This window comes from Engystomops pustulosus, chromosome 8 (assembly GCF_040894005.1).
Source record: "Engystomops pustulosus chromosome 8, aEngPut4.maternal, whole genome shotgun sequence".
In the NCBI taxonomy this organism is placed as follows: domain Eukaryota; kingdom Metazoa; phylum Chordata; class Amphibia; order Anura; family Leptodactylidae; genus Engystomops; species Engystomops pustulosus.
In genome coordinates this window covers 20,517,651-20,652,012 of record NC_092418.1, presented here as the reverse complement: position 1 = coordinate 20,652,012, position 134,362 = coordinate 20,517,651, and the positions used below count along the sequence as shown (strand labels likewise).

Below are 134,362 nucleotides of genomic sequence, written 5' to 3'. Positions count from 1 at the left end.
TATCTCCTGCTCCTCCCTGTACAATGACCTCTATATAGATAACACTGACCCATCATTACATCACTACTGACAATAGATGATGTCACAGCTTATCTCCTCCCTCTCCCTGTACAATGACCTCTATATAGATAAGGAAAAAATAGAAGAAAAAAATGCTTATGCTCACCCACAAAACTGCATGTTGAAGGTTGCTCCGTGCTGGATAGAAGATGGAATGCGCTTGGTCTAGATCCAAGGTAAGTAGCAAAAGAAGAAAAAGGGGAGGAAAAGGATATCCACTCTGTCCGCACTGGTGTAAGGTTAAAAAATGTTCAATTCGGTTTATTCAGTTCATCAAAAAGTTAAAAACAGCAAAACATCACAAGAAAAAAAGCATGAGATGACGCGTTTCGGACAAAACAAGGTGTCAGTCCTTAATCATACCATTTATTAACTTTACATTTTTTAACCTTACACCAGTGCGGACAGAGTGGATATCCTTTTCCTCCCCTTTTTCTTCTCTATATAGATAACACTGACCCATCATTACATCACTACTGACAATAGATGATGTCACAGCTTATCTCCTCCCCCTCCCTGTACAATGTCCTCTATATAGATAACACTGACCCATCATTACATCACTACTGACAATAGATGATGTCACAGCTTATCTCCTCCTCCTCCCTGTACAATGACCTCTATATAGATAACACTGACCCATCATTACATCACTACTGACAATAGATGATGTCACAGCTTATCTCCTCCTCCTCCCTGCACAATGACCTCTATATAGATAACACTGACCCATCATTACATCACTACTGACAATAGATGATGTCACAGCTTATCTCCTCCTCCTCCCTGTACAATGACCTCTATATAGATAACACTGACCCATCATTACATCACTACTGACAATAGATGATGTCACATCTTATCTCCTCCCCCTCCCTGTACAATGACCTCTATATAGATAACACTGACCCATCATTACATCACTACTGACAATAGATGATGTCACAGCTTATCTCCTCCCCCTCCCTGTACAATGACCTCTATATAGATAACACTTACCCATCATTACATCACTACTGACAATAGATGATGTCACAGCTTATCTCCTCCCCCTCCCTGTACAATGACCTCTATATAGATAAGGAAAAAATAGAAGAAAAAAATGCTTATGCTCACCCACAAAACTGCATGTTGAAGGTTGCTCCGTGCTGGATAGAAGATGGAATGCGCTTGGTCTAGATCCAAGGTAAGTAGCAAAAGAAGAAAAAGGGGAGGAAAAGGATATCCACTCTGTCCGCACTGGTGTAAGGTTAAAAAATGTTCAATTCGGTTTATTCAGTTCATCAAAAAGTTAAAAACAGCAAAACATCACAAGAAAAAAAGCATGAGATGACGCGTTTCGGACAAAACAAGGTGTCAGTCCTTAATCATACCATTTATTAACTTTACATTTTTTAACCTTACACCAGTGCGGACAGAGTGGATATCCTTTTCCTCCCCTTTTTCTTCTCTATATAGATAACACTGACCCATCATTACATCACTACTGACAATAGATGATGTCACAGCTTATCTCCTCCCCCTCCCTGTACAATAACCTCTATATAGATAGCACTGACCCATCATTACATCACTACTGACAATAGATGATGTCACAGCTTATCTCCTCCCTCTCCCTGTACAATGACCTCTATATAGATAACACTGACCCATCATTACATCACTACTGACAATAGATGATGTCACAGCTTATCTCCTCCCTCTCCCTGTACAATGTCCTCTATATAGATAACACTGACCCATCATTACATCACTACTGACAATAGATGATGTCACAGCTTATCTCCTCCCCCTCCCTGTACAATGACCTCTATATAGATAACACTGACCCATCATTACATCACTGCTGACAATAGATGATGTCACAGCTTATCTCCTCCCCCTCCCTGTACAATGACCTCTATATAGATAACACTGACCCATCATTACATCACTACTGACAATAGATGATGTCACAGCTTATCTCCTCCCTCTCCCTGTACAATGTCCTCTATATAGATAACACTGACCCATCATTACATCACTACTGACAATAGATGATGTCACAGCTTATCTCCTCCCCCTCCCTGTACAATGTCCTCTATATAGATAACACTGACCCATCATTACATCACTACTGACAATAGATGATGTCACAGCTTATCTCCTCCTCCTCCCTGTACAATGACCTCTATATAGATAACACTGACCCATCATTACATCACTACTGACAATAGATGATGTCACAGCTTATCTCCTCCTCCTCCCTGTACAGTGACTTCTATATAGATAACACTGACCCATCATTACATCACTACTGACAATAGATGATGTCACAGCTTATCTCCTCCCCCTCCCTGTACAATGACCTCTATATAGATAACACTGACCCATCATTACATCACTACTGACAATAGATGATGTCACAGCTTATCTCCTCCTCCTCCCTGTACAGTGACTTCTATATAGATAACACTGACCCATCATTACATCACTACTGACAATAGATGATGTCACAGCTTATCTCCTCCCCCTCCCTGTACAATGACCTCTATATAGATAACACTGACCCATCATTACATCACTACTGACAATAGATGATGTCACAGCTTATCTCCTCCTCCTCCCTGTACAGTGACTTCTATATAGATAACACTGACCCATCATTACATCACTACTGACAATAGATGATGTCACAGCTTATCTCCTCCCCCTCCCTGTACAATGACCTCTATATAGATAACACTGACCCATCATTACATCACTGCTGACAATAGATGATGTCACAGCTTATCTCCTCCCCCTCCCTGTACAATGACCTCTATATAGATAGCACTGACCCATCATTACATCACTACTGACAATAGATGATGTCACAGCTTATCTCCTCCTCCCTGTACAATGACCCCTATATAGATAGCACTGACCCATCATTACATCACTACTGACAATAGATGATGTCACAGCTTATCTCCTCCCCCTCCCTGTACAATGACCTCTATATAGAAGCACTGACCCATCATTACATCACTACTGACAATAGATGATGTCACAGCTTATCTCCTCCCCCTCCTTGTACAATGCCCTCTATATAGATAACACTGACTCATCATTACATCACTACTGACAATAGATGATGTCACAGCTTATCCCCCCCCCCCCCTTTGGTAGAATATAGGGGACCCCTACGTAACATTTTATTCTGTCAGTAATTGAAGAATTATGTAAAAGTTCAGGGAGAAAGAGGAATAAGGAGAAGATGGAGGGAAGAATCCGGGGTCCATCCTGGGAATGCTTGCGGGGTTCAGCAGACGGAGCGATGTCCTGTCTGTCTTAAAGCAACTTCTTCCCATGTTGTCTTCTTGAGAAAACAGATTTCCCGTCAGAAGCCTCTGTCATCTCCAATTATGATTAGTGCGAGAGACGTCCAGCTGGAGCGGCCAGGCTAGGACATGGCGAGTCTCTGTGCACAGCGTGGCGGTATATTAATATCATTATTATGCTCTGTGCTTACAGTGTATCATGGCCGGTGAAGACCCCATTGATAGTCACCTCTAGTAAATGGGATTATCATTTCACATCGCAGCAGATATTATTTCTTACATACAACATCCCGTCCCAAAGAGCTAGCAATCCAATTATTAACATCTGCTACATGAGGAGAGGCTGAAGTTAAAAAATTCAAGCGGTTTCAGCAAATCCAATCCAAATTGGAGAGAGACACCGCCAAAGGCCATCTGATAAACAGAGAATGGAACAAGACAGCGCCATCTTCTGTATAGTGGCCAAGCTGAGTGACTGCAGCTGAATCCTCATTCAAATGAATAGATATTGAACCGCAGTAATGCGGTCTGACCATAATAGATAGAATAGAGCGGTCTCCTTGTTCTGTTCTCTGGTATCAGCTGCTGAGAACACCTGATCAACATCGATCTGATATCAAGGTCCAGCAGTATACTATGGATATATTATCAGTATTTTTTTGCTCTTTAAGACTGGTATTCTTTTACTCCAGACTTGAAATTGGCGCCTTTTGTTCTGTAAGAAAGACATGTGTCTTATTTACAGGGATGGATTATAGGGTGAGCTCCTGGGGCGTGTGTCAAGGGCCCCCCACCCCTATATGTCCTCTTTCTGGCTTTTCTGAACCAACTGTTAAAATAGAGAAAATACAGAGAAGAGGTGAGGGCCTATATATGTGTGTTACTGGGGGAGGGGGGGGGGCGGCTGTGTATATATCTATGTGTTACTGGTGGGGGGGGGGGCTGTGTATATATCCATGTGTTACTGAGGATTACTGAATAGATCTATATGTTACAGGGGGAGGCTGTGTATATATGTATATGTTACTGGGGGGGGGGCAGTGTATATATCCATGTGTAACTGGGGGGAGCTGTTTATATATTCATGTATTACTGGGGGGGCTGTGTGTATATCCATGTATTACTGGTGGGGCTGTGTATACATCCATGTGTTACTTGGGGTGGGTGTATATATCCATCCGTTACTGGAGGAGCTGTGTATATTTATCTGTTTATTACTGGAGGAGCTGTGTATATTTATCTGTTTATTACTGGGGGGCTGTGTATATATCTATGTGTCAATGGGGGGCTGTGTATACATCCATGTGTTACTGGGGGGTTGAGTATATATCCATGTGTTACTAGGGGGGCTGTGTATATATCCATGCATTACTGGGGGTGCTGTGTATACATCCATGTGTTACTTGGGGGGGGGGGGGCTGTGTATATATCCATGTGTTACTAGGGGGGCTGTGTATATATCCATGCATTACTGGGGGGGCTGTGTATACATCCATGTGTTACTGGGGGGCAGTGTATATATCCATGTGTAACTTGGGGGGGGTGAGTATATATCCATGTATTACTGGGGGTGCTGTGTATACATCCATGTGTTACTGGGGGGCAGTGTATATATCAATGTGTAACTTGGGGGGGGGGGGTGAGTATATATCCACGTATTACTGGGGGGGCTGTGTATACACCCATGTGTTACTGGGGGGCAGTGTATATATCCATGTGTAATTTGGGGGGGGTGAGTATATATCCACGTTTTACTGGGGGGGGCTGTGTATACATCCATGTGTTACTGGGGGGCAGTGTATATATCCATGTGTAACTTGGGGGGGGGGGGGTGTGAGTATATATCCACGTATTACTGGGGGGGCTGTGTATACATCCATGTGTTACTGGGGGGCAGTGTATATATCCATGTGTAACTTGGGGGGTGAGTATATATCCACGTATTACTGGGTGGGCTGTGTATACATCCATGTGTTACTGGGGGGCAGTGTATATATCCATGTGTAACTTGGGGGGTGGGGTGAGTATATATCCACGTATTACTGGGGGGGCTGTGTATACATCCATGTGTTACTGGGGGGCAGTGTATATATCCATGTGTAACTTGGGGGGGGGTGAGTATATATCCACGTATTACTGGGGGTGCTGTGTATACATCCATGTGTTACTGGGGGGCAGTGTATATATCCATGTGTAACTTGGGGGGGTGAGTATATATCCACGTATTACTGGGGGGGCTGTGTATACATCCATGTGTTACTGGGGGGCAGTGTATATATCCATGTGTAACTTGGGGGGGTGAGTATATATCCACGTATTACTGGGTGGGCTGTGTATACATCCATGTGTTACTGGGGGGCAGTGTATATATCCATGTGTAACTTGGGAGGGTGAGTATATATCCACGTATTACTGGGGGGGCTGTGTATACATCCATGTGTTACTAGGGGGCAGTGTATATATCCATGTGTAACTTGGGGGTGGGGGGTGAGTATATATCCACGTATTACTGGGTGGGCTGTGTATACATCCATGTGTTACTGGGGGGCAATGTAAATATCCATGTGTAACTTGGGGGAGCTGTATACATCCATGTGTTACTGGGGGGCAGTGTATATATCCATGTGTAAGTTGGGGGGGGGGGGTGAGTATATATCCACGTATTACTGGGGGGGCTGTGTATACATCCATGTGTTACTGGGGGGCAGTGTATATATCCATGTGTAACTTGGGGGGGGGGGGTGAGTATATATCCACGTATTACTGGGGGGCAGTGTATATATCCATGTGTAACTTGGGGGGGGGGGGTGAGTATATATCCACGTATTACTGGGGGGACTGTGTATACATCCATGTGTTACTGGGGGGCAGTGTATATATCCATGTGTAACTTGGGGGGGGGTGAGTATATATCCACGTATTACTGGGGGTGCTGTGTATACATCCATGTGTTACTGGGGGGCAGTGTATATATCCATGTGTAACTTGGGGGGGCTGTGTATATCCATGTAATACTGGGGGGGCTGTGTATACATCCATGTGTTACTGGGGGGCAGTGTATATATCCATGTGTAACTTGGGGGAGCTGTGTATATCCATGTAATACTGGGGGGGCTGTGTATACATCCATGTGTTACTGGGGGGCAATGTTAATATCCATGTGTTACTGGGGGGGGGGCTGTGTATATATCTATTTATTACTGGGGGGCTGTGTATACATCCATGTGTTACTGGGGGGCAATGTAAATATCCATGTGTTACTGGGGGGGGGGGCTGTGTATATATCTATTTATTACTGGGGGGCTGTGGATATATCTATGTGTTACTGGGGGATTTTGTATATTCATGTATTACTGGGGGGGCTGTGTGTATTTCCATGTGTTACTGGGGGGGGGGGGGGCTGTGTGTATTTCCATGTGTTACTGGGGGGGGGGGCTGTGTATATATCTATGTATTACTGGGGGGGCTGTGTGGTGTATATCCTGGTGGTACGGGGGGGGGGGGGGGCGGCGGCTGTGAATATATCTATTTATTACTAGGGGGCTGTGTATATATCCATGTGTAACTTGGGGGGGTGAGTATATATCCACGTATTACTGGGGGGGCTGTGTATACATCCATGTGTTACTGGGGGGCAGTGTATATATCCATGTGTAACTGGGGGGGGGGTGAGTATATATCCACGTATTACTGGGTGGGCTGTGTATACATCCATGTGTTACTGGGAGGCAGTGTATATATCCATGTGTAACTTGGGGGGGGGGTGAGTATATATCCACGTATTACTGGGGGGGCTGTGTATACATCCATGTGTTACTGGGGGGCAGTGTATATATCCATGTGTAACTTGGGAGGGTGAGTATATATCCACGTATTACTGGGGGGGCTGTGTATACATCCATGTGTTACTGGGGGGCAGTGTATATATCCATGTGTAACTTGGGGGAGCTGTGTATATCCATGTAATACTTTGGGGGCTGTGTATACATCCATGTGTTACTGGGGGGCAGTGTATATATCCATGTGTAACTTGGGGGAGCTGTGTATATCCATGTAATACTGGGGGGGCTGTGTATACATCCATGTGTTACTGGGGGGCAGTGTATATATCCATGTGTTACTGGGGGGCAGTGTATATATCCATGTGTTACTGGGGGGCAGTGTATATATCCATGTGTTACTGGGGGGCAGTGTATATATCCATGTGTAACTTGGGGGAGCTGTGTATACATCCATGTGTTACTGGGGGGCAGTGTATATATCCATGTGTAACTTGGGGGAGCTGTGTATATCCATGTAATACTGGGGGGGCTGTGTATACATCCATGTGTTACTGGGGGGCAGTGTATATATCCATGTGTTACTGGGGGGCAGTGTATATATCCATGTGTAACTTGGGGGAGCTGTGTATACATCCATGTGTTACTGGGGGGCAGTGTATATATCCATGTGTAACTTGGGGGAGCTGTGTATATCCATGTAATACTGGGGGGGCTGTGTATACATCCATGTGTTACTGGGGGGCAATGTAAATATCCATGTGTTACTGGGGGGGGGGGGCTGTGTATATATCTATTTATTACTGGGGGGCTGTGTATACATCCATGTGTTACTGGGGGGCAATGTAAATATCCATGTGTTACTGGGGGGGGGGGCTGTGTATATATCTATTTATTACTGGGGGGCTGTGGATATATCTATGTGTTACTGGGGGATTTTGTATATTCATGTATTACTGGGGGGGCTGTGTGTATTTCCATGTGTTACTGGGGGGGGGGGGGCTGTGTGTATTTCCATGTGTTACTGGGGGGGGGGGGCTGTGTATATATCTATGTATTACTGGGGGGGCTGTGTGGTGTATATCCTGGTGGTACGGGGGGGGGGGGCGGCGGCTGTGAATATATCTATTTATTACTAGGGGGCTGTGTATATATCTATGTGTTACTTGGGGGGGGGCTGTGTATATAGCTATGTGTTACTGGAGGGACTGTGTATACATCCATGTGTTACTGGGGGGATGTACATATTCATGTATTACTGGGGGAGCTGTGTGTATATCCATGTGTTACTGGGGGGGGGCTGTGTATATATCCAGGTGTTACTCGGGGGGCGGGGTTGTATATATCTATTTATCACTGGGGGGCTGTGTATATATCTATGTGTTACGGGGGGGGGGGGCTTTGTATATCCGTGTGTTACTGGGGGAGGGGGGCTGTGTATACATCAATGTGTTAGTGGGGGGGCTGTGTATACATCCATGTGTTACTGGGGGGCTGTGTATACATCCATCTACAAATATCTATTTATTATTGGGGGGATGTTTATATATCTATGCATTACTGGGGGAGCTGTGTGCTGTGTATCTATGTCTTCCGGGGGGGGGGGGGGGGCTGTGTATATATCCATGTATTACGGGTGGAAGGGCTGTGTATATATCTACTTATTACTGGGGGGGCTGTGTATATACATCTATGTGTTACTGGGGGGCCGTGTGCTGTATATATTCATTACTGGGGGTGCTTTATATATTCATTATATTACTAGCAACATTTACTTTATTGAAAAGAATTGGGGGGGGGGGGCACCACCAGTTTGTGCCCCAGGGCCCCCACCACCCTTGATCCGGCCCTGCTTATTTACATCACTGTTTGTCTTTGAGAATGGCAAATATATCGAAAAGACTTTAGCCCTGTCCTCGTTCTATTTGCCCTACTCACTATTCTCACAGCTTTCCTTGTAAAAGTACAGATAGTGCTGCCTCTATTTCTCTCCTAGATTTTAGATACAATAAATGACATGTAGCAGATAGTACTTCCTCCTTCTCTCTTTCTGTAAATGATGCAGGCGAAGTTAACCCTGCCACATATTTCCTGAAAATGTGGTGGGCACAGATAGTACTGCCTCCTTGTCTATCAATATATATATATATATATATATATATATATATATATATATATATATATGTATATATATTATATATAAGATTTAGGCATATATAGTATTGCCTCATTTTCTATTGCTGTACATAATATAGATACAGATAGTACTGCCTCCTTGTCTATCACTATGAATGATGTAAGTGCAGATAGTACTGCCTTCTGGTCTATCCTATAAATGATGTGGGTACAGATATTACTTCTTCCTTGTACCTCCTTATAAATTATGTAGGCACAGGTAGTACTTTACTACCTTCCTGCCTGTTTCCAGGTAAACAATGTAGATACATAGTGTAATACTGCCTCTTTGTTTATTGCCTGAATGGCTCGGTGGCTGAGCGGGTAGCACTTCTGCCTTGCAGCGCTGGTAGGTTGATTAGATTGTGAGCCCCATGGTATCTTCCATCAGGGGAGAGTGAGGAGTCCTTCATACACATTTTAAGGTCTCAAATTCCACATAAATTAGTGGGTTCCACTCACCTGAATATAATGATCTCTGATTGTCTTGGTCTCTGGGTTGGGGGTCAGTAATAATTTGTGTCACTTGCGCTGCTAGAGATTCTAAAATTCCTCGAATACCCCAGTTAGTGAAAAGATTAGAGTTCCACTTCCCACTGTGGTTACAAGATGTTTGGTGCTAGCCCCAGGTATTATATACATAAATGTATGATTTCATGGAAAGACATAATATCCGAATAAATTGTGTCCTTATATGAAATACTACAACTACCAGCAGGTTGTGTCAGTGGCCACCTACATGAGCGATCCCTTTAATGATATACTGGAACCCTGACCAGATGTAATATTTAATGCAAATAGTCAATCACAGCGCCTCCACAGGACAAAAAAAGTATTACATCATAATGAACAGTGTGATTATAATGCATGGATATCCCGGGTGCTCCAGAGGGGGAGATGCTCCTGGAAACCATTCTAGTTAATAAATGAAGGTCCTGACCAGGTCTTCTTCATTGACTATAGAAGTAGGGGTCCTAAATTAGAAAACTCTTAAAGCAAATCAGTCACCAGATTAAGTTATTAAAGGGATATTCCCATTTCAGCAAATTATTGTTATTGTTTTTATGATAAAAAGTTATACAATTTTCCAATATAATTTCTGTATCAATTCCTCACGGTTTTCGAAATCTCTGCTTGCTGTCATTCTATAGGACGCTTCTATGTTTACTTCCAGTGAACAGAAATCTGACCATGGTCACACAGCCGCGCACCTGTGTGATATAATGAGTCGTGCACCTGTGTGATATAACGAGCTGTGCACCTGTGTGATGTAACGAGCCGCGCACCTGTGTGATGTAACGAGCCGCGCACCTGTGTGATATAAAGAGCCGCGCACCTGTGTGATATAACGAGCCACGCACCTGTGTGATATAACGAGCCGTGCACCTGTGTGATATAACGAGCCGCGCACCTGTGTGATGTAACGAGCCGCGCACCTGTGTGATGTAACGAGCCGCGCACCTGTGTGATATAACGAGCCGTGCACCTGTGTGATATAACGAGCCGCGCACCTGTGTGATATAACGAGCCGCGCACCTGTGTGATATAACGAGCCGCGCACCTGTGTGATATAACGAGCCGCGCACCTGTGTGATATAACGAGCCGCGCACCTGTGTGATGTAACGAGCCGCGCACCTGTGTGATGTAACGAGCCGTGCACCTGTGTGATATAAAGAGCCGCGCACCTGTGTGATATAACGAGCCACGCACCTGTGTGATATAACGAGCCACGCACCTGTGTGATATAACGAGCCGTGCACCTGTGTGATATAACGAGCCGCGCACCTGTGTGATATAACGAGCCGTGCACCTGTGTGATATAACGAGCCGCGCACCTGTGTGATGTAACGAGCCGCGCACCTGTGTGATATAACGAGCCGCGCACCTGTGTGATGTAACGAGCCGCGCACCTGTGTGATGTAACGAGCCGCGCACCTGTGTGATGTAACGAGCCGCGCACCTGTGTGATGTAACGAGCCGCGCACCTGTGTGATGTAACGAGCCGCGCACCTGTGTGATATAAAGAGCCGCGCGCACCTGTGTGATATAACGAGCCGCGCACCTGTGTGATATAACGAGCCGTGCACCTGTGTGACCATGGTCAGATTTCTGTCCACTGGAAGTAATCATAGAAGCTTTCTATAGAATGACAGCAAGCAGAGATCTAGAAAACCATGAGGAATTGTTACAGAAAGTATATTGGAAAATTGTATAACTTTTTTACAATACAAGCATACAATTACAATAACATTAATTTGCGTAAATGGGAACAACCCTTTAACAGAAGCATCTATTAACAATCCTCTACAGGTATAAGCTTCCATGTGCTACTACCCCCTTCATGTCCTTCTTCCCCAGCATGTACTACTACTCCCTGCATGCTGTACTTACCTCAACATGTTTTACTACTGGCAGCAGGTCCTATTACCGCCAACATGCCCACCTACCTCAACATGCCCTACTATGCCCAACTTGTGCTACTCCCTCCATGTACTTCTTCCTCCAGCATGTACTACTACTGCCAGCATATCCTACTTCCCTCAACATGTCCTACCACCTCTAGTATGCGCCACCTTCAGCATTTCCTTCTACCCCCACTAAGCCGATCTACCTCTAACATGCGCCCAACATCTGCTACTACCCTCTACATGTCTTTCTTCCCCCAGCATATACTACTACTCCCATCATGCTCTACTTCCCCTACATGTTCTACTACTGGCAGCATGTCCTACTACTCCCAACATGCCCACAGCCCACCTACCTCCAACATACCCTAATATGCCCAACATGTGCTGCTACTCCCTTTATGTCCTTCTTCCCCCAGCATGCACTACTACTCCCAGCATGTCCTACTTCCCCCAACATGTCCTACCACCCCCACTATGCACTACTACGTGCAGTATTTCCTAATACCCCAAACATGCCTACCTACCCCTAACATGCGCTCTAAGCCCAACATGTGCAACTATCCCCTACATGTCCTTTTTACCCAGCATGAACTACTACATCCAGCAAGTGCTTCTACCTCCAACATGTCCTACTACTTTCAACATGTGCTACTACCTCCAACGTGCACTACCACCCCTAGTATGCACTTCTGCCCCCAGAATGCCATACTACCCCCAACATGACCTACCCACATGTCTAACTACCAACATTACCCACAACATGCCCTACTACCCCGAAAATGTCCTACTACTCCCAACATTTTCTAATAATCCCAGCATGTCATACTTCTCCTGCCGTGTTCTACTACCCCCAGCATGTCTTGTTCTCTGCCAGGGCATGCTAGGGGTTGTAGTCAAAGTAATGCAGATTATCAATCTACAGCAGTCAGTGAGTAGTCCTGTTATATAGTAATACAGCTCAGACCATTAATCTAATTGTCATGAAAATGAAGAATGTTAGATGGAAAGTAACAGATGTAGCAGAGGTGAGTTTGTCATTGGGCACAGCTCATTGTGTATTACTATATAGTCTTATGGGTTTTATGTAGTACTACAGGTAACCTTACAACATTGCCTGAGCTTTCTACCTCGGTTCACAATTAACGCAGGGCCATGGAATTAGATGACAGACTCGGCCCTGCTACATCCGTAGATTGATTTCTTACATTTCTCGCCCCGTAACCTATTCCTCGGACTTTGTGATCTCAGTATGGATTGAGTCGCTGTCTCCCCTATAACACGCAAACATAATTCTCCTCAGTGTCTACACCCGACTCTTACACCTTGGTCTATTTCTGTCAGCTGCGCTCATTACTCCGGCCCGTTCCTTCTCTTTGGCGTCTCTCGCCGGTTTGAGTTGGGTATGTTGGGGTCACTGTGTTGTGTGATGCGATGCGCCCCCCTACACCCTCCCCTCTCGTATTGCTCAGGTAGGGGTGCAACGCTGTGGGGCGAAGCACAGCCAGGATGAGGCGCGGGGCTGCGGATTGGATGTGAAAGCAATTAAAAGGGCCGTGTTGTGGTGGCTGCAGGCTGGCTCCAGGCGCTGGGGGGAACTGCCAGGACCGATAAGGTGCTTCATTTCTCTGTCCTAAACACTCCCCTCTGAGGCCAAACTGCATCTCGCAAAGTCCTAGAGGTTTCGCCGGTCCTAGACAACACTGAAATGTGGTCTCATACATCCAGCGCCTCGCCCCCCACCCTCCGTTTAATGCTCGCTTTAAAATTTTAACTATTTCGCTGCTAGGCACCTGCCCAGCGCCGAGGACACCCCTCACAGCACTAGGAGCCGCAAGATTTACCTCAGAAGATGTGGTAAAAATGGCGCAAATTTCACCAAATAGACGAAATGTCACCGTTCGCTGGATACATCTGATATTTTGTGTGCAGAAAAATTTTAGAATTGACGCACACCATGTACAATAATTTATTTTCAGGTTAATTTAGGTGAATTCCCACCATTTATTTTTAGTTTTTGAGGAAAAAAAATCACAAATTATATATATTTGTTTAGTTTAAAGCAACACCCCGAATAGGGGAATACCTAGAGGTAGGGGGCAACTGAGGCAAGTGTCAGGGGGCAATAACAGGGCACTTAGTTCCTCTCCCATTCACGAAATGGAAAAAAACCCCAATGCATTTGGCCTTGATCTTTACTTGTACTCGCTGGTATTGTCCAGTATAAAAGCATCATAAAGGGATTGTCCGGAGGTTGAAAAACATGTCTTCCTTCTTCCAGAAACAGCACCACACCCGAATGTGGTTTGTGACGGTATTGCAGTTTAGCTGTAGAGAGATGAATGGAGCTTAAAGGAACACTCCAGTTAAAGCGAATTCAGGGCCTGAAAGGAATATCAGGACTTATTTTCATTGTATTCCAAGAACCCAGAGTCCTGCTCCTCTCTTCAGGCCCTGCACAAGGTATAATTCAATGAAGTAGCTGTCACTGGAGTGTTCCTTTAATTGTAATACCACCCACTATCCATGGTCAGGTGTGATGTTGTTTTTCAACCGCTGGACAAATCCTATAAGGGTTTTGGTACAGGTTTAGTACTGTAACATCATTGCGGGGCCATGTCCCCATTTATCTGTTCCTATATGAAGCCATATATTCTCTCCTATAGGTACATTATGGACACAGTATGGTATATAAAGGTGAAATTTACTTTTATTTCACGCTTTCCTTCTACTACAAAGTGCAATTAGCCAAATTCTGATTCCTCCTGATCCCATATATTCATGTAAGGTTGGCTCAGCTGAGGGTGCATGTGTTCTTAGAGAGTGTAGAGCAAGCTGCTGCAAGACGATGCTTGTGGCGACTTGAGAATAAGTTTCAGACATGTAATCCTCATTTCCTTCAATATCTTTGATCTATTGATCCTCTTTTTTTGATCTAACCATTCCTAATCAATCGCTGCTGATAATTTCTGCCCCTAATTAGGTTCTGTGTGGTCGAGTGGGCGTTCCTCTAGTAACGCCCACCTGACAGTATAGAGGCTAATTACCATATTGGGTGCCAATACAAACATCAACAATTTTTAGGGAACGGCACAAGTTGGAGAAAAAATTCCAAGTGTGTCGGAATCATTGGAGTAGGGACTATTAAAGGATACAAAGAACCGGAGATGGTGGATGTGGTGAGAAGTCCACTTTAAGCTCCAGACATTGGGTACTAGGGTTCGGGTTACGCCAGAGCTTTGTCTATATATATGTTTTTGGTGATGGATATAATTCCGGCAATGAATAGTATTGCGCAGGTTGGGCAGCACGTGTAGGTCTCCTCCGGCAGGCGGGGGGTTAAGCAGAAGTTCAGGCGCACTGACTGTTAAACTCTTTCTCCAGGCGCACTTGGTGGCTCTTCACTTGTGAAATGTCCCTGTCACTTGACGTTAGGCTCCACATTACCAGAGCAGGCCGCGCTGTGCGCTCGTTAACGCCACCCCTGCTCTTGTCAGCGCTTGTAAACGAGAGGTCAGGGGCAGCGGCCTCAACAACATGGAGCCCCCAGGGAGAGTGAGAGGTGTCAGCGAGGAGGCAGGAGAGGTGTGCGGAGGAGATGTCTACACGGAGATAATCTCTAGCCCATATATGTGGGAGACAGCCCAGACAACAGCCACTCGTACTGTACAGGACAATGTATGGAGAGAAATTCACCGCAGCTCTGGCCCAAAATTATCAATGGGTCCCTCCAAAGATGTGGGGGTGGAAATAGCAAACTTGTAATGTTCATGGAAACCTTTAGGAACATAAATGTCCATAAAACTACAATATATGCATACACACTGTACATAAGCAAATACATAGTACATATGTAACGTACACATAATATATACATATTCAGGAATATATAGTTAGGTATATACATGTACATAAAAACACACACACACACATTATATTATATATATATACACACACACTCATCACATTCATATATGCACTATAAACACTGGACATAAGCACACAAACTACATGTAAACTCATAGTACGTATGTTATATACACATAATCTATACATGCTGCATACTATGCAGTATATATAGTGAGGAACACACATGTACATGAAAACACATACATACATTATATATATATATATACACACCCTATATATTATATATATATATATATATATATATATATATATATATATATATATATACACACACACACAGACACACATATATACACACACATGCATATACACACATATATATTTATATTATACACACATATATATACACACATACATATATACACACATCACATTTCTTATATGCACTATACACACTGTGGACATAAGCACACAAACTACATGTAAACTCATAGTACATATGTAATATACACGTAATAATAATTCCAAAATAATCACACAGATTACGCAGCGCTACAAAGAGCTTGTTACATCAGTCCTGTCCTATTCCCAATAGGGTTCACAATCTAATCAACCTACCAGTATGTTTTGGAGTGTGGGAGGCAACCGGAAGACCCGGAGGAAACCCATGCAAACACGGAGAGAACATATAGGGGGTCATTTACTAAGGGCCAGATTCGCGTTTTCCCGACGTGTTACCCGAATATTTCCGATTTGCGCCGATTGTACCTGAATTGCCCCGGGATTTTGGCGCACACGATCGGATTGTGGCGCATCGGCACCGGTATGCACGCGACGGAAATCGGGGGGCGTGGCCAAACGAAAACCTGACGGATTCGGAAAAACCGCCGCATTTAAAAAAAAAATTGTGTCGCGAAAATTTCACTCACCTTCATCCAGGATAGGCCGATGTATTTCGAGGCATTCCAGCGGACTTCAGCGCAGCAGCGCCACCTGGTGGACGGCAGAGGAACTACCATCATAAATCCCGGCCGGACCCGAATCCACCGCAGAGAACGCGCCGCTGGATCGCGAATGGGCCGAGTAAGTAAATCTGCCCCATAAACTCTTTGCAAATGTTGACCCTTGGACTTGAACCCAGGTTCCCAGCGCTGCAAGGCTGTAATGCTAACCACTGAGTCACCATGCTGCCCAACAGCCGGAAGCATAATGTAAACATATGCAGGATATATAGTCAGGAACACACATGTACATGAAAACACACACATACACATCACATCCGTATATGTGGACATAAGCACACATAAACTACATGTAAACACGTAGTACATATACATAATAATAGGACAAATAGTACATATATTAATGTGTACATTAATACCTGCATGCAAACCCTATACATACAGATCATACATAATATACAAATGCACAAAAAACCCAATGGTACACGCTCACATACACATGAATCATCCGTACATACAACACACACCATATACCACTACAAGCATACATCACTTATACATAAGCATACACAAACATATGCACACCATATACAGAAATAGTAATGCACACATACGGTACACATGCATGTATACATGCAACACACATACTTGTATACGTGCACTCACTTCCCCACACATACATATACACACGTGAATACATACTACACACATATCAAGTTACAAACACACACACAGAGACATACACATACAATACACACTTTTCTGATAATGTCAGTCCTGATCACTGGGCATACAGCAGACACGCTGGCCCTCAAGGCAGTGGTGTAGCTATAGGGGGTACCAAGGTTCCAGTTACACAGGGTCCTCGAGCCTAAGGGGGCCCAAAGGCCCCTCTCCTACCTGCGAGGACATCTGTACTATAAATGGCAGGTGATGGTCGGGGGTCCTTTTTAAGTCAGAAGAGAGGGAATAATTACCAACGAGCTAAAGCCGAGGAATTATATTTTACTGCTTCTATCTAATGGGGTGGGGGGTCCGTGTCCATACAGGGAGGGGGGTCACGTAAGGGTTCAGGTACACGGGTCATTCCTAATAATCCTTCTCCTTATCATATCTTCAGTAATGTCATGTACTGCGGTGCGGTCCTTACACCCCTTGATCTCTGTCTCATTACAAACTTATTATATGTACAGGCAGTCCCCGGGTTACGTACAAGATAGGGGCCATAGGTTTGTTCTTAAGTTGAATTTGTATATTTTATAATTGTAGTTCTAGACAAATTTTTTATTTTTTTTGCCCCAGTGACAATTGGATTTTCAATATTTTTGCTGTAATGGGACCAAGGATTATCTGTGCCCCCCACTATATAATATATATACTGTGCCCCCACTATTTAATATATATATACTGTGCCTCCCTGTACTATCTATATACTGTACCCCCTCTATTTCATCTATATAGTGTGCCCCCTGTACTATCTATATACTGTGCCCCCTCTATTTAATCTATATACTGTGCCCCCTCTATTTCATCTATATACTGTGCCCCCTGTACTATATATATATATATATACTGTGCCCCCTCTATTTAATATATATACTGTGCCCCCCTGTACTATCTATATACTGTACCCCCTCTATTTCATCTATATAGTGTGCCCCCTGTACTATCTATATACTATACCCCCTCTATTTCATCTATATAGTGTGCCCCCTGTACTATGTATATACTGTGCCCCCTGTACTATCTATATACTGTGCCCCCTCTATTTAATATATATACTGTGCCCCCCTGTACTATCTATATACTGTGCCCCCTCTATTTAATATATATACTGTGCCCCCTGTACTATCTATATACTGTGCCCCCTCTATTTAATATATATACTGTGCCCCCCTGTACTATCTATATACTGTGCCCCCTCTATTTAATATATATACTGTGCCCCCCTGTACTATCTATATACTGTCCCCTCTCTATTTTATACAATCCTCCCTTTTTTAGATATATATATATATATATTGTGCCCCTCTTTATTATATATTTATTTAATGGATCTGTATACATATCATAGATCACACGCTGTGTAAGGCACGGGTGTCAAACACAAGGCCCGCAGGGGGCACTGTGACAGCGGCAGGGGGGCAGTGTGACTACTATGGGGTGCACTTTGGCAGCTGTGGGGGCATGGTGACAACTATGGGGGCACTATGGGAGCAATGTGACTACTATGGCTGGCACTGTAGCATCTATGGGGTGCACTGTGGCAGATATGGGGACACTGAAAACTATGGGATTCACTGTGGCAGGAAATGTGGCTTCTGTGGGGGGGGGGCACTGGGACTACTGTGGAGTCACTGGCAGCTGTCGCGGGCACTGTGGCTACTGTGGTTGAACACACAGTAGCTATGGGGCGAACTTTGGCATCTGTGTGGGCACACTCTGGTGGCTGTGGGGGGCGCTGTGGCATCTGTGGGGGCACTGTAGCATCTGTAGGGGTACTCTGGCTGCTGTGGGGTCACTCTGAGTATTGGCTGTTTTTTGGGGACACACTTACCCGGTGTCATTTAACAATATAGCTTTGTGGTTGCCCTGAATTGGCTAATGCTGTATAAATGTAACTACTGAGCAGTTCGAGTAGATACACCTAAACACTGATAAAATGACAGTCGGCCCCTTTAGGGAAACCGCAGGCTGATGTGGCCCCTGGGAAAATGAGTTTGACCCCCTGCACTTTGACATCACCCTTGCAGGATGAGAGCACTGGTAACCAAAGTAAGAAAATGAAAGAATCCAAACAATGAATATTCACAGCGGCAGCTTATAGGTATCCAGCGCACTGCCCCCCAGTATATAGGTATCCAGCGCACTGCCCCCCAGTATATAGGTATCCAGCGCACTGCCCCCCAGTATATAGGTATCCAGCTCACTGCCCCCCAGTATATAGGTATCCAGCGCACTGCCCCCCAGTATATAGGTATCCAGCGCACTGCCCCCCAGTATATAGGTATCCAGCGCACTGCCCCCCAGTATATAGGTATCCAGCGCACTGCCAAGTATATAGGTATCCAGCGCACTGCCCCCCAGTATATAGGTATCTAACACAATGCAGCCCCCCCCTAGTATTTAGGCAGCCCCCTACAATGAAATTCCCCCCAACCCCCAATATATAGGTAGGCCCACCACAATGGAGCCCTCCCATCACCCAGTTTATAGGAAACCCCAGCACAATGTTGCCCCTCACCCCCCCCCCCAAATATATAGGCGCCCCCCAGTATATAGGCAACCCCTGCACACTGCAGCCCCCCAGTATATAGGCAGCCCAAGCACACTGCAGACCCCCCCTCCAGTATATAGGCAGCCCCCGCACACTGCTGTCCCTCTCATCACCCCAGTATGTAGGCAGCCCCAGCACAATGCAGCCCCCAACCTCCCAGTAAATAGGTACCCCCCACAGTATATAGGTAGCCCCAGCACAATGCAGTCCCCCCGCTTACCACAGCTCCTCTTCTCCCCTTATCTGTCTATAGCAAGTATCACGTCCCTACTTGTTATAGTGTGCTCGTGGGCGCAGTGTACAGAGGTGAGACACAATACTTACTAAAGACAGAAGAGGGGAGAAGAGGAGCGCCGGGAAGGTGAGTACTTATTTTACCCTTTTTTACAGGGGCAGTGGGCCAGCACCCCTTGTTTCTTGCACCGGGTTGCGCTGAGAAGACGTACCTCAGTACAGGATACGTAATGTCATGTATACAGTGACTGCGCCAGTATAGTGTTTGCCAGGCAGCCTCGCACTCCTTATAAATAGGTCTAATGGGTTCTGGCTGGCAGGGAGATCCGGCTGTGATTTCGTGCAGTCCCAGCAGCCAGGCAGGGAATGAGCACTGACAGCCTGATAAGGGTGCACCTCCCAAATCCTCCGCAGGCCGCAGACCTCAGTTATAACATATGGCAGCGCTCAGCTGCCCCCAGCCCAATAATTACCGCTAACCACCAAGCCGTAGAGGGGTGCGCCAAGCTCAGACACACACACTGCTATAGTGTGCTCAGAGCGAGAGCGCCAGGGGAGGGGGCAGAGACATGCGGGGTTAACCTATAGTGACAGAAATATATGTATGGCTAATAACATCATGTCTCCTAATGTTCCAACATAATCTGCAAAGCTGCACAAATAATGACACAGCCGCCTGCGACTAAAAGGGCGCAAATACAGAACGAAGGAGCAAAGACAATTAAAACATAAGAAATAATAAGAAAACTCCCCTTAAAGGGAAGGTGCACATTCATAGGAAATTCAGCCGGCAGAGCACAGAGTGTGAAAAAAAGTGCAGACATTTATCCCACATCCCCCCATTGGTTGTATGTGTATGTCATCGCCCTGGGACCCCCAGTAATTAGAATTAGGAGCTATTTTCCAAGGTGCATAAATACAAGATTTGGGGGACACACCTTTCAGATCCCAAACCTCGCAATTGTCCCACCATTACCCCCACGCCAAGTATGACCCCAGTTATAACCACCATTTCCATCTATTAGTAATACCCCACCCTGTAGCACGGCCCCTTCCCGTGGTGTATAATGCCCCCTCCTTTTTTTTTTTTTCCAAATGTGCCATTATTTTGACATTTTGGGGCTTATATACTAAGGGTTTGAGGATCGCACTTTCGTTGGACTTTGCACCGTTTTCTGGATTTGCGTAACTTCGACATGTAATTAACAGGGGTTTGCACTGGGATTGTGGCACAGCGGCTTCGGCTTCCATGCGACAAAAAACGCGGGACGGGCCGCCGGACGATCCGACTAATTCGGACTGACATGGGATTTAAGATTCAAATTGTGTCGCAAGACAATGCACTTACAAGAAGGTGAACTCTGTCGGACCTGAGCGGGGAAGCGACACATGCAGGATATCGGGCGCACAATATTAGTGAATTGCGGCACAGTGCATTATACACGGACAATGCACTTTATGTAAGTAAATGTGCCCCTTATGTATCCCACCCACTTATAAGGACCACCACTGCATAGGGCACTTTATAAACTGTTGGGGTTCCAACAGTTAGACCCCAGGTGCACAGGGGGCGGAGCCTTTCCCTCTGGTGCACCCATCCTCTTTTTCTACGCTGCCAGTGACCATTCAGGTATCAATTAATATCCACCACCGAAAAAATGGAGGACATTTATTAGGGCCTGAAATATCTGCAATGCCTTTCAGACCGCCAAGAACTGCGATTATAAGATCCTTAACGCCAACGGGGACTGAAGGGGGCACAGCCGCCCCATACCAGCGCACTCATTGCAGCTAGACAACTTTAACAAGTGGAAGGACATGGCATTGAATATATATACTGTATATAAATATATATATATATATATGTGTATGTATCTAGCTGTGCTGGAGGGGCGGGGAATCATCATACGCCGGCGTTTGTGCGGATGATAAATCTCCCCTCCGTGTCTTCTGGGTGCTCGAGTGGACACGGCCCCGCCTCCAGTGCACAGAGAAGCTAATTTGCATAAAGTTTGCACAGAAATGGGAAAGCATGAAGATGACAGAGGTCAGAGACCAGTCTGGTGTAGAAAATCGATGTCATGAGCCCCTATTAGGGTGTTTTGTGTGATGTAGTGGGAAGCATAGCCCTCCACCCCTGGATGCATCTTCTCCCACCGCGCTGATACAGAGTGACGGCGTTGTGTCTGGAGGAGAGAGGTGGCTCGGATAGACAGCATCGCTGGCCGGGCCTCCCGACACTCAGCGCCCCCCTCCACCGCCGCGCTCTGCACCCGCAGGAGAGATCATTTCCATTGAACAGATGTTCGGTGTCAGAGCGAGTCACTGTAACGTTACCAGACACACGGCACACAATGCATCCAGATTCCCCAGCAGCCACGACGCACCTCACACACACAGAAAGGTTCACATTCACCCAGGGTACACAATGATTAACCCCAAAAATACCAAAAATGGGATGTAATTACTGTACATACATGACTAATAATAATAATTCTTTATTTATATAGCACACACAGATTACGCAGCGCTGCACAGAACTTCGCAGATCAGTCCCTGTCCCCAATGGGGATACCAATCTAATAAACCTACCAGTATGTTTTGGAGTGTGGGTGGAAACTGGAGGACCCGGAGGAAACCCACGCAAACACGGAGAGAACATACAAACTCTTTGCAGATGTTGACCCTCATGAATCCGCTCCCTGCACTTTTTTTTGGTGCCCCTTTGACCCCAGAGGGGCACATTTATTTACCCGGTCACTGGAGGTCACTAAAAGTGCATTGTCCATGTAGAATGCTGCGTGCAGCGATTCACTAAGATCGCGCGCCTGAAATCATGAATGTGTTGCTTCCCCGCTCAGGTCCGACAGAGTTCACCATCTTTTTTGTGGTGCACCTTTAACATATGTCGAGTGACACAATTTAAAAGTTAAATACGGCCCTCGGTCTGAATCAGTCGGACATGCCCCCTAATTTGTGTCGCATGGAGGCCAGTGCTAATCTTCTTATTTTTGTAATCCATGGCCTCTTTCCTTCTAAAATCAACTTTTAAAATTATGTTAATGAGCCTGAGGAGCTACCCAAGCCCCTTTGTGTTGTAGTTTCATAGGCTGTTACACTGCACCTTCCCTCAGCCTGCTGTAATCTCACACAGTGGAGGGAGGATGCTCCTGCACAGTGTAACAGCCGGTGGAGCTATGGCATGGAAGGGCTCTGGTAAAACTTCCAGGAGCCCTTCTGGTTCATTAGTATATTTATAAAAGTTGATTTTAGAAGGATTTTACCATGGATAATGAATATTAGAAGATTACCTGGATCTATGAGTGATGTCGCTGGTTTATCATGATGGATTCCGGTTTTCAGATGATTAATCTTCCCCAATATGTAGGGTATTAGATGCTACATAAATCATGGTTCATTCCACATAAAGTAAACATGGAGAATGTTTTCTCTGTTTTCTCAGACACCAGATGGCGGCCTACATATTTAAAGGTGAGGGACTGGACACATCCCCTTACATTTGCTATAATTCACTGACCCCACTTCTAGCACTGACATAGAGGGAGGGTATTCAACTTTTTGCAATCTGTTCCCAAGTCATATCCAATCAGGTGATGGAAAGAAAACTAACAATCGTCCACCATCTTTATTACCAGGGTCGGCTGCAGGTCTCAGTAAGTAGGCCCCTGGGTGACAGAGCCTCTGTGGGCCCCTTTGCAGTGAACTCACGTGTCGGCATTACAAATTCAGAAACTAAAACAATCTCCTGTTCCCTAAAATATTCCCTAGTTTATCATAACAAACAGCCCCTCTGACCCTCCCCCTATGGATTAATTAGATACACCCCCTCACCCCTATGAATTCATTAGATACAGCCACCACAACCCCCATGGATTCCTTATGCACAGCCTTATGTGCCCCCCCCCCAGCTGCTCTGGGCCCCAGCACTTGCCCAGGTATACCCAGTGCTGGCGCCGGCCCTGTTTATTAGCCACCTGAGTGTAAGATTATTCCCTCGACTTCTGGACATGGGGGCAGGAGGACACCAGTTACAGGTTAAGTTTTGATGAATTTGTCATTTATCCTCTTTGATGCAGCGTCATATACACTCACCGGCCACTTTATTAGGTACACCATGCTAGTGACGGGTTTCACCCCCTTTTGCCTTCAGAACTGCCTCAATTCTTCGTGGCATAGATACAACAAGGTGCTGGAAGCTCCTCAGAGATTTTGGTCCATAGTGACATGATGGCATCACACAGTTGCCGCAGATTTGTCGGCTGCACATCCATGATGCGAATCTCATGTATATCCATTTTTATTTATTCTATTATCTATCAATCCATTTCATATCTATTCATCTTTATTCTATCTATCTATCTCATATCTATCTATCTATCTATCTCATATCTATCTATCTATCTATCTCATATCTATCTATCTATCTATCTATCTCATATCTATCTATCTATCTATCTATCTCATATCTATCTATCTCATATCTATCTATCTATCTATCTCATAATCTATCTATCTATCTATCTATCTCATATCTATCTATCTATCTATCTCATAATCTATCTACCCTATCTATCTATCTATCTCATATCTATCTATCTATCTCATATCTATCTATCTATCTCATATCTATCTATCTATCTATCTCATATCTATCTATCTATCTATCTCATATCTATCTATCTATCTATCTATCTCATATCTATCTATCTATCTATCTCATATCTATCTATCTCATATCTATCTATCTATCTATCTCATAATCTATCTATCTATCTATCTATCTATCTCATATCTATCTATCTATCTCCTATCTCATATGTATCTATCTCATATCTATCTATCTATCTATCTCATATCTATCTATCTCATAATCTATCTATCTATCTATCTCATATCTATCTCATATCTATCTATCTCATAATCTATCTATCTATCTATCTCATATCTATCTATCTATCTATCCATCATCTATCACATTCCCATCTCCATCCACAATCTTCTCCCTATAGTTATATTTTTGAGCAGCAAAAATCTGAGGAGAAACTTTCTAAAGAAACTATAAGTCTTCAGGCTAGAATGGGTTAAAAATGTGGTCACCGTGGAGGGATGAGAACACCCCCCTCCTCCTTTTCTTCTTTTTGCCGAATTTCTAAAACATGAAAGGAGGGGGGCCTTGGGTTTATTTTGTATTGCAAGGGGAGATCCCAGACCCTTTTTTCCCCATCTCAGACCCCAGTGCATTATTTATGAGAGACAGAAACCTTTACAACACGCTCCTCTTTATCTTCTACGCTCCCTAAAGCGTTGGTCCGCTCCAGTATCGATTCGGGGGATTTGGGATTTTAACATAGGCCTGTACATCGCAGATTCCCTCCCTGAAAAACGAAGAAACAAGATTTTGCTTCCCTGCTCACCTTGATGTCTGCGCCTCCTCCAATTGGCTGCGAGCGTGAAATACTTCTTACAAGTTTCATTGAGAAATGCTCAGTGCACTACACGTCTCAGGTGTCCTCATGTACAGCCCCACACAAGCCCGGATAATCGGCTCTATAATCCAGGTACTCCACAAGCTTTTATAGGGGATGTCATCTATATGTCAGAGACAAACACTAAAAAGCTGCCCTCTAGTGTACTGGTGCTGGTAATATACCGCTACACCGTGCCCTCATAAGTGTATATATAGACCCCTAATAATGCTCCTACTATGAGAGTACCACCAAAGTACAAATACTACTGTCATATAGTACACAACCAATACTGCTATACAGTGCCCACATCCTGCTGCCAGTGTCTAATAATACAGAGACCTAATAATGCTCCTACTATGAGAGTACCACCAAAGTACAAATAATACTGTCATATAGTACACAACCAATACTGCTATACAGTGCCCACATCCTGCTGCCAGTGTCTAATAATACAGAGACCTAATAATGCTCCTACTATGAGAGTACCACCAAAGTACAAATAATACTGTCATATAGTACACAACCAATACTGCTATACAGTGCCCACATCCTGCTGCCAGTGTCTAATAATACAGAGACCTAATAATGCTCCTACTATGAGAGTACCACCAAAGTACAAATAATACTGTCATATAGTACACAACCAATACTGCTATACAGTGCCCACATCCTGCTGCCAGTGTCTAATAATACAGAGACCTAATAATGCTCCTACTATGAGAGTACCACCAAAGTACAAATAATACTGTCATATAGTACACAACCAATACTGCTATACAGTGCCCACATCCTGCTGCCAGTGTCTAATAATACAGAGACCTAATAATGCTCCTACTATGAGAGTACCACCAAAGTACAAATAATACTGTCATATAGTACACAACCAATACTGCTATACAGTGCCCACATCCTGCTGCCAGTGTCTAATAATACAGAGACCTAATAATGCTCCTACTATGAGAGTACCACCAAAGTACTAATACTACTGTCATGTAGTACACAACTAGAAGTACTGTGTAGTATACAACCAATACTGCTACACAGTGCCCTCATCCTGCTGCAAGTGTCTAATACAGAGACCTACTAATGCTACTACTATAAGAGAACCAAAGTACAAATAATACTGTCATATACTACAACCAATACCGCTACACAGCGACCTCGTACTGCTGCAAGTGTATAATAATAATGACACCTGATAATGCTCCTACTATGAGAGTACCACCAAAGTACAAATAATACTGTTATATAGTACACAACCAATACTGCTATACAGTGCCCTCATCCTGCTGCCTGTGTCTAATAATACATAGACCTAATAATGCTCCTACTATGAGAGTACCACCAAAGTACTAATACTACTGTCATGTAGTACACAACTAGAAGTACTGTGTAGTATACAACCAATACTGCTACACAGTGCCCTCATCCTGCTGCAAGTGTCTAATACAGAGACCTACTAATGCTACTACTATAAGAGAACCAAAGTACAAATAATACTGTCATATACTACAACCAATACCGCTACACAGCGACCTCGTACTGCTGCAAGTGTATAATAATAATGACACCTGATAATGCTCCTACTATGAGAGTACCACCAAAGTACAAATAATACTGTTATATAGTACACAACCAATACTGCTATACAGTGCCCTCATCCTGCTGCCTGTGTCTAATAATACATAGACCTAATAATGCTCCTACTATGAGAGTACCACCAAAGTACAAATAATACTGTCATATACTACAACCAATACCGCTACACAGCGGCCTCGTACTGCTGCAAGTGTATAATAATAATGATACCTGATAATGCTCCTACTATGAGAGTACCATCAAAGTACTAATAATACTGTCATATAGTAAAACCAACACGCTACACCGTACCCTCATACTGCTGCAAGTGTCTAAATAAAAATTCTGTACTATACAATACCATAATTCTAATAATTCTCATACTATCAAATAATACTGTCATTTAGTGATATGTAGTATCCAATTAATACTGAATTACAGTGGCTTAACAATATCACAAGTGTCTAAATAATACTGTCATATAGCACTGTGTGGTATCCGAATAATACTGCTAGACAGTGCCTTAGTAATACCAAGAGAACCCAAATAATATTGCTATAAAGTGTCTTAAAGGACATCTACTACCAGGATAAAGGATTGTAAACCAAGCGCCCTGACTTACTGCTGTGTGCCGCCTATTGCAGCATCTGCTCTTCTTTTAGCTTCTTTTGCCCTGTTTTTTTCCCAAAAGAAAGGCTTTTATAATTATGCAAATGAGCCTGAGGGGCTCCGGATTCCATCAATGTTAATGGAGACTGGAGCCCTATAGGCTTATTTGCATTATTTTTAAAGCCTTTTTTTCCTTTAAAACAAGGGCAAAAGACATTTTCCTCCGGGTCCTCCGGTTTCCTCCCACACTCCAAAACATACTGGTAGGTTGATTAGATTGTGAGCCCCATTGGGGACAGGGACTGATTTGGTAAGCTCTGTGCAGCGCTGTGTAATTGTGCTGGGTTTACAATCACTCATCCTGGTGGTAGATTTCCAAATAATAATTCTATACAGAGCCTTAATAATACCACAATACAATGCCCGCACATTACCACTGGTGTCCAAACACTTCTAGTAATGTAAAGCAAGGTACAAATAATACTGCCGTATAGTACACAAAACGCAGTATTGTGTGGTATCCAAACAAAACAGCCATGCAGTACTGTACCACCAATGTCCTGCCATACTATGCCCTTACAATACCAATGGTGCCAAAAAAATACTGCAATACAGCACTAATGCAGTACTACCGGGGTTATAATAACAATGTCATAAAGTATTTAAATACCATTACTGTAAGTATTCATATAATACTGATACAAATGCCCGAGCATTGCTACCAGTCTCCATATAATAAGTGTCCTAATAATACCGCTATATAGTGCCCTAACATTACCACTGATGTCCATATTATATTATTTATAGAGCAGCATTAATTCCATGTTACGGTGCAATCAGTAAGGGATTTGCATACATTACATTAAATGCAAATACCACAGTGAGGACCCTGCCCGTGGGGACCTACAATCTATTGCCATACAGTACTACCAATGTTCCAGTAATACCGCCATACAGGTCCCTAACAAGCCCACTGTGTCCTAATAATACTGCCATATAGCACACAAACACTACTATTATAAAGTATCCAAGGAATACTTATCCTCATGATGCCACCAGGATCTATAGAATATTCCTATACAATGCCCAAACAATGGCACCAATGTCAAAATAAGAATTTACATACAACATCATAACAAATCACCAATACTGCTGGTGTCCAAATAGTACTGCCATACAGCACCAGCACAGGACGACCAGTGTTCAAATACTACTGCCATGTAGTACACAAATCACAGTACTGTGTCGTGCTTTACATCATCAGTGTCCCAATAATACCGCCATATAGTGCACAAGCATCATTACCAAAATAGTATGCACTGTATGGATAATACCGCCATATAGTGCACAAGAACCATTACCAAAATAATGTACACAGTGTGAATAATACCACCATTACACTACAGGATTGCTATGTAAGTAATGACTGTACTCATGTCCGTTCAGCACAGATGACTGCTTCTTCTATAGCAACATTTACCCTGTTGTTTATAATACACAGGTTATAATTACCCTCCCCCCCCCCTCCCCCTAGGAAGCTCTGACTAGATTGCCCCATAGATATGCTTATTACTGTCAATATTATTAGTCTGTTAGGTGACAGATCTTTATGGGACATTTATCCATGATTTGACCTTCTCGTCCGGTTGTTGTTTTGCTGTACACGTTCCCTCTACAAACCATAGTCATAGTCAAATGAGTGAATTATTCATGTCCATACAAACTTTACAGTTTAAGGAAGAGACATTTAAGACCCATATACTAACAGGTCCCGCCCCTAAACCCAATAGGACTGCCCACTACGGGGTGGGGTTATGTACGGCTCCTTTCCTGACAAGCAGGGCAAAAATCTATTTCTATTGGCTTTCCTGCTTTAAACAGATCATCACAAACCTGACAGTCCACAGGAACTGATCAAGGAGATAGTACATCACCCAAAAGTGTAATCTCATAAAAAAAAACTATATTTTTTCAAATGTTTTTTTTTTGTGTATACCCCAGTGAATGTACCTTGTATACTGGAATCTGTATTATATATGATTCGGACCAGGTAGAAGCGACGATGCCCACAAATTGTTCATAAAAATGAAATGGGACTCTGTATTACATATTGCGGCAGATTTACTTACCCGGTCCATTCACGATCCAGCGGCGCGTTCTCTGCGCTGGATTCGGGTCCGGACGGGATTTATTAAGGTAGTTCCTCCGCCGTCCACCAGGTGGCGCTGCTGCGCTGAAAAGCATCGGCGCTGGAGTTCACCGGCTCGGGCTGAGTGAAGGTAAGTGCAAGCTCCGCGACAGATTTTTTGTTTTAAATGCGGCGGTTTTTCCGAATCCGTCGGGTTTTCGCTTGGCCACGCCCCCGATTTCCGTCGCATGCATGCCAGCGCTGATGCGCCACGATCCGATCGTGTGCGCCAAAATCCCGGGGCAATTCAGGGAGAATCGGCGCAAAACGGAAATATTCGGGTAACCCGTCGGGAAAACGCGAATCGGGCCCTTAGTAAATGACCCCCATTGTATGCACATAATTTATATGCAATTCCTTTAATCTGGAAAGCTGGTAGTCTGGCACCTAGTTATTGGTTGTGTTCTATCCCCGCAGATCATTGCACTCTGAGAGCTGTCAGTCCCTGACTATCAGGGAACCGGCCAAAAACAGGTTCACTTATCACATCATCAAGGTCAAGAAAGACGGAGAGCGGACCCCCGGGAGCCTGGAGCATAAAGGTTTATGACCTGGACAAATCTTATGGAGCCGACTGCTAAGAACTGGTTCTTCTTACTCCTCCGTATCTACAGGACATCATCCATTATCCAAGTTCACAGAAAAAGAAATAAATCTTGCCTCATATGTATGACGTTGTGTCTGGTACTATGGCTCAAAGAAAATGGGACTAAGCTGCAGTACCATGAATGGCCACAGTTATATCAATGGCGCTGTTCATACATAAACAATAAAATTTGTAAAATTACTGCTGATTAATAAACAATCAATCAAATAATCAATAAAATAATTGATAGTCAATCCTGATGTCATCACTTATTAAAGATAAATTTGAATTTCTACGAGGCTAGGATCTTGTGCTTTTTTCAGGGGACATCAAAGGTCCATTGAAATTGATATTTTCTATATTGTCCCTTAAGTTGTCCATTTAAAAAAAAGTTTTTTTGGCTGCCATGTGATTTGTGTACACAGCTCATAACCAGACCTTTTAGTTTCCATGGTTACAGACTACCATGACCTTATGCAGTCTGACCCCGAAGTCCTCTCTATAATCTGTATAATCTGAGGACAGAGGCAGTGACTGATTGCGGTTCCTTCCAAGGTATAACCAACCCTGGATTCCTTCAGGATCAACCCCTGGAGAGAATAGACCTTTGTAGCTCCCTATTTTGGGTTGTCTTAAAGGGGTTGGCCACTTTACCTCATGTTTTTGCAACCTGTGTGTGTAACTGTGAGGGGCAGGATATGAGGTAATTTACCAATATACAACTATTAATGTTCTGCTCCGCTTTTTTAATATGTAAAGTGAAGCCTCCTGTCTTATCTCATCAGTCAGACATGCCTGACAATAAAATGGCGGCAGATGGAGGGTCATGTGATCTCTATCTGCACATAAACAATCCCCCTGTCAGGACCTTGATCTTATTAATACTATCATAAGGTCCTGCAGGACATTTGTTTATGGTCAGAGATCACATGACCCTCCATCTGCCGCCATTTTATAGTCAGGAATCTCTGGCTGATGAGGTAAAAGACAGGAGGCTTCACGTTACATGTCTTTTACCTCATCAGCCGGACATTCCTGTCCATAAAATGGCGGCAGATGGAGGGTCATGTGATCTCTATCTGTCCATGAGTAATCTCCCTGCCAGGACCTTGATCTTATATTCATGAATACTATCATAAGATCCTGCAGGACATTTGTTTATGGTCAGAGATCACATGACCCTCCATTTGCCGCCATTTTATGGTCAGGAATCTCTGGCTGATGAGGTAAAAGGCTATTAAAAGAAGTATTAATAGATGTATATTGGTAAATTACCTCATATCCTCCCCCCCACACACACATTACAAAAACATGAGGTAAAGTGGGCAATCCCTTTTATATGATAATGTAATAATATCTCTGGCACTCTAGTGGTAATACATAACTACTGGATCAGCCTACAGTGTTTGTTTGTAGCCTGTAACTATGGAGACGCATCTCTCTGCAAAGGAGCTGTGTACACAAGACGACAGCAGCTTCTTCAAGAAGGATTTGCTTAGTTGTAGATGTATTGGGACCACATTGAGGGTTAATTGCAAAATTTTACACACCCTTTGAGAAGGAAAAATGGTAAAAACATTAAAAAACATCTAAATTTATGCAAACTCATTGCTTTCCTACCATAGACGTGAGTTAAGAGATAGCGCCCCCTACTTCTACATAGAAAAAAATCAGTTTTATGTATAAGAACCCCCCTCCCTCTGAGCTGCCCCCTACAGTCCAGTCAGATAAGGACACGTTATGTTCTCATAAAGCCCCTGAGCCAGAGTTAACCAGTTGTGTGAATATTAGCCAAGTCAATGATTACAACCCTGATATAATATTTTATAAACACGGGAATTTTTTTTTTCCCGTTCCGCTCCAGCTGCTGGTTATAGAGAAGTGGAATGCTGTGAAACACATAATTTTAGGTGACTGGCCTAAGAGAACAATACCTCTAGAAAAATAGGTCAGCAAGTGTGCGGAGGAGCATCAGCAGGTAAGTGGCAAATGCGATGGGAATGGGGGCTTGTCCTCCACGTCGCTGCCGGTATCTGCGCTATTCTAGGTCTATCCTCTCCATTATCTACCTCCACTCTGTTACATCTACATCAACGGCGACTTATTACACTTTACTCAGTTTTTGGGGGATGATTATGGTCATTTTCCTCTATGGGAGGGGGGGGGGGGGCTCGGTTATAGATTATTGATCTATAAGATTATAGCTCATAATATGGGATAATAGTCGCCAGCGCTCAGTTTTATAATTAGCATCCCGTTTCTTCATCGAGTTCTGGTTATGGATTCCTTAAAGGGGCGGTTACAGGTTTTTTTTTGTTATCTATTCAGAGGATTATCTGATTATTTGGGGTCGACTTCTGTGATAACTTGGGGTCCATTTATTCTAGAGGATGGAGAGAACCATCATGGGGGATAACAATTAAACCAGGGGGCCATACACACCAGATAAAGCGACGCTGTGAAGATAGATTGTAAGAAGGTAATACAGCCATGACACTTACCGGAGGGACACCCTAAAGTTCCCGGATGTAAAACCATTGAGGGGCAACGATCGATTAGATTTTAAAGGGGTATCCCGAGATCATCTATAAAAAAAAAAAAAATCCCTACATATACTTCTCCGCCAATTTCCAGAGGAGACTTTCAGTCCAGTTGGACCAGAAGTGATGAAGTCATATATACATTGTGCACACGGCTGGTGACGCGGCTCAGAGATCATATCTGAATGAATGGCACGTGACCCACCGAGGTCAGGGACTGTCTCACACATCACTACTGGTCTGATGGAACACAACGCACAACTTTTATATACAAATTGCAAAACTCCTTTTTACATCTCCAATTCCTAGTCCTGTAGAGGGTTTTCCTCTGTGCTGCTGTTGGCAGTCACACCTACCGGTATGTACAAAGTCAGCCATAGATGATAGATAGATAGATAGAATGAAGGAAAGTTTAGAGCAGCACAGCAACTTCGATGGGTGCACAGTCCGTGAGTCCCCAGGCAAGGGGACTGTAATATAGGGTACACCCTAGATAGATAGATAGATAGATAGATAGATAGATAGATAGATATGAGATAGATAGATAGATATGAGATAGATAGATAGATATGAGATAGATATGATATGAGATAGATATGAGATAGATAGATATGAGATAGATAGATATGAGATAGATAGATAGATATGAGATAGATAGATAGATATGAGATAGATAGATAGATATGAGATAGATAGATAGATAAATAGATAGATAGATAGATAAGAGATAGATAGCTCGATATGAGATAGATAGATGTAAGGTAGATAGGAGATAGACACTTTCGATAGAATATATTCGATAGTTTTGAAATACAGGCAGTCCCCGGGTTACGTACAAGATAGGGTCCAGAGGTTTGTTCTTAAGTTGAATTTGTATGCAAGTCGAAACTGTATATTTTATATAGATCCAGACAAAAAAATTTTTGGCCCCATTGACAATTGGAGTTTAAATATTTTTTGCTGTAATGGGACCAAGGATTATCAATAAAGCTTCATTACAGACACTTTACAGCTTATTATTGCAGTCTGGGGCCACAGTAAAGCATTCAGAAAGCTTCACCAGAGGTCAGAGGGGTCTGTCTGTAACTATGGGTTGTCTGTAAGTCGGGTGTCCTTAAGTAGGGGACCGCCTGTAGATATATATGAGTTAGATAATTAGATATTAGGTATAATCTAGATAGATATGATATAGATATGAGCTAGATAAATAGAGATAAAACCCCTGTAACATCTCCAATTCCTAGTCATGTGTGCTGCTGTTAGCCATCACCCTGATGTACAAAGTCTTTGAAGTTACAAAGTATTGGACGTGGTGAGTTCTCTACCATCCCATCAGCCTCTCGCCAGCGTGAAATGGATGATAACAGGGAACAATACACTCTGGTTGCATATGACTGTTTGTACTCTAACATGTAATATTATATTTGTACATGTCCCCTAGGATTTGTAAAACGCTAGGGAATATGATGGCGCTATATAAATAAAGATTATTATTATAAGGTTCTTATAAGGCAGCCTTAGGAGTCACCAGTGTCGGTGCTGTAGTATATGGGGGGATCCGGAGCCCACCCTCATAGGTAGTGAGAGGGGTTGGATTTGGCCAACCAGCTGCACTGAGGGAGGCTCCACATTGTCCGCAGATATCTTCCCACATAGAAAAAAGGGCACATTTTTTCTAAAGGAGAGGAGCCAGCGGAGGACTGGAGGTGCGGAGACAGCCAGCAACGTAAGTACTGACAATATCACTTCTCACATCTACACCATGCGAAGCGTAAGACTTATCGTGAGGGAAATATCCGGAATATGTAGGGGATGTAAATCAATTATTCAGAAGTACAGGAATTATTCTAGAAGTATTACAGGTAAACCGGAAGTAACTATTACAGGAGTCACATCACAAATTACAAAAGGCATCAGCTTAATTTTATTATAATTGTCAGAATGTTCTATCTACGGGGATAATACAACCTGTGGCGGGATTTGGCGGGAGGTTCTGCTACTTGTAAGACTGTGCAGCAAATATTTCCAGCAAAATGATGATTTAAACGTATAGAATGGAATTGAAATGTGATAGGAGAGACAAACTCCAACGTACCCTACAACCTCCTCATCTGATCATATGTGCTGCTGTTAGTTTTTTACAGTTTTACTTAGATCTTAAGATATATATTAGATAGATAAGAGAGGGACAGATAAACAGGAAGAAAGATTGTATGAAGCCGAAATATGGGAAAAGTGTAGAGAAAAAAAGGTAGAGGGAGGGAAAGAAAAGAAAGAAATAACATTAGAAAGAACAGAAGAGTGAAAGCAAGGAATAGAAAGAAAGAATGTTAGGAAAAAAGTAACAAAGAAGGAACGAGAGAGGAAAATAAAAAACTTTAGAAAGAAAAAAAATGAATGAAAAAAGAGAGAAGATAGAAAAAGAGGAAAAATAGAAAACAAAGAAAATGAAAAAATGAGAGAATGAGACAGAGAAAGAAAAGAAAGAAAGAAGGAACACACTAATATAAACTAAGACGAGAGAAAAGAAAACAGATATTTATGCATGAAGGTCAAATGGAAGAAACTAACTAGATAGAAAACAAAGATTTGAGAAAGAAAATATTAAACAGAGAGAATAGAAAGAAAGAAAATAGAGAGAAAGAAAGAGTAACAGAAAGAAATAAAGAGAAATAAAGAGAGAAAGAGTAAAGGAGAGAAACAAAGAGTAAAGAGAGAGAAACAAAGAGTAAAAGAAAAGAAAGAAAGAGTAAAAGAAAAAAGAGAGAGAAAGAAAGAGTAAATGAAAAGAGAGAAAGAAAGATAGAAAGAAAGAGAAAGAGTAAAGGAGAAAAAGAAAGAAAGAAAGAAAGAAAGAGAAAGAGTAAAAGAAAAGAGATAGAAAGAAAAAAAATAAGAAAAAGAGAGAAAGCAAGAAGGGAAGAGACAAGGAAAGAAAAGTGTTAGTTCAGATAGATTAGATTTCAGCAGCTTGTCAATAAATGAGAGCAAAGGGTTAAAGTTAGAAGAGTATTTCCGAAGGATAATTTATTCTGCCAGATATTTCTCCTTTTTATTGGTCTGTGCTGATGATCAGTTCTGGTCTCCACACACACTACAATCAGATTGTACAACCGCATTGTACATGGAGGATGTGCGATTGGGGAGATGAGAATTTCTGCAGAACATTTATAACACACGGTTCTCTATATCTATCAGCGACCGCTCTATTCTCTCTAATTGAGGCAATAAGTATAAGCCACATGATACAAAGATAAGGAAATCACCAAGAACAAGGAAATCACCAAGAATTCCGGTAGACGAGGGGAAATAAATAATTTTAACAAGAGATTCTGATTATACGAAATCCAACCTTGAATACAATTTGAGATGGTTGGACAGGTAGATGGATGGATGGACTCTATTTAGTTATATTGTAGCACTGCCAATGTTTTATTCTGTGTAAATAGATATGAGATAGATAGATATGAGATAGATAGATATGAGATAGATAGATAGATAGATAGATATGAGATAGATAGATATGAGATAGATATGAGATAGATAGATATGAGATAGATAGATATGAGATAGATATGAGATAGATAGATAGATAGATAGATAGATAGATATGAGATAGATATGAGATAGATAGATAGATATGAGATAGATATGAGATAGATAGATAGATATGAGATAGATATGAGATAGATAGATAGATATGAGATAGATATGAGATAGATAGATAGATATGAGATAGATAGATAGATAGATATGATATAGACAGATAGGAGATAGATATGATATAGACAGATAGGAGATAGATATATATCTATATATATATATATATATCTATATATCTATATATATATATATATATATATATATATATATATGAGATAGATAGATAGATATGAGATAGATAGATAGATAGATAGATAGATAGATAGATAGGAGATAGATAGATAGGAGATAGATAGATATGAGATAGATAGATAGGAGATAGATAGATAGATAGATAGATAGATAGATAGGAGATAGATAGATATGAGATAGATAGATATGAGATAGATAGATAGATAGATAGATAGGAGATAGATAGATAGATATGAGATAGATATGAGATAGATATGAGATAGATAGATAGATAGATAGATAGATAGATAGATAGATAGATATGAAAAAGACAGACAGATAAATGATAGATAGATGTATAAGGGATAGATAGAAGATGGAGAATAGATGATAGTAGATTGTAATTTGATGGATAAGAGATATATAGAAGATTAGATAGAAAATAGATAGATGGATACGAGATAGATAGAAGACAGAAATGAGATGGATGAATAAAAAGATATATAAACAATATGGTGATATCCAACCCATCCGATCCTGGTTCTCCTATGAATTTCAGAAGACTGTATACTGCCCCCATACACATCAGGTAGTCAGCAGGTAAGGTGGTGTCCTCCATCTTCAGAGAGAACCTGTCAGCAGAACTGAACTACAAGTATAAGAAAATCCCCAGCCCCCCTAGGATCATGGGCCCCAGTCTTCTCCCCTGTTGGGGACAGTACATGACACGTGGATGGTTGTGTAAAACAAGATGGCGTCCATGATGATAAATTAAGTAGGTCAATTTGGTATAGGATTAACGCCCCCTACTCTTTACCCAATGTCCTCTCCTTCAGATCATCTCTCACAACAAAGATCGGGAAAATTGGAGTCCTAGAAATGGCCCAAATGTGTGTGTGCGGAGATATACAGCATTAAGGTTTCTGGTAAATCACATTTATAAATATGTAAATGGGTAGAAGATACTTATTAGATAGAACGATAGAGAGATATATATGAGACAGATAAATAGATCGAGATATATAGAGATATGGAATAGTGATATCTAAATATTTGTATCTGTCTGAATGTCGCATAGATGAAGTTAAATATGTTAGTGTAACAAATGTGCTTGTCCTTTATTCCAGTTCGTTAGTGCAACGTTTCAGCTGTTACCGAACCTTTTATCGAGCAGCTAAAATGTTGCATTTGGTGGAATAAAGGACAAGCACATTTGTTACACTAACTGGAAGTGCTGAGTTTTTGTGGGATTATCATTGAACTCTTACTGCTGGGAGGAGAAGGATAACACCCGACTAAAGCACCGCAGCGCTTTATATTTTAGATAGATATTGGATGGACGGTTGGTTGAATGGATAGACGGATAGGTAGATATGATATATATGATGGATGAATAGATAGATATAAGATAGATTGATAGATATGAGATAGATACATAGATATCAGATAGACAGATATTGGATGGATGGATGGATGGGTAGGTAAATATTAGATCATTAGATATTGGATAGTTGTTTGATTTGATACATGGATAGGTAGGTAGATATGACACAGATCGATAGACACAAGATACATATTTGATCAATATATACAAGATAGATAATCAAACTGACATAGATAAATATTAAATATATATATTTATATATTCTGTATTTGCAATGATAGAACTGCTTATATAAAAGTAGATAGGAGATAGAGATTTATGCGATAGATATCCATCCCATCTCTTCATCTAACTCTTTATCTATCTCCTATCTATTTTATGTCTATCCATCTCATATCTAAGATAGATAGATATGAGAGATAGGTAGATAGATAGATAGATAGATAGATAGATAGATAGATAGATATGAGAGATAGATAGATAGATAGATAGATATGAGATAGATAGATAGATAGATAGATAGAAGATAGATATGAGATAAATAGATGAGATAGATAGATAGATAGATATGAGAGAGATAGATATGAGATAGATATGAGATAGATAGATAGATAGATAGATAGATAGATAGATAGATAGGAGATAGATAGATATGAGATAGATAGATAGATAGATAGATGATATGAGATAGATAGATGATATGAGATATAGATAGATAATATGAGATATAGATAGATAGATAGATATGAGATAGATAGATATGAGATAGATAGATAGATAGATAGATAGATATGAGATAGATAGATATGAGATAGATAGATAGATAGATAGATAGATAGATAGATAGATAGGAGATAGATAGATAGATAGATATGAGATATAGATAGATAGATAGATAGATAGATAGATAGATAGATAGATATGAGATAGATATGAGATAGATAGATAGATAGATAAATTCATCTGTAGATAGATATTTGAATGGATCGGTAAATTTTTATTATAAACAAATTTAAAAAGAAAGTCCATTAGTTTCTCATAGAAATAAATGTTCAGATGTTTTCTTGTAACTCAGTTAAGTGAAATATAAAAATACTGATATTGGACTGTGGTGACATTGCGGGAATGAGATCGCTGACATTGTGTAGTTATTATACAGAGCGGATCAGAGTGTAGATTGCTCTGTGTGCCCGGGATCTGATGATTAGTAATTACTGGCAGGGAGAGGGTTAGCAATGTTCTCTCCGTTGGTGCTCAAGATGTAACCAGCAGTCTGTGCTCCCCCAGGGGTCTCTGTCTGACCCTCGGGGGTCCCATACACAGGAGGCTGCACCATTTGGTGGTTGTTGGGAGCAGCCTGTAGCATTAAACTGTGGAATATGAAAAATGGGTCTGTACCAGGCTCTATCACCAGCAGCTGCTGCGGGAAATGGGCATGTCCTCCCCCACCAACATCCGTGCCATCCCCCGGGGTGCAATCTGTGTGTACCAACTCAACCCTCTACCAGGCTGCTCCAAGACTCCCTGCAATCACAGCCCTCCCCTCCATAGTGAACTGAGTAGACTCAGACCTGAGTAGTTCTCATAATCTATAATGAACCAATACTCGTTCTAGTTATTGTCTAGTGCGATTTTTGACGCTTTACCAACTCTTATCCAATGGTAGATTTTGGAGAAAACAAGGGTCAGGCATATTGGATTTCAAATCAGATTGTTCTCTAGGGAGAAGAGTTGTCACCAGAAGTTTCTGGCAATTATCTGTGTGAATTTTCCAAACAAGCCAATTTTGCTGGCTTTGGCCAAACATGTAATGATGTATGGGGCCTCCTGACTCCTCTGATGGTGGAGATCAGGGGAGATAAGAATTGGACATGTTTGCCCGATCCATTTGACCCTTCCATTCAACACATAGGAAATTTGGACAAACTACACAAGCGAATCACACATTCACACAAGCCAATCATGCATGGGTGTCTCATCATGATTCATCTCATCCTCCGTGAGATATCAGAGGACCTCGAAATCTTACATATCTGATCACCACAGGGATCAGGTGGTCTGAAGATCTCAAAAACAGAACTAGAACTCCCAAGGGTTGGGAGATTAAAGTTTTAGGTGGTCTAGGACAAGACGTGTTAATGTGAGAGAAGAAGAGACCAAAAATCAAATAGGAAATTAGGTAGGATGGAAAGACATACAAGTCTACCAGGTCCATATGATGTTATCTTTGGCCTTCTGGATTAAGGGGTAGATAGGGATACAAGGAACATTAATGAAATCCATCCCTGTTCAGCTAGACTACATTTTTTATTGTGGACTTCGAAGTCTACATGAATGATCAAGTCTCCGTTCTCTACAACCTTGTCTCGACTTCGAACTTTCGATGTCTCCTATTTATTTCCTTTGTGATACTATATATCCACCAAATTTTCTTTAAGTGTTATCTTGAAACTTTTAGCCTCTCTATCCGTTCGGCTGCATGTTCTAGTCATTTCTGTCTCTCCTCTTTCCCATCACTCCATTCTACTTCTCCTTTCGCCTGTCTCTCCCCCCGGCTGGTTAGAGGCTGCCCTCAGTGTGAGACTGTGCAGTGATACAGTAATTCCCATGCACAGGTGCAGGGTCCCTGATGCTGTGTTACCCTGAGGCACGTCCCCCCCGTGCCTTGCCTGACAGACCAGTGGAAGTAATGTCTTGTGGCAGGTAGAGGAATCCAACAGACCAAGAAGATATGTTAAGAAGTGTTTTCAGAAACCGCAGCTCAAACACCTGTCTCTTCCCTCCTCGGCCTTTCATCTTCTTTACTAGAACATTTCGTTAGGGATATTCAAAAACACTGGAGTCAATAAGAAGTTGAGTTATCGAAGAGATCAGTAGTTGTTCCAAGAGTCTGACTACGACAACAACCATGATATCTGAGACCTAAATTCTTGTCTTGAAGATTGCACTTCCAATGTAGTGCAACTCTCCATTTTGTTCTAAAGACCATATAAGTCAGGTTGTCCACTAGTCTTGGTCTTAAAGTGGTGGTCATCGCAATATAACTTGGTGTAGGGCAGCCATGAGGAGCATCTCTGGCTCCGGACCTACATGGATGCTGTGTAATACTTCTGTTCTCCTCTGGGGGTGCTGCAGGGAAGTTGTGCACTTATTTCCAGGTCTCACTAGATCGATCTTTGCTGATCACTGGTGGTTCCAGAAGGTGAACACTTTATGATTAGCTTATTGCCAAAAAGTTCTTCTGACAAGTATTCAAAGTAGATCTCAATCTTCAGGATTCCATCTTTATCTTCCTTCTATTCAAATCTGCTATACATGTTCCCTATCATCAGAAAACACCAGTTCCCATTCATCAGTCAATTACTTGTACCTTACACCAGAATTTTACATTTGTGCTCATAAAACATTTTCCATATTGATCTACAAAATTTTTGGAGAAACCAACTCTAAAAACGTATTTACTTTCTCACTACAGGTTGGTTTGTACTGAAAGAAACCCAAAAACATCTACACTTTGGTAAAAGATATTTGAACGTATTACGCGATACGTGACCACATCAGAAACAATGTCGAAAGAAGAAGAAGCTGGATGTAAGTTAAACTCTACCTGTAAACACAAAGAACGAAAGCCCAAAAAACCTCATTACATCCCCAGGCCATGGGGGAAGCCATATAACTACAAGTGTTTTCAGTGCCCCTTTACGTGTATGGAGAAGTCCCACCTGTACAATCACATGAAATACAGTCTGTGTAAGAACTCCCTGTCACTTCTCATAGAGTCCGACTGGCCTTACAAAAAGAATAGTTTCCTTGTCCCAGAAATGAACCTTCATGAGACACATACAGAAGGAAACCACGACAAACAAGAAGCTTGTGATTCTACTGGAGGATCCACCAAAGTTATGCAGGTCAGTGAGAAAACATCTTCTGAAATTCAGAGATTTCTAGAAGAAGATGAGGAAAAACCAGAAGAAGAAGAGGAGGAAGTGGAGGACAAAAGTCGGAAGATCAAAAACACTGCATCTTCACATACAACCATAACCAAAAATGAAACTGGAGTGAAAAACAAAACCACGAAGAAAGATGGAGAACCGGAGTTCATCATCACTGACGTGTTCTCACTAGAAGGACAATATGAGAAGGAGAAAGACGAACAGAGATTTGTCAAAGCTTCTCGAAAAGCTTCAAGTAATTTTGGTGGGTCTCGAGTAGATCAATGGAAGCTATTGACCAATACCCTTAAGAAAGCAGGAGCAGACACACCGGTTGGTTGTAATGGAACCAACATCATTCCTTGTTACCCACCACCAACATATTCTGATTACCAAGAACATCAGGGTCTTTCACTTTTAGGCCTCAATTACCCACTAAACACCAACCTATTCTCATATTTAAATCCCACCATGACGAGTGGGACAGCACAGCTCCCCTTTCTAGCATCCACAGCTCAGCTGATGCACACTCCCCACACCACTCACTTTCAGACCCTACAAAACACAGAAAGAACATCTTTCCTTCCTCGATTTTACTATCCCTTACTCTTCGAACATGCATTTAATACGGACACCAAAACAGCCACAAGCAAGTCAATGAACCAAGGTCAACAGCCTAACACATTCATTGGTACTCTGAAACCAAAGACACCTGTGGACCCTTCAAAGACCTGTCCAAACAAATCAGAACATGGTAACACCACCATCAGTTGGGTGGCTGGAGAGAAGTTACAAAACCCAATAATGGTGCGTAACAAACCGGAAGTAGAAACAAAACTGGTTCCACAGACGGTGAGAGACATTATTCAACATCAGAAGGACATTTTAGGAGCTTATGGGGTACAAACCTCCAGAAATAGTGAAGTTTCTACACAGAAAAGTGACATTGAGGGGTCTACATGGGAGAAAATGAATCCTTCAAGATGTGTGAAGAGGAAGTCTTGGTTGGACAGAGATGGACCCACTGTACCGAGTGAGCAGATATCATCTTTAGGGGAAGGTGAAAAGACTTTCCATTATAGGTAAGAATTTTTTTGACATATTAAAATAATTTAAGCATAGAGCTGTAGGATCATTAGATCTCTTAGCTTCTTAGTTGGATTTGTCAGCAGGTCCAAATGGAATCTCATCAAAATCTTCAGTATAATTAATGTCCAAAACTAAAAATCCCTTAAATATTTTTACATCATGATTTATTGATTATATTTTTCCCACAGCACACGTACTCCCATTACATCTCCCGATCTCTGGAGGGAAAAGAGCCCAATTTTAGAGGCGACAGCCAAGAGGAGAAGACCATCCGAGCCTTCAAGTGAAAAGTCAGAGCCTGTGGTTGTCAATGCATCTTTGCTCCTCGGGGACCTCTCAAGAACCTTGGAGGAATATGGAAAAGTGGAGAGGAAGTTGGCAAACCTTACATCTGATGAAAGTAGTCGTCAGAAGACTCTGGGTGAGCAACTCGGTAAGATACGCTTAGAACTACTTCATATCCACCAGGCTCTTGAGAAGGCTTCATGCTCTCATGATGGGCCTTTAGACCTTTCTATAAAAAGGGCAGAAGACATTGATAAAGAAGAAGCAGAAAAGATTCCACTGAGAGAAGATCCCCAAACACCTACGCCCATCGAATGTTCACCCAAGCAGGTTGTGAAAGTGGAACTGTTGCCCCCAGAGTTGGTCACATGTTACGCCCGTCCTACCAAGTGTGAAGCAGACTCCAGCGTGCTCCTCTGCCCGGATGGAAGAGTAGGAAGTGCTGGGATTGTCCAGTCACATGTAGCTCTTCAGGAGGAAGGAGGAGGAGGTATTGGATTTGGAAGAGCCCGACTACAAACGGAGAACATCTGAAGATAGGTCACTTTCCATCAGAAGCTTTCCACCTCAAGACAATATATGGAGATCAACAGCGCTAGGCCTTCAACTCCATCTGAGTAGAACATTGAGCCACCTCACTGTGACAGTTTTGCAGAACACTGTGTCATATAACTTGAGTTATTGAGATGACTTTTTTTGATTTTCCAGGAGACTCTTTTGCTAACAATCGTACAGACTGTAGAGGGAGGGGTGGTCTTGGCCTAATGAGATGGAAGTCGAAGCTCAGGTTAGAAACATCACTCAATCACCATGATCAAACTCAAGTTATGCAAAGATGTCTATTGATAAGGTCACCATAATTCTTTGTATGGGGGCAAATAAAGACTTGGTTCTTCTGAGGGGTGTGGTGGCAAGAGCCAACCTCAATGGAGGTCCTATTTGTTTATGGGGCTCATTTTATATGTTAAACCCTGTTTTGAGATTTTTGAGGTCTCTTGAGACTGATATAACCTAAGCAACACCATCAACCTTCATTAGGCCTTCTCTTGAGGACCACCACGTTCTTGAGTGGGGAAGACCATGCAATGCAATGTCATTATTGTCTATAGATATAAAATACTGAGCCACACCTGTAAAAAGATATTTATCATATGTTGCTCACAATTATACTAAAGTACGTTGTTAATACTGAATATTTAATATTTGTTAGTGATCTGATCTATTAAAGCCGTGACTGTGAAGACGTGTTATTTATTACAGGGGGAAGAGGCCTACTAAGACATAAGACCTCACATTGGTAACGAGGATAGGCGTTAATATCACACGGCTTAGATCAGTGAAATGCTGCCTATTTTTCCATTGTTTATCAGACACAGCACCACACATTTGGTAGTGACTGTGTCTGGTACTGCAACTCAATGCCATTCACATAATTAGCGGGCACCACAGGGGCGGATGCCCGCTATTTTTGAGTCCCGCCCCTGTTGTGCCCGCTATTTTTGAGTCCCGTCCCTCTGGTGTCCGCTATTTTTGAGTCCCGTCCCTCTGGTGCCTGCTATTTTTAAGTCCCGCTCCTGTGGTGCCCGCTATTTTTTAATCCCCCCCCTGTGGTGCCCGCTATTTTTAAATCCCCCCCTGTGGTGTCCGCTATTTTTGAGTCCCGTCCCTCTGGTGCCTGCTATTTTTTAATCCCGCCCCTGTGGTACCCGCTATTTTTAAATCCCCCCCCTGTGGTGCCCGCTATTTTTAAATCCCGTCTCTGTGGTGCCTGCTATTTTTGAGTCCTGCCCCTGTGTTGATTGCCATTTGCTAGCCCCGCCCCTTTGGTGCCTGCAATTTTTGAGTCCCATCCCTATTGAGGCTGCTATTTTTGAGTCCCACCCCTGTGGTGGCTGATATTTTTGAGTCCTCCCCCTGTGTTGATTACCATTTGGTACTCCCACCCCTTTGGTGCCTGCAATTTTTCAGCCTCTTCCCTATGGTGCCTGCAATTTTTGAGTCCCATCCCTGTGGTGGTTGCCATTTGTTAGTCTTGCTATTTTTGAGTCCAGTCCCTAGGGTGCCTGCTATTTTTGAGTCCTGCCCCTGTGGTGGTTGCCATTTGTTAGACCCACCCCTATGGTGCCTGCTATTTTTGAGCCTCTTCCCTATGGTTGTTGTTTTTTAGTGTTTTATTGTGTTTTAGTCCCGCCCTAAGGTGGCTGCTATTTTTGAAGCTTACCTCTATCATTTCCATCTCCCCCTAGTGGTGGCAGCGGGCATCCAGTATTCTATCATTCAACAATTCAATAAGCTTTACCACACAGATATATTTGGTATCAGGTAAGAACATAAACACACATACATATCTTAGGGATTGTTCATCATGTGAAAAAAATATCCAGTCCCAGTGCTGAGCTGCAATAGCACATACAACTTGTGGACAGGTGTGGCGCTGTTTTAGCAAGAAGCTGCCTTTTTATAATTCCGTAAAATCGCTCTTCTATAGAAATGTTCCTGGCTCGTGTGCCCATGATCAGCCCTGGCATTTCTGAAATGCGTAGCATTGTGCTCAGTCCCCAGCACTACACCCCCTGATTGTCAGCGATGTGCGCCCCCTCCAGATCCCCATGCTATCTAGAGATCCTGCCTCCCAGTGCGAGCCGTGGCAGAGCCTCACACCAGCGGGCACCGCTGCCAGCCCATGCAGATGAGTAAATAAGTAAGCCGGCAGAGTTCACATAACCCTGGGGACAGCCATAGGACACTGTCACCGCAGATCAGCGTCACTGTCACTGGACCTCACTGCTGCCCCATTAAACACAGCTCCGGGCTCATGTAATTGGCTCAGACTGAGGGTTACCCTTAAACACGAGAGCAGGGCTACCAGCACTCATTTACAGCAGGTCCTACACGCTTAACCCCTTTCATGCCAAAAAGGTCTGCAACGGATCCTACGTGGGTGGATGTGGTAATATATAGGATATTGCGTGCTGAAAATTGGGGTTACAGGTCACATGCCCCAAGTTGAATTTCCTTTATCCATTATCCTGGAGTCACAGTGGAAAACCATCGTCTTATGTTGTGTCCCAGTCTAAATTGTAACCCTTCAGATACTGGGGGTTGGGTTTTGTAAACCAGGACACACACAAATGGTTCCCAGAAATCTTATTATGGCAATCACTCGCCATAAACCTTAAAAGGGTTCTCCGAGAGCGTAAAAAAACCCCATTGGTGGCCGGGAGGGGGTCCATCCTAGCATCCCGTGCTGCCATCTCTCTGGTCTGTGCCCCATGTAAACAAACAGGAAGCATGGAACACCGTGCCGCGTTCTGGCCACACCCACCTGTCCCTATTCCCAGCGCTGTATAATGCGGGATGGGTGGGCATAGACGGACACCTCGGGTGAAAGCTAAACGTATCGCAGCTTCCGTGACCCTGTTTGTTTACATGGGGAACTGACCGGAAACACCCACCCTCCAATAGTTTTTTTTTTTACACTCTTAGACAACCCCTTTAAGAGAAACGTGAAGAATACCAAGGTGCAGCTGGTACCCTGGTGGACCGGTGTCAAGAATTGAATTATATTCGAATGGTCATGTGTAATACTACATATGTCCTGTAGGGGCGCCACAGGATAATTGAGCAAAACACAGCAAATAACATTGGTGTATGATAGATAACACAAGAAAGGTCACAGCAGCTCAGACCCCTACACAAAGGGGGGTGCAGAGCCTTAATGGTTTAGGTTGGAAAAGAGGTCATTATCCAAGGAAAAGAGGCAGCACACTCGGATCAAAAAAAAGTGCAGAGGCAAGATAATTTTGGTGCAAGGTTTTGGAAATAAAGTGGTAATGCACCAAAATGTGGCGCTGAAATATACTCACCCCCGCATCTTATTTTTTGGATCTGGATGAGCTGCCTCTTATCCTTGGATAAAAAGATAGATAGATAGATAGATAGATAGATAGATATGAGATAGATAGATATGAGATAGACAGATAGATATGAGATAGATATGAGATAGACAGATAGATATGAGATAGACAGATAGATATGAGATAGACAGATAGATATGAGATAGATAGATAGATATGAGATAGATAGATAGATAGATATGAGATAGATAGATAGATAGATATGAGATAGACAGATAGATATGAGATAGATAGATAGATATGAGATAGATAGATAGATATGAGATAGATAGATAGATAGATATGAGATAGATAGATAGATAGATAGATATGAGATAGATAGATAGATAGGAGATAGATAGATAGATAGATATGAGATAGATAGATAGATAGATATGAGATAGACAGATAGATAGGAGATAGATAGATAGATAGATAGATATGAGATAGATAGATAGATAGATAGATAGATAGATATGAGATAGATAGATAGATAGATAGATATGAGATAGATAGATAGATAGATAGATATGAGATAGACAGATAGATAGGAGATAGATAGATAGATAGATAGATAGATAGATATGAGATAGACAGATAGATAGGAGATAGATAGATAGATATGAGATAGATAGATAGATAGATAGATAGATATGAGATAGATAGATAGATATCAGATAGATAGATAGATATGAGATAAATAGATAGATAGGAGATAGATAGATACATAGATAGATAGATAGATAGATAGATAGGAGATAGATAGATAGGAGATAGATAGATAGATATCAGATAGATAGATAGATATGAGATAAATAGATAGATATGAGATAAATAGAAAAAAGAGGATTTCATGGCAGTCTCCGATCTTCTACAATCTTTATTTCATTGACTACTCACATATATACATTTAAACAAACTTTATGGCAGGAGCTTGGAACGCGGGGAACCCACGCAGGCGACGGGCGTTTCGCACTTTATCCGGCGTCAGAGGTGACTGACATATAATAGATGATTGATAGAGAGAGATGGACATAGGGGGGTTGATCTGAATCCCCTATATATGACTGGCGTCTCCCTGCAGTCGTCCTCCCGCTCTCCTCGGGTTGGATGGATCGGTTGTGTCAGACTCAAACATCCGTGTCCCTTCATCCCCCCCAGCTTGGTGCTATCATTTATCCCGATCACAGGAGAGAGGGGACCTGTCAGCTCCTGCTCATGTCTTCATCTGCCGGGCTGCACTGAGCAGCAGTGACAGAGCTGTGAGTGCGCGCTATTATGTGCAGCGGGTTATAATGTGCGTCACTATGTCCCGGGAAACGCTCGACAAAACGCTCGCCGCGTGACTTCAAACCCAATGGAGGAACCCAGTGTTACCTACCTGACCCATAATCTCAAGGGGGAGGGCGGCAGGGGAATTGTATGTACCACCAGTAAGAATACAGCACCTTCACATTGGAAGATTTAAAAAAAAGAAACTAGTTTTATTTTTATTATTCATGAATTTTGGGAATTTATTAAAAAAAAAAAATTCCTGTGTGTTTTTGTAAATTCTATGTAAAACCGGTAGATGAATGAACAAGTCATATAATTTGTTATTTATTTATATATTATGTATTATTTATGGGGGAAACAGCGCCACCTTTGTAAATAGGTTGTGCCTGCTATTGCAGCTCAAATTGGTCAGAAGTTATGGATCCTTTCCGTTCAGAGGATTATTACTTTTGACTATCCCTCCCATAAATTAAAATTTTTTTAACACGTCTATTAAAATTTTGACACCTCCTATAAGCTGGAAATGTAGGATAATGGCAGTCACGGTGTATTTGAGGTGAGACTGTGGGAAGTTTGTCCCGTCAGATAACTTTTACCTTATTATCTATGAGAGGTTAGCCGCTTATTACAAATCTCAGCTCTGGTCCGGTCAGATCCGACAAGCCTTCAATCCATCCAATATCTGCCACCTGGGAGACATGACGAGACCGGAGATGACTGCATGGACGGATGGCGGCTATGCTATATGTCTGACTTTCAGTCATAATGTAGAATCACTGCGGGTCCATACTATACAGTATTATTAGTGCCGGCTGATATCCAGGACCATCATGTGACGGGGCTTGTAGATACAGATATGGGGCGATTGCTCCATTTATACATGGGGACAGGGATCACCCATGATCACGGCAGTCGGACCCCCTTTAAAAAGAGGAGAGTCAGTCCTATGCCCCATATCAGAGCTAGTAATCAGCTTCATTGTTGACTATCCACACTAATAGAACATGATCCTTCAATGTGACCCAAACCCCCGTCCCCTGTTACTGGTTCTGGCAGGGCCGGGGCAGCGGAGCGAGAGCTGATAGTCCCAGAATTATAAGATTAATGAGGCACGGCCGGTGCCTCTTCTCTGCCAGGCCCCTAGGCCTGATCTACTAGATAGTGAGTGATAGTCATCTGTATGGGTCACAGGTGAGTGGCGCTGCGCTGCACCATCGCTTTCCCATCGTTATGTAAGCTCGTTAGCGTATGCAGATCATTGCCCCCGTTCTCTGGCTCCTGTCCACGTGTATTATGGAGGATTATACTGCGTCTCCCTCTAAGGACATCACCCATAATCAGAACCCTGTGACTAAAGCCTTGAACAAAAAATATTCCACTCACTCTATAGTTCTATTCGGGTCCGAAATGACCGCGACTCGTGACAGAGCAGCAGGTACGGAGTTAGTAACTATCCAGATCTTTATCAAATCTAAGTGACAGCTCTAGAAGGATGACATTTCCTTTCGATTTACTAATATTAGTTTATATACTTTATAGGACATTATTTTTATATTATATTATTTTTTTATATTACTTTGAGACTAACTTTACTTTTGAGGGTTGTTCTATCGCGGCCGCCATCTTGGTCAGCCGATTGTGGCGGGAGGAAGTGGCGCTAGCTGGGGAGTTTCCCTGCAGTGGCCACTACAGGGGAAAGAGAGAATTACATGGGGACATTCAAATAAGTAGATGCTCATAGATAACAATAGGGGGAAGATAGTTGGGGGGGAGGGGGAGTGTATCATACGCTGGCATATTGGTCGTCAGTGTATGATGTGAGCCCCACCTCCCAGATCTATCAGGATGCCGGGTGCCCTGATAAGTGCAATGGGGTTGTGACATCAGGCTGTTCTACATTAGGTCTAGGCTGGCCTGGAATTGCACAAGTTTCCTCTGCAGGCTTAAGGTAGTGCACAGGAGCGGGACGGGAAGATCCCATGCCGGCCCCTCCGCTGCCAAGCTTGCCCCCTTGTAGTGAACGTAAGGAGGAAACGGTGTCATTTCATATGTCAAAAAAGTGGCACAAAAAGCCCCCATACACAATGGATCTGTAAAGGGTAATCCCAACCCTCCCCTGTCTCCCATACAGTCTACATGCACCCCTCAGCAGAGCAGAGCCGAGCATGCAGGTATAGAGGCCGATCTGAATATAGGTCTGATTTTACAAAGATGATTTTTTTTTGCCGATTCTACGATGACCAATATCTTCCATGACGGCAAACGCATAGAACACGACATACATAGTCAGAGACTTCCCGGCTAAAACGTCCATCAATAAGAGTCTAGTCTTCTCTCTCCTTATGAAGTTCCCACTGCCCTACATATGTCGGACCCTTGCTTCATTTAACCTCTGCTGAGCTGGAAGACAAGATTTCTTACAGGGCAAGAATGGGGGAGTGAGTGACAGGCGCATCCTCCTGGCGGAGGGAGTCTCTGGAAAGGTCAATGGAGAGGGTGGAGTGTGGGATGTCGCCCCCAGGGACAAGCGGTTATTGTCTACAAAACACTTTAACCTTTTCATCACAGAGGACGAGCTTTAGGATTATGACGCGAGTCTGGGGTGCCCGGTCAGGAGTACTGCAGAAAACCCTCCGATGATCCAACTTTACTGAGATTTCAGATAAATTTATGCCACAACTTGGTTGTACAAACATCACAAAATTGTGACCTCTGGGTCCTCCGGTTTCCTCCCACACTCCAGGTGGATTAGATTGTGAGCCCCATTGGGGACAGGGACTGATTTGGCAAACTCTGTGCAGCGCTGCAGAATCTATGTGCGCTATATAAATAAAGGAATTATTATTTAACCATTTCAAATCAGGATCCACTGGGCACAATAGCTTCCATAGAGGACCAAGCCTTCCCCAATGTCCTTGTCCAGCAGATTCTCCCAGTGCCATATGGTCCTCTGTGTGGCGACTAATATAAGATTCTCCAAAATCCTGCAGGAGTCACTTCTCAGCTTGTCAATGGGGCATGAAATACTAGAAATGACCCCACACATTACCATGAATAGGAGTCAAGGTCTTTACCTCAGGATAACAAGGCCGGTGGGGGTCTCCTCAATGGTCCCATGTCTTCAGTGTAGCAGCAGAACATAGTCCTGTATGGATTTAGGAATAGGCAACTCCGTCACCACCTTCGACAACTGGCGGTCGCCGAGACTCCCTCTCACCGCCCGCCTCGCCAACGCCTTCAGCGTGCCGGGGACTGAGCACAATTTCACAAGCCGCTGGCAGAGCTGGGCATCGCGGGCAGCCTCGGGGGGCACACCACCTTCTCTCCTCAGCTTGAGGGTACCACAAGCTCTGTGCAGCAGTTCAAGGCATTCCTCCTCCCTCTCACCACCCAGGCCTCTGCCCATCAGCACCGCCAGCCGCCCCGCTGGGTACTGCCCCTTGAGGTTAGCCGTGTCAGGCTGAGCCCCATACTCCAGGAGCAGCCGCACACTCTCCAGGTTCCCCTTCATTACCGCCCAACTTAGAGGGGTGTCCTGGTTGTAGTCTCTGCTATTGACCTTTGCACCCCCCTCTAGCAATGACTGGACGCAGCCGTCCATATTTTTAAAGGCGGCCCAATGTAAGGGGGTGTCCTGATTACCATCGGCTGCATTGGGGTCTGCGCCGTACTCCAGGAGGATCTCCACACAGGTGTCGTCTTTTTCGGCTGCATAGTGCAGGGCCGTGCGCTGGTAACCATCGAGTGCATTCACCTGCAGGACAGAGAAACATCACGGGAGGTGTCTGAGCATCTAATACAGAACACATACTGCGCACAGCTGTCTAAAATGTGAACAGCCCCTCAGATAACGTATAAAATGTCCTTTAAAGAATTCCCTTTTATTTTAGTTTCTAACTATAAAAATTTAATCCAAAATCATGTGAAAATGAAAAGAAGCAAAAAAAAGCCAATTGTACCTGAGAGGAGTCAAGTTTAGAGGCTGCAAGAAGAGTGTCACTTCAGATGCCCCCATCTCGGATTCTATAGCAACTATAATCATGCTGCTGGTGTCATATTAAAGATAAAAAATCTCATCTTTCGGATCAGCCTTGTGGTTCTGTTATGTACAGAACCAGAGATACAGACATAAAACATGGAGCTGCAACTAAACATCAAGTTCTTTCTTTTATTTCCTTGTGTATCCGATTCTATAGATTCCAGATCCACAAGTCTGGTGCAATCTGAAAGATGAGATTCTTATCTTTAATATGACACCATATTGCATAGACTATGAAATAGGGGGATCTGAATTGACTCTCCCCCTGCAGACTCTAAATTTGACTCTTCTGTGCTCATTTTCACATGAATTTGAAGGAGATTTGTCTTTTTATAGATAAACAGATGAGATGAGATATCACATAAAAGAGTGAATTTCCCATATCCCATACCTGAGGAGGCTGGCTGATTAATGGAGTAAAATCTGGTGACAGTGTCCCTTTATGAAAGCATTCCCTACTCACGTTAGCTCCGTTCTCCAGAAGTAGCTCCACACAGTCTGCGTCGCACACCATGCAGGCGCTATGTAGAGGCATCAGGGTGTCGTGAGGGCTATTCACATCGGCTCCCTGCGGATAGAAAGGGTCAAGGTTACAGGACAGATGTCACCAGGTGACCGATGCGGGGCAGATCACACCAGGCTACGAGGTCTCACTCTCACCTTGCGGATGAGGGACTCCACTGTGTCTCCAGGTAGCGACCGGATGGAGGAGATTGTACGGATCAACCTCTCCGAGAGGGAGCACTTCCTGTACATGTGCAGCATGGTCAGGGGGGGATCTAGAAGTAACATATAAAGGGTTAACTGGTCATGAAATTAGGTGAAGTTTCTAGTTCCTAAACATAAAAATAAAATTGTCATATCTGACCCTGAAAAAACGGAGTGACAACTTTCATTCCAGCATTATAAGAAATCTACCACCACAATAAACCAGGGGCACTTACTCATAGATCCAGGCACCGCGACTGTGGTAATCTTCTTATATATGTTATCCACGGCCTCCTACCTTCTAAAATCAACTTTTAAGATTATGCTTATGAATCTGATGGGCAATGCCAGTGGTCCTCCGTGTTGCAGCTTCACAGACTGTTACACTGTGCAGGAGCACTTCCCCCTCCCACCGTGTGAAATTACAGCTGGCAGGGGAGCTGCTAAAGGAGTAGTGTAACAGACTGTGAAGCTACAGCACGTAGGAGTGGCTCTGGTAACGCCCGGCAGAGCCCTTCTGGCTTATTAGCATAATTATAAAAGTTGATTTTAGAAGGAAGGAGGCCATGGAAAAACATAAGGAGATTCCCACAGTCTAATTTGTCATGATAGATTTCCTTCAACTAACATTTGCATTAAATACGGGTCCTTGTTTTACTCCCAAATGTTAGATCTGTCATCGGGAAAGCTGGGTGTAAAGCTTACAGCTTTCTCAAAACCATGCATGTCCGTACCACACATAGTATTCATTCCTAGGAAAGTTGGGTGACAATAATTTGGACAGTGATTATCACTTCTATTCCATCTTACACACTTTCCTATGATCCAGAAGGGTAAGCCTGCAGTAAATATGCACCAGGGATTCATCTCCTGTCATTTTTGATCCTGGGAAAGCTGGGTGGCTAGTATTACCACCTTCCATCCTGCATTCTTAAACCCTAAATGTAAAAATCTAGTTTACGCGCAACTTTCTGTATGGCACAGAAACAAAGGCCAGAGAAAAGCTGGGTATGCAGGATCGGGCATAATGACTATTACCCAGCTTTCCCAAAAGTAGAATAAGAGTGTAGAGCTGCTATGGGCGCTCCATAAGTGCAGGAATGCAGATGAAGGACATGAATGATGTAGAAGGTTCTCGTCTTGGCCCGGTCTCCCCTTTCGGCGCGCTGCTCCGGTGCTCCCCAGGGGGAAGGCTGAGGTGCTCTTCCCTGCCTGCACTCACCCCGGGGGGAGGCTCCCTGCCTCTGGCACTCGGCGGGCACATGAGACGGACCAAGGCGATGCCTCCCAGGGCTGCTTTTAATGGATGAAGAGCGGAGAGCGTCTCCTTCCATTAATTCTTCCTCAGATGGGATGAAATATTCAGCAGGAGGAGGGGAGGGGGACATAGAGCGGGGCTTCCTCGTAGGCAAAAAGCGCGCTCTGCCAAATCCTCACATACACGCCGAATATTAGGGGAGACTTTAACCAGTTTGTTGCCGGGGGGAGCAGCTGTAGACGGCTAGTCCCATAGTACACGACATGACAGGACTGGGAGCGACGCGCTAACGTACAGCAGCTGGAGTCTGTCAGCTCCATGACCGCACATCCGACGCGCTCACAACTTTTAGCCGCGTTTAGCGCCCCTTAGAAACGTTTCGCACGTGTGACACAAAGGGAGAACGTAAAGACACACAATATCCGAGCTGACATATAGCAAACGCTACTCAGCCGTACACGAACCGTACATGCCGGGGCAGGAAATCCAACGCATCGCCGCTGACATTGCCAAGAGAGGATAATGAGGATCTGATACATTGTAACCGAGCAAACATAGAGGAGATTGTATCCAATCATATACAGTATATATACTACACCTATATACTAATCCTATACCTTATATAGGGATTGTATCTGATTCTATACATTATATGTATCTTTCACACAGCATACAGAGGACATAGGAGGGTTTCCTCCTAATGCTATACATTATATGTATGTACTACACAGGATACAGGGACATAGAAGAGATAGTATCCAATTCTATACATTATATGTATGTACTACACAGTATACAGGGACATAGAAGAGATAGTATCCGATTCTATACATTATATGTATGTACTACACAGTATACAGGGACATAGAAGAGATAGTATCCGATTCTATACATTATATGTATGTACTACACAGTATACAGGGACATAGAAGAGATAGTATCCGATTCTATACATTATATGTATGTACTACACAGTATACAGGGACATAGAAGGGATAGTATCTGATTCTATACATTATATGTATGTACTACACAGTATACAGGGACATAGAAGGGATAGTATCTGATTCTATACATTACATGTACTACACAGTATACAGGGACATAGAAGAGATAGTATCCGATTCTATACATTATATGTATGTACTACACAGTATACAGGGACATAGAAGGGATTGTATCCGATTCTATACATTATATGTATGTACTACACAGGATACAGGGACATAGAAGAGATAGTATCCGATTCTATACATTATATGTATGTACTACACAGGATACAGGGACATAGAAGAGATAGTATCTGATTCTATACATTATATGTATGTACTACACAGTATACAGGGACATAGAAGGGATTGTATCTGATTCTATACATTATATGTATGTACTACACAGTATACAGGGACATAGAAGAGATAGTATCCGATTCTATACATTATATGTATGTACTACACAGGATACAGGGACATAGAAGAGATAGTATCTGATTCTATACATTATATGTATGTACTACACAGTATACAGGGACATAGAAGGGATAGTATCCGATTCTATACATTATATGTATGTACTACACAGTATACAGGGACATAGAAGAGATAGTATCCGATTCTATACATTATATGTATGTACTACACAGTATACAGGGACATAGAAGAGATAGTATCCGATTCTATACATTATATGTATGTACTACACAGTATACAGGGACATAGAAGGGATAGTATCCGATTCTATACATTATATGTATGTACTACACAGTATACAGGGACATAGAAGAGATAGTATCCGATTCTATACATTATATGTATGTACTACACAGTATACAGGGACATAGAAGAGATAGTATCCGATTCTATACATTATATGTATGTACTACACAGTATACAGGGACATAGAAGAGATAGTATCCGATTCTATACATTATATGTATGTACTACACAGTATACAGGGACATAGAAGGGATAGTATCTGATTCTATACATTACATGTACTACACAGTATACAGGGACATAGAAGAGATAGTATCCGATTCTATACATTATATGTATGTACTACACAGTATACAGGGACATAGAAGAGATAGTATCTGATTCTATACATTATATGCATGTACTACACAGTATACAGGGACATAGAAGAGATAGTATCCGATTCTATACATTATATGTATGTACTACACAGTATACAGGGACATAGAAGGGATAGTATCTGATTCTATACATTATATGTATGTACTACACAGTATACAGGGACATAGAAGGGATAGTATCTGATTCTATACATTATATGTATGTACTACACAGTATACAGGGACATAGAAGAGATAGTATCTGATTCTATACATTACATGTACTACACAGTATACAGGGACATAGAAGAGATAGTATCCGATTCTATACATTATATGTATGTACTACACAGTATACAGGGACATAGAAGAGATAGTATCCGATTCTATACATTATATGTATGTACTACACAGTATACAGGGACATAGAAGGGATAGTATCCGATTCTATACATTATATGTATGTACTACACAGTATACAGGGACATAGAAGAGATAGTATCCGATTCTATACATTATATGCATGTACTACACAGGATACAGGGACATAGAAGAGATAGTATCCGATTCTATACATTATATGTATGTACTACACAGTATACAGGGACATAGAAGAGATAGTATCTGATTCTATACATTATATGTATGTACTACACAGTATACAGGGACATAGAAGAGATAGTATCCAATTCTATACATTATATGTATGTACTACACAGTATACAGGGACATAGAAGAGATAGTATCTGATTCTATACATTATATGTATGTACTACACAGTATACAGGGACATAGAAGAGATAGTATCCGATTCTATACATTATATGTATGTACTACACAGTATACAGGGACATAGAAGAGATAGTATCTGATTCTATACATTACATGTACTACACAGTATACAGGGACATAGAAGAGATAGTATCTGATTCTATACATTACATGTATGTACTACACAGTATACAGGGACATAGAAGAGATAGTATCTGATTCTATACATTATATGTATGTACTACACAGTATACAGGGACATAGAAGAGATAGTATCTGATTCTATACATTACATGTACTACACAGTATACAGGGACATAGAAGAGATAGTATCTGATTCTATACATTACATGTACTACACAGTATACAGGGACATAGAAGGGATTTTATATGATCCTATACATTATATATGTATGTCATCAGAGGTCACACTAACATTTTTCCAGAAGGGTAAAAATACTCCTCTCACCATTTTTGAGGAGTATTTTTACCCGAGGAGGAGTATGAAAATTTCGGTAAAACACTGCACACACAGCACGCGCACCACTACCCTCCGCTCACACAGCACGCGCACCACTACACTACACACAGCGCAAGCAACACTACACTACACACACAACACTACACTACACACAGCGCACGCAACACTACACTACACACAGCGCACGCAACACTACACTACACACAGCGCACGCAACACTACACTACACACAGCGCACACAACACTACACTACACACAGCGCACACAACACTACACACAGCGCACACAACACTACACACAGCGCACACAACACTACACACAGCGCACACAACACTACACACAGCGCACGCAACACTACACTACACACAGCGCACGCAACACTACACTACACACAGCGCACGCAACACTACACTACACACAGCGCACACAACACTACACACAGCGCACACAACACTACACACAGCGCACACAACACTACACACAGCGCACGCAACACTACACTACACACAGCGCACGCAACACTACACTACACACAGCGCACGCAACACTACACTACACACAGCGCACACAACACTACACTACACACAGCGCACACAACACTACACTACACACAGCGCACACAACACTACACTACACACAGCGCACACAACACTACACTACACACAGCACACACAACACTACACTACACACAGCGCACACAACACTACACTACACACAGCGCACACAACACTACACTACACACAGCGCACACAACACTACACTACACACAGCGCACACAACACTACACTACACACAGCGCACACAACACTACACACAGCGCACACAACACTACACACAGCGCACACAACACTACACACAGCGCACACTACACTAAGCGCACACTACACTACACACAGCGCACACTACACTACACACAGCGCACACTACACTACACACAGCGCACACTACACTACACACAGCGCACACTACACTACACACAGCGCACACAACACTACACTACACACAGCGCACACAACACTACACTACACACAGCGCACGCAACACTACACTACACACAGCGCACACAACACTACACACAGCGCACACAACACTACACACAGCGCACACTACACTAAGCGCACACTACACTACACACAGCGCACACTACACTACACACAGCGCACACTACACTACACACAGCGCACACAACACTACACTACACACAGCGCACACAACACTACACTACACACAGCGCACACAACACTACACTACACACAGCGCACACAACACTACACTACACACAGCGCACACAACACTACACTACACACAGCGCACACAACACTACACTACACACAGCGCACACAACACTACACTACACACAGCGCACACAACACTACACTACACACAGCGCACACAACACTACACACAGCCCACACAACACTACACACAGCGCACACAACACTACACACAGCGCACACAACACTACACACAGCGCACACAACACTACACACAGCGCACACTACACTACACACAGCGCACACTACACTACACACAGCGCACACTACACTACACTACACACAGCGCACACAACACTACACTACACACACAACACTACACTCACACAGCGCACACAACACTACACACAGCGCACACTACACTACACACAGCGCACACTACACTACACACAGCGCACACAACACTACACACAGCGCACACAACACTACACACAGCGCACACAACACTACACTACACACAGCGCACACAACACTACACTACACACAGCGCACACAACACTACACTACACACAGCGCACACAACACTACACTACACACAGCGCACACAACACTACACTACACACAGCGCACACAACACTACACTACACACACAACACTACACTCACACAGCACACACTACACTCACCCGGCCTTGCTCTTAAGTCCCGTCGCCGGGACAGCCCCGCTGTCCACATGTCTCCCCCGGGGCCGGTGCTCTCACTCCGGGTCTCTCCGGCACGCCCCTTAGTCACGTGCCCCGCTGAGCGGCCCGGCGCGCGATGTGTTCGCGCTAGTGACATTTCCCTAACTTTACGCATGGCAATTATTTTGGGGGGTAATGGCGCCTCATCACGCGTCTATGACGCGTGGTGAGGCGTTAATGCGACCTCTGTATGTCATACACAGCAGACAGTCACTTGTCACTCGTGTATTTCGTACCGTAATCGTTTTCCATATATAATGTTGTCATGTTAGGCCCCACGCACACGACTGTATGAAATACGGCCCCATGCATTCGAATGGGCAACATGGCCATCCACGGCAGTATTGTCCACCGTACCGTAAGCGAACGTATAAAAATATAAACCATGTACTATTTTCCAGCGTATTACCGTTCTGTATGGCCCATGGAAGTCAATGGGAACGTATAAAATATGGGCTAAATAAGTGCTACATACGGCTGTGCATCGTATGCTGCTGTATATATATGCAGTATCGAGAAGCAGTGGGAGGGGCATTCTGTCACCCAGCCAATAGTCAGCCAGCCATCATCTGCCAGCTCTTAGTATTTTATACGGATACGGTGCAATACGTCCCGTATTTACGTCCAGAACCCAGCCGTATATACAGAACAGAAAAGCCCATACAGTCGTGTGCCTGTAACTATGTTTGTACGCAACTAGTAGCAATATGTAGGGACGTGCCGCTAGTAGTGTATGTATGGAACTGTAACGTTAACCTCTCTGTGTGTAACAATTGCAGGGACACTACGTACAAAAGAATTTCCCCCCCCCAGGGGATCAATAAAGTACTATGGCAGTGATGGCAAACCTTTTAGACACCGGGTGCCCAAACTACAACCAAAACCCACATATTTTTCACAAAGTGCCAATGCGACAATTCAAGCAGTAACTTATTACTCCCTGCTCTGCCACAGGTTTAAATTGTATAGGCACCTGAGGACACCAATACAGTAGAAAGAAGGAGAAGAAGTTTGGATTATCATTGTAGCTTCCTTCCAGGGTCGTGGGCTGCCGGGGACTGCAAGAGGCCTTGAGTCCTGTCTGGCAAACTCTACCCTTGGGTGATGGCAAGGGTGCCCATAAAGAGGGCTCCGAGTGCCACCTCTGGCACCCGTGCCATAGGTTCGCCACCACTGTACTATGGTATCGAACACAACTGATGAAGGATCCATTCCGGATCCGAAACGAGTCTTGTCCTGATATATTTATTGTTTTTATGTATATATTTTAAAATTAAAGTATTCTCGGAAAGCATTGCGCCGGTTCCTTCATTGGATCCACGGGATAGTCAACTGGTTGTCTAGAAATAGAGACCACTCTGTTCCTATATCCTCATTGGTCACACCCAGACCACGTCCCAGAGGCAGCAACCTGTTCCAAAAACGCTTATGTGTGTTGTGCCTTCAGCACAACACTATAAGGTGAGTTTCCACTCAGCGTCTATATCGCATCACCTCCTGGAGATAATCCGCACATTGAGCCCCCCCGAATAAAGGGACATAGAAGAGTTTGTATCCGATCCTATACATTACATGTACAGTATACAGGGACATGGAAGGGTTTATCCCAATACTATAAATTATATGTATTTTAATGGTTTTTTTTTTTTTTTTTTTTTGGGGGGGGGGGGGTTTAATTAATTTAGAAACTGATTTGGGGTTTGTTCTGGGGTCTGATATGACCTAATGGGCCTGAAATTGAGCTGATCTCCTGTATTACTACACAGAACATACTTAATTTGCCCCATCTATAAAAGCCAAGCCCCTTAAAGGCCTCTTCTATTCTGCCAAGGCCTATGTAGTTTGTCGCATCATACAACAATCATAATGCAGTTTTATAAGGCGCTACAAGAAGAAAAGATGCGGCAGGCGAAAACTTTTATCCTTATTCACATCCAACCAGGAATCCCAATACATCTCTTCATGTTGTAGGCTACAGGCACGCTACTGGAGAGCACATCCAGTACTGCCACCTGCTGGCGAGAATGAGCATTACATACAAAATACAGAAATTCAATTCTGACTTGTATTCATTAGGATGGGACTGCAGCTTCTAGGGATTGTCCCCATGTCATTTATTTGTAAGGATGGCCTAAGGGGGCTATGGAGGATAGGTAGAGGGGGTCTTATCCTGCTGTGGAACAATTCATCACCACCATATATCATAGCATATGGCAGCTTCTACCTTCTTTAAAAGGAAATCTACCACCAGGATGAAGGATTGTAAACCAAGCACACGGACATACTGGTGTGTGCGCCCACTATGGCAGGATCTGCTCTTCTTGTAGCTTCTTATACCTTTGTTTTTAAGAAAAAGAGGCTTTAAAATTATGCAGATGAGACTTTGGGGCCCCAAGCTCCATTGACATCTATAGAGTCTGGAGCCCATGAGGCTCATTTGCATAATTTCTGAAACCTTTTTATTACCTAAGAAGCTACAGAAAAGCAGAACCTACCAGAGGGGGCACTCACCAGTATGTCAGTGTGCTTGGTTTACAATTCGTTATCTTGGTGGTAGATGTCCTTTAACTCTTTATGGGAACATGTCAATATTCCTACTTAGAGGTCACCTGTTGCTGAAGAAATACCCTCGCCAACTGCCTGCATGTCCACGGGCGGGCGCAGAACGCTGGGATGTGAAGCTCTGCAGCAGCTGGCGAGCCACATGGCCGACACTCTGTGACCAAATGCAAAAAATTCCTGCTAAAATCCTGCTAAAAATAGCAACATGTCCTGAAACATGTGCCGCAAGTGAAAGGGATCCTAATGAGCCCCATACCCCATGTAGGTGCAATATTGTGCACAGTTGTGTTTCTGATGCCTATGGATGCGGCTACATGAAGATTTTGCTAAAATTTCCTTGTATTGTCAGTCCCCGGTGCCCCTCCACACAATCCATGGACGCACTTCCTATACTTGTGCAATGGAATATCCAGGGATCATTTTCTAGGATGAATCCAAGACAAAAATCTGCAGCGAGCGAGACCCTGTTGCGTTTGAAAATGCATTTTGTGAGCAGCGGGGGAGGAGTTACTCCTGAAAGCAGACGCGTTTAGACCCAAAGACTTGCATTTCGGGTACGAGCAACACACGTAATCAATGCAAAGACGTGTGTTACTATATTACTAGTTCCCAAACGGAAGCAATTAGGCTGAAACGCGTCAGGGATCGGGAGAAGCTCCGCCCCACTGCGTTTGAATTGCTTTTCTAAGTGCAATGTGTGAACGTGGCTTTATAGGGGTGATGTGCACAGATGTGTGGATGCGTCCCAGTGCCTACTTAACGTTTTTGTACGTTTTGCACCCTCATGCAACCTTGACGCATTTCATCAGGCCGCAAAGTGTCCCACAGCTGCAAATCACACATCAAGATGTCCCTAAAGCAACAACCACATATAAAATCCTTCAAATAATGTAGGAGAAGCATATAAAGGCTATAAATACACCCCACACCATCACAACAAGACACCACAACCCTCTCCAGCACACAAGCCCCCATATTGTGCTCATACAACTACTGACAGCACAGCTACCCCGCTCTCTAGCGCCACACACAGTCACACGGCCACACACTCACCTACAGCACAGCTCTAGTCAGCTTAGCGCACACTGACGCGGTAGACACTAGTTCGACCAATCAGGAGACTGTAAATTTAAAATGACAGCGGAGCGGACCAATGAATGAAGACGACTGTGAATAGGCGGGGAAATATTGCTGGCGGAAATACAGTTACTATTTTTGGTCACTGCGGAACTCCGTACGTCGCCATATTTGGTACTGGAAACCGGCAATTGTTTTCCCAGTGCAGTATGTGCCTGTGCAGTTTTGTTGGATTATTATATACCAATGTTATTAAAAGGAATAAAACTGAGGGTAAAATAAATAAAAGTCATAAAAGGGTGTAATTTATGAGAAATAATGGAATAGAAGGCAGGCCTAGCAGTTTCCAATGGCAACCTATTGATTCTCTTCTATCAATAGAGAGAACTAGTTGCTATGGGTAACTCAGAGACTTTAAGGATAACTGCACATGTTGCCAATTGTTATTTGGTTAAAAAAAAACACATGTAAATCCTCACAAATTCTCATGTGTGTATTTACTGTGGAATTTGTGTTATGGGCAGTGCATTTTTGATGCATAGGTTATTAGGGTATACACAAAGCAGATGGTTTTCATGGTCCATTGGTCCGATCCAATCAGAGACAACATAATGCAAGTCCTGCATGAAACATTAAATTAAATGGGTGCAAGAAAAAAAAAACGTATGGCACTCGGATGTTATCCTAACACATTCTGTGTTTCACACACGTGTATCAAAAAAGCTGCTCAGTGCTGTACACATCAGATGTTAAATCATGACACAACTTAGATGACACTAGGACTATAAAAAAAAAAAAAAGATGGGTAACCCTAGCACTCAAATTTGATCAAAAACATATAATTTGACACTTGATTTTCAGGCAACTGCCCTTTGTGTTTACTGGTAACGTGTACTGATCTGTGGTTTACCTTCATATTGGACTTGTCGGAAATACATAGGATGGGCAGTGAGCACACCTGCTTATACATATTCTACACTATATACATTCTGTTCATGAGATAAGACCTAGAATTATGTCTTCCAGCCTGTTACCAGAAACCCCCTGACTACGTGCAGGAGTTTCAGTCAGGTGCCAAAATTGATAGAAATTATCTATTTGGGGACAACATGTCAGAATCAGTTGATCTACATCTATTAAAAGAGGCGAGGGTTAGGGTGATGTCACACGTGGCGTTTTTAGGCCGTTTTTGGGCCGTGTTTAGTGCGTTTTCAGATCGTAAAAAACGCATGCGTTTTTAACCAGTTTGAATTAAGATAATTGGTCCAACCTGTCAAAAACGCATGCGTTTTTTACAATCTGAAAACGCACTAACTTCAAACGGCCTAAAAACGCCATGTGTGTCTTCACCCTTTAGGCCCCTTCCACACTAGAATTTTTGACGCGCGAGTTCTGAGCTTGCTTTTGATGCGCAGGACTTGCACTCTGTCCCATGGTTTCCAATGGGCTAGTCCTTATTTGCGTTTGTTTTGACGCGCGTCAAAATCGCAGCATGCTCTATTTTTGCGTTTCACGCCCCATTCAAGTCTATGGAGACGCATCAAAAACGCAATACGTTTTAAACGGATGGGGTGCTAGGTGATGTGAAACATGAAGAAGTACCAATTTAAGAAGGATGTGATTTAAAAACGCATGTGAAAAACGCACTGAAAAACGTCAGTTTTTCACGCATTGCACCCTGACGTGAACCCTAGTGTGGAAGGGCCTTAGTTGGTGGACGTGAGGAAAGTAGAACAAATGTTGTCATGAATCTGAGACACAGAAACCTTCAACTTTGTCCTTTAATTACTCAACATCATATAAAGCTTTACTATACATATCCAGGTGGTTGTTATTTAGATTAGTGACATTTATGGTCCCTTTAGGTTTGTGATGTGTAAGTGGTTTATAGGAAATAGTTCCCATATCTCAGTCGGTAAACATTTCATGATCAGTTGTAAGGTATGTTACTGTTAGTAGTACTATGTATATCATTGCTGTACCTTTGGTTTTACCCATAAGATCAATATTGGAGACTTAAGGGACGTTCTCAGTTAATCAGTAATACATCCCTGTATCAGAATGTGAGAGGAGGAATGCCAATTTACCATGGAGCTCATGCCTATCATGTTTATTCAGCGCTGGGTTAATAGGTGTTACATAATCCTGGTCTCCAACAACATTATATCCAGGGAAGTGTTTAGGAGATTATATTGCGAGAGACGGATTATCACTCACTATAATATTGCACAGAAGGATCTGGACTCACTTGGGGTGAATGATCTAGTTGTCGTAAGTACCAAATTATTTAAAATGATAAGTATAGATAATAAAAACAGACAGTTTGAAATCAGGGAGTATTTACCTTATAGTATTTTCCTACTAGATTTAGGATATATGTTAAAAGGTGTGACCCTGAGGTCAAAGAGCCAGGCATTGCATTGGAAAACTAACTATACAGGCAGTCCCCGGGTTACGTACAAGATAGGGTCCGGAGGTTTGTTCTTAAGTTGAATGTGTATGTAAGTCAAAACTGTATATTTTATAATTGTAGTTCCAGACAAATTTATTTTTTGCCCCAGTGACAATAGGAGTTTAACATTTTTTTGCTGTAATGGGACCAAGGATTATCAATAAAGCTTCATTACAGACACCTTACAGCTGATTATTGCAGTCTGGGACTATAGTAAAGCATCCAGAGAGCTTCACCAAAGGTCACAGTGGGCAGAGGAATCGCCTGTAAGTCGGGTGTCCTTAAGTAGGGGACCGCCTGTACATTGGAAAGAATCGTTACCAGACATCTTTACTAAGTTATTGATGGATTTGCTCATTTGGCGTTGTAAACAAGGACCAGGGTCCAACACTGTTTGGGTCCAACTGGAGTTCTTTGAGACCACTAAAGGTTATATCTCAGAGGAGCAATGCTGAGGTGATGTAGACCCACTGGCTTTCCACAAATTTGACCAGGCAGTGGGGTCTAAAAGATTGAGACTTCTTTCACCTACTACTCAATCAATCAATCAGATATGGTCTTTACTACCGGGTCCCCCAATTCATGCTTTTCCTTAATATCAAATATTGATGTGTTTTTGGATTGAAGGCATGGGTTTGTGGTACCAAGGAAGCGGTAACAAATTTCAGGCACACAGGTAGAGTTTAGGGCACGTTCAAAAATGGTATATTGGGTGAGGTCGGGGCAGTCTAAGTTGATGCACTAGGGCAGTGATGGCTAACCTATGGCACTGGTGCCAGAGGTGGCACTCAGAGCCCTTTCTGTGGGCACTCAGGCCATCACCAGAGATGACTCCAGGTAACTTCCTGCAGTCCCAGACAGCCCAGGACTTGCTGTGCACAGAGCTATTTTAAAGGGACAGCTCTACCTGGGACTATTTTCTGCTTTATTTGTGTCCTCAGAGTGCTGGTATCAATGAGAACTGTGACAGAGAAGGGAGTATAAATCATAAATTAAATTTCTGTGTTGGCACTTTGCGATAAATAAGCAGGTCTTTGTTGTAGTTTGGGCACTCGGTCTCTAAAAGGTTTGCCATCACTGCACTAGGGTATAAGAGTTAGATCTGAAGGGCACGCAGATGGATAGGCAAGGCTACAGAAGAAGCCTAATCCATGAATATAGGTCACTTAAGAGCACTTGAGAAGAATTTAATGGCTGAGAGTAATAATCATCGTTTATTAAATAAACTGAGAGTAATTAATCTGCAATTCATTCAATATTTATTTTTCAGAATGATGGACAGTACTCTGGAATTTTCTCGTCAAAAAGAAGATCTAGTCCGCACAGTCAGAAGTCTTCAGGTAGCTTCACAGAACACTCTCCAAAAAGCCGTCCCTCTTCTTTCTTCTCAGCCCGGACTTGGCCTCCTGAAGCCTTCACATGTACACCAACTCTCCAAAAAGACCACTCAAGTCTGCAGAGAGCTTGAAGATGTGGGCAACCTTCTTTTGTTCCGTCAAGATGAACTTGCTCAAAAAATCTCGGTGCCTGGGAATGGGGGAGCGTCTTCGCTTCACTGGTGTTCAGATGGGACCCTCTATGTATGTGGAGATAACGGCCCTTATATACATTTACTGAATAGTCATGGGAAAACTACTCAGACTTTCCACTGCTGTGATGATGTGCTCTTCCTTCCAGATTGTGTTACCATGACTCGTTTCGGTGCTGTGGCAGTCACTGATATATCTGAGGGTTTAGTCCGAATTTACAGTCCAAATTCACATCCACCGTGGATTAAAGTGGGTGGTATCTTCAAGTCCCCAAAGGGCATTGCTGTGGACTCCTCTGGACGACTCCTAGTTGCAGAATACACCTCTGGGGAAGTGCAAGCTTTCCATGTGGACCGAGCCAATCGCATCCACGGAGTCAAAAAAGTCTTAGGCCTCCGGGGACCCCAGTATATTTGCTCTACACCAGATGGAAGGTTCGCCGTAAGTGAGGAATGTGGAGATGTAAAGTTATTCACAGCAAATTTAAAACTGTCTGGATCCCTTTCAGAAACTTACCAACATGAATTTGGAAACCCAACCGGGATATGCTCCGACCCTGAAGGAAATATTTTAGTAGCAGATGTCCAGAAGAGAAACATCACCCTCTTTCCCCCTAGCGGATCACCTATTTGCATAGTGTCTCAGGGTCTATGTAAACCAACAGGAATAACATGTTCCCATTTTGGGCTCTTATACGTGGCCGACTCTGGGGATAATTGTGTGAAGGTTTACAAATACCGTGCAAAACCATACTACACCCCTGTAAGCCCCCGCAGGTCAGGAGAAGCCCCCTCTTAGATATCAGTGAGCTTTGGAGATTGATTATTCCCTCTGCAGTATTATAGTAGTTAGAGGTTTACCTAACTTTGGACATGGGTCTGAAGCTTCACAGCCATCAACCCCAAGAAAACAAAACTATATGTTTGAGAATCTTCCTTCTCCCACTACTCTTAGCAGGACCATAGACACAATGATTGTCGCTAATAAACATTTAGACTTTGGTATCAACTTGTATTCTTACTTGATTGTATGTATTTTACCAAAGAATTGGTTTGTAAGACCAATTATTGCAGCATTAAATATATGTTTCACCTCAACTTTATGTGATTTTACTTATTTTTTGTTATTTTGTGGCTGTGTCCTATTTCCACACCATCAGCACATGAACAGCTCTGGGCGGTTTCTCACTAAGAGGGCGTAATCCTTGTTATCAGTAGTAGTTCAGGTCTGCTATGCCACCACATACTTTCTCTGTGCTGACAGTGAGTATACAATATATATACTATCATTATAGTGCTATAGCTCATAGCCATCCGTTCATAGTACTACTCTGTGTGTCTGTGATATGTTAGAAGAGTTATGACTATCGTTCAGCATTATGAAGAACAATTTAGCTTTATTAGGTTACTAAGAAATCCATGATTTTATGACTAGACGTGTAATGATGCTGTGTGACTGGTAATTAAGTTACTGCACTATAGTAAATGGCTATTATTAGATTAGCATGAGTGCCACTGGAGTGCACTATTTATTATCATACCCATACTCTGTATCTGCTTACTGTCCTACTGATATGTCACACCACCCTACACGTCTGTGCATCAAAGTAGTTAGCACTTAGCGTTTTGAAGTTTTTCTTATGATCAAGGATAGGACCAGCTTTCTTAGTCTATTTCACATGGATAATACAAAATGTGATGTCACAGTACAGAGATAATATACACCCAGTGATGTCACAGTACAGAGATAATATACACCCAGTGATGTCACAGTACAGAGATAATATACACCCAGTGATGTCACAGTACAGGGATAATACACACAGTGATGTCACAGTACAGGGGATAATACACACAGTGATGTCACAGTACAGGGGATAATACACACAGTGATGTCACAGTACAGGGGATAATACACATAGTGATGTCACAGTACAGGGGATAATACACACAGCGATGTCACAGTACAGGGGATAATACACACAGCGATGTCACAGTACAGAGATAATACACACAGCGATGTCACAGTACAGGGATAATACACACAGTGATGTCACAGTACAGGGGATAATACACATAGTGATGTCACAGTACAGGGGATAATACACACAGTGATGTCACAGTACAGGGATAATACACACAGCGATGTCACAGTACAGAGATAATACACCCAGTGATGTCACAGTACAGGGATAATACACACAGTGATGTCACAGTACAGGGATAATACACACAGTGATGTCACAGTACAGGGGATAATACACACAGTGATGTCACAGTACAGGGGATAATACACACAGTGATGTCACAGTACAAGGGATAATACACACAGTGATGTCACAGTACAAGGGATAATACACACAGTGATGTCACAGTACAGGGATAATATACACCCAGTGATGTCACAGTACAGGGATAATACACACAGTGATGTCACAGTACAGGGATAATACACACAGTGATGTCACAGTACAGAGATAATACACACAGTGATGTCACAGTACAGGGGATAATACACACAGTGATGTCACAGTACAGGGGATAATACACACAGTGATGTCACAGTACAGGGATAATGCACACAGTGATGTCACAGTACAGGGATAATGCACACAGTGATGTCACAGTACAGGGATAATGCACACAGTGATGTCACAGTACAGGGATAATACACACAGTGATGTCACAGTACAGGGATAATACACACAGTGATGTCACAGTACAGGGATAATACACACAGTGATGTCACAGTACAGGGATAATACACACAGCGATGTCACAGTACAGAGATAATACACACAGTGATGTCACAGTACAGGGATAATACACACAGCGATGTCACAGTACAGAGATAATACACACAGTGATGTCACAGTACAGGGATAATACACACACAATGATGTCACAGTACAGGGATAATACACACAGTGATGTCACAGTACAGGGATAATACACACAGCGATGTCACAGTACAGGATAATACACACAGTGATCATGATGTCACAGAACAGGGATAATACACACAGTGATGTCACAGTACAGGGATAATACACACAGTGATGTCACAGTACAGAGATAATACACAGACAGTGATGTCACAGTACAGGGATAATACACACAGTGATCAGAACAGGGATAATACACAGTGTAGATGTGGATTGTAGCAGTGGTTTGGACCCTATGCTCTTACCCTTAGTGTTTTTAGGAGAATACGAGTTCTATGCAGGTGTCTTCTCTTCCTGGCTCTTTGCCGCTGCCCTATATGTTAGTAACATAAGACAAGATGAACATAATGTAGTATCTATATCATCATGACAACCAGTTTACACCGGGAACTATACATCTCGGTCACTTGTTCCCTCCGGATGTGTTACACGGGTGCACAGCGTCTCTTAGTAACGGAAGTAGGGGGAAGCCGGAAGTAGGTTTGAATGGCAGGCTGCGCTGAGAATGACCTCCTGATGTGGGTAATTAACCCTTAGAGGGGCAGTGCCGTCATGTGACATGTAATATCTGCTGATACCGGAGGCCCGGGCGCCCTCTCTCCAGGTGAGACGCTTCCTATTGTAGATAGTTACCGGACATAATTGCATCCCGCAGCGGTGGAGAAGAAGATGTAAACGAGGGGACTAAAAATCCCAGCGTGCCCTGCTATATGCTAATAGTACTACATAGCACAGGTTATTTACCTCAGATCAGATTTAAGGGTCGTGTTTCCTCCTCTGAGGTAATCAGGCTCCACTGGCACTTGGGAAAAGTCTTTACACGAGCAGCCATGGCTTACAGGCACTTAAAGGGGTCACTGTTATAGATGGGCACCTAAAGAGGGTATTCAGAGAGAGCACTTTGAGAGTGAGGTGCTTACGGACTTTGACATCTGGTGTTTAGGGGGTCTGCCTCGAGGGAGAAGAAGTGCTCAGGGGGTTGGCCTCGAGGGAGAAGAAGTGCTCAGGGGGTTGGCCTCGAGGGAGAAGAAGTGCTCAGGGGGTGGGCCTCGAGGGAGAAGAAGTGCTCAGGGGGAGGGCCTCGAGGGAGAAGAAGTGCTCAGGGGGTGGGCCTCGAGGGAGAAGAAGTGCTCAGGGGGTGGGCCTAGCGGGAGAAGAAGTGCTCAGGGGGTCGGCCTAGCGGGAGAAGAAATGCTCAGGGGGTGGGCCTTGAGTGAGAAGTGCTTGGGCACTTTAAGGGTTTCTTTTTAGTGTTAGGAGCCCAGAGAGTAAATGTAAAGAGTTTTTACAGGAAATAGTTCCTGCTGTACACAGTTACATATGGAAGGATCTATAGGACATACATTTTAGTCATATTTCCCAGTATTTCATCCATTGCCCTGTAACCTCCAGGGCCCATGTAAGGTGCTTCTATAGATTATTCTCAATAGCATCATATCCGAATAGAAGCCTTATTATAGAATCTTGTTGGAGAGTCCCAAATGTCGTTTTTGATGTTGAATTTATGCTTTTTTTTTGTCTCTCGGCAGTCATGGCTATAAAGATCTTTTTTCCGACCTCCTGCTCGGCAGCAGAGAGTGGACTCCTCATCGGGCACTGGATGGAGGAGCACCGCTCGGCTGTCATTCTGGCCACACTCCAGTTTCCCTTCATTCCTGCCAGTGTGAAGAGATACCTGAGCCAGCTGGAGCGGGCATCGGGCATGAAGCTCTCCGTTCTGGGGACATGGAGCCATAGTAAAGCAGAAGCAGATGACAAGATGCAGAACTTTCTCGGGGAGCTGGGCAGCATCTTCCAGCACCGGCCCTGGCTGAGGATGGCGAGGGAGTCCACCAGCAAGTTCTGGGACTGTCAGATTGAGAGACTGGAGGATGACACCTCGGAGGACGTTGTCTTAGTCTACTATGATCAGAGGAAGGTTATGTTGTCAGAGCTGCACTCTGCAGCTGAACATTCAGAAGTAGCTGCCATGTTTAGTACAGTGGCCAAGAACCAGCTCCTCTTTGCCAATGATAAGTATGATGAGGGGCTGGTGAGGTTAACACACTGGCAGTCTGAGGGCATGGAGGCCAGTATTATTGTGGAGCTAGGGAAGCGCGCCTCTGTGCCAGTCTGTGCCGTTCTGTCGTTTATGGTGTCGGTGATCACCAGCATCTGCAGTCTCAGGTAACAGTATAATGTAATTCTGGAACAGTAGGGTGCGCTCCGTTCAGCCCAGCTGCATGCTCTGCTGCGAGCCAAGGGCTGGTATCTTTATTCTCTCGATCTCTGTTTGCCAAATTTTAATTTACTTCCAATGTAGTAGGAAGTTTAAAAGCCACCACAAGAGGGAGCTTACTGCATACTTACTATTGTATTCAATAAGGTTACATGTAGTCACATGACATTGATCATAATGTTTCATTACTACATTTGAACTAAGGATACTGAATGTGGACTTAAAGGACATCTACCACCAGGATGAAGAACTGTAGGCAAATGAGCCTGATGAGCTCCAGGCTCCATAGACACCTATGGAGCCTGGAGCCCCTCAGGCGCATTTGTATACAGTCCTTCATCCTGGTGGTAGATGCCCTTTAAAAGAAACCTACCATGAAGAAGCTACCATCAGAAGTAGTTCTGATGGTAGATTCCTCCTTCCTGCCTCTGCCCTTATATGTAATTTAACAATTTTGTAATCTAACCTAACCTAAAACTTTATTTTAGTAATATGTAAATTACCTGCAGAGGCTACTGGGGCGTTTACTAGCCCGGCCGGGCACTGGGAGCTAAAGCTACTCCAAGCCCCAGTAGCTTCTGAAGCTAATTTCTATATTACTAAAATAAAGTTTTTAAAACGTTAAATTAGGTTCAGGATTATTAAATTACAGATTAGGACAGAAACAGGAAGGAGGAATCTACCATCAATCAATAGATTCCCGAAAGGTAGATTCCCGAAAGGTAGATTCCCGAAAGGTAGATCCCCGAAAGGTAGGTTTCCTTTAAAGTCCTAAAAATTCAACCCTGTTTTCCGCATGACCAAATCACATTATTACAGGGAGGACGGTAATACAGATGCAGCCACATATGCCTGGAACTGGTCCACTCAGCTATCCTGGACTCTCTGTGTTACAGGGTCCTTAGTGGGAAGCCTCTATCCTTCCTGTGGAATAAGCTTTCTTCTTATGAACAACTTGGAAGACGCTTGGAGGACCTGCGTGTTATTAGCAGTCCCGAAAAGGCCCAAGACCACACAACATTGATGAGGTATGAGATGCTAGGACAACTGGTCTTCTAGGACAACTTCCTCACTCTGCTGTCATTCTGATGGTGTTTTGTTTTGCAGGAAGACCAACACTGTCCTGTCACTGCTTCTGGACGTGGTACTTGGGGTCTTGCTCATGTCCTGGCTCTATCAGGGGAACCACATAGGTCAGCTGGCAGACGCCCTCATGCCCGTGGCTGATGTAAGTCATGTCTGTTCTCTGTGAAGATGTCTTGAAGGATCGTATATCTGTATAATAACAATATTTGTGTCTTTATCTCCATCTGTAGCGCGTGGCTGTGGAACTCCAAGGCCTGCTGCAGTGGTTAATGGGCGCTCCGGCGGGACTGAAAATGAACAAGGCGCTGGATGAGGTCCTGGGGCGATTCTTTATGTATCACATCCACTTGTGGATTAGTAAGTGACCTATATGAATTTATGGCATTATTATTTCACATGTCCCATCTCATACCCCGAGTAACAAGACTAATTATGCACTAATACAGTTAACCCATTCCCCTTTTTTTGCTTGTTAAAGGGATCTTTCAGCTTAGAGCTATTGATAACCTATCCATATCCGATTAAGGGGAATTCTGGTGCCAGAATCAACACCGAGAACTAAGCCAAAAAACCTTCTCTGATCTCTGGGTAGTGGCTGAGCTTTGTTATCACCGCTCATATCTCATTCATCAGAATGGCAGCTGCCCTGCAGTTCCTTAGTTGCACCACTACACAGAGAATGGAGCTCTACTTCTAGCTGTTGATTCCAGCTCCTGAAGTATATGGATAAGATTATCAGCTGAGAACCCCAAAACTGCATGTAATTGTTTGCTTCCTCACTGCCATACCTGACCCTAGTTCACTGCTTGCAGGTTACATCCGCCTGATGTCTCCATTCATTGAGGTTATCCTGTGGTACATCGGACTGTCAGCATGTCTCGGGCTCTCTGTGGCACTCTCTATTCTTTCTGATATCATTGCACTCCTCACCTTCCACATATATTGCTTCTATGTGTATGGGGCCAGGTAAGCAAAGCACCACAAACTAAGCCCACCTCTCTTACAAACCATATTCACAGACATGTTAGCATGTGACCCTTTTATAGAACGAGAATGCAGAAAGGGCGATGTTTGGGATCAACTTTCCCTTTGCAGCCATGTTAAATCATATTCATTTCCCTATGTCTTGCACTATATTGCATGTGATTTGCTAGGCACAAGCGCCATACATCACAATTATGAGTCACTTTTCTCACCCATCAGACTATACTGCCTGAAGATGCACGGGCTGTCTTCTCTCTGGCGTCTATTTCGTGGTAAGAAGTGGAACGTATTGCGACAGAGGGTGGACTCCTGCTCATACGACTTGGATCAGGTATTCATTCTGAGCATGCAGCGCTTAGATCTGCCAGCAGAGGGCAATGTGTAGGCTTAGCCTCTATAACAGTTGTAGATAATCCCAGTAACAACTACAAGACAAATATTAGAACAGGAATAGCATAAAGTATAACATTGTAACAGCCTTTAACCAACACAAGAACAAGAGAGGATACGTATAATGGACTGCGGTAATGTAAAAAAACTTTATTAATTCATATGCATAATCACAATAACAACAAGACCATAAAATAAAAACACTTAAAAAGTACACCATGCAAGGTGTACTTAACCTCCCAGGACCTGTGTGTCCTGGGCTCCCCAGCCCAAAACCGACCCAATCAAAACGACAAATGTCTACAGCAGGACAATGAGGAAAGTGCTAAATACAGCTGGAAAATATCAAGTTGCAGCAGGAAATATGTGCATACATAAAGTGACCTGTGCAGAAAATAAACCAAACAGTCCTGTATGGAGTAGCCTACATGCCTAGAGTATACGGTACCTAGTGTAGATCCATATAATGAGGTAAAGGAGGCAGGAAGGCAAGGTCGGAGTGGGGAGGAGGAGAGAGGAACGAACCCCACGCGTATCGTCACCTACTCCGGTGACTTCCTCAGGGGTATGTCACATACCGTATATGTCACATTCAGTATATGATTAATTAAATGGGTAATGTCTTAGTCCTGACTCTTTATTTATTTTGCTGCAGCTATTTCTCGGGACCCTTCTGTTCACAATCCTGCTCTTTCTGCTGCCAACCACTGCCCTTTATTACCTGGTCTTCACCTTGGTAAGTACTAAGCACAACATACAGCATGACTAATGCTTAGGCCCATATTATGTCCCCATAAACGCCTATAGAACCCATCCGTGGTATGGTCTGCACAAACGTGTGTCACCGTACTGTTGCCGGGAAACTATTTCTTCCCGTAAGTATGGCCGGGCGCCAGGTGTCCCTATGGAGAGGGAGGGGTGAGCAGCGCACCTCCCTCCTCCTCTCTATCCAAATGTTTGTGTGCATGTAGCCTTACTTTGACCTCATTTATTATAGTGCAGATAGTCTATTAACACTATACGAAAATGATGAACCAGGGGGTCCCCTTAAACAGGAAGAATCACAGGGCAAAAGCTCCAACGATAATCCAGCCCTGTTCAAACCTCCTTGCTTCTCATGCAGTCCCAGAAGTGTTGCTTAAATAAAGTGCTGTGCTACTCAGGACTGCCTTGAGGTGAGACAGCCTGGGTGCCACAGAGATGGCTCTGGGTGCTGCCTATGTCATCTGCTCTACCTCATCATGTGATACTGTATGAAGACATTCACATCTAGTGATGAATAAAGGAAGCCTGACATTAGAACAGATAAGTAAATATTAGATCTGTAAAGCCTGATTGCATTTCATTATACTGTATATACAGTGTTGGCTGCAACGGCTGCGACATTGATCCTGTCTACAAATATTTACATAGTGATGCCAAAAAACTGAAAGATCTAAATACACACTTCAGAATCTTTAACAAACTTATAGGTTCTATATCGGACGAGCAATGGTCAGACTGCTTAGAGATTGTGCCCACTTTATCTCTAAGTGAGGCTCATAGAATGTCCCATCTCCTCATGTTACATAGGGCATATAGATCGCCACAGTTGCTACATCAAATAGGGGTCCGTGGAGACTCAATTTGCCCTAGGTGCGGGTGTGAGGAAGCGGGTATCCTGCACATGATGCAGGACTGTGGGGAATTGGAAAGTCTTTGGAAAGAAGTATTGGAAATATTAGGCAGGGTATCCTCGGTCACTATACCAGCTACACCTCTCTCCTGTCTGTTTGGAATTTTGGATATAGACAACTTACTATGGGGATTCAGAGGTCCTTATATCAAGTAAGAAAACTGATAGCTGCACATTGGATTAGGCCACGACCCCCATCTGTGAGGGAATATAAAAGTAGGGTTAATAACGTGCTCATCCTGGAATATGGCTCGTATTTGAAAAGAAATTACATATCTAAATTTAAAAAAATTTGGAGGAAATGGATGGATACGTCAGGTCTGCCTTCGCAACGGCTACTACAAATAAGGACGAGTATGCAATAACAGCTCACTCTAGCCTCATAGCCAAGCTAGTACCATTCTTGGGCGCATATGCCTTACTGTTGGGACCTGACTCTGGGGGGGGGGGGGGGGGCATGCATGGCCGATTTTACACAAGCTGTCCTATGAAGTCTACATGTCTACATGACTGATTGTAATGCAAAGGTATTGTTTGTAATTGTTTATGTTATAAAATCAATAAAAACAAGACTGATTAAAAAACAAACAAACATACACTTACCAATATTACTGAAGAATAGTCTTTTTACCTTATCAGATGCTCAGGTAGCATCTTTTTTCCTGTCCCATGCTTTACACTGCAGCACTGATGGGCTACTGTGTATAAGACTATAATAAGGAAGTTCGTGCATGGCAAATGTTTCTTATTAAGAAGTTTCATTATAAGCAAGATTATACTTACAAGGAGATGAACGTCCCGCCAGTTTAAGGGTGTGCAACACATTTATGTCGGACTTCCAACATAAATGTGGCGGACGGTGCGAATGTGCAGCGGAACTCCCCTTTGTGTGCACAGTAATGTGTTGTGGCGTGTGGCAGATGTATTTATGTATTATGTGCAATATACGCCAGAATTCTTCATTAATGTGGGCCATAGTGTCTGCAGGTAGCGCTCTCTAGTGGCTGCCACAACCAGCCTTAATTTTATCGTACATCCGCAAATATCAGCTCTGCAAAGCTAATCATAGTTAAAGGAAACCTACCACTTGAAGTGTCAGGTTTCAGAAGAAAACAGCGAGCACCAGCTCAGGCTGAGCTGGTGCCGGTGCTTATTTTTGTTAGTGTTTTAAACCGCTGTATCGCGGTTTAAAACACTTTTTAAACTGTATAGCCGGCGCAGGGAGGTACGCGCTTGGCGCTTACCATGCGCGCGGCTCTCCTTCACTTCCTATGTAGCCGCGCGCATGGTAAGCGCCGAGCGCGTACCTCCCTGCGCCGGCTATACAGTTTAAAAAGTGTTTTAAACCGCGATACCGCGGTTTAAAACACTAACAAAAATAAACACCGGCACCAGCTCACCCTGAGCTGGTGCTCGCTGCTTTCTTCTGAAACCTGCCACTTCAAGTGGTAGGTTTCCTTTAAAGAAGTACAAAGCAAATGCTTAGCTGGAGTAATATGCTGATTAGTGGGGGTCCCAAGTGTCAGACCCCCCCCCCCCCACCTCATAATCCATTGATGTCATATTCATAAGGTAGATCAAGAATATCAGTTCAGCAGAGAACAACATTAGGCCCACAGTTGATTCCTGTTTACTGTATCATAAGCAACACAGGGAATGGGAGCCCAAAGTACAGCTCCGCTCTCTATGCAGTGGCCAGCCCCAGGAACCGCAGCGGGATTGGGGGTTGATCTCATTGTGAAGTCAGAATCTCAATAGTTTTTAGCCAGTGACAGTCTCTTGATAAATGGCCCTATAACCTAGACACACAGGCTGAATAGGAAGTCTAGAGTTCAGTCATAACCAGTACCCGTAACTGGTGCCAGCTCTTTAGTGACTGGTGTGTGATTATCTCCCATGTACTAATCTATTCCACAAATAAGGAAGTAAAAAGTCACTAGAACAATTCATATAGAAATAGGTCAGTGAATAACTTTATACGCAAGTACATAAAAGTTGCATGAAAGTCCTGTCTCTAAGAACTCAGGATGAATATCCCTGGTCCTCTTTATTTGGAGCTTAGAGTAAGAGAGTTGTACTCTGCAGACAGGACCTTTTATATGTAATCAAAATTTCTGATTCCCTCATGCAGCGCAAAAATTGCGTTTTTAAATGCCCGATCACAGATAACCGCTGAAACACATGAGTCCGGCAAGTGATCATTGTTAAAAATGCAATTGAAACACAAAATGTGAACACAGCCTAAAAGAACCCCCCGGCTTTGTGCTGCTGGTACATTACACTTCTTGCGTTCTCCTCCTCTCACAGCTGCGGCTTGTCATGATCGTAGTGCAAGGCGTCATCCAGATGACCATCGATCTCCTCAGCACCCTGCCCTTCTATGCACTTTTACTGCGCCTCTGCCGGTCCTACAGATTAGCAGGTGAGTTTACAGCTTCATTAGTTGTTTAGAACGCCATGTCTGCCACAAAATGGTGCAAATTATAGGGCAGATCTACGTCTGCTCACATCATATGTACATTTCATTCCAATTTCATAAATTTTCCCCTTACGTCCTTTGTTCTGATGTCTTTAGTAATGGCGCCCTCTTTCCTTTTTTCAGCGGGTGTTAAATTTCAGATGTTGGAGCAGAAAAGCGGAAAACCTTTGAGACTGTTGATGCAGGTAGAGTACAATACTTACACATACGGAGATTAGATGGGAGAAAGAGGGGTAATGCCTGTGGGTGATAAGCTGACAGATCAGAAGACTATGGTGACACCGGTGGTAATTGTCAGACTTACAGGAGATGGGTTGCCTGTAATTGGGGTAGAAACTGGAACATTATTTATAATACATAGTATTTTTCATTTTTTTCCATAGATCAACCCATTACCGTATGGACAAGTGCTGCAAACATACAGGCTGACATCCAGAAGATGCTACCCCAAGGATTCCTGGGGCTCCTTATGCAAAAAGCTGTTCATTGGGGAAGTGATTTACCCCTGGAAGCAGAAGAAAGATAAGCAGCAATAAGAATCAATGACAAATTCCCGTTATTTGAGGGAAGAGACCCGGAGCTTTCCTTACCCATAGATTCCGGACCCATCACCTGCACTGAGACACGCCATCCCTCTCGCTGCTTAATCTTGTGCACATTTATAATATACTCGTATTTAATAGGAAAGGCAATGACATTAGATCAGAATATCCACATCTGAGGAACAGAAAGGGGTCAGCTAATTTTTTTTTCAAATTCCGCCTCTCTTGTTTATGGGCTGTATCTGGTATTGCAGCTTAGTCACTTTCACATGAATGTAGTTGTGCTGTAAATCCAGAGAAGGTCCATGGATAAAGTAGTGGTGTTTCTGTAAGGAGGGGGGAAAGATTGGTATGATGACAGATCCTCTGGGAAATTTGCTGTCTCCTTTCTATGACTTTCTCTATTAGAACATGGCAGCTATGCACAGGTTACACGGCAGGATGAGAGACCTACAGCTTATCTTAAGGACATGTTCACACTGCTGATCTCTTTCAGTTGGTAAAATCATCTATGTAATCCACGGCAGAGATCAGAGGCCAAACATATTTGTGGTACCGTCGTGGGTCCGCACACAGATATAGACCCATTCCACAGGGCCCCCGCCTACCAGGACATTGCTTTTCCAATAGAATCAATGGGAATCGGTTTGTGACATTGGTATCCATATTCAAATCTGCAAACAATTTCTTTAAAGGGCTTTATCAAGATTTATTACTATCCCCTATATGCAGGATCGAGGATAACATCGTCCAATGTCTAGGACCACCACAGATTGTCATTACAGCGCAGGGGGAGCTTGCATCCTGCCACTATATTCCATGTCTATAAGAGATAGCGGAGCACAGCAGCTCCCTACACTCTCCTATAGAATGAATGCAGTGGCTCTCGCTTGACCGGTAATTGCATTCATTGGGGGAAACGTCCTCAAGATCGTCAGTTGGTCCTCAACCCGCACCAAACAGGGTTAAAAGTGAATCTTGGTGCAGCCCCTTTAAGGTAAATGAATCTCTACTCTAGTTACATGTATAGTAATATATTCAGAAATATGAGGCCAAAATGAAGGAAGAATAAGTGCCACATAGAAACTTTACACTCCAGCTGGACGTAGGCGCAGCCATTGTATCCGCAATGCAGTGTCTCAAGCTACTTACAAGACTGGTAACACTTAATACTTGAATGATATTTCTCAGTTTTATGTAGATTTTAAGTTTTAAATGTTCATACTTTTAGGTTTTAAAGTGAGCCTGTCACCAGGGACCTCATTTTCATGAAATACAGGTTGCAAAAGCCCATCACATCTGCATTGGAAATCTGCCTTTCTGCTTTCTCTAAGCACAATATAATTGTGTGTTATAACTTACCTTGCACTCTGTCAGAATCATCTGTGTAGTCCCAGGGGTTGGGCTTGGGGTTGGATGCATTTAAAGGGGTTATCCGGGTTTTAAAAAATACTGAGGGCTGGGGTGGGCTAGTTAAACATAATAAACTTGTACTTACCTCCTCCGGCGCCGCCGATGTCCCGCGCCGCGGCTGGTCTCCTCTGTGCACCGGTTTGTATACAGGGGCACTTACGACGCTGAGAGATAGGGACGGATGGGAGGAGCCGGCCACATCCTGCACCGGAAGCTCCCTGTGCGCTGCTTCTGTGCCCCTGTAAACAAACAGGGGCACTGATCAGACGGACCGCGGCGCGGGACATTGGCAGCTCCGGAGGAGGCAAGTACAAGTTCATTATGTTTAACTAGCCCACCACAGCCCGGCCCTCAGTATTTTTAAAAACCTGGATAACCCCTTTAAAAAACAACATGTGACTTGTCTTTGTTGCAATCTCCTCAGCCCTCAGGCCCCACCCTTACAGCTCCTCCATCCCCCAGCTCTCAAGGCTGTGACCTCTGTGAAGGAGCAGGAGGAGGAGCTGTACTGGAGCAGAAAGGTGGGGTCTGAGAGCTGAGGAGTGAGCAGCACAGACAAGTCACATGTTGTTTTTTGAAATGCACCCAAACCAAAGCCCAGCCCCTGGGACTACACAGAGGATTCTGTCTAGGTGCAAGGTAAGTTATAACATACAATGTGCTGTAATAGAATTGCTTGGAGAAAGCAGAAAGGCAGATTTGCACTGCAGCTGTAATTGGCTTCTGTAACCTCTCTATAGTGAAATTGAGGTCCCTGGAGACAGTTCCTTTGAAGCTCCACCTCATTTTTTTTCTCAGACTTTGTTTTCAGCCAGGGAGACATTGTGTTACAGTGTGTCAGCGATCTAATAGTGTTACATAGAGCCAAATCAGGATAACAGGATAGGCATTGTCCACATGTCTGTATTTTCTGTGTTTTTTCTTTTGCATTTCACAACCCAATGAAATAAGTCACATGACTGCAGCGATGCCATTTACCTAGACATGGTCTGTGATTTTCATGTGGTCCATGACTTGTATGAGTCAAGCAGATATATAGGGAATTTTTCCATGTATTTCTTTAAATCAATAATACATAGAGGAAAGCTTCAGACTTCATATATCTACCAGCAGAATGATGGATTGTAAACCAAGCACACCTACATGCAGGAGTGTGTCCCCTCTAGCAGGATCTGCTCTTTTTTAAGCTTCTTATGTCCTTGCGTCTACATAAAAAAGAGGTTTTTAAAAAGGATCCAAATGAGCCTGAGGGGCTCTGCGTTCAGCCTGGAGCCCTTCAAGCTAATTTGCATAATTTTTTAAGCCGTTTTATGTAAAACAAGGGGAAAAGAAGCTAAAAGAATAGCAGATCTTCCAAAATGGGGCACACACCAGGAAGTAAATGTGCTTGGTTTACAATCCTTGATCCTGGTGGCAGAACCCAGACAAAAATCAAGGCTGTGTGAATGAAGCCCTAGGTTCATATGAGCACAGCAGCATAGGGCCTGTAGCCATGTGTAAGGGCCCCCAAGGATGAGATTTTTAATCTGATCGTGTGGACGGTGTACTGGACCCGGTGCCATTCCATACTGCAGAATTTTTTTTACCTTCGTTTTTTACCTTTTAGAATTGTCATTATTTGCCTTGTGTGATGAGAGCCTGATCCATAGTGATTCCAACAAATACCGATTTACCAAATCGCCATCTCTAATCCTTGTATTCATATTTTTATGCCTTTGATCTTTTGCCTGTAATTTCTCATACAATTATTGATGTCTGTGAATAGTTTTTTGTATAATTTTTAACTGTGTTAATTCCTAAATTAAAACAAAAAAATACAATTTTAAATTTTATCCAGAGTGACCATGACTAATCCCTAATTAATCGCCTATAAGCATGGGTCATCCTTTAAGTGCATGGGATTTTGAGAATCTCATCTCCAAATTGCTGATTTTCTTTACACAGAAATTCAATATCCAGTTCTGCAACTTTTTTTCTTTCCTTTTTTTAACCTACAGTGGAAAAACAAAACCAGAGCAGATTAACTGTGTAACTTCCTACATCCTTCAGGAGTGGTGTCTGCCACCGTCATCTAGAAGCACAGAGTAGTATCAGCTCTTTTACATGCGTATAGCAGAGCTCATTCAGCTCAGGGACCGCACAGCTGCTGACCGGGAAACTTCTGTATAAAGGAAACCTATTTGTTCTATTGTAGAACATCAGCAGCAGCGGACACCTAGTCAGTGTTTTACTTCTGCTACTCATCTGCGAGAGGACTGTGGGATTAAAGGGCTGGTCCTAAATGTAATTGTTATCCCTCTCTACAGGATAAGAATCTGAATGGTGGGGGAGGTGATGACTGGGACAGATATCCTGCTCCACCTTATTGATAGATGCATTCGCCATTCAAAGTGTATGAGAATGAATGACCGTGCCAAAGGGCTCCGCGATGTTGTGGCACTGCTGTACACTCACCATCAATTTTGGGGAATAGTCTCATAATCGTGGGGGTCCCAGCGGTCTGACCCTTACCCATTAGATTGTTTTTCTCTATCGTGTGGAAATTAGATTTTTAACTATAAGGACATAATGACACTTCCAATTAAATAATAATTTCTGGTGCTCTTTATTGTGCTGCTCCTCTGTTACACCTGCAACGGTTCATATCATTCCATTTGGAAATCTGATCCCTACTCAGAATGATGCAGCCAATGGGAAATGCTACTGCTACTTCTTGCTTAAGGTTGCGTTCACACATGACGCGTCTTTGTAGCATTTTGAAGCGCATTGCAAACCCACTGGGAAAAATGCTTTTTCTAGGATAAGTTTGTATCAGTCCTGGTGTTTACAATTTTAGTTGTCCATGGATATGGCCATAAAACTTCTGACTATGGTTGAATAATTCTCATGAATAGCTTCTCTTGTCTGCACACTGCAGTGCTCTCTGCTTCCAGCCCCTCAACCCCACCCCACACACACAATACAAGACCAGCTCAGATACAGGAACTTTCTGCCAGCAAGCAGCATCATGCATAGACTTGCTCTATTACCTACAGACCGCTCATGGGAATTCCGGCTCTTCTTAGTGAGCTGACTCATTAGGCTCCGCTCACTAAGAAGATCCGGCTCTTCTGGCTCCTGAACGGCTCCCTATTAAATATATTATCGGGAACCGCAAGCCAGTCAGTCGCGTCACACCACACCACTTTTAACCTGATTTTATCGGGTTAAAGGGGGCGTGGCGAGCCATTTAGGGGCGGGGTTTAGTGAGCCATCGGCTCACATTGTTCACACGAATGAGCCAGCTCTTCATGCTGACTCGTTCGCAAACAACCAATCACAACTGAGAGTGTCATTGTGGCTTATTTACTAAGGGTCCTGCGGCTGCATTTTCATCGGGTTTCCAGACTCTTTCGGCGATCGCTGTTTACCATGCGTTTAGCTGGTTTGAATCTGTTTCTATCCACTTTTTGGAAGAGTTTTTACAGCTGCTTACACTTCCAGAAATTAAAAAATATGGATCCAAAACAGCCAAACACATGGTAAACAATGCGTATAAAGACGCACCGTGTTGGGAATGAATCTACAGACCCATGCATGATGAATGTGATTAAAATCATTACAACAATGGAAGTACAGCCTCCGCCACACCAACCAGGATGTCGGGCACTTGACCGTTGCTACATCCAGGGAGTGTCACCTGTAGGATCCGGTTACCTTCACAAAAGATCCCAGGAGTAACCTGAGCGCTGTGTAAATATGGTAATTGCTGTATTCTAGACTCGCCTAGAAAATGCAAGAGACGAAGAGAAATTTCTACATAAAACTGTTCATTAAAACCAAACCAGTATAAAATGATCATGGTTCACGCAGGAACTTTGGACAACCCAAAGATATTTAAACCAATCCAACAAACTCTGTGCATCATTTTAGTAGAAGTGTTGTACCAACATTGGTTCTAATCCCCTATCCCTAGGATAGGACTAAACAGTCTAGCTGGTGGGAGTTCTAATCCTGGGACCCCAATTGATGGAGCGGCAGGTCAAGCATGCCTACTGCTGATCCATTCAACACTATGGGAGCGTCAAAACTTGTGGAGTACAACGTTTACACCTTATCTTCGGCACCATCATGGGAGTGTGGGAAATCCCCAAATGCTGTGCCCCCACAATATTGGATAGAGTGGTAGTAGGTATGCTTGACCTGCTGCTTCATTCTATTAGTGAGCACAGGACCCCTGTTCTCATGATCTGTGTAGGTCCCAAAAGTCAGAGCACCACTGAGCAGATTGTTATCCCCTATCCCTAGGGGATAACAATTGAACTTGGTCCAATCCCCTTTATTTGTAGTGCAGTAAAGGTAAACTTACGTTTCCCCTTAGTATTACAGTGTATGAAATCTACAGCAAATCCACACAATCAGCAACAGAAACTCACAAATTCTATCATTAGATATTTCTAGCAAAGCCGCAGGATACACAAGTTTTGTGGTATTCACTAGCACAGTGTCACCCACAACCAGTACTAGTGTGTCTGTCATGTCTCCAATGGGGATGTCGGATAAAGGATGAACAATTTAGGGCATATTCAGACCTAACAGGAATTTCTTTAGTTTTCTTTATCCTTAGCTGCAGTAATGTAAAATGATCAGAGACAATACAGATATAGGATCAGCATCTGCAGAGCGCCCCAGTGATGTAATCATGGGATCAGCATAGGGATCATCCCCTGAGCTCATCGTGATCACTGTCACTTTCATCACCTCCACGTGTCCACCAACAACACAGCGAGCACTTCCGGGTACGATCGGACACGCCCCCTCATTTCACTATTGGTTGAATAGAATGTGTGTTCTCCAGTGATTGGTCGCAGCGCGCAGTGACGTAGCGGGGGAATCCTCTGGACTCAGACAGGTGCAGAAGAAGTGTTATTGTAGTCCAGATCCGCCTGATACCCGGAAACTGACACAGACTCACCCTGCTCTTTGTATACACCCGGATCATGGGGAGGGCCGCCCTACACTGACTCCCTTACTGCCCCGGACCCGCGGAGGAGGATGAGAAGACCCCCAGATTCTGCAGGTGACACCCACCATCAGTATGCACCCTGCTATGTGGCTGGCACTGGGCCTGTGCCTCACACAGGTCCTGCAGGTGAGTTACTGAGAAGATTACAACTCGCAGCATGGCTGACAGGATAGTGCGTTCTGGGAGTTGTAGTTCCACAGCCGATATGGGGGCCTAGAACTGTAATTACTCATGTGAAATGTCTTAAAATGATGGATTTGCTGGGATTTGTAGTCCCACTATACAATAGCTGAGTCCAGATAGCAAAACAATGTTCTATTTGAGTTATTATTATGCCTTCCTTTGTTCGTCCGCTCTTATTAATCCCGGTGGTGAGGAAGGAGTTAATGTTTGGTCCCTTCCCTCCCAAACATACAGAGATTAATATCAGCACTGGCTCCCTTTAACCCCTTTCACGCAGTGTTCTCTTCTCCAAAAGCAGAAGTAGTTACAAACAAATATAAAAATGTCTGTCCAAGCACAAATACATTATATAAGGGATTTCCGAAATGTAGGGGGAGCGACGGAGAATTAAAATCACAAAAAAACTGTGAGAAAAGGCAATGGAAAAGTTAGTTCTGGATTTAAAGGGAGTTTTCAGTTTTTACTTTGATGTATTCTTTGTCAGTTTCTTTTGGTTTTCAAGATCTCTGCTTGCTGTCATTCAGTAGGAAACTGATTGTTTACTACCAGGGGATGCAGGTGTTTCCTGGTCATGTGATGGATGCTTAGGGACACGACTCATTATGAGACTACAGTGACCATCTGCAAATCACTACTCACTTGTACAAGCAACTTTATCCTCTCTGTTTTAGGGATCCCCAGCAAAAGAAAGAGAACCCCCTGACGTGCCCTGTACCACACTTCATTCACTTTTAGTGGAATTCAAGGATGGTAGTACCTGAGATCCCATAAAAATAAATGATGTTTAGGTTGATGTGCTTAAAGGATTTTCCATGGTGGAATAGAACGCCTGCTTAACATGCTCTGGTTTCCAGTTCCTTCTAGTCCTGGTAGGAAGCTCCAGGGGGTCACAGGACCTGCTTCATTCTATCAGTGACAACATTGGACCACAGGACAACACTTTACTTTTCCATAGGCCTACAGTTCTGTGTTGCCCTTCCCCTGTCCAAGGGGGCCACTCATTGATCCTGTGACCCCAGCCAGGTGCAGGCCAAAAGTACTAGAGCAACACAGGAACCAGGAACAGGGATAGAAAGGCATTATTTTTTCTTTCTTAGGGGTTTTCGGATTCTTGGGAAACCCCTTTAAGGCGACTTTTAATTATCCATTCTCCTGATTGCTGTTGGTCCCCGAGGTTAGACTTCCATCTATAAGGGTGATGCCACACATGGCGTTTTAAACCCGTTTTTGGTCTGTTTTTAAGCTGTTCGTTAAAAAACTGCATGCGTTTTTGACAGGTCTTACCAGTTATCTTAATTAAAACTGGTCAAAAACGGATGCCTTTTGAAATATCACATGCATTTTAGTGCGGTTCACCACACCGTCTTGCCGCAGCCCAAGCCATGGTAATATATGGTTTCCCATGGAAAACGCCATCTGGTTAATGGGGCCTCATTGTGAGTATAGTAAAGCTACGACCAGCCATGACAGGGATGGAACTGTAGCTCCGGTTTATACTGAAGGACAGCAAGCAGAGATCTTGAAAACTTATTAATACAGTAAGCTTCTCCGCACAAAACTCATCCCATTCTGACATATTTTAAGAATTACTGCACATGATATGGAGGGTTTGCAGAGGAATTCCCAACCAGATTTTGGCGCCATTTTTCTCTCATAGAACGTACATTTTATTTCTGTCCGCAATACTAATAGACATATAAAGATATACGTTATATTTCTGTTCTGTGCTGCCGATCAGTGCTAGTCTTCCTGTGTATACATTGTGAAGCGGCCATGTTGAGCGTGTAGCGGTGGACCATAGCGTTCATTGGTCAATGTAACCATGTGACGTAGATCGCTATGGAAACAGTGTTATTGAGGCCTAGTAAATCCACCAAAACCATGGAGATGGTGGGGTGAGGAAAGGGAGCGCTGCTATTCTTAGTGTATTCAAAAGTTTTTCTGATGCAAACCACATCCATCACCAGAGATCTTAAAGGGAGTTTCCATGATTTTAATATCATGAAAAATGCCAAATAATTGAAATAATCATGTATTATGGTTATTCTGTGGTGTCCCCCTTGCTGCGTCTCCTTCACGGATTTTATCTGTACGTAGTTCATGGGATGATTCATGAAATTTTCTGAAAGAAATAATGTTGCCCGTAGGAACCCTAATGCCCTATTTTACCTGGGCAATTTGTTTAATGATAAATGATGTCTACATCTTGTAGTCTTTCTGTCCGCGGTGTAATGAGGATCTGGCGGCTCTGCACAAACCAATATTTGCTCCTGTCACTGACTAGTGTATATTACATAATGGAATTCACCCCTGCAGGCTTAATATTCAGAGTATAACCTGACTTAAAGGGATAGTCTACCTGTACGGTATCTATATCTAATATATAAGAAAAACGTGAACAGAAAAAAGCGCCACCTGTGTGCTTAGGTGGTCAGTGGTAATGCAGTTTATCTTCTTCATTTGAGTATATTGAGCCTGTAATACCAGGTTCAGGTCTAAAGAGCACAATGTCATATTGTCAATCCCTTTAAGGCCTGTGGTCACCCATATTGGAAATAAAGCGATTTCCTATTGTCATATTTGTCCTGTGCCTTATAATGATGGATATCAGGATGATATAATACCACAGTCTCGTGGACATACATCGTTCATCCTCCGGAGAATTTACTGGAGTGTGTAAATCACTTTTCCCCCCACCCGTATCATGGAGGCGGGGGGCTTCCGGGGACAGGGTCCTACCTGCACATGTCATGTGTGTGTCATCCTACGTCGTGTCACTCCTGTGCTTCTCTATTGTTCGAGGCCCCAGATTAATCCACCCATTGTGTAAACAGAGCATGGGGTAGGTGTGTGACCAGGCACTGAGTGCACCAGCTAAGTCCCTTCATATGGGGCTGCACCTGCACCCTCTGCACCACCCCTTTATAGTATAATGCTATATATAGAGCACCCAAGTCCTGTACACTGAAAAGAAATGTCCCCTTGGCATGCCCCGGCCGCTGACCTTTAGGATCCAGATATGGGAGGGGTTGTAGTTATCTGTTCACTACTAACGGCAGGTATAATCCCTACCTAAACATGAGGTGTGTTCTACACCAGGTGGGCAGGGAGTGTAGTGCAATTTTATAAAATGCAGTTCCCAATATGAGTAATCACAAGGGATGGGCTGTGCTCAGGAATGAAGGAATCAAGTTTAACAGAGAACAACAAACATACAGAGCTGGGAGAAGTAGTCAACCAATTCTGGTATTGTCAGTTACAGAGCAGCACTCACTATTCTGCAATCACTAATGACATACATGACAATACTTATCCTGTACTGATCCTGAGTTACATCCTGTATTATACTCCAGAGCTGCCCTCACTATTCTGCTGCTGGTGGAGTCACTGTGTACATACATGACATTACTTATCCTGTACTGATCCTGAGTTACATCCTGTATTATACTCCAGAGCTGCACTCACTATTCTGCTGCTGGTGCAGTCACTGTGCACATACATGGCATTACTTATCCTGTACTGATCCTGAGTTACATCCTGTATTATACTCCAGAGCTGCACTCACTATTCTGCTGCTGGTGCAGTCATTGTGTACATACATGACATTCCTTATCCTGTACTGATCCTGAGTTACATCCTGTATTATATTCCAGAGCTGCACTCACTATTCTGCTGCTGGTGCAGTCTCTGTGTACATACATGACATTACTTATCCTGTACTGATCCTGAGTTACATCCTGTATTATACTCCAGAGCTGCACTCACTATTCTGCTGCTGGTGCAGTCACTGTGTACATACATGACATTACTTATCCTGTACTGATCCTGAGTTACATCCTGTATTATACTCCAGAGCTGCACTCACTATACTGCTGCTGGTGCAGTCACTGTGTACATACATGGCATTACTTATCCTGTACTGATCCTGAGCTACATCCTGTATTATACCCCAGAGCTGCACTCACTATTCTGCTGCTGGAGCAGTCACTGTGTACATACATGACATTACTTATCCTGTACTGATCCTGAGTTACATCCTGTATTATACTCCAGAGCTGCACTCACTATTCTGCTGCTGGTGCAGTCACTGTGTACATACATGACATTACTTATCCTGTACTGATCCTGAGTTACATCCTGTATTATACTCCAGAGCTGCACTCACTATTCTGCTGCTGGTGCAGTCACTGTGTACATACATGACATTACTTATCCTGTACTGATCCTGAGTTACACCCTGTATTATACTGCAGAGCTGCACTCACTATTCTGCTGCTGGAGCAGTCACTGTGTACATACATGACATTACTTATCCTGTACTGATCCTGAGTTACATCCTGTATTATACTCCAGAGCTGCACTCACTATTCTGCTGCTGGTGCAGTCACTGTACTCATTCCTTCTCTCCATGAGAGTAACCACTAATAATTTAATCAATCTGGTGATAACATTAGTGTTCTGGATCAGTAAAGTGCTGTCTTGTATTGCAGTGTGATACTGGAGCGCCGGGCCCGCTGCCAGAGTCTATGCTCTTTGTATCTACACTGGATGGGAAATTTCACGCTGTGAGTAAGAAAACTGGAGATGTTCTGTGGACCTTAACCGATGGTGAGTTTGTTGGTGAGAAACTCCTCTGACCAAATATTAATAGAATATTCTATATACTACAATATTAGGAAATTACAAGGGTCGTCCCACTAAAGGAATTCAGTATTGATCGCTGGAGGACACCCAATGACCATGAGAAGGTAGAAGTGAATGGAGCAGTGGAAATATAAGCGCTATTGATCAATGCCATGTGGATAGGGAAACCGGCTTGTGATCCTGCAGCAGGGTCTGCAGCATATTTCATCTGTTTGCATTGATTTGACCTCCTTGTCTTGGTCTGTATGACTTGCACAGTGAGATGCAGAGATTTCTTCATCTTGTTGCCTGGGGAACTCTTGGAGTCGTGTACTAATCGCTTCTATTCACCAGAGCGACTAACGCCGTCTCCCTTGACTTCCTCTAAACAGTGTCAAGTTTCCTGACTACGGAGGTGCAGCCAGATCTAAGCTGCCCCCCGTCCTTTTCAATGTCATCATAGTACAGACGGTCCCCTACTTAAGGACACCTGACTTACACACGACCCCGAGTTAAAGACGGACCCCTCTGTCCACTGTGACCTCTGGTGAAGCTCTCTGGATGTTACTATAGTCCCAGACTGCAATAATCAGCTGTAAGGTGTAATGATTTATTGATTACAGCAAAAAAATTTTGAAACTCACAAATTGTCACTGTGGCCAAAAAAAAATGTTTTTGTCTGGATCTACCATTATAAAATATACAGTTTTGACTTACATACAAATTCAACTTAAGAACAAACCTATGGAACCTATCTTGTATGTAACCTGGGGACTGCCTGTATAGGTATACAGGCAGTCCCCGGGTTACGTACAGGATAGGTTCTGCAGTTTTGTTCTTAAGTTGAATTTGTATGTAAGTCGGAACTGTAGATTTTATAATTGTAATCCCGGATAAATTTTTTTTGGTCTCTGTGACAATTGGATTTTAAAAATGTTGGCTTGTCATAAGAACCGGGATTAAATTGCAGACACATTTGATAACTGTTACAGATGATCATTGTAGCCTGGGACTAAAGTACAAAAAATTACCTACATCCAGAGGTCCGTTTGTAACTAGGGGTCGTCTGTAAGTTGGGTGTTCTTAATTAGGGGACCACCTGTACTTGAAGGTAGTAATGATAAACTCATGTTACGATCTGGTGTGTGTACACGAGAGAGGACATCCTTTGACCCTCTTTTAGGATTCTCAATGGGATGATATACAGTACATAAACAGCTGAACCCTTTGATAAAAGGGGGTCCCAGGGGTGGGAGTACTCCTTGTAAACAGAGTCTTTCTGATGTTAAATATGGAGTAAGTTATGGCATCCTGTATTCAGTGAATCGACCGATCTGTAAGAGACAACATTGCAGTGTCTGAGACTTAAAGGGGGACTCCACTTTTTAACAGGTTGTAGCTATAAAATCTCTACACCTACTTGAGTCACTTTATAAATGCCTCTGCCCATATATCTTGCAGTGATTAGCGTTTGCCTCTGTTTTCTTTCAGATCCTGTGATTCAAGTACCGTTCTATGTGTCTGAGTGAGTACACATTCACACTGACTAGGGAGGGGGTGGTTTGTGCAGTTTCCTTGTAGAAAATGTATCTGGATGTCTGTCCTTCAATTAGCTCTAGGTTCTCCTTTCAGTCATTTCTATAATCTGCAGATCCACATGATGTCTAAACCTTACGTCTTCTATCTTGTAGACCAGCATTCCTGCCAGACCCCAGCGATGGAAGCTTATACATCTTGGGGGGAAGGAATAAGGAGGGGCTCATGGTAAGTATAAATGTTATTTGAGATATGTAACAGCACATCTATGATTTATGAGGTACCGCTATGGGTTTCCACACTAGTCCAGAAATTTCCATCTCCCATTGTTTCAAAAATTTTGTACAAACATTTGACCTTGTAGAGTGGCTTTGTTAAAGGGGTTATCACCCGTGAGTCGAGGCTCATTGGTGTACAGAGTAAGTGAAAGCCTGGGGTACAGAATTTCTAAAGTATGGTTGGTGCCCATGGCAGGTTATTTATATAATGGTTCAGACCGAGTTTCAAATATAACATGTGATATAGTTATAGGAAAGAGTGATAAATTGGAAGGAGTTTTAATTTTAATTATTTGCTTTCATGTTTACTAGAAATTGCCATTCACCATCCAGGAACTGGTCCAGTCCTCCCCATGCCGTAGCTCAGATGGAATCCTTTACACAGGTAATGGCAGCATTGCTTATGTTTACCAGCGGTGCCCAGCTACAGGGGGTATGGAAAGTATTCAGACACTTTTACGTTTTTCCCTCTTTGTTTTATTGCAACCAATTGGTAAAAATCAATTTATCATTAATGTACACTCTGCCCCCATCTTGACAGAAAAAAAACAGAAACATAGATATTTTTGCAAATTTATGAAACAAGAAAAATTGAAATATCACATGGTAATGATTATTCGGCCCCTTTGCTCAGTGCTGAGTAGCAGCTTTGGAGCTGGTGCAGCCCGGAGTCTTCTTGGGAAGTTTCTATAAGTTTCTCACCCCTGGATTTGGGGATCCTCTGCCTCTTCCTTGCAGATTCTCTCCAGTTCCCTCAGGTTGGATGGAGGGACTTCTGACGGCAGACTCTGCCATAAAGTTCAGACTGCTGGAGGCTGCAGAGATGGGTGACTCCCATCTCCCTCCTGCATCTCTGGGACTCAGCAAAAGTGGTCCCCAGTAATGGCTTTTCTATGATTACATTTGGACAGGGAAGAAGCAGGACTCTTGGTTTGTTTTGGATCCAAAGTCTGGAGAAAAGCAGACCACACTGTCCACAGAATCATCTGATGGGTTGTGTCCCTCCAGCCCCCTCCTGTACATAGGACGGACACGTAAGTTGTATGAAATTGTGTTATATATACCTGCTTAAAAGAAACCTATTACCAAGAATCTACTTATTAAGATAGATCTGATGGTTCCCTTTAATCACCTAAACCCTAAACTATGCTTGTTTAACCCTATAACAATATCTAACCTAATCTAGAGTTTATCAATCTAATTTCTCCACACCATCCCCCTCCTTTGCCGGCTCAATGTAGATGACCGGAAGTGGGGGGGGAGCTGGGTTAGGAGGCAGGGAGCCAGGTAACGTGTAATAAAGTTTTATAAAGTACTGAAATCACTCTGTATGCTGACAAAGAAATTTTAAAAATCTGCATAGCATAGGCTATTGGAAGCTGTCACCAGCTAAAAATTGCATTCCTGATGACAGGTTCACTTTGAGTATTGAGTAAACCATCCAATTTTACCATGCAGAGTACATGATTACGATGTATGACACAAAATCCCGAGAACTGCGCTGGAATGCCACCTTCCACGACTACTCTGCCCCCCTGTGTGACGAGAACTATGAATATAGTGAGTACAGTAAGGCGTGCAACATTGGTCTTCAACGTACGGCTCTTGTACTGTAGCCTTGGCAGGTACAACAAATGAGGAGCCATAACTTGAAGATGGGTGTGTTGGACATTCTATTTTATCTATAAATTTCCCTATACAATATCTATATTCTTGCTTTATGGACATGGATATTAGGGTAGATCTTTTCTACTGCTCTTCCATAGAGATGGCGCACTTTGCCTCCACTGGAGATGGGATGCTGGTGACTGCTGACCAAGGGAGCGGAGAAGTGTTATGGATGCAGAATTATGGCTCCCCAGTTGTTGGACTCTTCATGTGGCACCAAGACAGCTTGAGACGAATCCCTCATCTCAATGTGGCACTAGAAACCCTCCGTTATTTGACATTCAATTCTCAGGACATACGTCTCCTCAAGTGGAACTACCAGGCTGTGCAGGATCTGAGCAGCACCAAGACTCATCTGCTGTGAGTACCACTACATACTAGTTGCCTCTTCTAACTAGGGGCGTTCATTAGCACATATTTTATCATTGTGTAATTCTAGATCATAGTAGGTCTACTTGTTGTGTGCTTCTTCATGATTTGGGAGGTACAGTTAGTCCAAAATTTACAATATGAAGTTGTTTTAAAACGATGGGGCACATTTACTTACCCGTCCGACGGAGTTCACCCGAAGTGCATTGTCCAACCGGAATGCACTGTGCCGCAATTCACTAAGATCGTGCGCCCGATATCCTGCATGTGTCGCTTACCCGCTCAGGTACACCGGAGTTCACCATCTTCAAGTGCTTGATCTTGCAACACAATTTGAATGTTAAATCCCGCGCTCAGTCCGTAATCCCCCCCCCCCCCTCGCCGATTTCTGCCGCATGAAAGCCAGCGCAGCTGTGCCAAAATGCGATCTTGTGCGACACAATCCCCTGCGATCCCCGGACCCTTAGTAAATAAGCCCCAATGTATGAAAATGATTAAAATTGCTACATTGGCTTTTTTTTTTTTAATGGAAGTCACTTGTATCAGTGGGATTCAGAGTGTGCTCCATTTGGGCTATGATTGGTGACCATGGCAGTACCATGCAGTTTAATGACTGATGGCAAATATTATTTATAAGTTACAAACAAAGCAAGTTATATATGCATTTTTGGAAACAATACAGCTCCATATGTGTTTTGGAGGACAATCAGAGTAGATATACACTACATTAATGGCCCACTCATATCAAGTAGGATCTCATGTAGTTTTAACTCTCCTCTGTGGTAGTGCTTCAGAAAAACTGAAAACTTGGTTCCTCCATAAATTTTAATTGATGAGGTCCTAATAGTTCATGCACATTGTGTTAACTAGGATAACATACTTTTTAGGCCGTCTCTGTATGTGGGGAAACACGCCAGCGGATTCTACGCTTCCACATCCCTGATCCATGAGGGAGTCTCTGTAGTGGTGAGAATATTTTCTTTCCATATTCTTTGTGGGATTTGTCATTGTCACTAATTTTACTGGAAAGTTTACGAGTTTTGTGCAATGGTCCTACGAAAACACTTCCTGGATTCTGGTCTTATCATAGCAGCAGACTATATATGAATACATATGTACAAATAAGAGTGGTTATGGTGTGGGCACAGATTTAGGAACAGTGCTTATGACCACAAAAAGGTGAATGGTAAAGTGTTGTCATGAGGAATTTGACTTACACTGAAGAATATATTGGAATTTTTACTACAATTTCCTTTTCTACTTCTTGTTTTGGCATCACTTTCAGCCCCGGGGAATCACACTGGCACGGATAGAGGGGCCTACGACTAAGGATGTCACACTAAAGGAGTCCACTGAGTTTGATGTCACGCCAACCACGGATGTCAAGTACCCTCTTGGAAGCATTGTGTCTGCAAATCAGTGGCTTCTTATAGGTAATCGAGCACTACATGGTGTTAGTTGTGTATAATTATAATTCCTTTATTTATATAGCGGACACTTGCCAAATCGGTCCCTGTCCCCAATGGGGCTCCCAATCTAATCAGCCTACCAGTATGTTTTGGAGTGTGCAAGGAAACCGGAGGACCTGGAGGAAACCCACACAAACATATAGGGAACATACAAACTCTTTGCAGATGTTGACCCTGAGACTTGAACTCAGGTCCCCAGCACTGCAAGGCTGTAATGCTTACCACTATGCCACCAATGCTGCCCATGGATGCTATATAGTGGTATTATTTATTTATAGATGGAGCAGTTGTACTGGTAGTGGTAATCTCTATTTTCCTACCTTGCATAAGGCATGGGCCAACGAGTACCACCAACCTTAATCAGCTCCTGAATCTCCAGATAGTAATTGTTAATGATTGTGCGTCATATTACATTTATACTCTTCCTCCATTAGGACACCACGAAGTACCTCACGTTGTCCACACAACCATGCTCCGAGCGTTTCCAGAGACCCTGAGAAGGGATACGGAGAACATCATTCGTGGACCAGCACCCAGGACCCTATTTGATGATGTAAGGGTGATCCTAAGTTATAACTTGGCACCTACTAAATAATTCTAATAATAAAATGACCTTGTAGTTACAGGCCTCAAGCCTGAGGCTGCACTACAGAGGGATTTTGATTTATGTTGGGTCATATTGACCTTTGCGGATCAACATTAACGCCATGGTCATCAATATCTACAAGTACATATTCATAGGGACCTCCATGTCTTCATTGCACCTGACGTAAATCATGGAGGGAACATTTTATTAGAATCTCTCAGCCTCCGGCTTTGTGCCTATAACTACAGTCAATGATATCTCAGCCTAAAAGTTAGATAATAGAAATCAGTTTTCACAATTTAACATAAAAACTTTTTCGATTTTAAAATTGGTTTGCTCATTAGTCACTTCATGTAACCCAACCAGTTATTTCCCTACAGTTTCTGGCCCCGCAAAACCAAGGAGGATCCCCTCAGAGCGACACAGATGGGCGCATGAAGACAGAAACCAGCACTGAAGAAGCGGGCATTGCCATCCCAGACACCACAATAACTAATCTGCTCTTCACTGGGATCATTACACTTCTACTGGGAGGATGGGTGCTGTTTGGATTCACTTTTCCAAAGGTAAAAAGGTGGATGCGACCAGTTGGAGTGAAACTACAACTCCCAGCATGCCCTGACAGTCTCGGAGACGGCTGCCATTGTAGCACATGTGTGCAATGAAGGTGTCTGCGTTTTTCAGATGTGGGAGCAGCAGCGGAGGCAGCAGCAGGAGTTACAGCAGCAGCTTGAGGAGAGGCTACAACTCCTCCAGCATCAGCAGCAGATGGCATCCGAGGCCGCCCAACATGATGTGTCCAGCGGAGAGCATAGCTCAGGGAGCGGCAAGCGGAGGAGCGGCGAACACGAATATAGTCAGGCCAATGGCGTAAAGAGGCTAAGCACTGGCGAGTCAGAAGGTGGGTTCATCACTGTAACAATACATTAGCCCATTGAAACCAATGGACATCTATTTTGGAAAGGGCGTGGGCAGCCAAAATTCGCTGTGGATCCAGTTCATGATTTATAAATCCTTGCATTCCTCATAAATATGTTCCTCTTTTATTCCTCATGGAATTGTAAATTGTAAAATAAATTGCCAATTAGTTGTTACCATTCCTTTTGTTAATTGAGGATGTCCCAATGATACTGTCCCATCCCCCATTCCTTAAACAGGGGGGATATTCCCATCTTGTATATCTATGACATATCATATACATATTATATATAATATGACATAAGGACACAGCTATGATGGGTGCGGGTCCCACATCTGGGACCTATATCTATCTTGGGAACAGGTATTGGTGACCCCCTTTCTCATGGCTGGGCTGAACAGAGAGTTTATGCTCTGCCACTGTCCTTTCATGTCTGTAGGAGTGTTCACTATTTCTTGCTGCTCCCATAGACATGAATTCAAGTGAGGGTGAGGGTCCTAAAACGTGTGAACATCCATGAACCATATATGTATGTATAACTTTATTAGCATTAGGATAACAACATTTTACGTTTACATAGATTCATATTTAGGCCTCAATTCAAGAGAAATTTTCTTGTTCCCTATAGCAACCAATCACAGCAAAGCTTTCATTTTAAAACCTACCCAAGCAAAATGAGAGCTTCTTTCTCATTGTTTGTTTGCTGTGAGCAGCAAGGCCTGGTTTTCTGACAGATTATTGAGGCCTAGTGTTTCTGGCTTGTGTAATCATGTTGTTTTAGTTGAGATGTGATTCATTTTATCTCCTTTGCAGCTTTCAATGAGGAGGAGATGGAAGTGGGTAAAATTTCTTTTTCCCCAAAAGATGTTTTGGGTCATGGAGCTGGAGGAACATTTGTATTTAAGTGAGTAGAAATTGAATGTCTAAAATATATGAACCTTGTATAATGTGCATTTTACAGGTGAAGACCAGAAACTCTTATCAACCCTATTCTTCTTACAGCTGAGGGTTTGCTACAGCTAAATCCAAGCAATGCTCTGTGGGCTAAGCAGAATAGGAACACATGTTTTTCTGCTGTGGGTTTGTTACAGTGTATATGTTGGAATTTGTGCAGAGGATTTCCTAGCATACGCTCTCGGTGTAAGACAGATCTTATAATGCACACTTATGCAAGCAATGACCTTGTCTTTATAGGGGCCGTTTTGACGGACGTTTGGTGGCGGTGAAGAGGATTCTACCGGAGAGTTTTACACTTGCGGATCGTGAGGTGCAGTTACTGCGGGAGTCTGATGAGCACCCCAATGTGATCCGCTATTACTGTACAGAAAGCGACCGACTCTTCTACTACATCGCCTTGGAGCTGTGCGCTGCCACCCTACAGGAGGTGAGAGGAAGACCCCAGGGTAGAGACATGATAAACCAGCAGAAAGATTCTGCTTTGCTTACGTATCAGGCAACTAATCTTACAATGTATTTTATTCCTGCAATTTTCAACTTTATAAGGGTTCCATGAGTATACATTGCATATTATATTCTCAAAATGGTTTGCGTTATCTCTACAGCTTCTTCATATTTTCATTATAACCTTGCTAGCGAGGAGTAGAATGCCTAAAACATGTTGTATTTGAAAGTATATACGCTTTCCTTCTTTTTGGTATATAATGTATACTTGGATAATACTGCCTCCCTGTACATTATGTAAGGATAGCTAGCACTGCTGTGCTCAGTTGGACCCCCCAGCAGTGGCGTAACTAGAAGCTGGTGGGCCTCCGTGCAAAGTCTGTGTCAGGCCCCGGGCTATAATGTATGGTTTATAGTAATAGTCTTCTCATATGGGAAAGTGACACCATAAGGGCCCCCTTAACCCCTTGGGCCCGGGTGCGATCGCAACCTCAGCTCCCCCTCAAATTACGCCCCTGCCCCCAGTCTCTTTATGTATATAATAAAGACACAGATACTACTGTCTCCCTGTACATTGCATAGGGACAACTAGTACTGATTACCTGTCTCTTTCTGTATGAATAGTCTACCAGAACATTCCCCTCCACATGCCATGCCTCATCCACAGCCCTTTACACTGTCCAGCACCCTAATGTGCGATTCGCACCCACCATAGTCAGTACTCTCTATAGATAGATATAGACTGTGTATTGTCTCTACTTGTAAATTTTGTAGAAATAGGAAGTAATACCTGGTTCCTTCAGATGGTTCCTTTCCCTTATATTTCCATGCATATGTAGGATCTGTATTCCTTTTTGTTCTTGTATTTTAAACATATCTCCCTATTTTTTTTTTCTATAGTATGTAGAGAATCCATCTTTTCCTCGTGCCGACCTGGATCATGTGACCCTTCTCCATCAAGCAATGTCTGGACTCGCCCATCTGCATTCTCTCAGTATTGGTGAGATGAATTGCATTTTTTAGAAGTACAGTATATATCATAAACGCATAGCAATGGTTATAATGGTCCCCTTGTGCCAGGCTATTCACTATACCATCTCTTCACAGTGCACAGAGACCTGAAGCCCTGTAATATCCTAATCTCTCTGCCCAATGCCCAGGGCAGACAGAGAGCAGTTATTTCGGACTTTGGCCTCTGTAAAAAGTTGGGTGCGGGAAGGAACAGCTTCAGTCTGCGCTCAGGAATCCCTGGCACTGAAGGCTGGATTGCACCGGAGGTCCTACGTGATGGAAGGACGCAGAATCCAGTAAGTTATCCTAGACTTATATCTAATACTGGAAACCAGGCCTGCAGGAGGACATTGCATTTGTGCTGTTTATTCTCAGACGGCAGCGGTGGACATTTTCTCAGCTGGTTGTGTGTTTTACTACGTCCTGGCAAGCGGACAGCATCCATTTGGGGACAGCCTGAGGAGACAAGCGAATATCTTAAATGGGTCTTACAGTCTGCCGCAGCTCCAGGAGGAGACACATGGTAAGAGGCTTGGGAGAATCTGGATATTGGGCCATAGCAGCCAGTAAGGTGTCATTTAGCGTACAGGTATAAGTGCTACCTATAGCTCCTTAGGTCTGTAGCATTATTGGTCATGTGATATGTATGTAACATGCTCCAAATTGTTCCTGCAGACAATGTGGTGGCACGAAAATTAATTGAAAGCATGATCAGCAGTGACCCAAAGCTCCGACCATCGGCCCCTCGTGTTCTGAGGCATCCGTTCTTCTGGGCCCGTGAAAAACAACTGCAGTTTTTTCAGGTTTGATTGATGAAATATTTGTGCAGATGACATTCTATAATTCAAGTTCTCTGATAAAAGGTTCAGAATACTGTTTCCTCATTGAATGGTAAAATTGTACCTGTTTACATCCGTCACTAGGGGGAGCACATGAGTTTTCTTTAGACAAATTTATTAAAGGAAATCTACCTTGAAAATCACTCACTGTGGTAATTTTTCTTATATTTGTTATGCATGGCTTCCGTCCTTCTAAAATCAACTTTTAAAATGATGCTGCAGATTCACTGGCTGCTGTAGAGCACCTCCCCCCACAGTGTGCTGAAACTTCCTCTGTGGCAGTGACATTACATCAGCCAGAGAAAGGGGTGAAGTGTTGAGGGAGCAGGGGGAGGGTTAAACAGTCTAACAGCCTGTGAAGCTGCAGCACAGAGGGGCTCTGCTAACACACCCAGGAGCCCTTCTGCCTCATTAGCATAATTGTCAAGGCTTATTTTAGAAGGCAGGAAACGATGTATTCCCACGAAGACAAACCCTTTAAATGGAAGCTATAAAATATATGCATTAAGCTCTCCCTGCTTCAGGTTAAAGGTATCTTGAATTTTAGCATTTAATTATAAACAGCTAATTGAGTTCTGCTTGTAACTTCTATAAAAACTGATAAATGTGCACATCATTTTGAATTATCTATGCATTTTGGCAAACACTCCATCTGTAGTGTACTCTTCTCATGCTTCAGGATGTTAGTGATCGTATCGAGAAGGAGCCACAGGAGAGCCCCCTGATCATCAGTCTAGAGAATAATGCACGTTCTGTTACCCGGGTCAACTGGAGATTACACATATCTGTACCTCTACAGACAGGTAACACCACAGAGAGAGTACACGGGGGAATGTGTTTGGATTCCTGTGTTCTCTCCTTCTAAGGCCTCATTTACACGGCTGTTGGGGGTCGTATATACGTCCCCCATCGTTCAGCAATGGGCGTACAGAGCGGCACGTTCCATACCTGGGGGAAAAGATGGGACATGACCTATAATAACACGTAATACTGTACTGCGCCATGTTTCTCTATGTTCGTCTGAATGCAGTCTAACTCTGTTTTCTATTTTTCTAGACCTGAGGAAATTCCGTTCATATCGTGGAAATTCTGTACGAGATTTACTCCGAGCCATGAGAAACAAGGTAGATAACGCCACAGGCAGTGGTGACTACAACCTTTCCTCTTTTGGAGGAGTAGGGAGGGAAGGTGGGTGGGAGTATGAATGCAGGATAAGACTACACAGGGTTGACTTGTAGTCTGTAACCATGGAGACACATAGGTCTGTATAGGATAGAGGAAGCATTTGAGAAGCTGATTTTATAGCGATTTATTGTGTGGTCATTCTTTCTCCAGAAACATCATTACCAAGAGCTGCCGGCTGAAGTTCAGGAGACACTTGGCTCCGTCCCCGATGATTTTGTGGCTTATTTTACATCACGGTTTCCGTTTTTGCTCCTTCATACACACCAGGCTATGGAACAGTGCGCACACGAAAGACCTTTCCACAGCTATTATCATTTGGAGTCTGGACATTGACACTGCTGTATGAACCGCACCAAATACCTGCAATCAGGCCAAGCTCTAGGGGCCTGTCATTGCTGGCGCTAGCCGGACAGCACTTGATGTATTATGATCAGCGCCCCCTGTGTTTTTACAGATAATTGCACTGCCTTATGTATTTGCACAATTATTTTTATCACAGTCTTTGCTTTTAGTCAATGTGCAACACAAAGACACATCTGCAGTTGTGGTCATAAGTCCCAGACTGTCTCCAAACCATGGACATATTAGAGCAACTGCACCTGTTGTGGAACTACAACTCCCAGCTGGCACCATGGTCACCATTTAACTAGGATTTCAGCCACTGGATTCAAGATGATCATCTAAAATGTCGGGTTAATGAAGATGACAACTTTGATATGTCAAACAGTATGAATAGCGTGGGTCCTGCACCCCGTCACAGGTCATTTTACATTCCATCTCTAAAGAGTTTATTCTTGTGTGATACAAGAGGAGGAATTACATTACCTTCACCACATTCTCTATTTTACCAAATATTAAGGAAAGAAGGTTATTTTTTAAGGACTTTTTTTAAAGAAAGTAATTTATTTTGTATTTGCTGGGGCGTGTGTCTGTATATAGTCTTAACAAAAATTGTGCCAAAATATAATATTCCTTTGTCAGCATGGATTTTTCTTTTACGCCTCCCATCCAACATCTTACCTAGTGTTTGGGTGGTATTTTAGTACACTCTGTTATCCTTTAACTGTGAAAACTACATCTCCCATTATCAAGACACCCCTGATCCTAGGCATTAGTCAACTTTTTACTATGAGAACTGTCAATCTGTGGAATAGCCTGCCTCAGGCGCTGGTCACAGCAGGGACAGCGGAGAGCTTCAAGAAGGGTCTAGATGCCTTTTTACACCTAAATAACATTGATTGTTATGCTATATAGGATTGTTTCCCCTAAATCCCTTCCTCAACCAATCCCTACCCTTCCTACTCACCCATCTTCGGCGGATGCGCAGAAGAGCAGGCCCGCGCCTGCGCGGTCACTGCTCCGAAACAGGCGCGGGTCTGCTCTTCTGCGCATGCGCAGACGGCAGGATCGCCGGACGAGGGCGCGCAGCTACGCGGAGCTGCGTGCCGAAGATGGGTGAGTAGGAGGGGAAAAGAGGCTACCGGGGCGTGGAGTAGCCGCCTCGTGTAACCTCAGATGCGGCTACTCCACGCCCAAGTAGCCACATAAGTAAATTTGAATATATCTAATAAAAGTTATCAAAAAAGTGTGGGGACGTGAGGATTAGCCCTTAAAAAGGCTATCCTCACGTCCCATTGATCCACCTACCACCGAATCTACCGTTATAGGTAGATTTGTGGTGGTAGGTTCCCTTTAACACCCAAGTGTGAAACTGAAAAGAATTTTACAAGGGAGGGAATAACCAGGGTGCTGTCGTGGTTCAAGGAAACACAATTACCGGTGAGTAATTACCGGTTTCCCCCTCTCACCACGACAGCACCCAACCAGAGAGAATAACATAGACGAAAAATTTAGGGAGGGATTACTGAAGAAAGAACTCTTCGCCCAAAGGAAAGCTCCTGTGCACCTACTACGTTCAGCCTATAGTGTCTATAGAAAGTGTGAGGAGAAGACCAGGTGGCAGCCTGACAAATCTGATTAACCGATACCTCTCTGAATTCTGCCCATGAGGAAGAGACTGCTCTGGTAGAATGGGCTTTTAGACCCTCTGGTATCGGCTGGCCTGCTGCTACATAAGCGGAGCTAATAGCTTGCCTGATCCACCTGGCTATAACTATGGCTGAGGCCTTTTGCCCCCTATTCTTGCCTACAAAAAGACTATCAGATTTTCTCCAATCTCTAGTCCTGTCTAAATAAACTTCAATGGCCCTTTTAACATCTAACCTGTTAAACTCTCTCTCCCTATCCGTAGAAGGGTTACTACAGAAGGATGGGAGCCTGATCTCTTGGGATCTATGGAATCTAGAGACTACTTTTGGTAAAAAGGCCGGGTCTGTCGTCAGAACTACCCTGTCATCTAGAACCTTAAGGAAAGGCGCTCTACAGGACAGAGACAATATTTCTCCAACCCTACGGGCTGAAGTGATTGCTACCAAAAATACTACTTTAATAGTCAACCACTTTAGTGAACAAAAGTCTCTAGGGGCTCAAAGGGGTCTTTTATCAGATAATTTAATACCAGAGTGAGGTCCCAAGGGGGCACCATACAGCTCCTAAATGGGGTCATACGAGATGCTGCTTTTATGAACCGAGATATCCAGGGATGAGAGGCTAAGGGGGACTCAAACAGGGAGCTGAGGGCAGAAATCTGTACTTTAAGAGTGGCTGGTTTTAGGCCCTTATCTAATCCTGCTTGCAGAAAATCTAATATCTTAGCTATATTTGGATGAGCTAAGTTTATTTTCTCTGGACTACAAAAATCTGAGAATACTCTCCAGACCCTGAAATAAATTTTAGAGGTAACTAACTTCCTACTCTTTTGCAGGGTTGTAATTACCTTGTCTGAGAGGCCTTTCTCCCTCAAGATACGCCTCTCAAATTCCAGGCCATCAGATGGAGGTTCGCAATCTGCGGGTGGAATACTGGGCCCTGGGAGAGGAGATCGTGATTCTCTGGGAGGATCCAAGGGTCCGATATCGATAGTTCCCTCAGTACTGAGAACCATGCCCTCCTGGGCCAGAAGGGGGCTATAAGAATGACTCTGGCCTGGTCTTGCCTTATCTTCTTCAGAACTCTCGGGAGGACAGACAGAGGTGGAAATGCATACGAGAGGCTGAAGTTCCACTTTATTGAGAAAGCGTCCAGACTCGACGATCGATCTCTCGGGTCTAGGGAGCAGAAAAGCTTGACCTGCCTGTTCCTTCTTGTGGCGAATAAATCTACCTCTGGTTGACCCCAGAGTCTGGTTATCTTGGAGAAAACCATCCGATTCAATGACCATTCCCCCTGTCGTAAGAGATGACGGCTCAGGAAGTCTGCCTCCAAATTGTCCTTGCCCCTTATGTGTACTGCCGATATTGATTTTAGATTGGCCTCTGCTAGCCCTAGGATCTGATCTGAGAGGCTCATTAAGGACCCGCTTCTGGTACCTCCCTGGCGATTCACAAATGCCACCGCCGTGACATTGTCTGAGGCAATCCTCAGGTCTGTCCCCCGAATCACCGGCAAAGCTTGTCTGATCGCCTGCAGGATGGCCTCTAATTCTCTGTAATTTGAGGATCTCTTCCTGGTTTCTTCGTTCCATGACCCCTGGAATAGGAGGTCCTTGACCTGGGCTCCCCAACCCGAGGAGCTCGTATCCGTGATCATAGATAAGGGGATTCTCTTCTCTCCAAGGTTTGCCTGTCTGGAGGTTCTCTTCTCTTAGCCACCATCCCAGGGAATCCAGGATCTGCTGGGGAAGCGTAATCTTGTGGTCTAGGGAGGACTGGTCCCCCTTCCTGTTCCCCAACATGAAGAGCTGTAAGGGTCTTGCGTGATACATCACCCAAGGTACCGCTGGAATTGCTGCTGTGAAGAGACCCAGAGTCCTCATAATCTCCCTTATGGTAAGGGAATGGTTGTCTGTACAACTTCTCCACCGAGGTTACTATCTTCACCACTTTGTCCTGTGGAAGGAAAGATCTCTGCTGAATGGAATCTAATCTGATGCCCAGAAATATTTTTGACCTAGCAAGAGTAAGGGAGGATTTTTTCAGATTCACCATCCAACCCAGGCGATGTAGAATCTTCATTACAACCTTTATCAGGATCTCTAACTTTTCTGCTGAACCTGCAATCAGCAAGAAGTTGTCTAGATTTGACACAAAAGTGCCTTGATGTCTCCGTACGTAGGCTCCCACTTCTGATATCAGTTTTGTGAAGACTGGAGTGGCTATAGCACCGAGAAAGGGTAGAGCTCTGAACTGAAGGTGCTCTATCACTGCCACTCTCAGAAACTTCTGACTGTCCGGATGAATAGGGACGTGGTAATATCCGCTAGGTCTATGGAAGCCATATAACAATTCTGAAAGAGCAGGTTTATGGTTGATTTTATTGACTCCATCTTGAATTTTTCCACCTGCAGGTAGTAATTCAGTGGTTTTAGATTTATGATGGTACGGAGGGAGCCATCCGGCTTCTTTATAAGGAACAGGGTTGAATAGAATCCTGTCCCCTGATCTTGAAGTGGCACTTGCCTGAGCCCCTCCTTCTCTAATAAGGATCTCACCTCGGCTTCCAGAGCCTGTTTTGCTGTTCTTCCGGGCACTGATGTTATCCTGAAACGCTGTGGGGGAGGGGATAGAAAAGGTAACTTTAGGCCATCCTGTATGATCCCCAAGATCCATTTGCTCCCTGTAATCTTTCTCCACTCCTCCTTGAACAGGGAGAGTCTTCCCCCCACAGGACCCCTGGCGTCATTGCTGACCGGGGCGTTTACTGGAATCCTGAGGTCGGGAGAACATGAAACCCCTAGACCTTCTAGAGGATCGCCACCCCTCCTTCTTGTCTCCGGATCTCTGGGGAGATCTAAATCGCCTTGAGGGGCGAAAAAATTTCCTTTCCTGAGGTCTTGTACTAGGAAATCCCTTTTTTCTGTCTGCTGCCTTCTCCAAGATGTTATCTAGAGCAGATCCAAACAAGAATTCCCCCTCACAAGGGATACTACATAGATGGCTTTTAGATGGAAGGTCACCAGCCCAGTTTTTCAGACACAAGGCCCTTTTGGCTGAATTGGATAAAGCCATCGATCTTGCTGACAACCGTAAGGCGTCCACCGAGGCATCAGCTAAGAAGGCTGAGGCCTTCTGCGCAGTGGTAACTTCTGAAATAAGATGTGACCTAGAAGCACCGGCCTTAATTTTTTCCTCCAGCTGGGAAAGCCAAAAAAATAAAGATCTAGAGACACATGTAGCCGCGATGTTAGGTTTAAATGCGCCCGCAGCCGCCTCCCAGGAGCGCCTTAGAAAGCCATCTGCCTTCTTATCCATGGGATCCTTAAGCACACCTGAATCCTCCACCGGAAGCGCACTCTTCCTAGAGACTTTAGAAACGGCAACATCTACCTTCGGTGCCTTGTCCCAGATCTCTGTCTCCTTTTCCGAAAAAGGATACTTCCTCTTCATTGCCCTAGGGATAAAAACCTTTTTGTCTGCCTTGCGCCATTCTGCCTGGATAAGGGAGGAAATATTCTCATGGATAGGAAAAAACTTTTTCTTCCTTTCTCCTAGACCCTGGAACATAACGTCCGTTACGGAGCGCTCCTCCTTTTCTTCCTCCAATTCCATGGTTGATCTTACTAATTTAACAAGATGATCAATGTCTTCAATAGGAAACAGGGGTCTGCCTGACCTGTCCTCCTCTTCTGACTCCCCCACACTAGGGCCGGAATCTTCAAATTGCCTGGGGAATTCTCTGACCTGAGGGATCTCCTTATTTCCTGCACAGAACTACGCACCTCCTGCTGGATTAGCATACGCATGGACTCAAACAAGGCTGACTGATCCTGCGCTAACAGGCGCTGAACACATTGGTCACAATTAGGTTTTAAATATGAGTCAGGCAGATTATGTCCACAGATTCTACATGCACGATTCCTAGACTTTACAGTGGCTTTCCCCCTACGTGATTCTTCCCTCTAAAACAAGAATCACATAAGACATCATCAGGACCAGTTTAAAGGCATGGTAAGGCCACACTCCCCAATCAGCGGACTATCCCTCTACCCAAATTGTACCGTAGCAGTGTCCACCGATTCTCTACCACCTTCATTAGAACTCATCTTATTCAGTGGAGAGGGTACAACTCTGTTTCTTCCAACAACTGGAGTAACTCCTGTGGATGGCTGTGAGTGCTAGAACAACACACAGGACTCCTGTGTGGGATCTCCTTTTCAATTCTCCCGCTCGTGACGTCACACCCACGTGGGACGCTGAACGGCGCGCCACTTCCGGTTGCCGCCGGAAGTGGAGTCGGCGCCATTTTCTAGAAGACCACTGCGGGGAGGAGTGGAAACCTGCACTCAGCCGCCTCCAACTCCGGGATCGGAGACGCGCCGGAGTCCGCCTGCACCCACAGACTGCGCTGCTCTTTGCAGCATTCACATACGCGCCCCGCCGAGCGTCCCCCCTCCGGTAAGCCTCGGCGGGGGATTTTGTGCAGCCACCCGGGGGTACCTGGGACTCCCATTCCCCCCTTTTCACCGCAATTCCTGAGCCTCACTGGATCCCCCGTCAGGGACAGGAAACCACTGAAGGAGATGGGGCGTACCGCACATTTTAAGGTCTGGATTTCCTGTCCCTGGAGGTGGATCCCTCTCTCTGGTTGGGTGCGGTCGTGGTGAGAGGGGGAAATGAAGAATTTCTTTGTACAGGAGTTAAATGAAAACAAAACCTATACAATTTCGGCATCCCCGTGATTGTACCGACCCAAAGAATAAAGTAGACATGTCATTTGGGGAACACAGTGAAAGCGAAAATCCAAGGCCACAAGAAATGGCGCAAATGAGTTACCATTTTCATGGCAATTTCAACGGCATAGAATACTAAGTCCCGTCACTATGAAGTGCAATTTGTTATGCAGAACATAAGCCGTCACACAGCACCTTACATGGGGGAAAAAAAAAAATAATAATTTTGAAGGTGGGGAGTACAGTCATGGCCATAAGTTTTGAGAATGACAATTATATTGTCACATGATCTGTTCCCTCTGGTTTGTCAGATGTATTTCTGTCTGTGATACAAACAAGTGAAGTCATATTATGAGTAACAAAAGCTTTTGTCAGTGAGAAGGAGTTACTGCAGCAAGTCAGTATCTGCAGTGTTGTCCCTTCTTCAGGACCTCTGCAATTCTCCCTGGTAGCTCACTCACCTTCTGGACCCCATCATGACTGATCGCCATCCATTCCTGCACAATCAATGCTTAAGGCAGGCCTGCAATGAAGTTGAAGGGTGTTTTGGGGAAAAAAAAAAAGTTAATTTTCTAGGCAAATATTGACTTTGCAATTACCATATACTCGAGTAGAAGCCTAGTTTCTGAACAAAAAAAAAAAAAAATAGGTTTTACCAGGTTTTTGTGGTAAAATTAGGGGCCTCGGCTTATACTCGAGTATATACGCTGTTATGCTGATCACTTTATAACATTCTGGAGTATATGCAAATTGCAGTAGACTTGTAAAAATTAACATTTGTATCATTCTCAACTTTTGGCCATGACTGTAAAAAGAAATGCACACAAAAATGACAAAGGGCATTTGGAGCAAATCCACCCCCCCCCCTTCCGCATAAGAGTCGTCACTAAAGGGAATAGAACCAAAAAGCATGACAGATGTAAACACTTCCCTACTGGGGACAGCAAAAGTAACCAATTGCCTCTACAGAAAGGCAACTATTTATCCACAGCAATTAGTCCAGTGACCTCATCTTGTGAGCTTGCAAACTGGGGCAACCCAGGGTGAGATAAGAGAAGGACATGCACTAATGTCTTAGCGTGGCACCCTACCTACCCCCCAGGCCAATTTATGAAAGGACAAAAAGATGACTAGGCCTGCAACCACATTGTTCCAATATCAGACAGAGCGGAGGAAGATTAACTCAGCATCAGACCGCTCATTGCACATAAAAGTTGAGCTGCTAAATACTTAAAAAAGTCAAGGACAGTGGCCCCAGCCTGTGATTTAGGGTGACAGAGTGGACAGATTGGAGCTACAGCTCAACAGTTTCCAAGCTGACACCTTGTTCCCAGGAGGTAAACAGAGGGGCTTTATTTAAGGGAGAACAAGAGGTATACAAGCTCTCAAATTTAAGTCCTTCCACTATTGTCAGACTACAGAACAAAATGTTCCTAGTAGTTTAGGAGTCAATGGGAGGTCACCCAGACTTCATGGCTGAGGATGCTGAGATTCTGCTAGCAAGATGGGGCATGTCACTATATCCAAACCCTCTATAGTTTTACCATAAGAAAAGTCAGTGTCCAGTTCCCCCTGTAAACACATTACTTACCAGACTGAATTTCTCACATGTGGGATGAAATCTGCCAGCTGTACATTGTGGCCATGCTTGGTATTGCAACTCATCCCCAGGTGAGAACACTGACCTCTTCAGGCAGCCAGTTGTCCCATCCTAAGCTGAGGAATCCAATGACAATTTTGTCAGGTAACACCCCCCTTAAAATATCACAAGAATGATTATTGAATAGCGAAACCAACATCGCCTTTAAGGCTTTTAAAAAAATCCCAGGAACTGTTGAGACGGAAGATACGAGACCAGAGGTGCTTACATATACAAGGAACTTTAATCTGATATTAATATACAAAAGTTATAAATTCAGTATTTTACATTAAAACCTGACAAACATTGAGAAGTGACGGACAGGACAGGTTCTTGCTCAGAGAGAGTCAGGATGGTCACCGTCTGCATAGCAGTAAGTGCCACTTACAGGCAGGTGAGTGAAGGTACAGTCTGGTAAGTTAGACATCTACTTTAACATAACTGGGCACTTCTCGGCTCTGGGATAAAAGAAAACATCTCTGCTGCTGCCGCCAGGGTTTGTGTTAACCTCCTACTATGATACATAAGACTTGTGCCCAGGGAGCAGAGGAGATGGCGTCCATGTTTCTGTAGCCCAGCTACGCCACGGCCTTTACATATATGGCAGCTCCAGAGCGTGTGTTCTGCAGTTTCTCCACCATGGTGCGGGCGTAGCGCAGTCTGCTCGCCAGTTCTTTGCTACATCCGAATTCTTCTATTAGGCTCAGCTTGTACGTGCGGAACTCCCGTTTCTCGTCAATGTAAGAGACGGCAGCCATGAGGGGACACAGGATGAGCTTTGTGTGATCCTGCAACGTAAAGATCCACATTAAGCATTATAGCCAAACAGTCCCATGTCTGCTACAACATGAGCAAGATTAAAGTGGTTCTCCTAACCACAAGTGATGGCAGAGTTAGGATAGGCCATGACTTCCTGACTAGTAAGGGTCAAGGGTAACAGGTCACCAATTAAAATTCCAGGAAAATAGAAACACCAGTAGACGGTACCCATATTTAGAGGCATTTACACCTTTGCTGGTCTACTGTTATAACCTGGAGTGAGACCACCGAATACCCTTACTAAGCCATCACAAGTACCCCTTGCATACCTGGAAGAAATTAATCTGGACTGTTCCGTTACTCAGATGAAGGATAATGGCGCTTCTAGTCCGGAACCAAGTTCTCAGGTAGGGAAGGCGAGCCAGCTCATCTCCCTCCCGTGGAGTGATGTTGGCACCGGCTTTCAGCAGATGCTCGCTCATGTAGTTTCTGAAATATTTCAGTAGTGTGATCTGAAGAAGCAAAGACAAGAATTTTCGTTCTGTAGCGAGACCATAAATGCAGATAGATATAACACTAGCCAGACTAAGACCATAGATCTTCTCCATTGTGCCCAAATTATGGGGCTTTGAGATTGTCTGGTTACTATTGTTTGTATAAGGGCCATGACGAGACAATCTTACCTTCTTGGTCAGGGCTGATGGGTAAGAGCGCACATTCAAGTAAGATTCGGAGTTATTCCTTTCTATATACTGTAAACTGTCCCCGTCATTATACATTATCAGCCGAGTAGAGTCGTTGAACAAGACGCCAACGCTGTTGTCGCAGAGCTGGTATCCTGCGGAAAAATTAAGCCATGACGTATCCGCAGGGTAGAGTGAGCACAGACATTGGGGGACTGACAAGAGCCTCACTTACCTAGTCCATACTTGTCAGAATAGTCCACCCATTTACTGACCCAAAAGATGGGATTGCAGGCGGGATCCTCAGCTTCCTCTGGATTGGGGATACAAGATGGAGTCAGTAACGTCTTATTTTTCGGTAGTAAAATTGAGAGCTTGATGCAATTTGCAGCCGGGGAGGCATCTTACCTAGCCGGATCAGAGCCTTCTCTGAGGGTTTGGCAGCATTGAGGCTTGCGAGCTGCTGCATCATATCAGACAAGTAGCAGTCGGCAGGCTCTGCCAACTCCGGTGGGACCATCTCTTCATCCTTAGCAGGGGCAGGTTTATCTACAATGGGGGAGTCCTGGCCTGTAACAGATACATCATGGTCATCCACCAGAGCAGTTCATGGATCTCCAAAGCTGAAGACCTTGTTTAGATAAGGACTTACCTTTATTAATAGCGGTAAGTGGTTTTCTAAAGCTTGGATCAATGGTGCTAGGCGCAATGGAGAACCGTGGGGGGACTGTCAAACAGGTTGTGGGTAAACGGTTGGGAATGTGACCGCTGGTGAAGAACTCGTCGGTAAGGAGCTCGTCTATGGTGGGCCGGGTGTTGGGGTCTGAGCGGAGCATTTTCTGTATCAGGGCTGCGGCAACCGGGTTAATGTGCTAGAGGTGAGAAACGAGATGTCAGGACGATTAACACTGGATACCTGCTCCGCTTCACTCCACATGGGTATAGCTCAATGTATATGTGTTCTGTAATGCTCAATTTCACCTGTGGGGGGGGCTGCAGCAGTACTGAACAGCATATATCCATTATCACTCACCTTTGGAATGGAATATTCATTCTTCTTAATTCTCAAGTAAGTTTCCTTTAGGCAAGATGTTTCAAAGGGAGGTTTACCCACCAACAGGGTGTACCTGGAAGGATAGAAGTATAAGATTACTTGGAGCAGATCACAGATATCACTGGCCTCTACACAGCCAAAGGGTAAGTGCTTCATCCTAGAGACAGCTCCACACCTGTCCACAGGTTGTGTCAGGTATTGCACCTTGTGCCCATTGACTTCAATGCAGCTGAGCTGCAGTACCATATACTGCCACTGAACAGGTATGATGCCCATTCTAATGCTGTAGTAAAACGCCAGTAAAAGATTTAAGCCAAGTTTAATTAACCTTATATTGATAGTCAATGTCTGACTGATCTGGATATCTACCCAAATTCTTGCTCTTAGGAGGGATTGGACCCCTACCTATCAAATAGTTACCCCCTATTCTGTGAATAGAGGATAAATAAACTTAGGCCATCCCTTTTAATGAAGCAATGACCTGACAGTCTAGTACTTACATGATACATCCTATGGACCAGATGTCTACTTCAAAACTGTGTCCTTTCTTGCCCAACACCTCTGGTGCAATATAATTGGGGGTCCCGCACAGGGTTTTCTTCCGCTCTCCATCAAATTCTACTTTGGTGGCTAAACCAAAGTCACCTGAAATTTAAAGGGGGTGTTAGACGACCTCCAGCAGCATGGAATATCAGCCATCGAATGATCCAAACTGTGCAGACTTGGGGGCAACGCTCCAATATCATCCCCAATATTGAGATTTAGGAAGGTGCAGCATATGGGTGTGCGTGTGGTCAATTGGGGGATCAGTCGCCCTGGCAGTGACATGCCAAGTGGTAATGCCCTCACCCCCTATATAATAAACCAGGGACCTCCTTACCTATCTTGACCTCCATATCATCATTGAGGAACAGATTCCCGAGTTTCAGGTCCCTATGGATGACCTTGTTGCTGTGCAGATACTGACACCCCTGGATAGTCTGACGCAGGTAGTAGCGCGCCTCCGGCTCCGTCACCGCCTTCCTCCTCTTGTGAAGCTCCAGCAAAGACTGAACAGAACAAAAACCAGCGTAAACCATCAGAGACCACTGAGAACTACAACCCCCAACAAGGATGAGCAATTTCTTTTTTGTTTATGGTTACTGGATTCAGAAATATTTATATCTAGTTAGAGAAATATTGTGAAAATATTTTTTTTTTTGTTGAATCTGATTCACCCACTGCAGAAGATGTTGGAGGGGGAGGAGTGAGCCCCTGCCATAGAAACTGAAGCCTAAACGGTCCAGAACTGCAGTACAAGGAAGCAGCCAGCAGGGGGCGATAGCTGCTTGCTGTCGGTTGGTATGTGGACTGTTACTGTGCCTGGGGCCAAGTACAGAACCGACAACCCGGAGGTTCCGAATTCTAGAGGAACCCCCTTCCCTTATAAAGGCATAAAGACGAAGCTGCTGCAGCACCTCTTGCAGAACCAGAAGGCAACACAACCACTGCTGGGACTTTTAGTCCCCCAACTGAAGAGCACAAAGACTATTTAACCCTTTCCATTAGTCATTCTATGAAATATTGTCCACCTATAACTCATACACTACTGTAAGCAATGCTGGGAGCTGTAGTTCAACAGAAGAGCACAAAAGATTATACTTTGCAGGGCTGCCCCCAGATACTGGGACTTGTAGTCCCCACCACTAGAAGATATGATAGATAGAGATATATATATATCTATCTATATATATCCAGTGACATGCTGGGATTTGTAGTCCAACTGATCAGCTACAGCACAAAGGGAGGTGACAGTTAGCCCTTTCAGGGTTGCACAGATGGAAGATTGCTGGGATATGTAGTCCCCAACACTAAGCCATGGCTATATACAGTGCAAGGCATGCTGGGATGTGTAGTCCTCAGTGCAGGACATGCTGGGATGTGTAGTCCCCACCACCATAAGCAATGGTTACACACAATGCAGGGCATGCTGGGCTGTGTAGTCCCACGGCAGCCGGTACACAGCACCTACCCTCCTGCGGCACAGCTCCAGCACCACGTAGACGAAGTTGTCGTCCTCGAAGAATCCGTGGAAGCCGACCACATGCTTGTGCGCCAGGCTGCGCTGGATGGCGATCTCCATGGTCATCTTGTCCTTCTGGTGCGGTTTTAGCAGCATAGTCTTGGGGACGATCTTGCCGGCGAACACCTCCCGGGTGGCCAGGTCCGTGATCTCATAGCACTTGGCGAATCCTCCTTTACCGAGGAAGCGTCCGCGGAGGTAGCGGCGCCGGGATCGGGGGTCTACCAGGATTTCGGGGATCTCCTTTGCGGCGGGGATCCCCGGGGGCTTAGCTGCCTGCGCCGCCGTCCTGACATCCACTTGAGCCATGTCCACACTGGGTACTAGAAGGAAGCTGCGGTAGTAGCGGTGCTGGCTCTACGTGCTGCTTCTCCACCGGCCCTTTAATCCCTCTGCTCCCGGCCCTGCAGCCGCCGTTGGTTTTGAAGCAGAATGCGCGTTCCTGATTGGCTTATATGATTTAAATTCCAAAGCCGCTGCCGCGGTGCAGCATGGGAGGCTGGCGATTTAAAAGGACGAGGGAGGGTCAACAAGCTTTAATAACAACGGACAGCGAGACAAACGGGCAGAACCGTCCTGCGCATCTGCAGTGGGAGGAGGGTGACCGGGCGAGGGTGTGAGTCTCGTCAGAGGGAGGGTCATATCACTCTACTAATATTTAGGAAACCTGAGGAAGAGGCTAAACAAATCAATGTTATTTATGTATCTAATGAAGTTATGTGGATATGTAATGTACATAATACTGGGATATATACAAATATAATGTCATATGTTCAATACAACAATACCACATGCACATATAATCTATCTCTATGGTCAGTGTCCTATAATAAACTGATGAATAATGCCGCCATAGTGTGTATACTGACATTGGCGCTATATGGTGCACATGGATGTATCATGCCCCCATTAATAGTGCCACATTATTAACAATAGGGAGTCCCCTATATGACATAGTATCTACAGAGTGCCCCCTATATACAATAGTGCCTTTAGAGTGCCCCCTATATGCCATTGTGCCTGTAGAGTGCCCCCTATATACCATTGTGCCTGTAGAGTGCCCCCTATATGCCATAGTGCCTGTAGAGTGCCCCCTATATACCATAGTGCCTAAAGCATGCCCCCTATATACCATCGTGCCTGTAGAGTGCTCCCTATATACCATAGTGCCTGTAGAGTGCCCCTTATATACCTTAAAGCCTGTAGAGTGCTCCCTATATACCATAGTGCCTAGTGATGGTGCTTCCTAAATACCAGTGGTGTAACTATGGCACGTGTTCCAGAGGCAGCACTCAGAGCCATCTCTGTGGGCACCCAGGCCGTCACCCCAGCACAGGGTTTTCCAGACCGGTTGAGTAACTAAAGGCATCCTCCTGCAGTCCTGGGTAGCCATGGGATTATATTGCTGTGTCAGCACTTTGTGATAAATGTGGGGTTTTGGCTGTAGTTTGGGCATTCAGCTTCTTAAAGGGTCATTGCTTTATGCCATAGTGCCTGTAGAGTGCTCCCTTTATGCCACAGTGCCCCTATGAATAATAAGGACATTGGATTAATAAGTAAAGAGAGTCTCGCCCTTACCTAGCAGTGCCTGTAGAGAGCCCCATAAACGGCAGTGCATATTGTTAGAGAGTGCCCCTATATATTGAGGGCCCCTATATAAAGTGCCAGCTTAAAGACCCCTGTATGGAGTCAGACCAAGAAAGCACCCAACTTTGCAGCCCAATTGTCCCCATAAATAGTACCAGCTGGGAGTCCTCTATGTCCACAGAGTGCCCCCAAACATGGTATCACCCGTAAAGTGGTTCCTTAATCTGCCACCAAAAACCCAGCAGAGCCCCCCTATAAATAATAGAGCCACTATGTGCCCCCCCTCCCAGCAGAGCGCCCCTATAAACAGTTTTAGGGTGGAGTTTCTTGAGCCCACTAAACACAATTATCCTGGGGACCCCCCTATTTATAATCCCCTAGAAAACAAATTTGGTTGTCTTCTGCTGTATCTCTGGGGTCTGGTATTCGGTTAGGATCCTCTGGTGAGTAAAGCAGTGATTGCTATAAACAGTACAATATGCCCAGTGTATTATTGCCTGTAGTGTGTCCCCCAAAAGCAATGCCCATAGAAAACCCTGTGTACCCAGTAGTGGCAGCGGATGTCCCTATAACACAATGCACACTGTGCCTGTATTACACCAATGCAACATGCATAAGGAGAACCAGGTCAGGGCTCTCTATATCATCCTACCTGTATAAAAGTGGTAAATATTTGTACAACACTAATGTATAATTACACTCTGCGTATAAGGATATAATAGATGTCATCAGATTACAATGATCAGCACATCAGTAATGCTGTATATGGGATGTGTACTGCCCCCAGGCCACTATAGGTGTGTATATGTGTGATCAGTGGGGGGTCTCCTCCGGTCATCCTGTAAATCCTGGTGGATCAGGAAAACCAAAATCTCCAGACAGAACCTCAGGGGGTCATTTACACGCGGTCATTGTGTGTCACTAGACTCTGATGTGTTTGCACAGGAGCAATCCTCCATTTCCAGGGGCTGTTTACTTATACAAAAGCATCAAACAGTGTAAGACCTGTGCACTGATAGCTTAATGATTGTATAATGATAGTATAGAGATAGTATATGGATTGTATAGTGATTGTATATTTATAGTATACTAATTGTATATTTATAGTATAGTGATTGTATATTTATAGTATAGTGCAGTGATGGCTAACCTATGGCACTGGTGCCAGAGGTGGCACTCGGAGCCCTTTCTGTGGGCACTCAGGCTATCACCAGGCAGGACTCCAAGTATCTTCCTGCAGTCCCAGACAGCCCAGGACTTGCTGTGCACAGAGCTATTTTAATGTGACAGCTCAACCTGGGACTATTTTCTGCTGTATTGGTGTCCTCAGGGGTGGTATCAATGAAAACTGTGACAGAGAAGGGAGTATAAATCACAAATAAAATTTCTGTGTTGGCACTTTGCGATAAATAAATGGGTCTTTCTTGTAGTTTGGGCACTCGGTCTCTAAAAGGTTCGCCATCACTGGTATAGTGATTGTATATTTATAGTATAGTAATTGTATATTTATAGTATAGTGATTGTATATTTATAGTATACTAATTGTATATTTATAGTATAGTGATTGTATATTTATAGTATACTAATTGTATATTTATAGTATAGTGATTGTATATTTATAGTATACTAATTGTATATTTATAGTATAGTGATTGTATATTTATAGTATAGTGATTGTATATTTATAGTATAGTGATTGTATATGTATAGTATAGTATAGTGATTGTATATGTATAGTATAGTGATGGTATATGTATAGTATAGTATAGTGATTGTATATGTATAGTATAGTATAGTGATTGTATATGTATAGTATAGTGATTGTATATGTATAGTATAGTATAGTGATTGTATATGTATAGTATAGTGATTGTATATGTATGGTATAGTGATTGTATATTTATAGCACACAGACACATTGGCCAACATTTATTATTGTGTTTGCGCCAGTTTTCTGGGGTACTTGTAAAAACTGCTTGCACGTGTATTTATGTAGCGTTTTTGCCAATATTGTGGCGCGGCTATACTATATGCGCCGCATACACAATGCCCTGCACCTAAAGGGACTTTCTAGTGCACATTCTCACCGACCACCACATTTATTTCAGCAAGTCCGACTCACGTTTTTGCGCAGGGGGGCGGCAGATTTAAGAAGAATGTGCTCCGGTCTTTATTATTCTAGCTCAATCTGCACATCAGGCTGAATTTACACAAACGTATGCCCACCGGGCTGTAGCTGGGTGGGCATATGTCTGGCGTGCTGGAGAGAAGAAGGGGTGACCCCTCCCCTCTCCATAGCGATGCACAGCGTACGGGGCGTGCACTTGGGGAAAGATAGGACATGTGTACTGAGCGGTACAGTGGCGCTAGTGTATGTCATTGTATTGCTCCGTGCGGCCACTGCCGTCTATGGTGGACCTATGTACGGCCACAAACTTGCAGCCGTACATACGCCCCCCTACAGTTGTGTGAATGCGGCCTTAGTGAGCCATACTGCACATAATGCATTCACGCGGGCTACAGTGCTGACTTGAGAGGCGAACGGAACACAGGTGAGATGGACCAGCAGGTCCAAACGGGGTAGCTGGGCCACAGACAAAGTGTGCAGGCAGGCGGGCAGAGATGAGGTGTGTGGGGGGGCAGGACCCTATTATTGCCATTCTGGGTGCCACTGTCAGCAGGGAGGGAAGTTCCCAGAAGAACTTTGGTTTCACCGTCATCCCGGGCCCCTGGGCAATGCGGGCCCCTTGGCAAATTGCACTTCATCGTGACAGTATTTAATATTCCAGCCCATTCACTGGGAAGCTTGGTTTTTACGGCTTTCACTGTGCGCCCCGAACGTCTAATTTATTCTTTAGGTCGTTGCGATCACTAGGATACTAAATTTATGTAGGTTTTATTGTGTTTTAATACTCCGGAAATTATTATATTTTAATAGATCGGTTATTTTGGGGCGGCGATACCTAATATGTTTATGATTTTTGCTGTTTTTTTTTTTTATATCAGTTATAGGTAAAGGGGGTGGTTTGAGCTTAGGTTAGGTTGTTATATTTTTTTTCCTACTTTTTTAAATTCATTATTTTACTTTATCCCTTGGATGCCTGATTTCTTCTACCATATATCATATCATAGTAACCAATCGTAGCGTTTTGCAATATGCAGCAAACGCCCACCTGGGGTGGTGAGGGTTTGCCTTAATTGGCAGTCTCTCTAAGGAGGACTTTTGCTTCCTGACAAATATGTTAACGAGACCAGAAGGGCTCTGGGTCACTGTCTTCCCCCTGCTCTCCCAGCACTTCCCCCTCCCTCTGCTTCAAGTAATCTCACACAGTGGGAGGGGGAAGTGCTCTGTGCACACCATTACATCCTGTGAAAATACAGCACAGAGGGGCCCTGGGAACACCACCAGAGACAAACTGTCTCATTAGCATAATTGTAAAAGTTGATATTAGAAGGAAGGAGGCGGTAGATAACAAATATAAGAAGATTACCGCAGTCACGGTGCCTGGGTCTATGAGTAATGTCCCTGGTTTATCATGATGGATTTTAATGGTAGATTTGCAAACATTGCCGATAGTTAAGAGGTTCCTATATTTTTCATTATAATTTGTTCCCATTCTCCTAGTTTTGCAGTGCAGCCACTAGGTGGCAGGAGAATGTCGCTGTGATATGCCGCCATGCTTTGGCCAGGGCGCTGTTATTTTCCAGTCTTATAGGCACAAAACAATAAACTGACACCAGCGATGCCCAAAAAACCCATCTGACTATAATTGGCGTCTGTATTATTTACAATGGGGTGTCTGTTACTTTACTAGATGTAGAATTTTTTCTTCTGGGATTTTAAAGGAACCTTTGGCCCCTAACCTGGTCCCTTCATGGTCCGGGTCCTCATGTTCAGGGGTAGGATAAGGCAGTGGTCTAGGGCACCATTAGAAAAAGGGGCACAATGTAAAGAATCTGCAACCATATTGTGGAGCTATATATATATATATATATATATATATATATATATGCAGTATACACTCTCATCCGGAACCCGCCACAAGGACCCAGGCTGACGCCCCGCAGTGTTATATCATGGAGGGAATAGGTGGCAATACTGGATCTTCTTCAAAGAATAAATGTTCTGCCTGTTCCAGGAAAACGAGAACATGAAGAACTTATCATCCGGACGTCTCCTGGCACCTTAAAGGTAACTTCTATTTTTAAGAAAATTGTTCTATTAAAGGAATGGAAAGAGGAGGCTCAAACCATGAAAATACCTGTAATAACAGCAGAAACAGAGGTAATACACACAGTGATGTCACAGTACAGGGATAATACATACAGTGATGTCACAGTACAGGGATAATACACACAGTGATGTCACAGTACAGGGATAATACACACAGTGATGTCACAGTACAGGGATAATACACACAGTGATGTCACAGTACAGGATAATACACACAGTGATGTCACAGTACAGGGATAATACACACAGTGATGTCACAGTACAGGGATAATACACACAGTGATGTCACAGTACAGGATAATACACACAGTGATGTCACAGTACAGGGATGATACACACAGTGATGTCACAGTACAGGGATAATACACACAGTGATGTCACAGTACAGGGATAATACACACAGTGATGTCACAGTACAGGATAATACACACAGTGATGTCACAGTACAGGATAATACACACAGTGATGTCACAGTACAGGGGATAATACACACAGTGATGTCACAGTACAGGGATAATACACACAGTGATGTCACAGTACAGGGATAATACACACAGTGATGTCACAGTGCAGGATAATACACACAGTGATGTCACAGTACAGGGATAATACACACAGCGATGTCACAGTACAGGGATAATACACACAGTGATGTCACAGTACAGGGATAATACACACAGTGATGTCACAGTAGAGGGATAATACACACAGTGATGTCACAGTAGAGGGATAATACACACAGTGATGTCACAGTACAGATATAATACACACTGTGATGTCACAGTACAGGGATAATACACAGTGATGTCACAGTACAGGGATAATACACAGTGATGTCACAGTACAGGGATAATACACACAGTGATGTCACAGTACGCGGATAATACACACAGTGATGTCACAGTGCAGGGATAATACACACAGTGATGTCACAGTACAGAGATAATACACACAGCGATGTCACAGTACAGGGATAATACACATAGTGATGTCACAGTACAGGGATAATACACACAGTGATGTCACAGTACAGGGATAATACACACAGTGATGTCATCAGTACAAGGATAATACACGCAGTGATGTCACAGTACAGGGATAATACACAGTGATGTCACAGTAGAGGGATAATACACACAGTGATGTCACAGTACAGATATAATACACACAGTGATGTCACAGTACAGGGATAATACACACAGTGATGTCACAGTACAGGGATAATACACAGTGATGTCACAGTACAGGGATAATACACACAGTGATGTCACAGTACAGGGATAATACACACAGTGATGTCACAGTACAGGGATAATACACACAGTGATGTCACAGTACATAGATAGTACACACAGTGATGTCACAGTACAGAGATAGTACACACAGTGATGTCACAGTACAGAGATAATACACAGTGATGTCACAGTACAGGGATAATACACACAGTGATGTCACAGTACAGGGATAATACACACAGTGATGTCACAGTACAGGGTTAATACACACAGTGATGTCACAGTACAGAGATAATACACACAGTGATGTCACAGTACAGAGATAATACACGCAGTGATGTCACAGTACAGGGATAATACACACAGTGATGTCACAGTACAGAGATATTACATACAGTGATGTCACAGTACAGAGATAATATACAGTGATGTCACAGTACAGGGATAATACACACAGTGATGTCACAGTACAGGGATAATACACACAGTGATGTCACAGTACAAGGATAATACACAGTGATGTCACAGTACAGGGATAATACACACAGTGATGTCACAGTGCAGGGATAATACACACAGTGATGTCACAGTACAGAGATATTACACACAGTGATGTCACAGTACAGAGATAATACACAGTGATGTCACAGTACAGGGATAATACACACAGTGATGTCACAGTACAGGGGATAATACACACAGTGATGTCACAGTACAGGGATAATACACACAGTGATGTCACAGTACAGGGATAATACACACAGTGATGTCACAGTACAAGGATAATACACAGTGATGACACAGTGCAGGGATAATACACACAGTGATGTCACAGTACAGGGATAATACACACAGTGATGTCACAGTACAGGGGATAATACACACAGTGATGTCACAGTACAGAGATAATACACACAGTGATGTCACAGTACAGGGGATAATACACACAGTGATGTCACAGTACAGGGATAATACACACAGTGATGTCACAGTACAGGGATAATACACACAGTGATGTCACAGTACAGAGATAATACACACAGTGATGTCACAGTACAGGGGATAATACACACAGTGATGTCACAGTACAGGGATAATACACACAGTGATGTCACAATACAGGGGTAATACACACAGTGATGTCACAGTACAGGGATAATACACACAGTGATGTCACAGTACAGGGGATAATACACACAGTGATGTCACAGTACAGAGATAATACACACAGTGATGTCACAGTACAGGGGATAATACACACAGTGATGTCACAGTACAGGGATAATACACACAGTGATGTCACAGTACAGGGGTAATACACACAGTGATGTCACAGTACAGGGATAATACACACAGTGATGTCACAGTACGGGGATAATACACACAGTGATGTCACAGTACAGGGATAATACACACAGTGATGTCACAGTACAGGGGATAATACACAGTGATGTCACAGTACAGGGATAATACACACAGTGATGTCAGTTGTTTTGTTGTCTATATCTTCCTCACATGAATCAGGGTGGATAATTTGCTGGTTTATGGCTATCCTGCATGTTTATGGCAGGTTGTTGCTATGTGGCGGCTGTCCCTTGGTCGTGCTGTGGATGATACATGGTAGAGGACGTGAGTCGCCCGGAGCTGTGGATGTAAACATCTTCTGTCATCTCCTTCCAGGTGACCTAGATCCCGGCTGGCACAGGCAGCGCTGCACCTGATGTATCACTATGCCGGGAAGACGAGACGTCACACCACATGTTACCAGGGTTTACTTAAAGGAGTCTCCCCCTTAAGGACATTAAAAAGTGTACGATTGCAGGGGGGATTGTCCGATTACCCCCATTGCTCCATATGTGTAGGACACTGGTGTATACGCTCAACAAGGGCTTCACCTTGTACAGGTACATATAAAGTACTGGGGCTTATTCACTTGATTCCTTCTTTTAGGGTGGATCAGAACCATTTTCCAAGTTCCTTGGCAGAGTGGAGCGATACCCGTGTCTGTCATCATGACTACAGATAAACCGGTCTCATAGGAAGTGTTGGCTGCTGGCGTGCGGTGGTCTAGTGTGACCTCCAGGGGAATCCGCCAGTGATATTTATTCTGTATTAAGGATCACATCTTCTTCTCGGGAAGAACCTTCTTCATCTGATCACTTATCTCTTATGATTTTATTCTTTTTCTCTATTGTCATAAATTTCTTGGATTCTCCATTAACACAACAACATTTGCAATATAAGGGATTTTGGGGGTGGACAGGGGTCAGTATGGGTTCCCTGAGTATCCTGTGTGACCTAACAAATTTCTATCATTGACAGAAGGAACTTTTTATCTATTTTGTATTACAGCAGGAGGAACCGATCATCTATTCACTCTCGTCTAGACTTCTGTAACTCCCTACTAATTATCTTCCACTCACTAATTTCTATCTTATCCAATCTATTCTTAATTCAGCAGCCAGGCTTGTACCAAACGCTACACGGATGCCTCCAATTTGTGCCAGTCACTGCACCGGCTGCCCGTCTCCTTCCAAATACAGTTTAAATCACCCTCATCCACAAAGCTCTGCACAACGCTGCACCTTCCTATCTCTCGTCTCTGATCTCAGTCTATCGCCCTTCCCCTGCTCTTCCATCTGATATTAGATTCATCTTTACCTTAATTTGAAACTCTCATGCACATCTCCAGGACTTCTCCCGAGCTGCACCAATTCTCTGGAATGTCCTTCCCCGGGCTTTCAGACCAATACCCAACCTCCAAAGCTTCAACGTGCTCTTAAAATCCATCTCTTTAGGCAGGACTGTCACACTCACTAACTGCATGAAATGTCAACTCTCTTCACTAACCCATCCTGTATTTTCCTACCGTCTGTTATCCATCAAACACCAGATACCGAGCTCCAGGCTTGGACTTTGTATATAAGATGGCGGCTGATGGATGGTTCAAGCAGCAGAAATTTTATTATTTTATACTGTTCCCTTATAAAGAATGTCTGGACCATTAGACAAGCTCTTATACCTCTTGTGTCACCTCCTCATCCTCATAGACTGTAAGCTCTTGTGTCACCCCCTCATCCTCATAGACTGTAAGCTCTTTTGTCACCCCCTCATAGACTGTAAGCTCTTATCACACTTTCCCTGACCCCATGATATAGCCCATACTAGACTTTTCTGGTCAGTTCATGGCTCCCTTGTTTGCCTGGATTACTATTCCTGGGATTGCGGTGGATCTGGAGACCCTCACGTGAGACGAGTCAGGCCAATAATTCTGCCATATCTACAATGCTAGACTGTAATACCGTGCATAGCCTGAGCACAGGAGTGGCGCTATCCCCCTCAGTTAGAGTTATTACAGTACTATATGACTGTGAGCCATGTTCCTTCTCGTCTCTTCGCTCAATATTAAGAATAAACACAAACTTTTTTTTTTCTGTTTTCCCGCTCCAGCTTCCTTCTCGTCTCTCGTCTCTCGCCTCGAATTTCCCGCACTTGTTTGTTTAGACATGTAACATCTCCTCTTGTTTGCCTTCGGTCTCATCCCTATGTTCTCTTCCAGCAAACGTTACACGTGACTTACAGATTAATGTCAGTAATGTGTCCTACAAATGTGCCAAAGAATTTACCGAAATCCTACACAGGACCTGCATGATCTCCATATTGGGATGCGAGGATTGTAGCTTCCTCCCGGATATGACGGACCCACGGATTGATGTACTTCTTGTATTCACACAGTGGGGCAGATTTACGATCCCGCGGCGCGTTGTCTGACGAGGATTGGGGTCCGGCACGATTCACTAACATTGTGCGTCCGAGTTCCTGCATCAGTCGCTGCTGCGCCGAGATCCGCAGGAATTCACCTTCTTCTTCCTGGTGCATGTAAGTGCCGATCTTGCGACACAAATCCTTTTTTAAATTCCATGGTTTGCCCGAATTCGTCGGCCACGCCCCTGATTTCTGTCGCGTGCAAGCCGGCGCCGATGTGCCAAAATCTGATCGTGTGCACCAAAATCCAGGGGCAATTTGGCGCAAAACGGAAATATTCAAGTAACCTGATGAAAGTGCGGCGTTTGGACCCTTAGTAAATGAGTCCCAATGTGTAAAGGTTACATTTAAAGGGATTGTCTCCTATGTACCACCTTGTAGCACATGCTCTCTTATGGCCAGGGGCGGAGTAAGAGCCATGGGCCCTGTATGAATATAATAGCCCCCTATAAATCTGGAATTCACTCCCTACTTATGGTTCCAGAATCAAGCTTCTTGTTTTCTTGGGTGAAGGGGTGTAACTTGAGGGGGTGCAGAGGTTGCGGTTGCATCCGGGCCCAAGAGGTTAATGGGGATCATTAGGTGTCACTTTCCCATATGAGAAGACTATTACTATAAACCATACATTATAGTCGCGGCCCTGGCACAGACTTTGCACTGGGGCCCATCAGCTTCTAGTTACGCCACCGGCCAGGGGCCCCCTAGAAAGCTCGGGGCCCCGGCCTCCCGCCCAAACTTACTATATTATAATTCACTACTGGTTATGGCTATGCCCTTATCTAGGACGCTTCATTATAAGGGACTAATGTACATTTTGGAGCATGTTGTGAATATGCACATTTGACTGTCCACATGTTGTCAGGACATGGTCGGAGTTGTAGTCTCAGGTGAAAGACCACCGGATGTGGCAGATTGTGGCACCACGGATGAATCCTGTCTCTCCCCCATCTGGGAGTTTGCCAATTATTAATGCTTAATATTATAAGTCAACACAAACCTCGTGATCTGGTATTTGGGATACAGCTTCCTCCTCATCTTTGGTGCTGAATGTCCTCGCTGTTTGCTTAGATATCTTACATCTAATAGTCGTGTCCTGGGGCCGGTCTCATCCTCGCTCGTGGCTGCACGTGTACCGAGGATTAATGTTTTATGGACATTGTGTCGGTGGCATCACATTTATTATATTTGATGTAATATTATTCCTCACGTGTACGGGAGTCTTAAAGGAGCCACCGGCAGATTGTCCTGCTATTTTTTCACTAAATTTGAGAGAGTTGGAAACTCTGGATTCTTGACATGGCCTGAAACATCCAGGGCAGTGCCGTAGGGAAGGATTGTCCTGTCCTGTCTCTTTCTATCGTTTGCAAGAACCAACATTTATCTCAACATTGTTAACAATGGAAAGTGTCCCAAAAGGGATAAAGTCTGTGGTGGGGAACGCGAATACTGAGCCCTTCTTCAGATCTATCCCATAGAACAGCGTGGGGCCCAGAAAACAAAGCGGTGGGGTCCGGTCCAGTCTGGACTCATCGGGGCACATTTACTTACTCGTCGAGGTGCGTTGTCCGACGAGGATTCCGTGCTGCCTCCATTCACTTAGATCGTGCGTCCAATTTCCTGCTTGTGTCGCCTCCCCGCTGAGATCCGCCGGAGTTCACCTTTTTCTTCCCGGTGCATGTGCTGAGGCAGATTTACTTACCCGGTCCATTCGCGATCCAGCGGCGGGTTCTCCGACGCTGATTCGTGTCTTCCGGCGATTCACTAATTTAGTGCGCCCGATGTCCACCAGGTGTCGCTGCTGCGCTGAAGTCTGTCGGAGTTCACTGGAGTTCACCAAGCCAGGCCGGGTGCAGGTAAGCGTGTGTCGAGCGACACATTTTTAAAAAAAATACGGCGGTTTTTCCGAATCCGTCATGTTTTCCGACGGCCACGCCCCCGATTTCCGTCGCGTGCATGCCGGCGCCGATGCGCCACAATCCGCACGCCAAAAGCCCGGGCAATTCGGCGCAAATTGCTAATTTTGGGGAAACCCGACTAAAAAACGCGATTCGGGCCCTTAGTATTTGACCCCCAATTTGCTTTTTTAAATTCCACGGTTTGTCCAAATCAGTCGGGTTGTCCGACGTCCACACCCCCCGATTTGTGTCGCGTGCAATCCGATCGCGTGCACCAAAAACCCGTGGCAATTCAGCGCGAAACCGAAAAAAAATCAATGAAACCCGACGAAAATGTGCTCCATTGTTAAGACAAGAACACAGAGTCACAACTCCTGAAGGCAATGGTAAAGATATACAGGTCTTAGCCCCCTCCAGTTATGGCACTGATCCTACATTATACCTTTATATGGCCATATATGATGCTACCGGATGCTGGCAACGCTACGGTGAGGTGATTACAAACTGTGGGGCTTATTTGCTTAGGGTCCGCCAACGCACATTCGTCAGACTTTTCGACGTTTTCGGGCTTTGCACGGCCGTGACAGATACTTAAAGGGGTTATCCGGGTTTAAATTTTTTTTTATGTCCGGGCTGGGGAGGGCTAGTTAAACATAATAAACATGTACTTACCTCCTCCGGTGCTGCCGGTGTCCCGCGCCGCGGCCCGTCTTCTCTGTGCGCCGGTTTCATTACACCGGCGCACAGGGAGCTTCCGGCCGGAAGCTCCCATGCGCACCATCTCTCAGCGCTTACAACGCTAAGAGATAGGGACGCATGGGAGGAGCCGTCCACATCGTGGACCGGAAGCTCCCTGTGCGCGGCTTCCGTGCCCCTGTAAACAAACGGGGCACGGATCGAAGGGACCGCGGCGCGGGACATCGGCGGCGCCGGAGGGGGTAAGTACATGTTTATTATGTTTAACTAGCCCTCCCCAGCCCGGACATAAAAAAAAATTTAAACCCGGATAACCCCTTTAACAGGGGATTGTGGCACAACTTCCATTCAACAGAAATCAGGGGGCGGGCCATCAGACAATCCGACTGATTCGGATTTACCTTTCAAATTGTGTCGCAAGACAATGCACTTACATGCACCAGGAAAAAATGGAGAACTCCAGCAGACCAGAGCGGGGAAGCGACACATGCAGGAAATCGGGTGCACGATCTTAGTGAATCGCGGCACAGTGCATTATCGTCGGTGCATTTTCGGTTTCATAGACACAGACAAACATCGCTGCACGAGGGGCTGTCTGAGACTCCCGATGGCAGTGACTTCACCAAGTGCAAAAATACCTTCAAACCCCACTTTAGAGTATATTTTGTTAGACAGCCTGGTCCTGCCCGCCGATCTGCTGACTTCACAATTGGTGGGTGGGACCAGACTGCCAAAAAGTGGGAGGCATATATTTAAATAAATGAAAAAACAAGGTGCTCCAGTGACATAGCCGGACCACCCCTTACTGATTAGCATAATTTTTATAACTCTATATTGACGCAATCGAAGCGTATGTAGAGTTATAATAAAAGAAGTCCTGAGAAGTGTGGTTCCTCAGGAAATTCATTTACCATGAGTGAAACTTTAATTGGTGTGATGTCCTTTCATTTTTATTTTTTACACCGGACTAAGCTAACTGGAACCTAACGACTCCGATCCCCTTTCCTTCCCTCCCTTCCTCAGACCCACCAAGGTCTTTTACCTGATGTTTGTATTGTTGACCCTAATACAGGGTCCTGTTATAGATCATGAAAACTCAATAAACACAGTTCAAAAAAGAAAAAAAACACCCAGTTCCTGGAAGCGGGGAGATGTGTGGTGTCATCTTCACTTTGAACTGTAAATTATATTGGCATCCCTGGGATGCTGATACAGTTTATATCCATCATAATATACCAGGGACACTTACTAATTATTATATTTGCTATCCATGGCCTTCTTACTTCTAAAATAAATTTAAAAATTATGCTAATGAGCCCGGAAGGCTCAGGTGGGTGTTTCCACAGCCCCTCAGTGCTTTAGCTTCGCAGTCAGTTACAATGAGCTGAGCAGGTCTTCCTTCCCTTGCACTTTCTTCTGCTGCTAGATTACACAGACAGGAGGTTGGGTAAGACATGTTCTTCTCATTGTAACAGGCAGTGAATTTGCATAATCGAGGGGCTCTGGTAATGCCCCCAGAGCCCTTAAGACTCATTAGCATAATGTTAAAAGCTGTTACCTTGTGCGGACATGTTGCCCTTATTCCACTGTATTACAGGATTCTCCCGGTGATTGGCGGCTCACGTGCCTCCGCTGGCCTGGCCTGTGCGCGGTGATGCAGATGTTAATGAGGCCATTTTAATATTTCACAGAAAAGTGTGTGAAGTTGGAAAAACCCAGTGTCATGTAGGCACAGGGCCGGTGTGATCTCATTCAGCGCCATTGTTTTAGCTGCAGCACCTGTGTCTATTAAAACCTGGCACTGACACCAATGTTTAAACAGGTTTAATTAAGAATCGGAGTGTACCGCGTCCAAAGACATTTGCTTCCCAGCACTTAGCGCCGTGCGCCTGCGCTGTCTCCATTGTATCAGCATTATCCCCTGCTCTCAGCCAAAGAAAAATAGATCATTTCCAGTGTTGTTTGCTGAGTGTGAAAGGTAAGAAGGAGTGAGATTTGTTATGTTCCTGGTGAGGTTTCATATATTACCTTAGTAGGACTATGCATATATAAGGATAATGACCTCCGCACCAGGATCGGGCATGCGGGTCGTGGTGGTGGAGCGTACAGCTTTAGGACCCCGTGTGCCAGCTGGACGTAGCCAGGAGATAGATGCTAATGGTTATTTTTTAATCACTTTAAGATCACGGTGCCAGTACAGTCTCCTCCTCCTGCTAGGGCCATGCATTGAGATTCTGACTACGACTACGACAAGAGCCCACTGTGCAGAATGTGCAGATTACTTTGTGAACTAAAGAAAGTGACAGATCTATCTGCAAAGGAAATTTCTTAGCTCTATGGCACATGGAGGGTTACAGTATGATCGAGTAGCATGCGGCTGACAGAGGACACTGATTGGCATAATAATTAGGAGTCATCCCTCCCCCCTAACAGGGACACTCCCTACTGTGCCATGAGCCACGACTTATGATTATATCTGTGGAGGCCTCTACCGGGGTGTAGCCATAAAGAAATGTAGGCATTATGCCCAGGGTAGGCTCAAAGTTTCAGTAGGCCCCCTCAGTGGGCCCCTTTGCAGTGAACTCAAGCGGCGGCATTAAAAATTTAGAGACTAAAACAGTCTCCTGTTCCTTAAAATATTCCCTGGTTTATCATCCCAAACAGCCCCCCATGGTTATTTTATATAAAGTCCCCCAACCCCTATGGATTCATTATATACTGCCCCCTCAACCCCATGGATTCGTCGTGTACAGCCTTATGTGGCCCCCCAGCAGCTCTGGGCCCTGGCACTTGCCCAGGTATGCCCAATGCAGGCCCTGATTATGCCCATACCTAGATCCTAGAGCAGTGGTGGCGAACCTATGGCACTGGGGCCAGAGGCGGCACTCCGAGCCCTTTCTGTGGGCACCCAGGCCATCACCCCAGAATGAAGTTCACCAGACAATACTCAAAGAATCTGCCTGCAGAATCTTCCTACAATGATAGATGAATTTGCCCTCCTCCTTTCAACTGCGTTGGTGTCCTTGGGAGGCTGAAGGATTGAAAGTTGTCAATGAACAAGGAGAAATAATACTGCTTAAATTCCCGCGTTGGCACTTTGCAATAAATAAGTGGCTTTTGGTTGAAGTTTGGGCACTCAGGCTCTAAAAGGTTCGCCACCACTGTCCTAGAGCCTACTGTTAAAGGGCCTCTTGTAAGTGTGTACAGGCAGCGTCCGTGAGCTCACGGATGGCTATGGCGTTTACTTTCAGGTTTCGGTAGTCCCAGGCGTGTGTATGAGATCTTATGAGACCCCATTTGGTCCCACTTAGTCCTTAGAGTTCAGAAGTTACCGTAACTTGTAGTTTCACTTTGTGTGAACTTTTCCTTTAAACCTAATCAACAGTAAAGCACGAATCCAGGCACTTGTATGTTAAAGGGGCGGTCGGAAAATCACACATGTCACTGGTGTGGCGGACATTTGCGTCCCTTTGCTGTCAGAGATATTTGCTCTCCCGATGCAACAAGAGAAGGCTGACGTTTTTCACTGTGTGTTTTCCGACATCTTCTCGCTGGTAGTAAACTGTTTGTTGCTATTGTATTCGGGTCACTGGTTCCCATGTGGAAGTAACCGCTGCACTCCTGTATGAGAGACTGGCTAGTATATAGCTAGTATATAGCGTTACTGCACTCCTATATCAGAGAGGGGCTAGTATATAGCTGGTATATAGCGTTACTATACTCCTATATCAGAGCCTGGCTAGTATATAGCTAGTATATAGCGTTACTATACTCCTATATCAGAGCCTGGCTAGTATATAGTTTTACTGCACTCCTATATCAGAGACGGCTAGTATATAGCTGGTATATAGCGTTACTCTACTCCTATATCAGAGACGACTAGTATATAGCTAGTATATAGCGTTACTCTACTCCTATATCAGAGACGGCTAGTATATAGCTAGTATATAGCGTTACTATACTCCTATATCAGAGACGGGCTAGTATATAGCTAGTATATAGCGTTACTATACTCCTATATCAGAGCCTGGCTAGTATATAGTGTTACTGCACTCCTATATCAGAGACGGCTAGTATATAGCTGGTATATAGTGTTACTCTACTCCTATATCAGAGACGGCTAGTATATAGCTAGTATATAGCGTTACTCTACTCCTATATCAGAGACGGGCTAGTATATAGCTGGTATATAGCGTTACTATACTCCTATATCAGAGACGGGCTAGTATATAGCTAGTATATAGCGTTACTATACTCCTATATCAGAGACGGGCTAGTATATAGCTAGTATATAGTGTTACTATACTCCTATATCAGAGACGGGCTAGTATATCGCTAGTATATAGCGTTACTCTACTCCTATATCAGAGACGGCTAGTATATAGCTAGTATATAGCGTTACTATACTCCTATATCAGAGACGGGCTAGTATATAGCTAGTATATAGTGTTACTATACTCCTATATCAGAGACGGGCTAGTATATAGCTAGTATATAGCGTTACTCTACTCCTATATCAGAGACGGGCTAGTATATAGCTAGTATATAGCGTTACTCTACTCCTATATCAGAGACGGGCTAGTATATAGCTAGTATATAGCGTTACTCTACTCCTATATCAGAGACGGCTAGTATATAGCTAGTATATAGCATTACTATACTCCTATATCAGAGACGGGCTAGTATATAGCTAGTATATAGAGTTACTATACTCCTATATCAGAGACGGGCTAGTACATAGCTAGTATATAGTGTTACTATACTCCTATATCAGAGACAGGCTAGTATATAGCTAGTATATAGAGTTACTATACTCCTATATCAGAGACGGGCTAGTACATAGCTAGTATATAGTGTTACTATACTCCTATATCAGAGACGGGCTAGTACATAGCTAGTATATAGAGTTACTATACTCCTATATCAGAGACGGGCTAGTATATAGCTAGTATATAGTGTTACTGCACTCCTATATCAGAGACGGGCTAGTACATAGCTAGTGTATAGTGTTACCTCTCTCCTATATCAGAGATGGGCTAGTATATAGCTGGTATATAGCGTTACTGCACTCCTATATCAGAGACGGGCTAGTATATAGCTGGTATATAGCGTTACTATACTCCTATATCAGAGACGGGCTAGTATATAGCGTTACTATACTCCTATATCAGAGACGGATAGCATATACTGTTACTGCACTCCTATATCAGAGACGAGCTAGTAAATAGCTAGTATATAGCGTTACTGCACTACTATATCAGAGACGGCTAGTATATAGCTAGTATATAGCGTTACTATACTCCTATATCAGAGACGGGCTAGTATATAGCGTTACTATACTCCTATATCAGAGACGGGCTAGTACATAGCTAGTATATAGTGTTACTATACTCCTATATCAGAGACGGGCTAGTATATAGCTAGTATATAGCGTTACTATACTCCTATATCAGAGACGGGCTAGTATATAGCGTTACTATACTCCTATATCAGAGACGGGCTAGTATATAGCGTTACTATACTCCTATATCAGAGACGGATAGCATATACTGTTACTGCACTCTTA

The 134,362-nt window shown here is 43.7% G+C and overlaps 6 protein-coding genes across 8 annotated transcripts; 4 read left to right on the top strand and 2 right to left on the bottom strand.

Annotated features, from left to right (window-relative positions):
* The first annotated feature begins 34,663 nt into the window (after positions 1-34,663).
* PRR35 (proline rich 35) lies at positions 34,664-44,820 on the top strand. Its single transcript, XM_072120108.1, has 3 exons — positions 34,664-34,781; positions 41,749-43,287; positions 43,483-44,820. The coding sequence occupies exons 2-3, from the start codon at positions 41,840-41,842 to the stop codon at positions 44,111-44,113; spliced, it is 2,079 nt and encodes a 692-aa protein (XP_071976209.1). The 5' UTR covers positions 34,664-34,781; positions 41,749-41,839; the 3' UTR covers positions 44,114-44,820.
* A 3,521-nt stretch (positions 44,821-48,341) lies between these two features.
* ASB8 (ankyrin repeat and SOCS box containing 8) lies at positions 48,342-71,009 on the bottom strand. Of its 2 annotated transcripts, none has more exons than XM_072120107.1 (4): positions 70,847-71,009; positions 53,450-53,568; positions 53,253-53,357; positions 48,342-52,504 (listed from the first exon to the last, which is right to left on the bottom strand). In XM_072120107.1, exons 2-4 carry the CDS (start codon positions 53,552-53,554, stop codon positions 51,872-51,874), a joined length of 843 nt encoding a protein of 280 aa, XP_071976208.1. In that variant the 5' UTR covers positions 53,555-53,568; positions 70,847-71,009; the 3' UTR covers positions 48,342-51,871. The 2 variants fall into 2 exon arrangements, with proteins under 2 accessions (XP_071976208.1, XP_071976207.1); XM_072120106.1 differs by lacking the exon at positions 70,847-71,009 and adding an exon at positions 63,653-63,729.
* On the top strand, positions 65,814-68,658 carry NHLRC4 (NHL repeat containing 4). Its single transcript, XM_072122563.1, has 2 exons — positions 65,814-65,947; positions 67,399-68,658. The coding sequence occupies exon 2, from the start codon at positions 67,400-67,402 to the stop codon at positions 68,453-68,455; it is 1,056 nt and encodes a 351-aa protein (XP_071978664.1). The 5' UTR covers positions 65,814-65,947; position 67,399; the 3' UTR covers positions 68,456-68,658.
* Positions 71,010-71,025: 16 nt separating the features above from the next.
* Positions 71,026-83,959, top strand: PIGQ (phosphatidylinositol glycan anchor biosynthesis class Q). 2 transcript variants are annotated; one of them, XM_072120105.1, is made up of 11 exons: positions 71,026-71,119; positions 72,131-72,767; positions 73,716-73,847; positions 73,927-74,047; positions 74,136-74,262; positions 74,718-74,871; positions 75,109-75,220; positions 75,935-76,015; positions 79,262-79,376; positions 79,557-79,618; positions 79,817-83,959. In XM_072120105.1, exons 2-11 carry the CDS (start codon positions 72,133-72,135, stop codon positions 79,967-79,969), a joined length of 1,692 nt encoding a protein of 563 aa, XP_071976206.1. In that variant the 5' UTR covers positions 71,026-71,119; positions 72,131-72,132; the 3' UTR covers positions 79,970-83,959. The 2 variants fall into 2 exon arrangements, with proteins under 2 accessions (XP_071976206.1, XP_071976205.1); XM_072120104.1 differs by having other exon boundaries at positions 71,046-71,205.
* Positions 83,960-86,239: 2,280 nt separating this feature from the next.
* ERN2 (endoplasmic reticulum to nucleus signaling 2) lies at positions 86,240-103,440 on the top strand. Its single transcript, XM_072120103.1, has 22 exons — positions 86,240-86,519; positions 91,067-91,184; positions 92,691-92,724; positions 92,891-92,963; positions 93,326-93,398; positions 93,925-94,047; positions 94,472-94,573; positions 94,780-95,041; positions 95,938-96,016; positions 96,336-96,483; positions 96,954-97,072; positions 97,486-97,671; positions 97,790-98,006; positions 98,838-98,928; positions 99,219-99,408; positions 100,326-100,425; positions 100,533-100,732; positions 100,812-100,959; positions 101,112-101,239; positions 101,955-102,078; positions 102,332-102,399; positions 102,611-103,440. Exons 1-22 carry the CDS (start codon positions 86,466-86,468, stop codon positions 102,791-102,793), a joined length of 2,820 nt encoding a protein of 939 aa, XP_071976204.1. The 5' UTR covers positions 86,240-86,465; the 3' UTR covers positions 102,794-103,440.
* A 7,611-nt stretch (positions 103,441-111,051) lies between these two features.
* PLK1 (polo like kinase 1) lies at positions 111,052-115,900 on the bottom strand. Its single transcript, XM_072120102.1, has 10 exons — positions 115,334-115,900; positions 114,203-114,371; positions 113,823-113,967; positions 113,302-113,395; positions 112,921-113,140; positions 112,677-112,838; positions 112,504-112,581; positions 112,269-112,423; positions 111,915-112,097; positions 111,052-111,614 (listed from the first exon to the last, which is right to left on the bottom strand). Exons 1-10 carry the CDS (start codon positions 115,691-115,693, stop codon positions 111,405-111,407), a joined length of 1,776 nt encoding a protein of 591 aa, XP_071976203.1. The 5' UTR covers positions 115,694-115,900; the 3' UTR covers positions 111,052-111,404.
* Positions 115,901-134,362: the final 18,462 nt, after the last annotated feature.

Bases quoted from the DNA above. Each gene is read 5' to 3' on its own strand.
- PLK1 (XM_072120102.1), bottom strand. From the start codon at position 115,693: ATGGCTCAAGTGGATGTCAGGACGGCGGCGCAGGCAGCTAAGCCCCCG. The intron at 113,968-114,202 runs GTAAGGAGGTCC...TTTAAATTTCAG, and splicing joins TGATATGGAGGTCAAGATAG to GTGACTTTGGTTTAGCCACC. The intron at 113,141-113,301 runs GTGAGTGATAAT...TCTCACCTCTAG, and splicing joins ATGAATATTCCATTCCAAAG to CACATTAACCCGGTTGCCGC.
- NHLRC4 (XM_072122563.1), top strand. From the start codon at position 67,400: ATGATGGACAGTACTCTGGAATTTTCTCGTCAAAAAGAAGATCTAGTC.
- PIGQ (XM_072120105.1), top strand. From the start codon at position 72,133: ATGGCTATAAAGATCTTTTTTCCGACCTCCTGCTCGGCAGCAGAGAGT. The intron at 79,377-79,556 runs GTGAGTTTACAG...TCCTTTTTTCAG, and splicing joins CCGGTCCTACAGATTAGCAG to CGGGTGTTAAATTTCAGATG. The intron at 79,619-79,816 runs GTAGAGTACAAT...TTTTTTCCATAG, and splicing joins CTTTGAGACTGTTGATGCAG to ATCAACCCATTACCGTATGG.
- PRR35 (XM_072120108.1), top strand. From the start codon at position 41,840: ATGTCGAAAGAAGAAGAAGCTGGATGTAAGTTAAACTCTACCTGTAAA. The intron at 43,288-43,482 runs GTAAGAATTTTT...TTTTTCCCACAG, and splicing joins GAAAAGACTTTCCATTATAG to CACACGTACTCCCATTACAT.
- ASB8 (XM_072120107.1), bottom strand. From the start codon at position 53,554: ATGCTGCACATGTACAGGAAGTGCTCCCTCTCGGAGAGGTTGATCCGT. The intron at 53,358-53,449 runs GTGAGAGTGAGA...TTCTATCCGCAG, and splicing joins TGGAGTCCCTCATCCGCAAG to GGAGCCGATGTGAATAGCCC. The intron at 52,505-53,252 runs GTGAGTAGGGAA...TCTGTCCTGCAG, and splicing joins TTCTGGAGAACGGAGCTAAC to GTGAATGCACTCGATGGTTA.
- ERN2 (XM_072120103.1), top strand. From the start codon at position 86,466: ATGCACCCTGCTATGTGGCTGGCACTGGGCCTGTGCCTCACACAGGTC. The intron at 98,007-98,837 runs GTGGGTTCATCA...TCTCCTTTGCAG, and splicing joins AAGCACTGGCGAGTCAGAAG to CTTTCAATGAGGAGGAGATG. The intron at 100,960-101,111 runs GTAAGAGGCTTG...TTGTTCCTGCAG, and splicing joins GCTCCAGGAGGAGACACATG to ACAATGTGGTGGCACGAAAA.